Source organism: Daucus carota, chromosome 1 (assembly GCF_001625215.2).
Source record: "Daucus carota subsp. sativus chromosome 1, DH1 v3.0, whole genome shotgun sequence".
In the NCBI taxonomy this organism is placed as follows: domain Eukaryota; kingdom Viridiplantae; phylum Streptophyta; class Magnoliopsida; order Apiales; family Apiaceae; genus Daucus; species Daucus carota.
This window is the reverse complement of record NC_030381.2, coordinates 7966932-8111110: the sequence shown is the minus strand read 5'-3', so window position 1 is coordinate 8111110 and position 144179 is coordinate 7966932. Positions and strand designations below refer to the sequence as shown.

The following is a 144179-nucleotide window of genomic DNA, read 5'->3' as shown; positions in this document are numbered from 1 at the left end:
TTGCCGCCGCCGCCACCCCAACTCGTCGGAGACGGCCACAGAGGCCACCACGGCCTCCCAGAATCTCCAGATCACGAGTATATGATCCCATGAATCATTGTAGCACCTTGTTTCCCCCAAAAGCGCAGCCAACTGGCCGGAAAATCGACCGAAAGCTTCGCCGGCGGCGAGCTTTCGTCGATTCCGATGGCCTCATACACGGCTCCAACACCACAAATGATCATATACACATATTCTACTCATCTCCAGGAACGTTTTTATAACTTTAACATCTACCCAGGTTAAGCCGAAGTGATTCTCCGGCAAGAATTCAAAATTTTCCGGCCAATACTCAAGAACACCAAGAACATGACTTTCGAAGATTAAACTGACTTTTCGAGGTGTTATTGAACTCAAAAATTGACATATGATATACCAAAACGACGAGAAAAACATGCTCTACATCATAGAATCATCAAAACAATCAAACAAACACGTTTTCAAAAATTCACTATTTAAATCCTATTAATTCGAATTTTAAAACTTCAATTACTCCCTACCTGGGAATCTCATGTTGTTTTTGATCATTGATATGGATTCTACTCCTCGATATCTTCGTTTTGACTATTCGCACGCTTGATTCTGACTCCAATAACGCCTTCAAATCCACGTTTGATTATGAAGAACACGAAGAACACCGCTCGGTTTCTCTCGGTATTCGTGCAGAGAAACTGGTGAAATGATTTTACGGGTGAAAATAAGCTCTAGAAAGGTATATTTATATTTACAAATAATTGGTACCCCTTTGGATCGTTTATGACATGAAAATACGTATTTAATAGCTTTTTATTAAGAAAGTGGGGTCCAATCGGTACTAGTTTTCAAGATAATCATCAAAACGGGGCTTTTTAACTCAATTATTGGTCTGCGGGTCCCACTGCAATTATTACATGATAAGGATGATGAAAATATCTCAGTTCACGTTTATCGAGACAAACTGGATAATTATCGACAATTTTAGTACCCGAAAAACTCCGCCGGACCGACTCCAGGGAAAACCGTACTCCGGATCGAAAAAGTCAAAACACGAAAAATGTCCGGAATATTGAAATTAGGCTAAGGGTAAGTTTTCTCGAAACTTCCGGGAAGAAAATTTGTCACCTCGTTACGAGTGAACGGTTTTACGGAAGTCAAATAATTAATAAATAAATATAAATATATACAATTAAATCCGTAAATCGATTATAAAATCATCTAACGTTCCATAAATCGATATGAAAATATCCAAATAAACTATATTTTCTCCTGAGCATATAGAAATTGAAATTTCTCAATTACGAACACATATGAACAGTTAACGCAATAAACCAGATAATATAAAATTCACAAAAATTCATATATTAATCATATAATACTCATAATTAACCATAACTAATTAACAACAAATTCACCAATACCACTTAATCACATAACACATATATTCACATAATATTCATACAAAATTTTCAAAATAATATATGAAAATCCATTTTGAAAATACAATTATTAATCAATAACACAATAACCCGGGGTTTAAATATAAAACCTTGAAAACTCATTAAACTGGAATAAAATATTGAATTTTATTCCTTTCTTTTTAAGAAAATCATTTATAATATTAATAAAAATATTTTTAAAAACCGGGTTATTACAACAAGTGTCGTTTAGACCTTGAATATCTATCTCTCATCATTACAAGATTCTATGATCACTCTTTGGATTGTCATATTATATGTCATTTATTTAAACTCTGGTTAATGGTCAGCATCTGATCAAAGTCAGAGTTAAAATAAATAATTTTTTTTTTGGTCAAGATAATATTAGATTTTATTATCAAACGGTAGAAAAACCATTTGAATTCCTGAGTGGAGAAAAACACGGTAAATAATTGTGTTTTATTGGTAAATGGTACAAAGTTGTACAGATTCACACGCTACTCATTATTACTTCTCCACTACCATTTTTTTTTACCGTTCAGAGCTTGCCACGTGCCCCACTACGGCTTTACTCTCTCACCCACATGCGTACATACATATATATACTCAGAGAACGATCATTTTCTTTTATTTCACACGATATATCTCTCTCTCTCTGATAATCTTTTCAAAAAAAACTCTTGTGCGCATTTCATCAAACATCTCATCTACACTTCACGATTTCTTGATTTTTCAGAAAATGTCGACCAAAGCCTTTGAATTTGCTGGTGCCAAGTTCGTCACCAACAACTATGCTGCAATCCTGTCCAATGCTGAAGCTCCAAGCGAGTTTCATCTCATTCAAGATTATCTTGCTCACAGTGAGTTCATGTATGCACTCACTCAACCAGAGGTTATTTCTCCGGCTCAAGTTCTGACTATATGGCGTTCAGCAAGATATAATGATGGTGGTGAACACGGATCACCATCCTTGACATGTACCTATGAGGGACAGGAGTATCTTGTAACTCCTGAAACGGTTCGAAAGGCTCTTCACCTTCCAGAGCATTCCAAGTATCACAGCTCTGTCTCTACTCAAACTCTAAAGGATATGATGCAATTCTTTGAATACTCCGGTAACACTGATAAGATGGGGGAACTCAAGCGCCCTTGTCTCTGCAAAGAATGGAGTTTTTACTATGACTGCATAACAAGAGCTTTTGGGAATAAATGCAGCAATTTTGATGCTATTCCTCTCTTCAGTCAGCAGATTGGGTATGCTCTTATCCAAATCTCAACTTTGATATTGCCCCATCTATTTTGAGATTTATTGGTGATAGGAAATTAGAGGATGAAAATACTATTTACTTTGCTAGATTTTGTCAGCTTATTTTCTCATACTGTTATCCTCTGGTCCCTATTCCTGATACTGACACTGAACTACCCTTCAAAATCATAAAACGAGCTTTCACTGATTTAATAAAGAAGGATAGTAAGAAACCCCAACTACCTGTTTTTGCTATACCTGTAACTGTAAAGGATAAACTGAAGCTGACAATGCCAGATAAATATGGTTCCTTATTCTCTGATGAGAATATACCATCCTCCTCCCACCAGGCACAAGATATACCAACCTCTGGTCCTTCCCAAAAAGGCCCAGTTGTAAAATCTGATCTCAAGACAACCTATGGTCCTTCCCAAAAAGGGCCAGTTGTAACATCTTCACCAACTAGGGTACTGAGGTCTTCTAAATCTCCATCCAAACAGCCATCTCCTCCACCTAGGAAGAGACGATTTCTGCAGAGGTTATCTGACTCTGACTCTGACACTGAGCCAGAACCAGTTCCTCTAATCTTAAGGCCCAGGAAGAAGATCAAGCCCACCTCCACAATCACTGATCTCATTGTGGACCCTCCTCAGGAATCTTTGGTCAATCCTCTTGAGATGGTCACAGTCTCTGATCCTCTGATGGTGGAACCTCTATCTGCAGTACCTCTGACAACTCCAGAAGCTGACATTCCAATGTCAGAACATATTCCTCTGTCAGAGGATCTTTTGCCACACTCCACAGCAGCTGCTATACCCTCTTCAGGAATTACACCAGAAGAACATGTGTCTACTTCAGAAGCACATACTCCAGAAGCACATGTCACAACTCCAGAAGCACATACTCCAGAAGCAATTGTCTCTACTCCAGAAGCAATTGTGAATACACCAAATATTGCTCAGGAAACTCTGACTCCTGTTGAAGTCTTGGTTGTAGCTCCTGATCAGGAGATATTATATGCTGCAAACTCTGAGGAAGCTACAGCTCCTCTGTGTTCACAAACAATCAGCATTGCAGCAGCTGATGATGATGATGATGATGCTACAGAGGTCACCTCTGTTCCTCCTATTGACTCAGCTATTCTTGTAGCTGAGGTCTCTGCTCAGATCAAAGAAAGCAGTTTAGTCAGGGAAGCTTCTCCAGTCAGAGATTCCTCACCTGTTAAACCTGCTTCACCAGCTCCTTCCTGTGACATTCCTCCTTATAAACCTACAGAGACCAGGGTCTGTACTCTAAGTTACTCCAAGAGGATGCACAGAGCTCCAAATTCCTCTGTGGAAGCCAGACTTTCCTCAATTGAATCCACTCAGAGATCAATGCAGCAAACTCTGGCTGAGTTGAGCTCCTCTGTTGCTCAACTGGTACAATTTCTCAACCCTAGTGATGTCAAAAAGGGGGAGAAAGTGCTGAAAGACAAATGCAAGGTTGATCAGCAACAGAGAAAGCCAGATGATGAGGAAGAGGATGAAGATAAGAAGGAGTCTGGAAATTTAAACTCTGAAATAATCTTACACTCTCAGAGTAAATCTAAGGAAAATAGGAGTGATAAGGAAAATAGGAGTGATAAGGCTGGAAGCAGTTCCCAACAAACTCAGACTACAAAGTCTCAACCTCTGATACCAGCTGACAGTAAATCAAGAGCTCTCTCTGAGCAACTAATTGAGCTTGGTAATCCTGAATCTAAGATTTTAAGACACACAGTGAAGATTCAGGGATAGGAAACAACCTTTTTCTACAAAGCTCCTACACAACTGGATTTTGATGAAGCAGTTGCAAAGAATTTATTTGAAGAAGAAAATCCAGGGGTGTCAATTGAAGATGTTAGAAAAGAAGAAGAAAGGTTGGCTGCTGAAAAGAAGAAGATCAGCAAATCAAAGTCTGATGAAAAAAACAGGTCACTGATTCCTCCTCAAAGAAATTAACTTCCTCAAGAAGAAAAGGAATAGTGATCAGTGAAGTCAATTATGCTGATATCAATAAGCCCAGAGTTTATCAGAAGGAGTCTGACTCTGATTCCAGTGGAAAAGGTAAAAAGATTATAGATGGTGCTCCATCTAAAAAGAAGGATGAATCAGAAGTCAAACAAACTCTTGCAACTATTCCTGAGTCTACTGATCAGAGTTTAGCCTCTGACATTGCTCAAGCTAAAGATATGAAGGAAGAACAGCTGAAGCCAGTTGAAGTCAAAGCTACCTGGATAAAGTCAACCTCTGACAAGGCTCAAGTTGATACAGTTGAACCCAAGAAGAAGAGCTTATTTGGAAGCCTTGGTACAGGACAGTACAAGGAAAGCTCTTTATTCACACAAATCAGAGCTCAAGGAACAAGAGGAAAAGAAGCAAGAGACACAACTGGTCTAGGACACAGAAAAGAGAAAATACAGACCAGTGCAGCAACTATCTTCAGAGATCCATATCCTTTTACTGAAAATGCTGGAGAAGTTGTTACACAGAAAGATCTTGACAGAATAGAATCAGCACAAATTCTGATGGACACTCATGATGGACCAGAAGATAAAGAGAAAATTGCTATATTTTTGGAATCTGGTAGAGTTTACAGAATTTCTGAAGCTGATCTATTGATAAAATCTCTGAGGGAACTTGAGCATATTCACTATATGCTTGAGATAAAGAATGAAGCAACCAGGAGATGGTCTGAGCTGTTGAAGAGAACTATCCAAGAAAAGAGAAGATTTTATGGGATAAGTTCTGATGCTGAGTATGTTCCTAAGATAACCCTAGAAGATGGTTCAGAAATTAACATGGAGAAAAATAGCTCTGTCATGGAGACTATAGCTGCAACCAGGATTCTGGGTTATAATAATGAAGCTGACAGACCAGGAGCCATTCAACTTGGGGAAGCTATGAAAAGATGCAAGGCAAGAGCCTTGAGAGCAGCTATATACCAGACAGGAGAAGAAAATGAAGAACTAAAGACTGTCAAAGCTCAGATGATACAGACTCTGAGACAAATTGAAGAAGATCTGATCACTCAGTTTGTCAAGGAGAGCTATGGATATAGATTGATTGGCTAATTAGTTCTGCTTGTTCTGTAAGTAATGATTAATTTATGCAGATTAGTTACTTCATGCATTTGTCCTTGATTGTTTTTGACATCATCAGTAAATATATATTTAGAACTTGTTCATTCTGTCTAATGCACAAGTTGGGGGAGATTGTTACATATTTGATGATGTCACAGGTATCTAACTTGTTTAGTGTGCGGAAGCAAATATCAGAGTTTAGCTGGAAATCAGAGTTTAACGACTGCCAGCTGGATCAGAGTTTAAGTGATGATCAGAGTTTGCAGGTGGCTGATTTTCAGGAGCATATCTGACTAAATAAGGAAGATAAAGATCAAGAGAGATTGTGCGGATCAGGACAGCAGAAGGATAGCTACTGATTAGATTATTTTAGGAAGCAGATAATTATAAATCAATCAGTAGATATCATGTAACTGTGTATATAAACACAGCTTAGGGTTTACTCTAGATGAGTTATCAATTGAATATCATTCGTGTAACCTAGCAGCTCTTAGTGATAAAATATAAATCACTAAGAGATTATTTGTAAGCTACTGTGATTTGTGAATAAGAGTTTAGTTGAATTATTCTCTTATACTGGTGTTCTGTTTTTGATTGTGTTCACTATATTATCTTATATAGTGAGTTTATTCGGCCTAACATCATCCACAATGACCAAGGCATATCTTCCTCCATCAATTGATGCAACATTCACGGGGCCAAACAAATCCATATGCAGTAAATGGAATGGATTTGTAATGGTATTGATGGTCTTGCCTTTGTGAGATGCTCTCTTCGCTTTTCCTTTCTGACAAGCTTCACAGAGATCATCAGTTGAGAATTCCAAGGAAGGCAAACCTCTCACTAGATCTCTCTTGACTAGAGAGTTCATGGTTTTGAAATAGAGATGTGAGAGCTTCTTATGCCATAACCAACTATCTTCAGCAGACGCTTTGGCGTAGAAACAGTGAACTTCGTTTCCTGGTCCTGAAGACAAATCAGCTACGAATATATTGCCTTTCCTTATGCCACATAGTGAAGGACGTTTATCCTTGATATGTTTAATGATACATATCTCTTTTTCAAAATGAACATAATATCCCTTGTCACAAAACTGACTGACACTCAGGAGATTATGTTGAAGTCCTTCAACTATAGCAATATCTTCTATGATGATCCTTCCAATTTTGTACTTGCCATATCCCACAGTACGACCTTTGCTATTATCAGCAAAACTGACTGTTGGGCCAGCTCTTTCTCTTATGTCTTCCAGCAGGGATCTATTGCCAATCATGTTCATTGACGCTCCACTGTCAAGCACCCAAGTAACTCGAACAACTCCACTGGCACCCTGCAAAAGACAACTTGATTAAACCTTCTTTGGGACCCACACTTGATTGGGTCCAGCAGACTTAAGGAATTGATTTCTATCAGGTAATACAACAGAGCCTCTTGGACTGATATTTGGCTCACTCTTGACTGAACTTACTTCCTTAACAACAGCCTTGTAAACCTTGGTTTTAGTCTTTGGAACGTAAGTCTCCTTCCTAACACGAGGAGGACTAGCAGTCTTTGATCTAGCATGCTTATTGTTTGTGTGTTGTCTAGGTGATGTGTTTTCATTTTTAGCATGAAAATTTCTAAAATAAGCAGACATAGTATTGAAAGCACAAAGCATACAGTTATCAACACCACAAAATTTATGACATGCATCAAAAACAGGAGCAACAGGCATATCAGTCATAGTAGTAGGAACATCAACAGATTCAACTCTAACTTTATTAACAGATTTAAATTTCTCAGTAGAATGACATCTATTGTCTCTGTTCTTACTATTCACAAAGTTATTAGGCTTGTTGAATTTAGTTCTCTCAGAGTTGACACCTAAACCAGCTTTAGGCAACCTAACATTGCCTTTCACTTTGATTGGTTTCAATGATGTCAGAATCTCATCTCTAATCTCATTACTCTCTTTCATTTTAAGGTCTTCCTGTTTGAGTTCATATCTAATGACAACAGGAGTTTCTAACAGAGGTTCAGCTTCTGAGGATTTAAACAAAGGTTGAGGGGAATCTTTCAAGACAAAAGGAATTCCTCTCTCCTCATCACTCTTCTTAAAGGGAGTAATATTACTAGCCTTACCTACAGATTTGTTATAGTCAAAACCTATTCCAACAGTTCTCTTGATCTCTTGTTTATCATTAAGTTCTTTGACTATAGTGGAGGCATCCTTAAAGGCTTTACATTTCACTTTCTCTTCGTCTAGCTGAGGTCTTAAAGCAATCTCACCTTTCTCTAGAACTCTGACTTTAGCACATTGTAATCCTAAATCCATAGTCAGTTGTTCTATTTTAGGTTTTAATACTTTCATCTCATTCATCTTATAAGCATGAATTTCTAAGACTAACGTATTAATTTTAAGATTGGCAGCTTTCATCTTTTTAATAGCATCATCTCTTTCAAGTCCTAATTGCATAAAAAGTTTAGGGCATGTAGGATCTACCTGAAAGCTTCCAGCAGGAGGAGGTGAAGATGATCCAGCATTAGCCATGAGAGAAACATTCCCTATCTGCTCTTCTTCATCACTGTCTGTATCATCCCAACTTTTCCCTTCTGCCAGATATGACTTGCTCTTGAAACTTTGACTTCCAGAAGTACCCTGATGCTTTCTTACTAGTGCATCATACTTCTGCTTCAGCTCGTCGTACGAATCCTTTCTCTTTCCTTGAACCTTGGGCTGTTTGCATTCAGTTGCAAAGTGTCCTGGTTCACCACAGTTGAAACATTTAAACTTGCTTCTATCCACCATCCCAGTCTTGTATCCTCCTTTGCTTGTATAAGATGAGTAACCTCATTTTTGAAACCTGTTGGCAATAGGTTTGTACTTGTAGGAGGGGTTCTTCTTGAATCTCATGTTTCCAAATTTCTTGGCAAACAATGATAGAGATTGATCTTCTAACTGTTCTAACTCTTCCATTGTATAGAACTCTTCGTCACCACTGGAAGAAGCAGTCTGACCCATTTCAGGTACAACAAATTCCTGAGTGGTCTTAGAAGGAACAACAACATCCTTCTTTTCTTCCGGTACAGGTGACTCAACAACTAGAGCTCTCGAATGGTTCAGTGTTTTACCCCAGCCATATCTCTGCTTACTTTGAACCTGCTCGAGTTCATAAGTTTTCAAAACTCCGTAGAGTCTCTCCAGAGAAATCTCATTCAGATCTCTACTTTCCCTGATAGTAGTGATTCTGTGTTCCAGATGTTCGGGAAGGGTTAAGAGAAACTTCATGTTGACCTCTTTCTTGTCGTAGTATTTCCCATTCAGATTCAAGTTATTAATCAGATTATTAAGTCTGATAAAAACTTCTGAAATCCCTTCTCCGGGATTGGAACCAAACTGTTCATACTGAGCCATCAGTATCTCTTTCTTATTTTCCCTAACTTCTTCTGAGCCTTCGTGTATAATCTCTAGTGTATCCCAGATTTGCTTGGCGTTCGTACAATTAACCACAGCATTGTACATAACTGGATCTAGAGATTCAATCAAAATCAGTTGAAGAGCGTCATCTAAGTTCATCTGTTCACTCTCTTCATCTGTGTACTCAGAAAGTTCTTTCGGAATAGTCTGATGAGGTATTAACACACCATCTTCTTCGTGTGCTAATATGACGTTCATCGGAGTAGAAACACCTTTGTTTAAAATCCCGATATATTTTCTGTTGGCGGTGCGAAGAAACAACAACATATGCCTCTTCCATAGGCCAAAGTGTTCTTTGCTGAACGGTGGGATTTTAATGCTACTAATCTTTTGTTTACTCATGTTTAAGGATTTAAAGTGAATAGTGTTTGGATGAGAAATGGATTTTTGAAAGAAAAATATTTTAAATCAAAATTAATTTTTTTTAAAAAAAAATTAATTCGAATTAAAAAATATTTGAATTTGAAGTGAATAGTGTTTGGAAGAGATTTGGATTTTTGAAAGAAAAATATTTTAAATCAAAATTAATTTTTTTAAAAAAATTAATTCGAATTAAAAAATATTTGGATTTAATGTGAATAGTGTTTGGATGAGATTTGGATTTTTGAAAGAAAAATATTTTAAATCAAAATTAATTTTTGGAATAAAATTAATTCGAATAAAAAATATTTGGACGTTACAGAGTGTGTATAGGATCTGATACGGTAAAATGGTATCACCGCTCTGATGCCAATTGTTAGGTCCTGGAACGATTGTAGAAGGGGGGGTTGAATACAATCGTCACTTAAAAAAATAATCGCGGCGGAATAATCTGATTGAATATAAATTTGTTAATCAGATTTTAATTAATTAATATAACAATGTGGAAGTCGTTATATAATTAATATGGTTCGTTTTAATGTCCACTAGTTCGTAGAATAAATTTGACAGAAAGTATTCTAACTCAGCGGAACAAAACAACCGAATGATCAAAGCACAATAAACTGTGGATTCAACGAATAGCAAGTTTAGCACAACTTGAAAGCTTTACAATACTTTGAACAAGAACAAATGCATGAGGGAGAGCCATATTTATAGGCAAAACCCTTGAACTAGTAAGACAATGGTGGCAAAGACAATCCCTAGCTTGCTAAGACAATCTAGCACTTTGTCTTGCTATTTTAGACCTTGTAAGACAATAAAATTAATTGTCTACAACTAGTAAGACAATGAAATCCCTGGGCAAGACAATCTGAGGGAAGTTAAGACAATCTGGAAGTAAGGTAAGACAATCAGAGCCATTGTCTTGCTATGTTCCAATCGGCAAGACAATTACAAAGATTGTCTTGCAAGCTACTAAGGCAAGACAATTGAGGGAAGGTACACTACAACAAAAAAGGCTATCAGCGACCAAAATTATCTGCTACCGCAAATCCGTTGCTAATACCTATTATCAGCGACGGATATCCGCGACCAGAATAAATTTAGTCGCTAACGAATTTTAGCGACCGAATTCTGTCGCTAATTGGTCGCCAACTAAATTTCCCTCCCAAATACTTTGGGGAAAAAATTGGCGCTCTAATTAGTGACTACTATCAGCAACCGCAGTCCGTAGCTAATAATCAGCGACCAAAATTAGCAACCACAGCCCGTCACTAACAATCAGCGACCAACAGTTAGCAACTGCAGTCCGTCTCTATTAATCAGCGACCGCTTCCGTCGCTAATACATAATTGGTTTTTAATATTAGTTTTAGTGACCAATTAATGTGGTAAAAAAATTTTGTTTTCTTACACTATCTTTCCAATTACACCCCTTGATTATTTATTTTAAATTGGGAATAATATTGTTGCAAAATGCAACACCATTTTGTAGTGTTTCATTTAGCTTAATTATTTTTACAATATAAAAATTAAATATGTTATCACAAAATATATACTTCTACTTAATTTTTGATATTTTTCATACTTTAAAATGGAAAACGATATAAAATTAATATGTTATTTTCACAATTAAGAAAATTTAAAATATAATGAAAAATATTAAATTATATTTAAATTATTGTGCATTATTCTTTGTACGTACATTATTTTTCTTTTTAATATTTTCAATAAGTACACACAATTTTCTTATAAAAGTTTTAAAAACTAAAATTAAATATGTCGAGTTATGCAGGTTAGAGAACTTCGAGATGCATTAAAAATTTTATAAATCTAAAATTAATTAAACCTTTCTTTTGTTAAATGATGAGTTTATGTGGTTTAAGATTATAGTAGTCAACTAGTAATTTCAACATTACTCCGAACTAGTGTTTATCTCCCATTATTATTTTAATTTTATTAAAAATATTTTTTGACAATTCAACATTATAGATCTCAAGATCTATATATTTAAGTTATATATCAAAAAGTTCACAAAAAATCTATTATATATTTTTTGAGATTATAGCTGTCAAACTAGTTGTTTGGCTTGATACTTCTAATTATGTTGTATCTTGTATTGGTGTTTTGATGTTTTAAATTATTTCTCGATGATCTAACCACACATGTCAAGATCATAATATTACGTGAAATGCATAGATGATTTTAAATATTTGTTTAAATTTTAATAATATATTATAAATTTTAATATTTAATATTTAATTTATCTATAATTTTGTTTTCGAGATATTTATATTATAATTTATATTATAATAGAATGTGTCATTTAATTAGAATATTTGTTTTAAATTGATTAATCTTATAAAAAAATTAGATCTAGGCTTATTGATTTATTTGGATTAATATATTTTTATCAAACTTATTAAAAAAATTAATATCATAATATTAATATTTAAATGGGTTTCAATTACAATATAGTGCATTCATTAAAATATATTTTTAAAATAAAATGGCCTGTTAATCTATATATTTTTGTGACATGAAAAAAAATTATAAATTAATATACCTTTTTAAGAAAAAGCTATAGTTAATTTACTATCTTATAAATAAAATTATCCTATAATTTAGCAAAATAATTTTTTTGATAGCAAAACTTAGTCATTACACTCTGTTCCCTCCATTTCATCGCCAAAACTCAAATTTTGCTAACTCTAAATTCCCACCCATTCTAAATATTTATTTCCCTCTACTAGAGGCGCCACTCTCTGTTCGTGGACGTGGCCCTCTCTCTGTACTCTTCTTCTACTCTCTATGTTTCTCTTCTAGTGATGGAATGCTGGTGACTGCCACTGCTATGAATATGATCAGGAAGATTAAGCACGGGTCAGCCTATTTGTTAGGGTAAGCCTCATTTCTTGTCCTGTTCTCTTTATTATTATGTAAATTCAAATTTTACTTTTTTGAGGCTGACTCTAATATTGATTTAGGGTAATTAGTTCTAAATCATATATTCTTGGTGAATTTGTAAAATCAGGGTGACATTGTTTTTCTTAGTTCTAAGGAATCGATTGTTGAACGCTCTGGATGGTTTTATTTTCCAATTGATTGGATGCTAAATTCTGGATTTACAAGTCGGGTAACAACTCTCTAGTTTTAATTGTAACTTTTGTTAATTTAACATAGGCTCCCATGCCTTCCACTCCTTTTATAAATACTTGATTTATGTCGTGCTTCTAAGCTGTTTGTAACATTGTACTAAGATTTTGGTGTATACAACTTTAGTTGTATATTATGAATAATTTGTATTCAGGACTCGGGCAGTTTGCAGCAGGTTTTGATGCGGAAACAATGAGGGCGTTTCAATGTCAAAGTATCCCTTGGTAGTTGGTAGTCAGATATTCTCAAAATTGTTTTAATGCATCTCCACTTTTAATGTTATCTGCTTATATTTCTTTTTATAGCCGTAGAATTTTGAGTTCATGCCTATTTGGGGTTTTGTTGGATTAGCTTATATACGGATAATCCTGGCACCATTTTATTGGGGTTTTGTAGGATTAGCTTATTAACTTACTGTCTTCTAGCAATGGGCTTACTCTCTGGTAAATACCTCTCACCTGATAAGGAGCCAAAACTATCATAAATTAGGTTACAAAATATGTTTCTTTCTGATATGGGTCAGAAGTAATATTTAATTATTATTAGATATTAAAAGCCCAAGAACAGTAAAACCTAGTTAAATAGGGCCTGAGGCTCTTAAATATTAATTAATTTCGTAATTAATTAATAGAGGTCCAGTCAGAGGTCCAGTTACAAGTCCAAATTCTATAATACATCTGATTCTAGCAGATAAATATTCAGAAGTTCGGATAAACGTCAACAACAAGAGGATAAGAGTTCTATCTTATCTCTTGCTTCGAGGCATACTTCGATAAGAAGTCTGATACACGGAATCGTACTTCCGTCCCACTTCTGACTCCGAAGCGCCTATATAAAGGGCTCTACCCCTCCAAAATAGAACGACGTTTTGGACTTGATTCTTCTCCACGCAGAAGATACGTAGGCATCTCGCACCGAGACCAGTCCAAAGCACGAATCGCTCACCCCCGTTTTTAGTTCTATAACATTTGGCGCCGTCTGTGGGACGAGACAACAACCATGACGAATCCAACCGGACCACGTTCAGAAATCCATGTTCCACGCAGTCGAACCACCACCGGGGTCTCGACTGAATCAACCCCTGTAACTACCTCCCTCCCGCTTGGTACGACCATTGCTCAAACTACTACTCCCCTGACTTTTGGCTCGCTGCCCCCTCTGACTCGAGTAATTGCAACCGTCACCGACGCCGGCACACATTACTCAACGGTCACTACAACCACCCGTGGAGGCACAAGAGATGACTATGTGCATGTAACTGACTACGACTCTTCCGAATCGGAGCAGGAGCATGATACGCCACCTCGAAGGAGGAGAGATGCTGATCGACACCGTCGACGCCGCCATAGGCAAGAAACTAATGAGCCCCGGGGGCCAATAACTTATGAGGAAAGGATCCGGGCTCATGAAGAGGAAATCGCACGGTTAAAAAGAGACCAGGCAAGGATGCAACCCCCAGAATCTAGGGATGAAACCCCTCGTCAAACCGTGATGAATCAAATTCACTTGCTACCAGCAGGCGATCCTGATAACCCGGTTCCCCCATTTACGCAAGAAATCATGGGTGCAAGGATTTCCCGAAAATTCAAGCTCCCAACCATTAAAGCTTATGATGGCACGGGTGATCCCGCTAATCATGTTCGGACCTTCATGAACGCTCTTTTGCTCCAACCCGTCACCGAAGCAATCAAGTGCCGTGCTTTTCCTCAAACTTTGAGCGGGATGGCTCAACACTGGTATAGTCGCCTACCCCCCAATTCTATCTCTTGTTTCGCTGACTTAAGCAGGGCTTTCATAGGGCAATTTGTTGGAAGCAAAACGCATGCCAAGAGCTCCGCCTCACTAATGAATTTGCATCAAGGTAAGAACGAATCACTCCGGGAGTATATGAATCGTTTTACCAAAGAAGCCTTGAAGGTCCCAGACCTTGATCAGAAAGTAGCCATGATTGCACTCCAACAAGGCACCACTGACGACAATTTTCGCCGATCCCTAGCCAAGAGGGCTCCGGATAATATGAACGATTTACAAGAGAGAGCCGGAAAGTATATAAAGGCGGAGGAAAGTTTGAGAAAATCCCAGAACAATCAGGGACCGAATACCAATTTCAAGAAACGCGGAAACGACGCCGAGTACAATGCTGAGAACAAATATCCCAAGAGGGACGACGATGAAAAATCTCCTGCTAAGAAGAAGGCGGGACCAAGATTCACGGAGTATGCTAGGCTCAATGCCCCGAGAAGCCAAATCCTACTGGAGATCGAAAAGGATGAAAGTGTAAGATGGCCGAAGCCTATAAGGACCGACCCGGAGAAACGAAACAAAGACCTGTATTGTCGATTTCATAAGGATACAGGACATAAGACTGATGATTGCCGACAGTTAAAGGATGAAATCGAGTTCTTGATCCGAAGAGGCAAGTTGTCAAAATTCACTAAGGATGGAGACAAGAACTATCGAGATAACGACAGTCGTGGAAGAGACCATGATGAGAAAAGAACTCAACCCCGAGGGCCTGTTATTAACATAATCTCCGGAGGACCTACGGCCGCAGGTACTTCAAGCAATTCAAGAAAGGCTTATGCAAGGGAAGTAATGAATATAGTTGGAGAACCCCCGAAGCGGGCAAAAATTGATTACGCGATGGCATTCGATAACATTGACCTCGAGAAAGTAAAGTTCCCCCACGATGACCCCTTAGTAATTACACCAGTGATTGGAAATTCGTCTGTAAAGAGAGTGCTTGTTGATAATGGAGCCTCGGTGGATATCCTATTCTATGATGCCTATGAAAAGATGGGATACTCCGATACTCAACTAACGCCCTCGGATATGCCTATATATGGCTTCAATAATGTGGAAACCAAGATCGAAGGCATGATCCAACTTCCCGTAACAATGGGTACCGAACCTAGGCAAGCCACATGCATGGTAAACTTCTTGGTCGTTAAAGCCTCGTCAACCTATAATGCCATCCTTGGGAGGACTGGAATACACGCTTTTAAAGCAATCCCATCCACCTACCACATGAAAATTAAATTCCCAACTAGGAACGGAATCGGAGAAGAGCTGGGAGACCAGAAAATGGCCCGAAGCTGTTATATCGGAGCATTAAGGTCTGGAGGAACTGGGGGGCAAGTGTTACCCATAGAGGACCTTGATGTCCGAGAAGAAGAGGAAAGGAGAGGCAAGCCTGCCGAAGATTTGGTTCCAATCCAGTTGTATACAGAAGAACCTGAAAAGGTTACTTATGTTGGAGCATTACTCCAGGAAGATTTGAAGCAAGAGTTTGTGAGGTTCTTGAGGAACAACCGTGATGTTTTCGCTTGGACAGCGGCTGATATGCCAGGTATCGACCCCTCATTCATAACACATAAGTTGAATGTAAACCCCGTGAGGAAACCTATTAAACAGAAGAAAAGGAACTTCGCCCCTGAAAGGCAAGAAGCCATTAAACAGGAGGTCGATAAGTTGTTGGAAGCAGGTTTTATCGAAGAGATACAATTTCCAGAATGGTTGGCGAACCCTGTTATGGTCAAGAAGGCCAATGGAAAGTGGAGGATGTGTGTAGACTTCACTGATCTGAATGATGCTTGTCCCAAGGATTGTTTCCCTCTTCCAAGGATAGACACGTTGATAGATGCCACCGCTGGCCATGAGATGCTGAGCTTCATGGATGGCTTCAGCGGATATAATCAGATCCGGATGGACAAGGACGATGTACCCAAGGTATCGTTTATCACTGACTTTGGTGTATTTTGCTATTTGGTTATGGCCTTTGGACTTAAGAATGCAGGAGCAACATACCAACGCCTTGCAAACAAGATGTTTAAACATCTGATTGAAAAGACTATGGAGGTATATGTAGACGATATGTTGGTGAAAAGCTTGAACAAAGCGGAACACCTTGAACACCTTAGAGAGGCCTTTGAAGTCCTGAGGACGCATAAGATGATGTTAAACCCGGCCAAGTGCGCCTTTGGGGTTGGTTCCGGGAAATTTCTTGGTCTAATGGTCTCTAAACGGGGTATCGAGGCCAACCCTGACAAAATAAAAGCTATCCTTGACATGGAACCTCCCAAGAATGTAAGGGATGTACAGAAGCTAACAGGAAGGATTGCGGCCCTAGGAAGATTTGTATCCAAGTCGGGAGACAAATGCCTACCTTTCTTCAAAGCCTTGAAGAAGGTTAAGAATTTCGAGTGGACAGAAGAGAGCCAGGTAGCTTTTGAGGAACTGAAGAAGTACATGGCAGAGCCACCTCTTCTATCAAAACCCATTGATGGTGAAACCTTGTATGTATATTTAGCTGTCTCGGAACAAGCGCTAAGTGCCATCTTGGTTCGGGAGGAATCCAAAGTCCAGAAACCAGTATACTATGTGAGCAAGGTTCTGCATGGAGCGGAGCTCAATTACTCAGTAATCGAAAAGTTTGCTTTGGCCATGATTACGGCCTCGAGGAAGTTGAGACCTTATTTTCAGTCTCATAAGATAGAAGTCCTGACAGACCAACCTCTCCGAAATGTTATACATAGCCCTAAGGCTAGTGGAAGATTGATCAAGTGGGCAATTGAGCTTGGAGAATTTGATATCCGATACAAACCTCGAACGGCGATTAAAGCTCAGGCCTTAGCTGACTTCCTAGTTGAATGCACCATTAGCAACCAGGAAGTCGGGGGGCAAGGAGACAAGGTAGAAGAACCTACTAAGGAAGAAAAACCTAAAGAATACTGGCTACTATTTTTTGAAGGGGCTTCAAAAACAAAAGGTAGTGGTGCAGGACTTGTGCTCCAAAGCCCTGATGGCTTTACTGTGGAATATGCTATTAAGCTAGACTTTCCGACCACCAATAATGAAGCAGAGTATGAAGCATTGATAGCTAGACTTGGTCTAGCCAGAACCTTGAGGGTAAAGAATTTGAAGGTCTGTGGTGACTCGAAGCTTGTAGTCTTCCAAGTGAATGGAGAGTTTGAAGCCCGTGAGGAGACTATGCTAAAATATCTAAGGATTGTAAAGACCCAGATGGCACTATTCGAAGAATGCTTGGTAGAATATGTGCCAAGGGAGGAGAACACCAAGGCTGATGCCTTATCGCAATTTGCATCCTCCGATGATGAGGTATGCTCAGGAAGTGTTTACTATCAGGTTTTGAGAACCCCAAGCATTGAAGCAAAGTTAGTTGCCCCCATTAACACAGGGGCCACTTGGATAGATGAGATTAAGGTGTACTTACAAAACGGTCATCTACCTCCTAATGCTGATGAAGCGCGGAAATTACAGGTGAGGGCCCTTAAGTATGTACTCATTGAAGGGGTCTTATATAGAAAATCGCTTGTGATCCCTTATTTGAGATGTTTGAGGCCGGATGAGGCTCGAGAAGCCCTTCGAGAAGTTCATGAAGGGGTATGTGGCCAACACCTCGGTGGAAGAGCACTAGCTCATAAAGTAACTCGCCTTGGATTCTATTGGCCAGATATGCTAAAGCACGCTCAAGACTATGTGAAAAGGTGTGATCGTTGTCAAAGGTTTGCACCTGTTGTACGACAGCCACCTGAGATGCTGACATCTATCAATACTCCTATCCCCTTTGCAATGTGGGGGATGGATATTCTTGGACCGTTTCCACTTGCTAGTGCGCAGAGAAAGTTTCTATTGGTTGCGATTGATTATTTCACTAAGTGGATTGAAGCCAAGCCGTTGGCCAAGATAACCACCAAGCAAGTTGCTCAATTTGTGTGGGAGAACATTATCTGCAGGTACGGAATACCTCGAGTCATGGTTACAGACAATGGGACTCAGTTCAATAACGCTGAGTTTAAAAGTTATTGTGAGGACTACTCGATTGAGTTACGCTTTACTTCAGTTGCTCACCCTCAAGCTAATGGACAAGCTGAGGTGGCCAATAGAATAATCCTCGATGTGCTGAAGAAAAGAGTCGAGAAGGCCCAGGGATCATGGGCCGACGACATACTTCCTATACTATGGGCGTATCGAACCACTTGCAAGGCTTCAACTGGGGCAACCCCCTTTCAGCTGGCTTATGGAGCCGAGGTAGTGGTGCCACTTGAGATCACTCATACATCCTCCAGGGTCCAGCAGTATGAGCCAGGAGCCAATGAAGAAGGTATGAGACTTGCGCTTGATATGATTGATGAGATTCGTGACGAAGCTCATGCTAAGATTGTGGAAAACCAGAAACGAGCTTCCTATTACTATAACCTACGGGTTAAGGAGCGATATTTCAGGGAAGGAGATCTGGTACTTAGAAAAATTGAGGCCTCAGGGGTAGGTCCCAAAGGCAAGATGGCTCCAAATTGGGAAGGCCCCTACCAAGTCAAGACTGTCACAGGCCATGGCTCATACAAACTTCAAAACTTGGAAGGAGTTGAAGTCCCTAGGAGTTGGCATGCGACCAACTTAAAGATATATTATATTTAAATGTCTACTCTGTGATAACAGAAGTTAGTAGTTACCACAAAAATAAGGTCATGTAGACCACTGCCACGTAGTTGATTTCCAGAGATAGTTATTTCTTTTACTATAATAATAAAGTCCCGAGGATTATCTAGCTTGTTTATCCAAGTAATTTTTACTTGTACTTGTGTTTTGAAAAGTTCACAAATTCTGATCGAACTTACACATTGAATATAAAACTCCTAAGTTTGGATTCAAAATAGTCAGTTTCGGAGTTTGAAAATTCTAAGTAAGAATTACTCTGATTCATCGATTAAAGATGAAAATCCCGAGGATTACTCGGAGATTTGAATTAACTGAAATCTTACGAAAAGTATTCTAAGTAAAGAATGCTAAATACGCGAGATTAAAGGGCGAGACAAAAGAGAATTTAAATATATAAGTTAAAACCCCGAAGGGTATAAATATCTGAATAATTACAAAAACGAGCCACGCAGGGCTGAAAAGGAAACCCAGACGAAGGAAGCCCGTCATCGAAGGCATCATCCTGGACCTTATCAGTCTCCTGGACTTCAAGTTCCCGGACCTCCTCCTCCTGGGCCTTATCCTGGGCTTCATCTTGGGCCTCCCCACCTCTCCCAAGATCCATCTCGTCCAAGTGGGAATCTTGGATCACGAGAACCTCGGTTGGAATCTCCAAATTTTGGGAGTCCACAGGATGCGAATCCCCGAGATCCTCGACCGCCATCGGGGAAGGGGTCTCCTCCCCGGGAAGCTTCGGAACAGGGAATCGTTCCAGTGTGACTCCCTCGATTTGAGTCCCGAGTTCCTCAACGATCCGTTCCCAGCAAGACTTGAAGGTCTCGGGGAAACTAGCGTCGTACTCGGCGTTGAGGAGGTCTTCAAACTCCTTCGACGCCTTGTAGTCAGCAATGGCCTCCCTCTTCACCCTGGCCAACTCCGCCTCCAGAGCGCGGACCTTTTCTTGCTCGGCCACGAGCTCCGCTTCCACTTTTCGGAACTGCTCAAAGTTGGCAGTCGAAGCCTCGAAGTAACGGTCGCGATCGCGCTCCGCGATCGCCTTTTCAGCCCTAACCGCCTTCAAATTATGGACGGCGGCCTGGAGGTAGGTATTGACCTGCACAGTAAAAACATATAGGTGAAAAAACATATAGAAAATTTTCTAAGTAAAGAAAAAGGGGGGCTTAGAAATAAGAAAGCATACAAAAGTTGGGCTTACCGTAGCCACTGCTTGGGCCCCCAGGAGCTCAATCTGAAGGTCCTCGGACGATTCGACCACGTGGGCCCGGTCCCGAGGGGTGACCACATTCTTGGACCACTCCGCGGCGGCCCGGGAATCACCCACAATGGTGTCCTTGTTCAACAGGCCCCATTGGACCACGTAGGGGCCATCGTCCTCTTCAACGACTTTGGGCCGTGGAGACAAAAAAGCTGGAACCCGCTCCACAGGCCCAGTTCCCCCTTCCTTCCTGGGCCGTTTGGTGCGCGAAACCTCAGTTGGCACGGCCTTCTGCGCGGCGGTTTCTCGCTTCTGGAAAATGCTCCCCAAAGCAACTTGGGCTGAAAAGAAAAATCATGAAAAATTAGAGGCCCAGTCCATGCCATAAAAAACATATACATATATATATAGGCAAGGTATAAAAAGGGCATACCCTCAGGGCCCAAATCGCTAAGCCCGTGCAATTGAAGTGATGCCTCGGAGATTAACAGCGAACAATGGTGAAGATTGTCGGCCGTTAAAACCTTAATGGCCGCCTCTTCTTCAACCCCTAACTTGAGGGACCTCATTGGCCCATCCTCGGCCCGACTAAAATCAGAATAAAAATAATCGGCCCAATCGGCCCCCTCCATATACAGATAAAACCACTGCTTCTTCCAGTTAGGGAGGGAATCAGGGGCCGAATCTGAAACGAAAATACTACGGCCCAATGTTCGATACTGGATTTTGACCCAGCCTTCATCATTTGGGGCGTTAACAAATTTGAAAAGGTACCTAAACACAGCTACACTGGGCTCCAAGTTGTGCTTCTTACATTGGACCATAAAGCAGTGTATAAACCTCCAGCCATTGGGCTGGAGTTGGGTTGGACACACCCGGGTCTCAGCTAAAAGCCTATAAACAAACATCGGAGGTGGCAACCTAAAACCAGCATAAAAGGTTTCTTTATAGATTCGAATAGCCCCGGGCTTGGGGTAGCAAGCCCGGTCATTTGGGCCTGGGGCCACGGCCCTATAAGGATGTTCGATTCCAAAAAGCTTGGCCATAATATCTACGTCTTTTTGCTTATACTGGGAAGGGTACTTATAAGCATCTAGATGAAGTAAATTAGGGAAGGCTTGACCAAACTCTGAAAGAAGATCACGAAGAGAAAAAACGCTAGCATGAACGAGGGATTTTTTACCTCGGTTAACGCGAGAACGAGCCACGGGAGGCTGAGAAAGTTGGGATTGCTGGGAAGAGGACGAATCCGCCATTGATCTTCTTCGGATGAAGGTATGAAACCAGAAACTGATGGAGAAACGATGAATATTGCTCGGAAACTGGAAAAAACACTTGAAGATCGGCCGGAATCTGGGGAATCCTTGAAGATCGCCGGAAAAGTCGCCTTGAAAATCGCCGAAGAACTAGAGGAAACTAAAGAACTAGAGAGTGTTTGAGAGTGTTTAAGCTCTTGGACTTGTGAAGTGTTTTGAGTGAAATGAGAAATGAACTCTCAGTCACTAGATTTATAGAAACCCTCAACCGGTTCACTTGCCCGTAAACCCTAGGGTTCACAGCCTACAGCCGGTAAAATGGGCTTTGGGCCGGTTAAGGGGCATTTTAAAGGGCGGGAAGCCCACGGAACTGAAAAGATAAACCCTCTCTAGAAGAATCGAGAGAATTCTTGAAGACACTTGAAAAATTTAAAGGAAAAAACTAAATAATATAGGCCTGACAAGTTCTAGACTGAGGCCCACAGCATATAGCGGCATCACACTCCTAGGCGTGCCAAATTACTGGTCTTCTTGGCTGGGGTAGCCACGCGTAGGGCACTTTTGCTAATTGAGCAAAAAATGCTACGAAAAATAAACGAAAATTCTAGCGAAAATGAAGTTTGTATAATTATGTCTCCTTGGCGGGTGTACCCACGCCAAGGGAGCACTACCAAATAAAGCCGTGTGAAGGCCCTAAAATCAACCACGCCCAGGAGGCATCTCTCCTAGGCGTGGTATATAATTGTGTCTCCTTGGCGGGTGTACCCACGCCAAGGAAGCATTAACAAATGAAGCCTATGTAAAGGCCTTGAAGTCAACCACGCTTGGGAGGCGTTGCCCCTAGGCGTTGTATGGAATTATGTCTCCTTGGCGTGCGTACCCACGCCAAGGGAGCATGTCACAGTGGAAGCGACGTCAAGCACGCCTAGGAGACATAACTCCTAGGCGTGGCATGCCAAAATGCCTCCTTGGCGGGGGTACCCACGCCAAGGAGGCAGAACGACCAAGACATCAACCAACCACGCCCAGGAGACATAACTCCTAGGCGTGGCAAGCTAAAGTGCCTCCTTGGCGGGGGTACCCACGCCAAGGGGGCATCTCAGGGAGAGGGATGAATTTCTATTAAAGAATTATTTAATTCTTAAAAGAAATGTCCCAAAAATTCCGAAAATAGGGAAAAATACAAGAAAAATCATAAAATTGAAATTTTAATTTCAAATATATTTTGCAAATTATTTGAAGGCTCGAAAAATTCTAAGAAAATTGGAATTTAATCATAAAAATTCCAATTAATTTGAATTTAGCCCTGAAAAAAATACGAAAGTACTCGAAAGTACCATTACAAACGTAATTTTGAAGAATACTTGTTGTACCAATAAAAAGACTCGTAGTGTCATGAAAACGACTCGAAAAGTCAAAAGAAAGACTCATGTCTTCCGATACTCCAATCAAAAATGAAATACGATCCCGAAGGATACGAAACAGAGCTATCTTTACTGTACAGTCAATTCGAATCATCTCTCGAATTGTTTCAAAGTAGTCAAGATCGGTGAGATCCTTGCGCTATTTATGGAACTTCAGATCTTGGACGATGGGAATTTGCAGAAGTTAGCTTTCTCGCATGATATATGAATCAGGAGCTCAGAAAGCCGATGAGGACTCAGCAACTTTTGAAAAGTTTTTACAAAACTTGTCAAAAGTTGGGGGGCAAATGATATGGGTCAGAAGTAATATTTAATTATTATTAGATATTAAAAGCCCAAGAACACTAAAGCCCAGTTAAATAGGGCCTGAGGCTCTTAAATATTAATTAATTTCGTAATTAATTAATAGAGGCCCAGTCAGAGGTCCAGTTACAAGTCCAAATTCTATAATACATCTGATTCTAGCAGATAAATATTCAGAAGTTTGGATAAACGTCAACAACAAGAGGATAAGAGTTCTATCTTATCTCTTGCTTCGAGGCATACTTCGATAAGAAGTCTGATACACGGAATCGTAGTTCCGTCCCACTTCTGACTCCGAAGCGCCTATATAAAGGGCTCTACCCCTCATAACTAGAACGACGTTTTGGACTTGATTCTTCTCCACGCAGAAGATACGTAGGCATCTCGCACCGAGACCAGTCCAAAGCACGAATCGCTCACCCCCGTTTTTAGTTCTATAACACTTTCACTACTGCACACTCATGTAATACTGACCTATTTTACAGGTACATGTTACCATTGTGAAAAAAATATGATATACATCCAGTGTCTCTTACAAGTTCTAGACTGAGGCCCACAGCATATAGCGGCATCACACTCCTAGGCGTGCCAAATTACTGGTCTTCTTGGCTGGGGTAGCCACGCCTAGGGCACTTTTGCTAATTGAGCAAAAAATGCTACGAAAAATAAACGAAAATTCTAGCGAAAATGAAATTTGTATAATTATGTCTCCTTGGCGGGTGTACCCACGCCAAGGGAGCACTACCAAATAAAGCCGTGTGAAGGCCCTAAAATCAACCACGCCCAGGAGGCATCTCTCCTAGGCGTGGTATATAATTGTGTCTCCTTGGCGGGTGTACCCACGCCAAGGAAGCATTAACAAATGAAGCCTATGTAAAGGCCTTGAAGTCAACCACGCTTGGGAGGCGTTGCCCCTAGGCGTTGTATGGAATTATGTCTCCTTGGCGTGCGTACCCACGCCAAGGGAGCATGTCACAGTGGAAGCGACGTCAAGCACGCCTAGGAGACATAACTCCTAGGCGTGGCATGCCAAAATGCCTCCTTGGCGGGGGTACCCACGCCAAGGAGGCAGAACGACCAAGACATCAACCAACCACGCCCAGGAGACATAACTCCTAGGCGTGGCAAGCTAAAGTGCCTCCTTGGCGGGGGTACCCACGCCAAGGGAGCATCTCAGGGAGAGGGATGAATTTCTATTAAAGAATTATTTAATTCTTAAAAGAAATGTCCCAAAAATTCCGAAAATAGGGAAAAATACAAGAAAAATCATAAAATTGAAATTTTAATTTCAAATATATTTTGAAAATTATTTGAAGGCTCGAAAAATTCTAAGAAAATTGGAATTTAATCATAAAAATTCCAATTAATTTGAATTTAGCCCTGAAAAAAATACGAAAGTACTCGAAAGTACCATTACAAACGTAATTTTGAAGAATACTTGTTGTACCAATAAAAAGACTCGTAGTGTCATGAAAACGACTCGAAAAGTCAAAAGAAAGACTCATGTCTTCCGATACTCCAATCAAAAATGAAATACGATCCCGAAGGATACGAAACAGAGCTATCTTTACTGTACAGTCAATTCGAATCATCTCTCGAATTGTTTCAAAGTAGTCAAGATCGGTGAGATCCTTGCGCTATTTATGGAACTTCAGATCTTGGACGATGGGAATTTGCAGAAGTTAGCTTTCTCGCATGATATATGAATCAGGAGCTCAGAAAGCCGATGAGGACTCAGCAACTTTTGAAAAGTTTTTACAAAACTTGTCGAAAGTTGGGGGGCAAATGATATGGGTCAGAAGTAATATTTAATTATTATTAGATATTAAAAGCCCAAGAACACTAAAGCCCAGTTAAATAGGGCCTGAGGCTCTTAAATATTAATTAATTTCGTAATTAATTAATAGAGGCCCAGTCAGAGGTCCAGTTACAAGTCCAAATTCTATAATACATCTGATTCTAGCAGATAAATATTCAGAAGTTCGGATAAACGTCAACAACAAGAGGATAAGAGTTCTATCTTATCTCTTGCTTCGAGGCATACTTCGATAAGAAGTCTGATACACGGAATCGTACTTCCGTCCCACTTCTGACTCCGAAGCGCCTATATAAAGGGCTCTACCCCTCATAACTAGAACGACGTTTTGGACTTGATTCTTCTCCACGCAGAAGATACGTAGGCATCTCGCACCGAGACCAGTCCAAAGCACGAATCGCTCACCCCCGTTTTTAGTTCTATAACACTTTCACTACTGCACACTCATGTAATACTGACCTATTTTACAGGTACATGTTACCATTGTGAAAAAAATATGATATACATCCAGTGTCTCTTACAAGTTCTAGACTGAGGCCCACAGCATATAGCGGCATCACACTCCTAGGCGTGCCAAATTACTGGTCTTCTTGGCTGGGGTAGCCACGCCTAGGGCACTTTTGCTAATTGAGCAAAAAATGCTACGAAAAATAAACGAAAATTCTAGCGAAAATGAAATTTGTATAATTATGTCTCCTTGGCGGGTGTACCCACGCCAAGGGAGCACTACCAAATAAAGCCGTGTGAAGGCCCTAAAATCAACCACGCCCAGGAGGCATCTCTCCTAGGCGTGGTATATAATTGTGTCTCCTTGGCGGGTGTACCCACGCCAAGGAAGCATTAACAAATGAAGCCTATGTAAAGGCCTTGAAGTCAACCACGCTTGGGAGGCGTTGCCCCTAGGCGTTGTATGGAATTATGTGTCCTTGGCGTGCGTACCCACGCCAAGGGAGCATGTCACAGTGGAAGCGACGTCAAGCACGCCTAGGAGACATAACTCCTAGGCGTGGCATGCCAAAATGCCTCCTTGGCGGGGGTACCCACGCCAAGGAGGCAGAACGACCAAGACATCAACCAACCACGCCCAGGAGACATAACTCCTAGGCGTGGCAAGCTAAAGTGCCTCCTTGGCGGGGGTACCCACGCCAAGGGAGCATCTCAGGGAGAGGGATGAATTTCTATTAAAGAATTATTTAATTCTTAAAAGAAATGTCCCAAAAATTCCGAAAATAGGGATTGTCTTACCTTGCTTAAATCAACAAGACAATCCTTTTTCTTGTGTAAGCGGTCGCTGATGAGCCTTTTTCTTGTAGTGGTAAGACAATCTCAAGGATTGTCTTTCCTTGTGTTGGAAGGGGAAGGAAGCGGTATGACAATCATAGTGATTGTCTTACCTTGCTTAAATCAACAAGACAATCCTTTGGATTGTCTTACCTTGTTGATTATAACAAGACAAAGCCTTGGATTGTCTTTCCTTTTGATTAAACACTTAGACTAGAGATGTGCATGGTGCGGTTTGGTGCGGTTTGCACCTAAAACCGCAACCGGAACCACGAGGTGCGGTTTCTAAAATTGAAAATCGAAACCGCACCAAATATCATTGGTGCGGTTCGGTTTCTAAAATGATCGGTTTCGGTTTTATATGGTGCGGTTCGGTTTTCAAACCGTGAAGAGTGTAAAAAAATCTTGATTTTTAACAAGTTCACAAAAATACGCGAAAAATAATCATATAATTAAATAACTGAAGAGCTTAGCATCCCTGCAAGTTGCCAAAGCTACCAGTTTTTCTCTAACATAGCAATAACTCATACTTATCCTGTAACAATTACAACCAAACCCCTTACAGTGCCTTCACTGAAGTGCACTTCGGGCCATACAACTTCTATAACATTGATTCTGTATGAAAGTTAGTAATGTTTTGTAAAATAGTGTTGTAAGAAATAGCACCTTTACCTTCTCCATGGTATTAGATTCTGGAAGTGGCTGTTAATAAGAGTTACATCTTTATATTAGTTAATAACCACATACTCTCATAATAAGATTTATAAATTCAAAATGACAAATAACTTACAAAAATGCATTAGATTTCATTTATTAGATCAACTGAATATATATGCATAATTATATATTTTGTAATATATACAATTAAAATTATATTATATTTCAATATAAACAATAAATAAATAATTATAAATATTATTGCGGTTCGGTTCGGTTTTTATTCGGTTTTAAAATTTTTGAAAACCAAAACCACAACCAAAGTATTGGTGCGGTTTTTATTCGGTTCGGTTTCTATTCGGTGCGGTTTTATTTGGTGCGGTTTCGTGCGGTTCTTGCGGTTTTTGGTTCGGTTTCGGTTTGCGGTTCGGTTTTTGCTCATCCCTAACTTAGACAATCATTTAGATTGTCTTTCCTTGTAGTTTTCCAAGTAGACAATCAAATAGATTGTCTTTCCTTGTGTTTTACAAGTAGACAATCCAATTTCCCTTTAATTAATTAACCAATTAATATTCACTTAATTATTTTAAATGCATAAATTCATGAATTAAATTAATTCGAGATAGAATTAATTTAACAAATAAATTACACATCCAATATAATTATTTTTGAGAAGTGAAATAATTAATTAGATAATCAATTATCCTTTTCCTTCTTCAGCAGAGTCTTTAGTCTTCTTTAAACAATTAGGATCTTCGACTTGATTGAACGACCACCTTCACTTGACTCAGAATATTTTACCGGATGAGCTGATACACAAATGTACTGTCTGGTTCATCTGTAACTAGCTGAATTAAATATTCTTTGTCAATTAAACAATTAGGCGGTGGCTTGTTCGTCGATTCTTCGTCTTCTTAGTTTTTCTTCATTTGTTGACACAATATGGAATCTTCTGAATAAATAAAGTATTTAAACTTTATACCTTCTGATCTTCTGGACGTGCTACAATAGATTATTTGTACACTGAGGCTTGATCATATTAATGAACTTCTTCCAGTGGTTTGCAACAGCATCCTGAAATTCTTCTGACATAAAATCTTCAATAAATCATTTGACATTCTTCGTACGGATTCCGGATAACAGTACTTGCTATTTACTTGCTTTCTTATCAGAGTTGAGTTAATACTCTTAAATACAAATAGGCTAAACATGTGCCTTTCAATAACAACCTGCATCACAGAACCACTACATACATGCATATATATAATCATGACATGGACTACATATCATAAAACGCAGAACCGCAACCTGGCTCTGATACCATTGTAGGAACAATCGAACCTGTGCCCTGCGTTTTATGATACTAATTAAAAGTTCGAACAGAATATAAGAGAGGCATAGAAGTCCCTTTATGACCCTAAGCTATAGTTGACTCTAAAGTAACGAAGTGTTTAAGCATTATTTAGATTAACGGCTCATGGTTAAGACTCTGTTGAAGTTTGTTGGTCTCTGTATTGTTTCATTAGAGAGCATATTGAGCACACACGATGCACTCCGTACTTGCAATGGAAGAGTTGCATGACTAATATGTGAGATAGATGAAATCCTTGACTGTTGCATATTCTGAAGATTATATGTTGGCGAGGTTAATGCTTTCATGATTGGATTCTAGGCATATTCAATTGGATTACATTCATATTAGTTGCATGTTTGAGACTTGGCAGAAAAAAATTGGAATTTGTGGGTAAATCTTCTATAAACCCTCACGAGACAAAACTCATCCTACTAGGGCTGTCTAGGTGTTTAAGCTTGTTGCATGCGCTCAATGCAATCGTGTCATCTACGAAAGTGGTGTTAGTTAGTTAGTTAGTTAGTTAGTTAGTTAGGATATTTTTATTTCTTCTAATTGCCCGAGGACGTGCAAAAGTTAAGTGTGGGGATGTTTGATAAAGTATATATTTACATATATTTTATATGATTTTAATCCTCATATTTATTATATTTTGCATTTAATTGGATATTTATTTAATAGATTTCAATGTTTTATTGTAGGAAGCAAGGAGTTCCTAAACTTGGAGGAAATTGGAATAAAAAGCTTAATTTGGAGATGAATTAGAAGGAAATTCGGATTTATTGGATTGCTTGCGCTTGAATCACAGTTTGGGCCATATCTTGAGTTCTAGAAGTCAGAATTGGGTGATCTTACAGCCCACGCGAAGCTTGGATAATTTTCTTTAATTCAGGAATGGTCCAATATCCAAGATTCAACAGAATCAGCCCAGAAACAGGACAGAAAAGTCAGCTATGAATTTTCCTTGAAGAATCCAATTCTGGTTGGGAAATTGATTTGTATTTCCTTGTAAGCATTAAAATCAAATATATTTATAGGGATAGACATTAGAGATTAGGGAGAGATATTGTATTGTATAATTAGTTTAGGTTAAAAACACCTTTGTCTTCTTCTTCAAGACTTCAGAATTGAAGAATTCATTGTATAATCCATCTATATTTTCTTTTATTTATCTACTAGTTGTCAAAGCCGCGCTTCGCGGCGGCGTACAATAATTATTCATAAATTTTAAAGTAAAATATAATATGAAATTTTTAATATTGGTATTATAAATTCTGAATAATTACAAAAATCATAAATGTATCCAAATATATGTAACTTTTAAAATTGTATGGTCACTATAATTAACGTGTTAGACTGTTGATGGATAACAATTATACATAATTTAAAAAAGCTAATAATTTTGAGTTAAGACACTGAAAATCTCATTAGCAAACTATTAAGCATAAATATAAATTAAAAGCTAATTCCACTTAGTTTTCAAATATCAATATAATGTCAAATAAATTATTCCCTATCCGATTCCAAATGTCTCAAATTGTATGATTGCAGAGAAAGTAACGTTTTTATATCTATCTAAATCTTATATTTAAAAATAGCCTCGCATATAATAATATTTAAATTCTAATTGACGTCTCAATTCTCATTATCATCATCATCCAGCATCACTATCTTCTTCCTTTTTCCTAACCTCGACAATACCTTTCAAATGTTCACGTGACACTCGACTTTCTAACTTGTTACCTTTACTTTTTTATGCGTCGTCTTCCATGCTTCATTCTCGCGTACTACTTCAAAAAAAGCTTGATTACTAAAATAGAGCACATAGATATACTACAGTTTGTCATGGGAGTATCTTGATAAATCTCGATGCAGGAAGTATGTTTTTTAATTATTTTTTTTTTTAAATTTTTCTTTTCGATATTCCATCCATTATACCTCATTATTTATTAAGGACAGAAATAATACAAACAGAGGAAAATGCTAAGACTTTTAAGAGTGCACCATGTTTTTTTCAATTTGATAAAATTATTGTAATTATGATTATTATGATAAAATTAAATATAATAATATAAATAAAAATTAGTTTGAGCCGCTCTCTTGTCAAACACAATACTAATAACAAAAAAATTATAATATAGATATTAGTTTGAGTCGTCCTACCGTCAAATACAATACTAATAAAAAATTATTATAATTATGATAAAGTTGAAGATTCTAATTGGATAAAAATTATTTTAAGCCGTGGTTCTGTTTTAATAAAAAGATACATTATAACTTAAAATAAAAAATTGTTTTAGCCGCTTTCCCGTCAAACATAATACTAATTGGAAATTTTATTATTATTTAGAGAAATATTAATTTGGGCCGCCCTCCACTCAAACACAATACTAATCAAGAATCTTTTTTAGAAATTTTGATACGAATTAATATTGTAATTGCATAAAAGTTAAGTTAGATAAAAAATTGTTTTAACCACTTTTTCGTCAAACATAATACTAATTGGATAATTTATTATTATTTAGATAAATATTAATTTGGGTCGTCCTCCCCTCAAACACAATACTAATCAAGAATCTTTTTTAGAAATTTTGATACGAATTAATATTATAATTGCATAAAAGTTATTTGAGCCATGTTCCCGTTAAACATATCATTAATAAGAAGTATTAGAATTAATATAAAAATTTGTTTAAGTGACCCTCTTGTCAAACACAATACTAAAATAAAATTGTTTGACCCGCCCTCACATCAAAGACAATATTAATCAATAATTATTATAAAATCAAATATAATAGTATTGATAAAAATTAGTTTGAGCCGCTCTTTTGTCAAGCACAATACTAGTAACAAAACATTATAATACTTTTTTTTTAAGATTCCTATTTGTAAACTGCTTAGAATTTCACAAATTTTACCTAGTATATTTTAGTTAAGATTCCTATTTCTTAAGGATTTCTAGAGGCACAAAAAAATAGAAGAATTGTTTTTTTTAAATATTTGTTCTATGATTGTTATTTTGAATAAATAGAGTCCTACCCTTTTATGTTTCATAAATAAGAAGAAGAATTATATTATTTTTACAATCTTTTTAGCTTTACAATATTTGAACCTGATTTTTAGATTATAATTTTATATTTTATTCGAATTCAATTTAAAAAAATTATAAGACTCAAACCAACAATCGAGTCACGCCACGTCAACAACCTCGTATTCTTCTTTATATTTAATTTTTTTTAAATATATAATTTGACCAATTTTAATATAATAAGATATTAAATTAAATCCAACAATTCTAGATACGTCATGTCAACACCATCGTATTCTCTCTTGTATAAATCTACTAAACTCCTTGGTGCAAATAGATAAAAAGATATATCATTTTAAAATATAGTCATTTAGATAATATGTTTTTTATAACAATGTTAAATAATAAAAGTACATTATTTTGAAATATAGTTGATCATCCGCCCAATCGGTCTTATGAATTCGAAATTAATTAAGACCCTCGGGAGTTTTCTGCTTGCTTGAATCATTCTTGTTCAAAGATTTCTTCTTCCACGACCCGCATTTTGCTTGTAGTGTTTGGCTTTGAAGGACAACGAAAAGTGTCTGATAAAATTTGAGGATGACTTCGAAAACGTCTCTTCAATTCGAAATTTTAAGAAATTATAAACCTAAATCGAAAAATAAGTATTACATTATCTTACAAATCTTAAATATAAATTATGTTTTATCTATGATTGTTAGTTTGAATAAATATAATTTCACTCCTTTTAGAATTCCTAAATAAGAAAAGAATGGTATTATCTTTAGAATCCAATAAAAAAGAGGAATTGGATTAGCTTTAGAATTCTTAGGCATGATTTTTTGAATTATAATTATATTTTTTATCCGAAATTTAAGAAAAATCAGAAGACTGAATCGAAGGATTCTAGAAACGCCCGCATCCTCCTTTATATATATATATATATATATATATATATATATATATATAGAGGAAAGTTCTATGGAGACCGCATTTTTATCGGAGACCTCGGAGACCACGTATATTCTGCAATCAAAACACTGTAAAATATATTATTTTGTAAAATATGTTCTACAAATATCATGTATTCATTAAAATTGTTGAATATCATCAATGTTTAATAAGTAGATAATGCATGTTTTGCAAGTTGAACAAATGTTCTGCAAATTAAACATATTTCATAGAACAAAACATTTTGTAATGTTCTACATGTAAAACTTATATGATATTCAAGATTTTAAATGTAATAATGATTTCGGAAAACATGATTTGTAAAATTATACGTTTTGCAATGTTTTTATGAAATATTTTACTTGCAGAACATATGTGGTCTCCAAGTCTCCAGAAAAAATGTGGTCTCCATTGAACTTAACTCTATATATATATATATATATATATATATATATATATATATATATATATATATATATATATATGCTAGAGTAGATTTTATTCTAGAATTGAGTTGAACCCTAGTTATGGTTGATGCATGATTTTCGATGATCTCTGGTTGATTAGATTATTTGCTCTTGCTTATTGAGTTGTGCTGATTAACAATTACAGGTCGGACGTGATTATGTGTATTGTTCGAACCGATATCTATTTACCATCGGAAGTTGGATTTAGATGATTGTGATTTATCCAATAAGGACATGAACTTCTCCATGGAAATAGGTAGAAGAAATTGTTTGGAAGTTAGGATGTTGTGTTTAATGTCTCTAAACTGCATGATACCATGGAAATAGGCTTGATTGTATTTTAGAGAAGCCACTAATACTCGGAAGAGGTTATTGGTATTTCTTAGGGTGCATCTTTCCTCTTGGGTAATTTATCTGATTAATTGGGGGAGAAAATCATAATTGCATTGACTCATGTTAGTGGGGATACTAGATTCTAGATATTTTTATTTGATTATTTTCTAGATTTTATTTGTATTAGTTTAATAATCTCTCAATATTTTATTGTGTTACTTGTTAGTTGAATTGAATCGAGAATAACTAGTGTTTGATACGTTTGTCTCTGTGGGAACGACTCTGACTTACCCTACTACATAGTTAGAAGGTTTGTTAGATATTTTATTATTTGATAGGCACGTGACAGCCTTGTCATGTTTACAATTTTTAGATATAAAAATTATTAATAAAATAATGAATTATTATACATTATCTTTTAATATAGTCATGTACATATTTGTAAAAATGAATTTTAAAATTGAAAAAACGTTATTTAAAAATTAAGATTTTCAACTTCTTATACTCTAACTAAAAACTCGGAAATTAGCTTATGTTGTGTTTGGTTGGGGAGAATGGAATTGAAAGAATAAAATTTACTTGAAACTAATAGAGATAGAAGGGAAGTTTTGAAATAATTTTAAGTGAGTAAAATTGCTATGATGAGATTTGAGAAGAAATTAGGGGTAGGAGGAAATATAGCATTCCATCTCAAATTGACGGTATAATTTCTAATATATAATGTAAGAAATTGAACGGAGAAAATAATAAAATTTATTGACAATCACCGTTAATATAATTTATTTTTCATTCTAACCAAACAAAACATACATCATAAATTCGATACATCCTGGCCTAAACAGTACAAATATATCACTCGTATACTCGTGAGTCGTGAACACACACTTGTTCATGTGAAAACCCGACTTCTGAAGAGACTTTGCTTTACTTTTAGCTTTTTAGCTTCCGTCAAAAAGGTTCATCGTACATGTACTGAGCCCGTCCATCCATTCTTTATCTTGTTCAAAACGTTCAATACAGGAACGGCCGAACTAGAGCCCAGGGAAGGACGGGGGCATTCGGGTTCGGGAGTGCTATCCCTGCCCCCGATCTTCGAATTCAAAATCCATTCCCGACCGTGCCCCAAATCCCAAACGTGGATACTTTTTCTCCTTGATCTTCGCCCCGAACGGGGAACGGGGATCCCGCGGGGATTCGAGAAATTTTATTTTTAAAAAAATAATGATTTTATAATATATAATATATTTTTTAATAAAAAAACAAAATACTAATTCCTAATATGCTAATAAAATGATATTATCTGATATTTTCAACATCAAATCATATTAAAATTGATTTATAATATAAATTAAAGATAATTTTAAAATTATAAAATATATTATATTACAATATAATTATAATCGACCAATAAAAACAAAGAATATTTTTTAAGTTTAATAATATTATAAATGGCATATGTTTATAATAATTTTATTTAGTATAATATATATAAACATATTATTATTTTTATATATATACAATCGAAGTCGGGGATCAGGGCTGGAAGACAAGGAAACCCCAACCCCGAACCGAACCCCGAATTTTTTATTAAACTTTTCCCGATCCCCGCCCCGTCCTCGAAAAATTCCTCGAACGGGGCGGGATGAATGCCCATCCCTACTAGAGCCATGCTGGGACTAAAATGTCACGCTTTTAAGTTATATTCAAATTTAAATTGAAAAATTAGCGATTTGTGTGATAAATTATAAATTATTAATAATTATAAATTATTAATAATTAAAAATAAATTGTAAATTGATTTAAAATTAGAAATCAGTATGATATACTTTCACGAATAACTAAGTTTTTTTAAAAGTTAATCTCATCAATCAAATAACTATGCTGCCCAAACCTAATGTAAAGAATTACTCCCTCCGTCCCACCCAATTCTTTACATTGGGTTTGGGCACGGAGGTTAAGAAATATGTATAAAGTAGTGGAAAAGATAAGGAAAAATGGGTGAAGTGGTGGGACCCATTGATTTTTAATATATAAAAGAGAGTTGGTGGAGTAAAAGTAGTGTGAAAAGGAAGGAAAAGTGGGAAAATGGTGGGACCCATTAACTATTTTAGGAAAATTTTGTGATGTAAAGAAATGAGTGGGACGGCCAAATAAGGAAACCGTAAAGAATCTGGTGGGACGGAGGGAGTATAAATCATTACTGCCTCCGTCTCATTCTTTCCTTTCTTTTTTTAGACGTCCCACTCATTCCTTTCCTTTCTTTGTTGGGACTAAAATATCACGCTTGTAAGTTATATTCAAATTTAAATCGAAAAATTAGCTGTTTGTGTGATAAATTATAAATTGATTAATAATTAAAAATAAATTGTAAATTGATTTAAAATTAGAAATCAGTATGATACACTTTCTCAACTAACTAATTTTTTAAAAAAATTAATCTCAAATAACTATGCTTCCAAATCTATTATTACTTTTTCTACTAAGTTATATATCAATTATTATTTCTCACTTTCCCTTTTTTTCTTCCTTCTCATACTACTTTTACTCCACTATTTTTTTTTTTATATATTAAAAATCAATGGATTCCACCACTCCACCCACCCGGGAGTATTATAATCCAAACAAGATTTTAGGCATAAACAACTCTAATTTTGAATTATTTTCAAATTTTATTCATGTATCATATATTTGAACTTTTATTCTCATCGAATTCCAAAAAGTCAATTCAAAATCAATAAGTTTAGAAAGAAAATATATTCTCCGATAGCACCGTTTATATATTGAGAAAGAAAAAGGACAATACAAGAATTTTGGTCCATAATTTATCCGGTTGATTTCCGACTCCACTTCAATTTATTCTCTATTTAAGTTACACCAAACTATAATTCGATTTCTTTCCCGGAACCCTGATATATTGCCGGATCGATTGTACAAGTTTGATGCAATTGCCGGCTAATTTGTCAAAACTTGAATAGTCGAAGTGATAAATGATTTATCCTCCATTGTTCTAGTTCCGGGTTCAATTCTGACTTATCTCAAAAATTTCAAGGAACGATCACCTCGAGAATTTGAGAGAACAGATACTCAATTATAAGACTATAAATCATTTTAGTCAAAGAAAAATAAAAGAAAAATAGATGGAGAGCAGTTAATAGATACAAAACACATACTACTATTATGTTAAAGATTACAACCAAAACTGATACAAAATTCATGACATGGAAAAATCAGCCCGGTTGGCCTTGGATTCCTCCACCGAAAAGCTGGCCGGAAAAATTTTCTTGATGAAACCACCTCTCTTGCTACCGCCAAAACCCTTGTTAGCTTCTTTCTCAGCCTCCAATTTCTTCACTTTATTCACAACACGATTTTGCTGGATGTACAATGAACCGTAGCTAGCTCCCATAGATGCCATGAAACTAGAAAATATTAGAAAATATTTGTTTTATGTGTTGTATGTAGAAGATTGTTTGTGTAAATCTGTGTGTGAAGTTGTGTGGTCTTGGCAGAGGAATTTATAGGACCAGAAAGTCGTGTTGCTCCATCATGCTGAGTCTAACCTTCTTTGTATGTGTACGTATTTTTTTTTAGAAAAAAATACATAAATTTTTGGATATTTCAAGGAGTAGTTCTCAATAGGAAGATAAGTACCACTGAAATCGAAAAATTGATAGATATGTATATCTGTGTATGGTAATCATTCATGTTTTTATATATCTGATATTTTTCCTTTCTATTTATACAGATATTTTTATCTTTATTTGTTGTACTTTCCATATTTTAAACATGCAAGATTATATACAACTACAAATTAGTGTCTAATTTTGATAATAACTTTTGGATGAGGGGAGTCATGACAAAAACTTTAAAAGCAAATACTTGTTTAAAATAATAATATTTTTATTAGAAATAGTAAAAGGGAAATTATTTTAAATAATATGATAAAATGAAAATAATATATACTTCCTCTGTACCCACCATTTCTTATGTTTTTTTGGTGTCCCATTCAAGTTTTTACTTTTCAAAATTTACCAAAAATAGTTTATGGATATCATCATTTCCCCACCTTTTTATTTTTACATCATTTTTACTCCACAATCTCGCCTTTTTTTTTTGTCTGGTCCACTATCTCATTTTATATGTTAAAAATTAATTGATTCCAACATTTTATTAAAAAAAAAAATTATCTTTCCTGCTACATATTTATTTATTAACCTCGGTGTCTAAGGAGTAACATGTATCGAAAGGAAAAATCACACGGAAACCCTGTGTTTAGCGCTGTAATTCGAACCGAGCCTGGAGAGTTTCGAGCCGAGCCGGCTCGGTTAAATAATTGAGCCTAAATCTTTGCCCGAACTCAACTCGGTTAATTTCACGAGTCGAGTCGAGCCAGATCGTTTAGCTAAACGAGCGGTTTTAACGAGTCGAGCGAGCCAACTCGTATAATTTTACACTTAATCGAGCTCAAACCTTTATCCGAACTCGACTCGTTTAATTTCACGAGTCGAGTCGAGCCGTCTCGTTTGATTAAACGAGCCGAAACCTTTGCCCGGACTCGGCTCGTTTAACGAGTCGAGTCTAGCCGAACCCACTTAAACGAGTTCGAGCCGGGCGAGATCGCGGGCCGCCCGACTCGAATTTCGAATTAAGAAAAATATTGAGAGAGATCAAGAATTCTCACTATTTCTTAGATTTATGGACCCAATTCAATTCAGTGAGATCTTTCATTCATATTTTTTTCCACCAAGAATATTTTATAAAACTTTTTGACCCTTAAATTTGGAGAATCCTACTTTCACACAATTCCCAGGGTTCGACAAGCAATCGATATTTCACGATCAAGGGTGTCGTAATACTCTTTGTAGTAGTGGTCTTTATATATCGTATTAACAGTCGAAATATGGTCAAAAGAAAAAATTTATATTTGATAGGACTTCTTCTCATAACTATGAATTCCATTGGACCCAGAAATGATACAGAAATGATACATAGGAAGAATTCGTCGGGTGCTTAGTGATCCTGTGAATAGAAAAGTATGGATAAACATTAATAAAACACCAGTACAAAGTACATTGGCTATAGATGTATAAAATTACAAATATGGTTATATAAAGCGACAGTTCAACAACTGATAATTGATATTTTCAGCTATTACCGTGGACCTATTAATTTAATAAATAAAACCCGTGGCTCCTACAAAACCAATGTGCTTTGTGGGACAAAAGGTAGAGCACATAGTTGCAGAAATCCACCTGCTGTTTTCCATCTTATCCATGGTTCCTTCTGTTTCAAATTAATTATTTCCATTTTCCGTAAATAATATTCCCCTTTATCCTATTTATATTGACATATTTTAAATTTATTCCTATTTATTTTAATCTTTTAAATTTGTTGATCACATTAACCAAATCCTTGATATCAAATAAAAACTTATCCTTTAATGCTTTTTTAAAATTTAAAAATTAAAGCTTATAATACATAAAACTGATTAATTTGACCAGAATTTGATCATAATGACAATATAAATAAGATTTAGGGAGTATGTTATTTTACAAATTGATATATTTTTGAAAAATCCTGTCAAAGAAAAGAAGAAAATCAATCTACTTTTGACTTGACAGTGCTGCGGTAGATTTCACTTTTGTGTATGTGTAAGCACAAAGTTGGGAAAAAGTTCCACTAGCAAAATCAGTTGGCAAGCTCGTAGAGATCTAGGCCTACTCCCAACTTCCCCCATATGGAGTCTGGGGGTTCACTGTTCAGTGTATCAAAATTTCAGATACTCCATTTTGTTGCGGATCTTTACAAGATTTTGATGTCCAGATGACATAAGAAACAATTATTGTATATGCTTTTTTTTCTGTTTGGGGGCACTATTCTAGGACTAGGCATTAGGGGAGAGCGTGAGCCGGTTCGGCTCGGTTTTCCGATAAAACCGGAACCGCAACCATATATCCTCGGTTTTTGAAATCGAAAACCGCAACCGCCGGTTCGGATTCGGTTACGGTTTCGGTTTAAAAATCCCGGTTCGGTTATAATCGGCTCGGTTTCGGTTACAAAACCGACTACAAACACTACAAGAAAAACAGCTATCAGAGACCAAAATTATCAGCGACCGCAAGTCTATCGCAAATTTTGAGCAATAGCGACCGGCTTCCGCGACCCCAACAACGTTCGTCGCTAATACTTCATCGGCGACCGATTTCCGTCGCTAATTTCTCTCACAAGAATTTTTCGTGCCAAAAAATTGGAGGGAAAATTGGCACGAAGTATATTAGCGACCACATCATAGTTGCGACCGAAATCGGTCGCTAAAGGTGCCACATCAGCATAGTAACAGCCACCGCGGGTGGTTGCTAAAAGTCGTCGCTGTATATATTTCCTCCAGAAATAATTGTGTCATCCCACATCTGCAACCAGGACTATTAGCGACCAAATGCCGTAGCTGAAAGGTCCACGTAATCTATTAGCTACGAAAATCGGTCACTGAAGGTGGTAGCGGATGTAATTTTTTATATTTTATATTTCTTTAAGATATAAAAGTTTTTCATTAGTTATATCTTAATTAAATTCTTTAAATTGATAAAAAAATATTATTTTTATTTGAAATTGTTATTTAATGAATTTTTAAACTTTTTATTTAAAATTAATTATGTATATTATTTCAAATTAATTTTATCAGAATTGAATATTTTTAATAAATAGATTTTTTAATATAAACATGACTTATTTTCCAGATAAGTGTGGTGTATTAATTTTCGCTCTCTACGGATGCTATTTTATTTTAATTTTACACTTTTAAATAGTATATGTCTACAATCAATTAGGTATTGTAAAAAGGTTATAAATTTTAAAAATTTATAAATTCTTTTGATTAATTTTATTAAAACTACTTTTTAACAAATATATGTATTTATAATTCATTCTAAGAGTATAAGCATGTGCCTCTTTTTTTCTCACGGCTACTCGTTGTTTTATTTTTATTTTATAATGTTAATAGATTAACAAAATCCTTTTATTAAATCAAAAAAAATATTTTAACCTATAATTATATTTGTTGAAAAATATATTAACAAAATATTTTATATTTTGTAATCTCTATCTAGATGATGTCTTGAATTTAAAATTCGTCAAATTATATTATATCAAAAATAATTTAACTAATAATACTTTTTTTAAACACATATTTATTTGTTTTAAAATAATAAATTTTCTAAATAATAGTTGTTAGGATTTTTGTTAATTTTTTAGGAAGAGAACTTGGAGGTGCGTTAAAAATTTTAAAAATCTAAAATTAATTAAGTTGAGCCTTTTTTGCTAAATGATGAGTTTATGGTTGAAGATTATTGCAGTCAACTAGTAATTTGGCTAGTATTCTGATCTAGTGTTTTATCCGTATTATTATTTTAATATTTTTTAAAAATATTTTTTGATGATTCAACATTATAGATGTCAAAAAAAATTCAGAAAAAATTTGATTTATATGATTTGAAATTGCAGCAGTGAAAACTAGTTGTTTGACTTTTTTTTTTGTTCACAAAATTATTTGTTTGACTTGATACTTCTAATTGATGTTGAAACCTGAACTCGTGTTTTGATTTTTTAAATTATTTGTCGATATCCCATAAGGAGATAAGATTATAATATTACGTGAAACGTAAGGGTGTTTTTAAATATTTATTTAAATTTTAATAACGTATTCAAATTTTAATATTTAATATTTAATTTTTCTGTAATTTTGTTTTTGAGATATTTATATTAAAATAGAATGTAACATTTGATTAGAATATTTATTATAAAATAATTAATCTTATAAAAATAAATCTAGGCTTATTGATTTATTTATGTTAATATATTTTTATTGAGCTCATTAAAATAATTTTTTTAATAATTAGGCCTATTAAAATATAGATTTAAATATTAATTAGCCGAAGATATATATTTAAATTATAATATTTAAATGGGTTTTTATTACATTAGAGTAGATTCATTAGAATCTATTTTTAAAATAAAATGGCCCTTCAATCGGCTCAAATTTTGACCGGCTAACCAAATTTTTAATATTTCGTCTCATAATATAATATATAAAATAATTACATTCTATATACTTTTGTGATATGAAAAAAATTAATAAATTAATTGTGTATACCTTTTCAATAAAAAAAACTAGTAAATTTACTATCTTATAAATAAAATTATACAATTTAGCAAAAAAAAATATTTGATAGCAAACCATTCATTACCCTCTCTGTTATCCTTCATTTCATCCATCCAAAACTCAAATTTTGTTAAGTCTAAGCTCCCTCCAATCTAAATTTTTGTTTCCCTCTTCTGTAGGCGCCTAATGTTAGCGGCCCACTCTCTCTCGTACACTTCTTCTACTCTCTATGTTTCTCTTATGGTGATGGAATGCCGCTAACTGCCATTGCTATGGATATGATCGGCAAGATTGAGCCGCGGTCAGCCCATTTGTTAGGGGTAAGCCTCATTTCTGTCCTGTTCTTCTTTATTATTATGTAGATTCAAAATTTACTTTTTAAGGTTGATTCTAATCTTGATTTTAGGGTTATTAGAATCATAGTTTCTTGGTGAATTTGTAAATTTGGGTGACATTGTTTTTGTTAGTTCTAAGGAATTGGTTGTTGAACCCTATGAATGGTTTCATTTTCTAATTAATTGGATGCTAAATTCTGGATTTACAAGTCAGGTAACAACTTTCTAGTTTTAATTGTAAATTTTTTTAATTTAACACAGGCTGTGATGCCTTCCTTTTGTAAATTCTTGATTTATGTTGTGCTTCTACGCTGTTTGCAACATTGTACTCAGATTTTGGTGTATACAACTTTAGTTGTATATTATGAATAATTTGTATACAGGACTCGGGCAGTTTGCTGGAGGTTTTGAACCGAAAACAATATTTAAAACACAATGCCGGCCAGATGTTGTCACTTTATATCTGCATACATCTTATGTCCCTGTTCCGCAAGTGCTTATCAGGTACCTTGCCATTTGCATTTTGTTTGGTTTGAGAATGCGATGAATTTAGCAGTTACATGATCAGAGACTTTTCTCCTGAATGCACATCAGATATAGATAAATCCGAATTTCCAGTTTGTGCAGGCTGGCTGAAATCTAAGCCTATCACTATGAAAACGTTCTGTGAGATCTTCAATCTGCTGGTTGGAAGCTGATGGATTAAAATAACAGAGATGCAATTGGTCAGCTACAACAGACTTTTCTGCAGGTATTTAGATATTTTTAAAATTGTTGATTACTTAAAGTTTTAAATTTTAATGCATCTCCACTTTTAAAGTAATCTGCTTATATATATATTCTTCTTATAGCCATAGGATTTTGAGTTCTTATTTAAGTTACACTCACAACTTCTTATTTAAGTTACAAAATATGTTTCTTTCACTGCACACTTATGTACTACTGACCTATTTTACAGGTTCATGTTCCCCTTGTGAAAAATATGATATTCATCCGATATCTCTTGTTATTGGTATGATTTATCTCTCTTTATTTATCTATCTATGTGCTAGCAGGTTTATATAACATGTTTTTTTTGTTAACTTGTTTAGTAATATTTGTTAATTTGTTGGAGTAACCTTTTTATTATTTTGCTAATCACAGGATCATATCAAGATGATCGGGATGACCTTTTCGAAGGAACTGAGTGTGTTTTGGTTGTATTTATCTAGATTGTACTTTCATACTTGGACGATACTAGAACATATGTTTGTCCTTTTGGGTTTTTAGATGATATAAACAATTATATTGAGATTTTTCTATTTATTCGAGTTGATTATTTGATTTCAAGCAATTGTCTATATTATGGTGACCGGATGTTTGTATGATTTGAATGCATCTGTTGAGAAAGCAGGGTATAAAACACGTATAATATATTGGTAAATCTATAATAATAGGAAAAATATTGTATTCTGAACATATAATTAGCGACCTCCATCAGCGACCCAATTCTGTAGCTGATTTAGTGACTGAATTTGGTAGCTGATGTCTGTAACTGATTCTAGCAACCAAATTTCGTAGCTAATGTTGGTCGCAGAAGTTAGCGACCGACTCCTGTAGCTAATGACGGTTGCAGAAGTTAGCGACCGAATTCCGTAGCTAATATCCGTCGCTGATACCACGGTCACTACAAGTCGTCGCTGAAATGCATATCAGCGACCAGTTTTTATGCGACTGCTATCAGCTACCGATTTCGGTCGCTGATAGCTAATAGCTACCAAATGCGGTCGCTGATAAGTCTTTTTCTTGTAGTGAAAATTCACTTGGTACTTATTGCCCAGACATCAGTCGAAAGAATTATTTTAGGATTTCACACCATATAATCAGAGAGTGCTCCAGTTTAAGAATTTTCAGGGCAATCTTTGTCCTGTGATTATGACCTCTCTAATGTGTAGTGTGCCAAGCATCATGACTTGGGTAATATTAGCAACAGCAGAAGATAAAGATTTCTGACAGAACACAAAAGAGCTGCATATAAGAATTCATGTGACTTATAAATTAAAGTTAGAATTACATTATATAAAATTATATAGATTATAAATAATTATATAAAATTATATTTAATTATTTATTTTAATAATCGGTTCGGTTCGGTTTTTTCCGGTTCGGTTTGGAAATATAACCGGAACCGAACCAATTAAAACGGTTCGGGTTCGGTTTAATTTTTTCGGTTTCGGTTTCGGTTTTTGACGGTTCGGTTTTAGCCGGTTTTTCCCGGTTTCGGTTCGGTTTCATATCGGTTTTTTGCTCACCCCTACTAGGCATTATTACATTCGGATAATGATCCACAAGAAAATGCTTTAAACGGGCATCCAGCTAGGCTATGAACGGATCGGATTTGGATCGGATTTAGCTAAATTCATATCCCAATTCATTTAATTTTATCGTTTTCGGATCAGAGTAGATCAGGAGTCGAATATTTTACAAATCGATCCATATCCAGTCCATTCGGATCATGGATAATCGGATCGGAGATTCGATCCATTAAAAATTATAAAATATTTTTTTTACCGTGGACAATGTTTTAACTTCCATACAGAAAAAAGTTATATTTTCTAACTATATTAATTAAGGAATTTTAACGTCATAAAGCAGTAAAGTAAAGTTTGCAGCTTCATGCTATTAAGAAAAATGCAACTGAAAACTTTGTTGATTGTTCCCGAGAAGCCTTCAATAAAGAATGTGTCAAGTAAATAAAAAATAATAAATAAGTTGTTTAATTTTTTTTTGAAAAGCGAATAAGATGCATTGATCAGAAAGGTTGATTACATAAGCATATCTACTAAAGATATGTAAAGACATCCTTCATCATTACTACCCAACAAAATATACCCTGGGAATAACAACTACCCAATCAGCATTTCATCCTTCAGAAACTCTCTCCTACAACCACCTAGAAACCTACATAGCCACCAAAAACACAATATCCCATACATCCCCATGCAAAAGACCCCATAAGCTAATAATACCCTATTACTACTAGACTACCTAGAACTGAACAATTGTTTGCATGCCCATTTTACTCTTGAATCTCGTCCACCTCCACCGGTTCACCGTCAACATTCACCTGAGCATCACCTCCCACCATCAGAGCAAGATCTGGTTCTTCTTCCAACACAGGTTGATCCATGATGTCCGCATCGTTCACTGCACCAGGTCCGACATCTTCTTCGTTCACTGCCATAAACTGGGGTTCTGCAGGGCCAAGCCCCATGTCTGCATGCCAGATTTCAAAGATCCTCCCGAGCGGCTGATCTATGACCACCATCACCTGATAGTTTCTCGCACCGTGGTCAGCCAGGAATGCTGCTAGTTCATTAGCATTTCTATCACAGATGTCGACTTCCATCTCAAAGTTGTGATCTGCTCTGCGTTGGTTAAGTTGCTGCACAACATACTGGTGATCTGGATGAACCCCCTCGACAGCAGAGTGCCTCCATTCCCAGTAAGATTGGAAGTGATCCGACTTCAAGATGTAATGCTCCCAGTTCTCCGCATAAGCTCGTTTACATCCTTCAAGCATGGCGTAGTACTCATTAACCCTCCTGTTCTGAATCCGTAGGGACCCAGAAAGCATGCGCAGGATACGGCCCCGGCTGTTCCTTATGACCACTCCTATTCCGGTTACATTTCCGTTGGGCAAAGCCTCCACAAAAAAACAGCCATGAACGTTTATCTTCACCATTCCTCTTCTGGGCATACTCCACCTTGGAAGAGCTTCGACATTCTCCACTTGGGTCATGTTTGTTTTAGCAGTTTGTCTTAACTGTTATTGACTAAAGGCTTAAGGGGTGAACAGTTTATTTATAGGCTATAACTAGGTTAGTGCGAAGTTACTAGAACTGACTCTTCGAATTCCACTACTCAAGGCTTGGGTTGGGAGAATGGGCCACTGCAATTTGTGATCCAACAACTTGTGAGATGTTTACTCTTGGCACCTTTTTTGGCTAAAAAATCAGCTTCGCTGTTTAGCTCACTAGGAATAAAAGCGCATCTGATTTTTAGTCCTTTAAAAATTTCCCGTAAGTCCTGCTTTTCATCTGTACAGTGCGCAGTTGTAACTTCCAACACCTTGTGCACTAATTTTAAGCAATCCGAGTAGATTACCATATTGCTTGCCTTATAGTCTGAGTTTGAAAACGATTTTACCAGAAACTCCAATGCTTGACTCTCTGCTTCGAACGAGGTTGTAGCGCTAGAGGGTCCTGAGAATGAAAAGATTACATTTCCTTTTTTGTTGAGGATGTTCCCTCCTATTCCAGCGAATTTAAATTCGCCACGTGTTTTGCATGAGCCATCTGTAAATCCGATTAAATCTTCCTCGACCTGCATTATATTGCTTAGCTGAGCTCGCTCAGAACTTGTTAAGACTCCCATTGGATTGACACTCCACCATGTTGCAGCGTTTTGAAGAATCAAGTTGTTTGCCAAGCACCACTCCTTGGCTAGTTGTTTGAAGTAGCTTATGGCTGATTGCATTTTGACTTCCATATTACGAAAAACCACCTGATTTCTCACCAACCATATGCACCACAAAGCTGCACTCACACATACTTTCCAAGTGATTCTGGCTTTCCTAGTTGAGAACTGCTTAGACTGTTGCCAGATGCTCATTAGTGACATTTCATGCGGAGGAACTGGGTTGATTTGCCACCAACTGAACATCTGAGTCCAAACTGCTTTGGCCATTTTGCACTCTATCAATAAGTGACCTGTTGTTTCCCCTTCTAGCTTACAAACAGGACAAGTCGTTGAGTCGCTGAGTTTAATATTCCTGAGTGCTAAGAAGTTTCTAGTAGGAAGGATTCCCAAATGAGCTTTCCAGAGAAAGATCTTTACCTTGTTAGGCACCTTTAACTTCCAAACGAATTCCCAACTGATCGGACTACTGTTGCATGTCAAGAGATCTGTGGCAGCCTTAAGTGATAAGCCTTTCTTAGTATATGCCCAGATCATTTCATCTTTGTCTTTTGCTAGGGTTATTGTTCGGACAAGGTCGCCTATTTTTGAGGCTTCCTCCATTTCCCACGGTCTAAGTGGCCTTGACCAGAACTGGCAGCTTGTACTAATGTCATTCCCCTTCCAGCATTCAAACACTTCTGAGACTGAAATCTCTTTAAGCGTAGACAGCTTATACAGCTTAGGATGTGTGTCTTTTATTGATGATTTTCCAGACCAACGATCTTCCCAGAATAAAATTGTTTTACCATTTTTCAATTTCCATGCAAAATTATCTTGAGATAATTTTTCTCTTAGACCAGGAAACTCTGATGCCTTCTTGATTGCTTTCATACTTTCAGACAATTTATTCAGGTGCTGAGTCGAAGTCATACTCTCGTGAGCAGAAATACCATATTTCCCTCTCATCCAAACATTCCAGGATTTTTGTCTTTCACTGTTCCATCTAAAATTCCACTTACTTAGCATCGCCACGTTCTTCACTCTGATGGGATTAATCCCAGACCTCCTTGTCCCAGTGGTTTGCACACTTTTCCCCACGAAATTAAGTGTAGCTTCCTTTCCTTAAGAAATCGAGTGCCTACGTGCCCCCAAAGGAAGTCTCTCCTTATTTTTTCCATTCTCTTCAGAACTACAGCTGGAATGAAATGTAAGTTCATCCAATAGATTGGGAGACTGTCTAGCACTGATTTGATAAGGGTGAGCCTTCCGGCTTGGTTGAGGGATTCGGCTTTCCATTTAGAAAGTTTACTTCTCATCTTCATTAGTACAGGCTCCCAGAAAATTTCTTTCCTAGCAGAACAACCTATAGGAAGGCCCAGGTATTTCATCGGCCAAGCACCTACTTTGCATCCCAATATTTCAGCACAATTCCTTAAGCTCTCGCCAGCTGAGCTAGAAGCATATAGTTCACTCTTGTTGTAGTTGATCTTAAGGCCAGAGATGATTTGGAAACACTGTAATACTCTTTTGATCCCCCTTGCCGACTCCAACGTTCCATCTAAGAAAACAACCGTGTCGTCCGCGAATTGTAGGTGTGTGATGTCTGCAGTTCCTTCTACGAGAGTGATACCCTTGAACAACCCTTCTGAAGCTGCTTTGGTTAGCATGGAGTTTAAAATTTCTCCGACAAGGTTGTATAATAAAGGTGAGATAGGGTCTCCTTGTCTGAGACCCCTTGCTGGGGTGAATTCCTTTGTTGGAGAACCATTGACTAAAATAGAAATTCTTGACGACTCCAACAGAGCTCTTATCCAGGAAACCCACTTGCTATCAAAATTCATTTCCAGCATTACACTGTACAAGAAGTCCCAATTTACAGAGTCAAAGGCCTTCTCAAAATCAAGCTTGAGGATGAGACCTTCACCCTTTCCCCTTTGAATTGTATGCGCCACCTCCTTAACTATAAGTATTCCTTCTGAAGCCTGTCGACCCTTGATAAAGCCTGATTGTACATCACTTACTAGCTTATCCATGCACCGAGCTAATCTAGTAGCCAATACTTTCATTAAAATTTTCATGCTGGAATTAATGAGACTGATAGGATGGAAATCTTTGACTGTGGTTGGATTGGAAATTTTAGGAATTAGTGCTATGAAAGAGGAGTTGAGCCCTCTCGGCAAGATAGCCTCTTCCCCAAACTCTGATATTAGGGATTCTATTCTTGGCTTGATGAACGGCCATAAAAATTTCAAACTTTTCACATTAAAGCCATCGGGTCCAGGGGCCTTATCCTCTGCCAAGGCTCTCAAAGCACCTTCAATCTCCAAACATGTGAAATCCTTAATAAGATTCTGTTTGTCATCCATGGTTAACTTTGGTAATTTTACAGTTCCCAGAGAAAACAGAGTTGTGTGGTTGTTCTGAAAGAATTTTGAGTAATAAGAGAAAAATGCTTCCTTAATCAGCACCGGGTCTGAGATCCATTCTTCCTTGAAAAATAATCTTTGAATCGCGTTGGCATTTCTCCTTTTCTGAATCATTTGATGAAAGAACTTTGTGTTTGAATCACCGAGTGCAATCCAACTAACTCTTGCTTTTTGTGAAAGCATAGAGTCCCTTGTTCTGTATAGCGCTAATAACTTATTTCGCACTTCCAGATGCTCATCTTCACCCCAAGAAACCTCCTCCAACGCTTCCATCCTGCGCTCCAGCGATTGTATCTCTTTGTCTAGTTTGCTATTGCCATCATTATACATCTCCTTGACAAGATTTTTAACATGTTTCAAAATCTGGTGCGCATTGGCCTTCCTCCATTCATTTTTGTGCAAAAGATTTTCCTTCACTGTTTCAGATAGTTCCTCAGTTAGATAGCAATTGAATATTTTAAAAGGCGATGGTCCTTTCAGAGCACTTCCACAGTATATTAGCAGCGCCTTGTGATCCGAATGCTTTTTGCTTAGGGCCTGTACTTGCCATGCATCATCTTTTAGCCAAACAACATCTACCAAAGCTCTATCAAGCCTGCTCTTTTTCTTATCAAAACCAAACCATGTGTACCTCGCATTAGACATGCCAATGTCAAAAAGATTATTATCTCCTATCATAGCATTAAATTCTTCCATGTCTTTTCTAGCATAAACACAATTTACCCTTTCCTTATTAGATCTGATGCAGTTGAAATCACCTACGAAACAAACTGGCTCTTCAACAATACAGTTCAATATTTCTCCAATATCACACCATAGTTGTCTCTTATCCTCTATCTGTAGTGCACTGTAGATATTGATGATGTGTAGCCTACAACCGTCTTCACCAGCCTCGAGTGTGATCCACAGCCACTGTCGAGCTTGCGCTAAAGCTACACACTTGAATAAGTTATTCTCCCAGAAAACTGCCAAGCCACCTGAATTACCTTTTGAGGGCTGATAGTGCATTGAAAATTTTCCTTCATTCAGAAAAGACTTCCCAGGGCTGGCTATCCAATCTTCACTCTTAGTTTCTTGTAAGCACACTATATTAGCTCTGCTCTTACCCACTAGATCTCTACAATTTCTTTTTGCAATATTATTGTTCACCCCTCTGATATTCCAAGACATTATTCTAGTTGAGCTAAACATGTTAGTCTTTACCTACATGTTCCTCTGCAATCTGCTTACAGTTCTTTCCTGTTCAACTTGATCACTAACTCTCTTACTACCCTTGACCTGTCCCCACTTATAGTCAACCCCATATTTTCTGCAGAAGCCAAGATTTCCAGTGCCTCTTGAACTGTACTGCCTATCATATTTTTTGGAACAATTTGTAAACTTCCATTGTTGACTGCCTTTCTATTTGCATTTTGCCTATTTCGAGTTGTTGCCTTTGCTCCTCTTTTGCGCCCCAGCTTTTTCCCTATATCAAAAGGATTCCTTTGCTGCAACATCTTCTTTCTGGGTCTGCCCCTGTTACTCTTTACTCTCAATTTCTTTGACATACCCTCACACAAAGTTGATTGAGAATTGTCCAAATCGTCGTTACTTTTACCAGCACAAATAGTTGACTTGTTAGACTCGCTCAACAATTCCCTCTCAGTTGTCTCTTTCTCAGTGCTTGTCTGCGTCTGCCTGTAATCATCGCACAAAAGCTGTGTCTGAATCTCTCTCCCTTTGAATTCAACGAGGGCTTTCTCCATCTTTTTGTCTTTTTGAGAGTTATCTCCAATATCGCTACTGATATTCTGATCCACCTGCGAGAAATCCCCCTCTTCCTTTTCTGGTCTTTCAACACGATCTTCCTCTTGTTTGCCTAGCCCCACAGCCGTTTTCTTTTCTCTATTGCCTTCATCTTGTGAAAACTCCATGGGCATTACCTTGCCTTGCAAATAACCCTCATCCTTAACTTCTACAAACTGTACTTCCCTCTTGTTTCCTTTATAGAGTATAGTCATTGTATCATTCAAGCTGCTCCAGTTAACTGTGTCCAGACAGATTAATGGGTTGAAAAAATCATTTAGTCCATCACTCTGATATGACCAACTTATCCATTTTCCCAGTCTGTCTGTGAAGGCTCTTAGATTCTCCTCCCTCCATGTCGGCATTGGCAAGCCTCTACATTCCAACCACACTACCCTAGATAAAACATGATCAGTTTCTTCGTAATTTCGAATTAGGCAGAACCAAACTGACAAGTCCGTCTTGTCCAGATCATGCCAACTATCTTTCAAGTTTTTCCTTATAAGGAATTTTCGCTTTGACAGCGAAATCACCTTGTACTTACCCAGTCCCGTATCCTCTATGATTTCCTGAACTTGATTTGTCTCCATATCAAACCACGTATACCCAATTTTACTCCCCATCAGCACTTCCTCTACTTCTTCATCAATTTCGGCTTCTATAAATTCAAACATTTTTTTCTCAAATGGGATCTCTTCCTGATTTTCTGGTACCGTTTTTGGAGTTGGGTTGTGGTCTTCCACTACAGGGCTCCTTTTAGAGCGCTCTACTCCTTTACCCATCTCCTTACTGTTGTTGATCGACATTTTGATCTTGCTTCCTAGTTTCCTGTCCATTTTTGCGTTTGAGATGATTGCTCCTGCCTCCCTTTCCGTGGTAGTCTTGATAAACCCAAATCGCTTCCCTGACCTATCCCTTTTTCTGGGTAAGATGATGTCTTTGATCTGTCCGCCCTCTTGGTATAATTTCCATATTTCGTGTCCCGTCGCACTATCTGGAATGTTATGCAAGAAAATCGTTGTGACAATCTCTCGATTTTTCGTCTTGCTTTCATTTCTGATTTTTCTGTAAGAAACTTTCCTCCATTCTTCTGATTGGTCACTGCTTATCTTCTTTTCCAAGTTGCCATATCCTCTCAACACTTCATTATATTGCCTCCTGCTTGTGTTATTCAAGCTTTGGTGGTTTGAATCTTTCCCTAAGCTTCTGCTGTGGATTTGACCTAGGGCTTCATTGATTGCCGCTGCCTCCCTCACATTCAATCTATCGAGAATCTCCTTGTCTACCCACTCATTATGTGCCCAGATGAAGTCCATCAGATTTTTATCAACGGATTCCAATTTCAGATCCTTGGTTCTTCGATCAGACCATTGCCGAGATTGCTGAGATTTCAAATTTTGAAATCGCCCTTCTTGACCGCCTCTGGAGGAAGCAAATTATGATCTGCACCTCTATTAATAACGATTAAAATCAATAAATATGTCTTAAATACAGAACCAGGAGATTGAGGAGGTGTTAAGTGGAAGAGTTTAGCTCCCCTATGTTTATACTCGCTCTACAGACAAAAAAAGTGATTATTAGATTAACCGGATAATAAGAGTGAGAGTCAGGTCAAGACTTAGGTGTGGCTGATCGGTTATATGAAAATATGATTTAGGGTTATGTCTTGTATAATATAAAATATATAATATAGTTAAGCATGAATCGGATCGGATCGTTAACAGATCGGATTTGACCATATCCATATCCATTCTTTATCGGATCGGATTATTATCAGATCGAATTTTTTAAATAAGGATCCATATTCATTTATTTAACCACGGATCGGATCGGATATCCGATTTATTTAGAGGCCTACATCAAGCACACTATTAATTATTATCTTGGAGAAATGAAAATAAAATTCGATTCTGTTTGAGTGCGTCTTAAATTCTAATATTTTTATATTTTTCTTGTTTCTGATAAATTTTACCTGAATGTGCCTTAAATTCCTGTATTTTTATATTTTTCAAAAAATTTCAATACTTGATTAATTTAGTACTCGGTCATCTTCGAAAAAAAGGAAAATAAATTTCCATTGCTAGCAAGTACCGAAAATACAAAATCCGACGTAACAAAATTTCTTTCCCCAAAAGTACGATACTTTACAGATTCTTAGAATACTTTGATTAGATTAGTTATTCGAATTTTGAGAATATTGTATGAGAAATAAAACAAATATCTTCAACATATTTATCATGAAATTATATGTGTGTTTGTATAATTTTATTTTCATCATGAAATTAAATGGACAAGGAGGAGTCTGAGATTTATTTTAGGTACCTTTCCTCAGAGTATATATTCTCAATTAATATGTACGATTTAAATAACTTAGATATTAAGGGTTTATCTTTTATTGTCTAAGATCTTATTCGAATTCTTAGTTGATCCAAGATTTATTAGAAAAAAGTTTGTTTTTACAAAATAGATAATCTAATTATTAAAAGAAAAAATTTAATAAAATTGTCAAATCTTTAACGAGCTGATGACTTTTTTTTTTGTTTCACAATATTGATAGTTTGATGTTTTCACTTCAAATCGCAGATAAAAAGGATGGGAAATTTTAGTAATATTCACCGGCTTCAGGCTTATTTACACCATACCCATGAGTCATGGGCCATGACCATTCCAAGGCCTATTGGGCTAAATACAACTATAAAAGCATGGTAGTTAAATTAGGTTCTAATAAAACAAAATGTTGCATTTCAACTTAGATTCAATACTGTAATTTTACAAGAGTGGAAGAGATGAATACAGGAGAAAGAATGAAAAAAAATACAAATGAAGTGAGGAAGAAGATTCAGACCAGCCAAAAACTAACTCTCTTTCTACATGTCTTCTCTGATATAAATGTTAGTTCCCATCTCTTCTTCTATCTAAATAACTAACCACTGTCCAATTGGATCATTTATCCCAGATCATAACAATTGCTTCCTCTTAACAACAAGTTTGTCCTCAAGATTGGAACTGAGAAAATTGACGAGTGCCTCTCGCCACGAAGTCTCACTACTCTCCAGTCCTTTCCACTTGATCAATCACTGGATTATTGGTTGATTGTTTCTGGTAATTTAGCGTCTCTATAGAATATACTCAGGTTTCAGTACTATCAAAAAATCGTGATATATTTTGGTAACTCTCATGTCGTTATTTGTATGGTATCCAAGTGTTTTTAAGGCAAAGATAAATGAAAAATCGGATGTACCTTTGAATGTTCAGGCAACTATAATTTGTAGGCCACAAATCCTATTTTTCGTAGTGCCTTAAAAGGTCCCAAAATCTGACAGACAACTTAAGAGAACTTCTTGTTGTCACAGATTGTTGCTTGTAAAGTTGTAATTTCATATAAACTCAATCTCCCTCCCGAAACATTCTATTTGTCCTATGAAAATCAATAAAGTACTTCATCCTATTCTGAACCTTGATACAATTGTCCTTAAGTATTAATACACATGCACTCTTTTTCTATAGTATATCTTGAGCTGCGGGAATGACCATGTCTTGTAGGCTTTCCATACTCAATGGTACTGGATTCACCTCATTCAAAGTCTCATGTGGTGTTATACCTAGACTAGAGTGAAAGATGTGTTATACCAGAATTTCGCCATTGATAACCTCAGCTATGAGGCTTTTCGTTTGTAGAACACCTCCAGTATGACTCCAAACATTAATTTAATCTTTTTGTCTGTCCATCAGATTGTAGATGATATGAGATGCTGAAATGCAATGTTGCTCCTAACATTTCAAAAATTGAGTTCCAAAAGGTGCTTGTAAAAATTTTGTCCCTATCACTTACAATGGAATTTGGCATTCCATGTAACTTGAAAATATGATCTAAAAACACATCAACAACCTCTTTAGCAGAAAATGGATGTTTCAATACTAGAGCTAAAACTTTCTCATTGGACTCTGGTAATTAATTTATAAAATTCATGGAAATATCTTTCATTACTTGGGTAGGAATTTCCGAAAGTTGTAATAAGTCTGCATACTGCACATGTTCATTTTTGCTGCTTTGACAAACCTCACAATTTCTAATACTCTCAATGAATTCACTCTTCATATTTTCATATTAAGCCAATAAAAAGCTAGCTTGATTCTTTAAAGACAAGTAGTGTGTCCCGAATGCCTACCCATGACATATGTATGCAAAATTTAAATGATTTTTTCTTATATCCCCACCACTTCCTACATAGATTTTATCATCCTTTTTAATAATTCTCTGAACATATTTAAATTCCTTCTTGTTATAGGAATCTACCAATATTTTGCTTATTATCTATTGACAAACAATATCATTCTCATAACTTATTTCAGACTGCTGAATTCACAAGGGTTGTACTACTAATACTGCAAAAAAAGATTTTTCTTCACTTATCAATATATTCTCCATGCTACTTGACAATGAATCAACTGCAATATTTTCTACTTCTTTTTTATATTATATCTCATAGTCTAATCCAAATAATTTGGACATCCACTTATATTGCAAGGTTGTATGTAATTATTGCTTCAATAATATTTGAGTGCTTAATGATCAATTCTTATTATAAAATGATTCTCCACCAAATATTGCTTCCATTTTGTAACATCCATCACCAAAGCCAATAACTCCTTCTCATGTAAAAATAAATCTAAATGCGTACATAAAAACTCAGATAAGCTATTAGCCTACAATTTTGTATTAAAAGTTCTCTCATCCCTTTTTTCACAAGTATCTGTCTCTAAAATGAATGACTGAGGGATATCAGACATAGCTAATACAGGTGTTGTACAAAAAACTTTCTTCAACTGTTGGATACATTCTCAGCCTCTATATCTCATTTAAACCATCTTTTAAGAAGCTTTTTTAAGGGTCTTGAAATCATACCATACCCCCTAATAGATCTTTTATAATAACCAAACAGTCCAAAAAAATGCTTTCAAATCCTTGACACAAGTGGGTGTAGGCCATAACATCGCTCCTTCTACCTTGGAAGGACCATACTCACCCCTTCAAATGATACCAGATGGCCTAAATATTCTATGGAAGCAACAACAAATGAACATTTTGACATCTTAGAAAACAGCTGATTATCCTACAGGACTGATAAGTGGTATTTATACGCACTTATAGGCCTTCATTTCCACTTAAATTGGTTGGTTGTACTTAAGGGTTTAGTGTCTTTTGATGTGTTTTTATTGTTTTTCTGTGCAGGTCACGAGTTGAGGTGATGAAGTGATTTTCTATCATTTTAGGTTGGTTTTGGTGCATTATTTGCAAGAATAGAGAATTGTGGATTCCTCACGACTTGGGATTTTGTGGGTACATCTTCTACAAACCCTCACGAGAGCACACTCGTCCACTAGAGCTATCTAGGGGTTTAAAGGGCTTGTTGCATATGCTAAATGCAACCGTGATCACCTACGGAAGTGGTACTAGGAGCGAGGAAGGACGTGCACGCGAGGACGAGCTGAAAAACAAGGAATCAGAGCTGCCATCACAGACAGTAGCGCGCCCGCGCTAACTTGTAGCGCGCCCGCGCTACAGTCTGCAACACTAGCGCGCCCGCGCTAGTGTAGCGCGGTGGCGCCCCACAGAAACTTTCCGGGCCGATTTTTACAGCCTTTCTGATGGATTTTCGCAGCGGTCGAGGCCCGGTTGACTTAGTCAATGCATTTTTATTTCTCGTGTGTAAAAACCCTAGCCTCATAGAAGTAGTTTTTAGTAGAGAGAACAATATCGTAGTTTCAGTGTTATCATTCAATCACAATATCAGTTTTGTAGTAGATCGTTCTTCGCGAGGAAGTGACAGTTTCGAGCGAGATCGTGAACATCAAATCTGTAACGTTGTGTTCTTTATTATTAATTCAAGCATTTTTATTCTATTTAATTCTTGTCTTTTATTTATCATGTTTTCATTAGAAACCATGATGTCGATTAGTTCGATTATGAACTAACCGCCTTCATGGGATTCTAATGGATTTATCGATGTAGTCTAGTAACGAATATTAATTGCTTGATGTTGTGACGTACGTTGATTTCTTTGCATGAGCCGTACTTATTCTTCTTAGGAGAGTAGCTAACTTCTAAGTTGTTTGTTAATTCTTTCTGAAGCGAGAGTGGATGATTGAATTTAGAACTATGCCATGTAAACATAGGATTATGTGAATGAAACATAATTTGTGGTAGACTTGAACTATTTTTATCACCCTGTGTAATCACGATAGATGACTTGTTATTTAAACCTCTCTGCTTACACTACCGCTATAGAGATATAGGGTCTGAGCTTTGTTGGTGTCCATGAGATTTCTGTCTTAATTGCGGATTTTGATTGGTATGATACGTGTGCAACGAGAGTTGGCATGTATTACTTTCGTGTTGTCTGATTAGGATCAACAGTCGCATGTTAATCAGTAAATTCAATTCTAGATGAATTCGATAATGAAGTTAGAATCCCATGTGTTTTCCTATTCTGAATTTGATTAGTAAATTTAATTATTAGTATAAAAGAAACCAATCCTTGTTAATTGTCTTAGCAGTGATAATTGATCATACATTGTTGCATAGGTGCGTATTCTTAATTCACCAGTCTCTGTGGGAACGAACAAATATATTACTTATGATCACGTGCGCTTGCGTGTAGATTTCACCGAACAAGGACCTTTTATTATACTTGTCCTAAATGTTCCTCATGAGACTCTAAATCTGGACTATAAATGAGAATATCATCAAAGAATACTAACACAACCTTCCTTATATAAGCCCTGAAAATTCGGTTCATCAAATCTAGCTGGTGCAGTTATCAATCCACCCCAACAATATTGTTCTAACCAGTCCACCCCAACAATCATTTCTTAAAATCATTAGATGTATGTCATGTCCCTTCTTCAAGAAAAAAAATGTTTAACATACAAATCTGTTATGTAATTGTTAGTCTTGGAATACTCTAACATTTTAGTAAGATCAAATTCTTTTTTAATGTCAACCATGCCAACAACCATTAGTTCTCCTGTAACTTTAAGGTACAAAAAATGAAACTCAATGTATCCTAAGAGTTCAAATTTAAAGCTTATTTCTTTCATGCTTATTAAATCTAACCCTCAAAAAGCATAAATAATGAGCTGACAACCTACATACTCGGTATGATGTAACTAGTTAAGGAATCCACCAGGATATAATCTAACACTTAAAATGCCAACACTACTATCTACGAACAAACACGGGATTTGAGATGTTAACTTCCTTTAACCAAACCCTCAAACCAATTTAATACATATACAAAATTATATACAACACAAAAAATTAAATCAAACACAACCTAACATATGCAAGTATTAAAATTACAACTTCGAAATACATACCATATTGAGGTGAATGAGGGTCATCATAATCTCGTACAATTATTATGGATCAGATGAATATTTGACGCGAGTCTTGCTTCAACAATCGGTGAAAAGAAATCAAACTTTGCAATGATCAGTACCTCCCTAATCTATCTCCAACGTTAACATATATGCCTACATTTTTGCTTTTTAGTTTGAAAGATATTAAGATTAATGTTTACATTTTCCGTTCTTTGTAGCCAATTACTGCTATAGTCTTCTATGTGCTGTATGTCATGCCCTTCTGTCAACTATAAAATTTTTTCTATCAAAGAAAAACGTCGATGCTTACTTTTTTCGAAAGTTGAGGTTCTGAGCTGTGCATAATAATATTTCAGGGGCTCATGTGCACACTCATGTCAACTTGAATGGCTTAAGTGATTTTAAGCCAAAAGAAAATGGAAAATTTTCGAACATGATGACAGGAATACATAGCGCCTAAACTGATCTCCAGTTTTTTCTGTTGGCCATCTTACAATCTCTTTCTCTCTGTCCAAATGACAAAGCTGAAATCAAAGAACAAAAAACCCATCAAAACCCCCCAACAATCATACCCCAAAACCTTAGAAAAGATCAAGAAACACAAATCAAAGAAAAACCAACAAAACTCAAAAAGACCTATATCCCAAAACCCTAAAAAACCGGACCCGGAATCCCTCCAAGCCCTTCTTGAACCCTACACAAAGCACCAGCTCATCAGCTTTTTGATTGATTCTGCCCTCAAAACTCCTTCAGTTCACTCCCAGATTGTCGAGAAAGCCGAAACAGATGTCTCTCATAGGAAACTATTTTTTCATGGGCTTGGTTCTGTAACGTTGTGTTCTTTATTATTAATTCAAGCATTTTTATTCTATTTAATTCTTGTCTTTTATTTATCATGTTTTCATTAGAAACCATGATGTCGATTAGTTCGATTATGAACTAACCGCCTTCATGGGATTCTAATGGATTTATCGATGTAGTCTAGTAACGAATATTAATTGCTTGATGTTGTGACGTACGTTGATTTCTTTGCATGAGCCGTACTTATTCTTCTTAGGAGAGTAGCTAACTTCTAAGTTGTTTGTTAATTCTTTCTGAAGCGAGAGTGGATGATTGAATTTAGAACTATGCCATGTAAACATAGGATTATGTGAATGAAACATAATTTGTGGTAGACTTGAACTATTTTTATCACCCTGTGTAATCACGATAGATGACTTGTTATTTAAACCTCTCTGCTTACACTACCGCTATAGAGATATAGGGTCTGAGCTTTGTTGGTGTCCATGAGATTTCTGTCTTAATTGCGGATTTTGATTGGTATGATACGTGTGCAACGAGAGTTGGCATGTATTACTTTCGTGTTGTCTGATTAGGATCAACAGTCGCATGTTAATCAGTAAATTCAATTCTAGATGAATTCGATAATGAAGTTAGAATCCCATGTGTTTTCCTATTCTGAATTTGATTAGTAAATTTAATTATTAGTATAAAAGAAACCAATCCTTGTTAATTGTCTTAGCAGTGATAATTGATCATACATTGTTGCATAGGTGCGTATTCTTAATTCACCAGTCTCTGTGGGAACGAACAAATATATTACTTATGATCACGTGCGCTTGCGTGTAGATTTCACCGAACAAGGACCTTTTATTATACTTGTCCTAAATGTTCCTCATGAGACTCTAAATCTGGACTATAAATGAGAATATCATCAAAGAATACTAACACAACCTTCCTTATATAAGCCCTGAAAATTCGGTTCATCAAATCTAGCTGGTGCAGTTATCAATCCACCCCAACAATATTGTTCTAACCAGTCCACCCCAACAATCATTTCTTAAAATCATTAGATGTATGTCATGTCCCTTCTTCAAGAAAAAAAATGTTTAACATACAAATCTGTTATGTAATTGTTAGTCTTGGAATACTCTAACATTTTAGTAAGATCAAATTCTTTTTTAATGTCAACCATGCCAACAACCATTAGTTCTCCTGTAACTTTAAGGTACAAAAAATGAAACTCAATGTATCCTAAGAGTTCAAATTTAAAGCTTATTTCTTTCATGCTTATTAAATCTAACCCTCAAAAAGCATAAATAATGAGCTGACAACCTACATACTCGGTATGATGTAACTAGTTAAGGAATCCACCAGGATATAATCTAACACTTAAAATGCCAACACTACTATCTACGAACAAACACGGGATTTGAGATGTTAACTTCCTTTAACCAAACCCTCAAACCAATTTAATACATATACAAAATTATATACAACACAAAAAATTAAATCAAACACAACCTAACATATGCAAGTATTAAAATTACAACTTCGAAATACATACCATATTGAGGTGAATGAGGGTCATCATAATCTCGTACAATTATTATGGATCAGATGAATATTTGACGCGAGTCTTGCTTCAACAATCGGTGAAAAGAAATCAAACTTTGCAATGATCAGTACCTCCCTAATCTATCTCCAACGTTAACATATATGCCTACATTTTTGCTTTTTAGTTTGAAAGATATTAAGATTAATGTTTACATTTTCCGTTCTTTGTAGCCAATTACTGCTATAGTCTTCTATGTGCTGTATGTCATGCCCTTCTGTCAACTATAAAATTTTTTCTATCAAAGAAAAACGTCGATGCTTACTTTTTTCGAAAGTTGAGGTTCTGAGCTGTGCATAATAATATTTCAGGGGCTCATGTGCACACTCATGTCAACTTGAATGGCTTAAGTGATTTTAAGCCAAAAGAAAATGGAAAATTTTCGAACATGATGACAGGAATACATAGCGCCTAAACTGATCTCCAGTTTTTTCTGTTGGCCATCTTACAATCTCTTTCTCTCTGTCCAAATGACAAAGCTGAAATCAAAGAACAAAAAACCCATCAAAACCCCCCAACAATCATACCCCAAAACCTTAGAAAAGATCAAGAAACACAAATCAAAGAAAAACCAACAAAACTCAAAAAGACCTATATCCCAAAACCCTAAAAAACCGGACCCGGAATCCCTCCAAGCCCTTCTTGAACCCTACACAAAGCACCAGCTCATCAGCTTTTTGATTGATTCTGCCCTCAAAACTCCTTCAGTTCACTCCCAGATTGTCGAGAAAGCCGAAACAGATGTCTCTCATAGGAAACTATTTTTTCATGGGCTTGGTTCTGTAACGTTGTGTTCTTTATTATTAATTCAAGCATTTTTATTCTATTTAATTCTTGTCTTTTATTTATCATGTTTTCATTAGAAACCATGATGTCGATTAGTTCGATTATGAACTAACCGCCTTCATGGGATTCTAATGGATTTATCGATGTAGTCTAGTAACGAATATTAATTGCTTGATGTTGTGACGTACGTTGATTTCTTTGCATGAGCCGTACTTATTCTTCTTAGGAGAGTAGCTAACTTCTAAGTTGTTTGTTAATTCTTTCTGAAGCGAGAGTGGATGATTGAATTTAGAACTATGCCATGTAAACATAGGATTATGTGAATGAAACATAATTTGTGGTAGACTTGAACTATTTTTATCACCCTGTGTAATCACGATAGATGACTTGTTATTTAAACCTCTCTGCTTACACTACCGCTATAGAGATATAGGGTCTGAGCTTTGTTGGTGTCCATGAGATTTCTGTCTTAATTGCGGATTTTGATTGGTATGATACGTGTGCAACGAGAGTTGGCATGTATTACTTTCGTGTTGTCTGATTAGGATCAACAGTCGCATGTTAATCAGTAAATTCAATTCTAGATGAATTCGATAATGAAGTTAGAATCCCATGTGTTTTCCTATTCTGAATTTGATTAGTAAATTTAATTATTAGTATAAAAGAAACCAATCCTTGTTAATTGTCTTAGCAGTGATAATTGATCATACATTGTTGCATAGGTGCGTATTCTTAATTCACCAGTCTCTGTGGGAACGAACAAATATATTACTTATGATCACGTGCGCTTGCGTGTAGATTTCACCGAACAAGGACCTTTTATTATACTTGTCCTAAATGTTCCTCATGAGACTCTAAATCTGGACTATAAATGAGAATATCATCAAAGAATACTAACACAACCTTCCTTATATAAGCCCTGAAAATTCGGTTCATCAAATCTAGCTGGTGCAGTTATCAATCCACCCCAACAATATTGTTCTAACCAGTCCACCCCAACAATCATTTCTTAAAATCATTAGATGTATGTCATGTCCCTTCTTCAAGAAAAAAAATGTTTAACATACAAATCTGTTATGTAATTGTTAGTCTTGGAATACTCTAACATTTTAGTAAGATCAAATTCTTTTTTAATGTCAACCATGCCAACAACCATTAGTTCTCCTGTAACTTTAAGGTACAAAAAATGAAACTCAATGTATCCTAAGAGTTCAAATTTAAAGCTTATTTCTTTCATGCTTATTAAATCTAACCCTCAAAAAGCATAAATAATGAGCTGACAACCTACATACTCGGTATGATGTAACTAGTTAAGGAATCCACCAGGATATAATCTAACACTTAAAATGCCAACACTACTATCTACGAACAAACACGGGATTTGAGATGTTAACTTCCTTTAACCAAACCCTCAAACCAATTTAATACATATACAAAATTATATACAACACAAAAAATTAAATCAAACACAACCTAACATATGCAAGTATTAAAATTACAACTTCGAAATACATACCATATTGAGGTGAATGAGGGTCATCATAATCTCGTACAATTATTATGGATCAGATGAATATTTGACGCGAGTCTTGCTTCAACAATCGGTGAAAAGAAATCAAACTTTGCAATGATCAGTACCTCCCTAATCTATCTCCAACGTTAACATATATGCCTACATTTTTGCTTTTTAGTTTGAAAGATATTAAGATTAATGTTTACATTTTCCGTTCTTTGTAGCCAATTACTGCTATAGTCTTCTATGTGCTGTATGTCATGCCCTTCTGTCAACTATAAAATTTTTTCTATCAAAGAAAAACGTCGATGCTTACTTTTTTCGAAAGTTGAGGTTCTGAGCTGTGCATAATAATATTTCAGGGGCTCATGTGCACACTCATGTCAACTTGAATGGCTTAAGTGATTTTAAGCCAAAAGAAAATGGAAAATTTTCGAACATGATGACAGGAATACATAGCGCCTAAACTGATCTCCAGTTTTTTCTGTTGGCCATCTTACAATCTCTTTCTCTCTGTCCAAATGACAAAGCTGAAATCAAAGAACAAAAAACCCATCAAAACCCCCCAACAATCATACCCCAAAACCTTAGAAAAGATCAAGAAACACAAATCAAAGAAAAACCAACAAAACTCAAAAAGACCTATATCCCAAAACCCTAAAAAACCGGACCCGGAATCCCTCCAAGCCCTTCTTGAACCCTACACAAAGCACCAGCTCATCAGCTTTTTGATTGATTCTGCCCTCAAAACTCCTTCAGTTCACTCCCAGATTGTCGAGAAAGCCGAAACAGATGTCTCTCATAGGAAACTATTTTTTCATGGGCTTGGTTGGGACACCACGCGCCAAGCCGTTGTTTTGAGTTTCGAAAAGTATGGGGAAATTGAGGACTGTAGTTTGATTATTGATAAGGGGACTGGGAGAGCTAAAGGGTTTGGTTTTGTTGTTTTTAAGTCGAGAGATGGGGCGAAAAAGGCCTTGGAAGAGGGGAAATTGAAGATTGATAATCGGGTTGTGTGGTGTCAGCTGGCCTGTGTTGGACCAGTGGGGAATGTGGGGGGTTTGGATGGATTTGGTAGTAGGAAGATTTCTGTTGGGAATGTAGGGAAGGATGTTGATTCAGGGAAGTTACGGGAGTTTTTTGAGAGGTTTGGGGAGATTGAGGTGGGGCCGTTGGGGTTTGATGCCGGGACAGGGAAAAGTAGGGGGTATGCGATCTTTATTTTTAAGAATTTGGATAGCGTGAAGAAAGTGTTGGAGGAGACTAATAAGGTGTTTGAGGGGGTGATGTTGAATTGTCGAATGGCGGATAGCGGGAGGGGTGGGAAGAGTGTTAGTTCGATTACGACTGTAGTGCAGCCTTTGTCGAATGTGGTGGATCAGAATGTAGGGTTGTTAGGGCAGCATTCAGTATCCAATCGCTTGTTGGTGCAACAGACGGGTTATAATTCTTTTTTGGGAGGAGGGTTGTTTGCGAATCCGGGTGGAGGTTTATTGGGTCCTATATGTGGACAAGCATTAATTGGGGGAAATCAATTTGGACAAATAGGGGGAGGGTTAGGAGGCTATGGCGCGGTGATGATGGGTCAAGGAATGGATTGTTTAGGTGCGAATCAATCTTTGTTGGGGCCATATAGCAGTTCTAGTCCTGTTCCGATGTTTCCGGGTTTGCTGCAGGCTTACACAGAAACAAAATTAGGGTAGAGCTTGATTAGTAAGCCTTCCGAATCTTCCAGTTGTTATCTGTCGTACATGTGGTATGTTTTTATTCCTTATTTTTTTTTAATTTTATGTTTTCACAGATTTTTTTTCCACACTTTATTTTGCATATTGATCAATATTTATTTGTTCTTATATTATACTCGATCGATTTAATAGTTTATATGATATTTCTTAAGATTGTTTATTTATTGATTCCTTGCATTACCTGTGGTTTGCCTATGAGATATTTAAGTGATTGTTATAGATTTTTCTATTTAATAATGGAAGGGATATCTTCCTAAAACTACTCTGTTGTTTATCAGTATCGATTTGTTATGGTTTTTTTTGGCTTGCCTTTTACTTTTTTTGTGTTTTTATTATGATTTTATTTTTTTCTTCTTTTAATTTTTTTTGCTACTTTTCAAAAGAAAATGCTACTTTTCAAAAAAACAAAACAAAAATATCTTGCTTTTACTGGCTATTTTTCACTGGGCAGGGCTGGAAGTAGTTCTAATCTAATAATATTTTTAAAATCCTCCGCCTAATTAATTGCTTTTCTTCGGTCTTCTTTCCTTTTGAATTTCATTTTTACATCTCATATAAAGTCTCTGTTCAGTTTATTGTCTAGTGTACTGGCATTTTTAAGTTTATTCGTCTAGTGTACTGGCATTCTTAAGTTGTATTGTCTAGTGTTCTGTTAGGTCCAAAGTATCGTAGAAGGGGGGGTTGAATACGATACTCACTACAATTTAAAATTCTTTCGAATCTTGCGGATAAATAAATTGCAGTCCTGTAATGGGTTTCGTGTTCCGGATATTTATTGGGTCGATTTCTGAGGATATGAAAATATTAAACCAACACACAATATTTTCCAAGGTATATCTGTATATTGATAAATACCTCGAAGGTGCTACAAATCCAAACCCGAAGGTTGGCTACAATGACCACTCCTCTAAATATTACAAGCCCTATCCACTACAAATATTTATGGTACAAAACTAGGCTAGGGTGTGTGTATATTTGAGAGAGTTTGTGCATAGCACTTGGCCATCCATCCCGAAGGATGATGTAAATTGTGAGAACCACAATCACATATTTATAGGCTTTCATAAACTAACCATGGTTAACGAGTTCGTCCTGGACGACTTGAGTTCGTCCTGGACGGATTCGATTTAACAAAATAAATCTAACTCCAAGAAACTCCATAGTGAATGTGCTCCCTTGTTCTCTCTCATCTCTTGGGGACGAACTTTGACTTGGTCAAAGTTTGCTCCTCAAGAGTGTGGATACTCCATTGTGATGTACTTAGAAAATTTTCTAAGTGAGGAAGAGCCTTTGACTTTTGGTCAAATGTTGCTCCTCACATAGCTTCCTTGTTCTCTCTCATCACTTGGGGACGAACTTTGACTTGGTCAAAGTTTGCTCCTCAAGAGTGCATTGTCTTCACTTGTGATGATACTTAGAGAATTTTCTAAGTGAGGAAGAGCTGTTGACTTCGGTCAAATGTTGCTCCTCACATAGCTTCCTTGTTCTCTCTCATCACTTGGGGACGAACTTTGACTTGGTCAAAGTTTGCTCCTCAAGAGTGCATTGTCTTCACTTGTGATGATACTTAGAGAATTTTCTAAGTGAGGAAGAGCTGTTGACTTCGGTCAAATGTTGCTCCTCACATAGCTTCCACCATAGTGTCTTTTGACTTAGTCAAAAGTTGCTCCACCATTGTAAAAGCTTTCCTTGTTATCACTCCTTTGACTGAGATTGACTTGAGTTTGTTCCTCTCCCAACTTAGCCAAATTAGCTCAAATCTTGAGTTGGCACAAATCATATATTATATATATTATATTATATTCATAATATTATATAAATATATGTATAAATAAAGATATACATATAAATATATATAAATAATATTTATATAAACATATAGTAATATATATATATACATATATTTAAATATATTCTCATATATTCAAATATATATAATATACATATAATTATATGTAAATATAAATATAAATATATATATAGAGATATATATAATTACCTATAGATATAAATATACATATATTTATGCACATAATATAATATATATATATACACTTAAATATATAAATGTTTATGTAAAATATAAATACATATACTATATACATATATATTTATTTAAATATATATACATATAAATATACATATACATATGTTTAAGAACATATATACATATATATTATATATATTATATTTAATTAAATATACATATATATACATATATAATTATATTTGTACATATACAAATATATAAGTGCACACATATATAAAATGTCACTTCCTGATATGGCTTTCTGTGGAAGCTTTGACATATGGCATTTGAGCAGTAAGTTTGGCATAGCTGGCATTTGGCTTGGCTTGGCTGTGGAACAAATGACTTGATATGACTGGATCAATTCTTCGATCGATAAATACTTTGCAAAGCTCCGTACGTGCTGACGCTTAGTGCACTGGTCTGGTTCACAAGCGACTAACACTGAAGTTAAACATTGTACCGTCTTTGTCAGCAAACATTGATCAGTCGGTTCCGGGTTAGTTTATGCTTCAGTTTGTTGATTATAATTAACCAACCAAGATATAGACATATCTTGCTTCAGGGGTTGCACTGAAATCTTTCGAGTACTTGGACAACATCTTCATTGCTTCCACAATCTTGAATACTTCAATCTTTATTCTTCACTGAGGCATGAACATATTAATGAACTTCTTCCAGTGAACTTATTCCTTCAAGACTGTAGACCGCTTCTTCAACCTTTGTCTTCGTATCTTCCGATTCCGGTGCAGGCGTAGTGTTATTTACTTGTCCTGTTCTATTGTTGAGTTATCATCCCTATGTAACAGATAGGGTTGTCATTACATTTAGACTTACAATCTCCCCCTATTTGTTTGTTAACCACAACAAGCAAATCCTCTGGAGGATAACTCAACTAACACTAGAAAAAGTAAAGTCCTGGACTAGTAAATAATGCTATAAAGTTTCTGGATCATATAATACATTTCCAGATTTCATGAATAGAAATAACAAATGTGCATATCACCTTTATTTCTCTTGTTCTTGCTTACCTGCCTGAAAATCCTCATAGTCTGTCTTGAAGAGAATTCAAAACATTCCATTATGCAAAGAACAATCAGCAGCTTCATTGAATTCTTCAGTGGTAATGAATAAGTTCCTGTCTACCACTTACTGAAGAATAAATGTATCACCTTATACTTCTCCTCCCGTTACCTTGATCAGGTTCCCCTTATTGATAAGTAGTTGTCTCCCCTTAGATGAAAGATCAATCCTCCTCCTTAGTCTCAAGAAGAATCTCCCCCTCAGTAGTACACAACTAAAGAGTAGTTTAATCCCCCTTAGTTGTAGACAGCTAAAGAAAGCTAACTTACTTTTTCTTCCCCCTTTCATATATTCTCCCCCTAAATATATTCTCCCCCTTAGTTGTGGAATCCTCCGAGGATATGTGGTATCAAATATGGTCAAGGAACGTGTACAATACTTCATGTACCAAAGGATAATCTCCCCATAGAGAACTAAACAACGCTAAAGCTGGGGTCGAAGAAAGAGTTCAGAAGAAGGGTTTACTTTGATTGGGTTGGTTCCTATTCTGAATGAATAGGTTCCAAACGGTAAAGTAATGAGTAAAATCTGACATTCCAGTTACAACATCCACCTTGTCTTTAGGTATAAATTTGGTAATTAGTAGGTGTCTCACTAAAATGTTCTGCAAGTGTATCACTCAACACTCAAATTTCTCTCGGTTTTTGGGTAAGGGTGTCACTCACGAGTTCTGTAAGTGTATCCCTCCACACAAATACTGAGCTTCCAAAATGCTAAGTACCTGCAAGAAAATCACCTTAGCCACCCTTAAAGGGGGTCACCGGTGGTGCAATGGGAGTTCGTAATTCCCAGTCCCTATAGACTCATCAGATAAATCCGAATCATGGTCCACAAGTTGCCAACCACTAAGTGGCTTATCCAATTAAGGATCCAGAGTTGTTTGCTCTAGGAGGTTAGACAAAGGCTTAATTATGGCAAAGGCCCAAGTCCTCCTCAATGTCTGTGAAGACACTTGATTCAACAGAATCATCAACCATAGGTTCACACCGTGAAATAGAATGAACTATAGTTGCTTCCGTCAATTCTTTCAACAACTTGTGAGCTTTCAATACTAAATATTATAATATGTACCTCACAAGTGTTTCACTCTTCTCAATTTCCTATGTGTTTGCACTCACTCATGCTCACATATTTCTCATTCTGATATCTCACTGAATGTTCTCAGAATCTCACCAAGTGTTTAACTCTCAGTGTTTGGCTCACAGTGTTTCTCTCAGCACTCAAAGTATGGTCTTCTGTACCTGCATGAGAAAATCACCATAGCCCCTTCAAGAGAGGTCACTGGCGGTGCAATGGGGTTTCGTAAATCCCCGATCCTCAACTGACTCATCAATAAATTGACTCATAGTCAGAGAGTTGCCGATCTCCTATAAATAGGAAATCCATTCCGATTGGATCCAGATCTGTTCTTATCTGGAGAGGGAGACGAGAATCCTGAAGATTTGGCAATTGAGATCCTCGTTTCCTCCTTACACCTGTAAAGGCATCAACCATCTTATTTACCGTAAAATGGTGAATGAAGAAGTTGCTTCTGGAACAAAACCTTTAACCTTATTATGCACTCTCTTGTATTGTGTCCATAATATTTTCTGTTTAGGCTCTTCATCAGAGTGATTACTGATGATGTGCTTGACTCAATACAAGATGCTCTGGCTGACGAGCGAATTTCAATGGACTCATCCTTTTGAGAGAATGATTCCAGAGACTGTTTAATTGCCTTTTCAGCTCTATATTCTTTTGGGAGAATACAGATGAGCAACAGTTACCTCAAGTTTGAAAACACCTTTTCTCCTTGAGAGGTAGAGCTGTGGGTACACTATCCCTCACATCCTTATTTGCTGCAACGAGTACAGTTTCTCCCTCATTGACTTTTTGTTTGAAAAGTTCCTTATTACTCCAGGGGGAAAGTTGGGATGTGTTCTGAATTTGGTTTTATAGTCTGGGATAAAGATTGTTGGTTTTCAACCTTATGACTATCTAGGAAAGCTAAGAGGCTGATTAAGTTCCGAAGAACAGAAGGAGTTATAAATGCATTTTAGAAAATCTATGATTTTTTGAATGAGAGCAATTGCATTTAATCTTTTGAGGAAAAATGAATCGGTTGTGATTGTAAAAATGATTTTCATAAAGAATGACAATCACAACCGATGAAAGAATCAAAGTTTTCCATTAAAAACTGGTTTGAGTACGAGAGTCTGAATCTATGCATAAAAGGTTTAAATGAACTTGTCTTTGAAAAAGACACAGACTACTGTTTCTCACTACAATTTAAAAAGGAAACAGGAAAATTTATGCGCTACAGTGTATAAAGCACTCGCCACAATAATTAGTGAAAAGGCATCATACTAGCACATCGTCAAAACAGACGCTGCAAGTGACAAAGATTACCAAGTACACAAATACAAGATAATCAATGTCTCGTCTTAGGACGCTTCATGTATAGATGCAAAATATTCTAAGAAGTATTTATGAAATAGAGTAGTGGATACCAATTGTTGAAATCAATTGATAAGAAAATTTCTTTGAAGAAACTCACCACTCCAGAACATAAATATGAGACGGAATAAAGATTATGTTGTCTCCCTTGTACTCAAAATATTAAACACCTAAAATATATTAGCATCAGTGGTTTTAAGAAATATGCAACAATATTTCACCAATGCCAATACATCACAATCAATTCACAAATAAAACATCAATAAAGCATCAGAAATAGATACCAATTAAATATTTCAAAAATGAATTAATTATGCTTCTATTATTCTATCAAAGTCAATCATGAAACAAATAATCATATATGTTAGGTCCTATAAACTCACTATATAAGATGATATAGTGATCACAATATGTAACACATTATGACAATATAAGAGATTGAAATCAATAAACTCTTATTCACAAAGCTTGAATGGTTACAAAAACTCTCTCAGTGATTTATATTGTATCACCAAGAGCTGCTAGGGTTCTTAACAATGTACTCGATAACTCAACTCATATAGAGTAACCCTAATCTGTGTTTATATAGACACAGTTACAAAATCAATCTCTGATTTGATATCCTATAAATCAGCTATGTATTCTATCAATCAAAGATTGCTCCAGTTTTCTGTTTAGTTTCCATAGTCAGCAAATCACTCCTCCGCTTCTATCCTTCCTTGAAGTATATCCGCTTCTGAGCTCTTTCCACGTGTAAACTCTGACGAGTCTTGACTATGTAAACTCTGATCAGACTTTATCAAACTCTGTCAGACTTTACTAAACTCTGATCAGCTTCCAGATTAAACTCTGATGATTCCTGTTCTAAAACAAACTTTAAGAACATTAGTAATCATCAATTATATCTAACAATCTCCCCCAACTTGTGCATAAATATGTTATGTGCAAGTTAACAGATAATTGATGATGTCAAAACAGATAAGTCAAATGCAACAGAGTTTAACTACATAACAGAAAACTTTTAAAACTTACAGATACTTTACTCCTTAGCTTCATAGACACCATTTGCTGTCTTTAGATATCCTCTGAGGAGTTCTCTTTCAGCTTCTTCAAGTACTGTAACCATCTGTCTCTTGATCTCTCTCAGCTCTGGATCTGAAATTCCAGTTTGATAAATTGCAGCTCTGAGATCATATATCTTGTTTCTTCTCAAGTCTCTATCCAGCCTGATATTGTAATCTTTATCAGACTCTTCATTAAATGCAAGAGTTCTGATTCCAGCTATTGTCACTATTTTTGCTGAATTTTTCTTCATCTCCACCAGCTGTCCTTTATGATTGAGGTATTTAGGAATGAAAGGTCCAGCATTTTTGTTTCCTGTAATACCCATCTTTCTTCTGATTTGATCTTTGAGCAGATTGGAGATGTGTTGGCATGACTTGTTCTTTACAAGAAATATGTGTGAGACATATCTCAATTCCTCCCAGTGTTTAGCATAGAGATCTGCTTCAAGTACTCTAAACACTGTTCCATCAGACATGAAGTAGATAAGAATATTATCTCCTCTGTCATTCTTCACCAGCTGGACTGAATCAAGTTTGTCCATTTTTTCTTGCAATGCTCCAGTCTTGGGAGCACAGAGAGATGAGGGGTCATCTGGTCTTGATCCTATACTCTGATCAAATTTTTCATATTTGGATCCCAGCCCTCCTTTGTCTCTTCCTGCTTTACGATGAGAGATTGGTTGAATTGAGCCCTTTTCAAAGCTTATCTCAGTCAACAGACTAGGCTTTGCAAATCCAGCTAATGGAGTAATTGTTGGTTTGAACACAGCTTGAGCTTTGTCAGAGGTTGTGTCTTTCTTTGCTTCTGTATTAACTTGAGCTATGTCAGAGGTTAATCTTCCTTTCTGTGATTCTGCAACATGAGCTTTGTCAGAGATTGCAGCTTCTGATTTCTTTTCCTTTACAACTTGATCTTTGTCAGAGGTTGTAGACTTCTTCTTATCCCAGCCTTTCTCAAGGTGCTCATCTACTTTGCTTTTGCCCTTGGATGTATATTCATCTTCAGAGTATACCTTTTTGACTGGTAAACTCTGATCAGCAACAGTAGCTTCCTTGATCAATATCCCTTTTTCTTTTGGCTTGGTGGTTGATTTTGCAGGCTTTTGAATTTTTCCAGAGTTTATAGCTTCAACATGTTCCTTCTTCAGCTCAGCTTCCTCTGCAGCAATCAACTCCAAGTCCAATTTGGCTTCTGGATTTTCTTGTTCAAAAATCAATCTAGCAAGCTCTTCATCAGTCATGGGTTTATCTGATCCAGTCACTGGTCTTTGCTTAGATCCAGATGTAAAATTATGTGTTGGAGCAGACTTTGTGCTTTGCTTAGATTGTTTTTGACTGTCAGAGTTTGAAACTCTTCCACCAGTCCCTGCTTGAAATCTCTTGTGCTTTGTGAAGTCATCCACATCATCATCATCATCCTTCTTCTTTCTCTTCAGAGTTTGAGTAGTAGACTTGCATTTGACTTTAGCTACTCTCTCCCCCTTTTTGACATCATCCTCATCAGGAATCAGTATAGAAGTTATCAGAGAAAGTGAAGATTGAATGGCTTCAAGCTGCTTGGACATCTTCTCTTGAGTTGATTCAATGATAGTCATCCTCTTGTCCAGAGATTCATTGGCAGACACCAACTTCTGAACATTATCTTTCAGAGGGAGTAGAGTCCTTTTCTTCTCCATATCATTTGTCTCCTTGATATTAGCCACTTCTGTTCTGAGACCATCTATTGATTTAGATGTCTTGGCATGAGCAGGATGAAATGTCTTCAGATAGAGAATTGTGCCTTTGAGGCTTGACATAACATCAGAGTTTGTTATTTTATTCTCTGCCATAGATAAGAATTCTTCAGCTTTAGTTGGCTCCAGAGAATGCTGGTGGCTCAGCCAGAGTTTATCCCAGACTTCATTTGGTGGATCAACCTGAAGATCCCTGGGAAGTGGCTCAGAGTCTGTATTCAGAGTTTGTAGCCTGGCATTATACTGGCTAGTAGACTCCCACTTTTGTTGTTGATGTGACAAAGGAGCTTCATCATCATTGTCATCATCTGAACTGTCATCATCCTCAGTATCAGCTTGTGTAGATTTCTCAGCATCTTGAACAGGATCAAGAACAGACTTTGCTTTATCTGACTCAGTAATGGGAGCAACAGAGTTTGGCTTAATAGATTCTGCACCAGTCATTGCAAGGGACTGTAGTGCTTCCATCACAACCTTGTCAGATTCTTCAACTACAGTATCTGACCTGTAGTTTTCAGGAGCTGTATCATGAACAATGGCATCCTCAGGAATCTTCATTGGGGATTGAGGAATTGGAGTTGGGGTTCCATGATCAGATATGGGAGTTTTGGGATCAGACACTGCTGTTTCAGCTTCAGCTGTAGTGTGCTCCTTGCAAACAATTTCTTCATCTACCTCAGATGAAGTAGAAGATGCTGTAGGAGATGTCAGAGGAACAGCTTGGATAGGAAGCACCATCAGTGCTTGAGAATGTTCAGCAACTGGAGTGGATGGTGTTTGCCCTTCCTCAACTGTGAAATATGTTATTTCAGTGATTGGGACTTTTGCCCTTGCAGGCTTTTGAGCCCTTCTTTTGAATCTGGCTGGCTTTTGTTGAGGACTGGTTTGAACAGGTTCAGAGGTTGTTGCAGGAGTAGGTTCCAAATCATCATATTCATATGCTGCAACAAGCCTCCTTCTTTTCTGCTTTGGAGGAGAAGCAGCTTCAGTGTTTACTGGAATCTCAGAGTTTGCTTTCGCCTCAGAGTTTAAATGAGCCTCAGAGTTTACTGGCTCATCAGCGTTTGTCGGCACATCAGAGTTTGCTTTCAGAACATGTGTAGCAACAGAGGTTCTTGTTCTTTTGGCAGTAGAGGGGGCTGCATCAGACTTTGTCTTCTTTTTAGACCTGGATGCAGAAGTTCTGGGTTGTTTGGGGATTATAGGAGAGACTGGTGGTTGAGGCTGTTGTGGTTGTGGTTGTTGTTGAACTGGGGGCATGTCCATCCTAGCTCTAACTTGAGCTGGAATTAGAAGAGGTCTCTGAATTGGATACTTCTCATCCTTGGAGATGAGGTCCTTAAACACTCTTTTATGAAGCCTGAATGGCTTGATCTCATCATCAACATCAAAATTTACCTCACCAACAGTAGCATTAAACAATAATTGACAGAATCTGGAGAAATATATGACTTGTCTATTCTCATGCATTCTTTCACCAATATTTCTAAGAACTAATCTACCAAAATCAAAATTAGTAGAGTAGATCAGAGAATACCCAATCTGCAGCATATCCATTGGTATGGCATCCCAGTTTGTAGACTTCTTTTGAAAAGCCCTGGTGATGCAATCGAAAAAGAAACTCCATTCCCTTCGGAGCCCTGGGCGCTTCAGTTGTCCCAATTTTTCAAGTGATTCACTGTAGCCCAAATCAGTCATCATTGTTCTCAGATTTGCATCGCCATTAGTGATATAAGCAGTGTCGAGTTCTGGCAGGTTGAATGCTGTTCTGACTGTGGCTGAAGTAACAAAATACTCCTCCCCTTCATATGAAAACACAATCGATGGTGATCCATCTTCACCACCATTGTCATACTTACCTGTCCTCCAGAAATTGATGATCTGGCTTCCTGAGAGTCTGGCAGGAGCGGTGAGAGCGGTAGCAATGGCACTCTGTGCCAGAAATTGCTGCATAGGATGATAATCCCTTGGAGCGTCGGCAGTGTTTAGAATAGCAGCATGGTTATTGGTAACAAATTCCACACCTGCAAAGATGAATGCTGTAGTGGCCATTAGAACAGAGTGTATGAAAGAAGGTGTTTGAGGAAGTGTGTGAGAGAAGATTTGAATTTCAGAGAGAAGAGAGTGAGAGTTTGTTGAGAGAGTGTATGTAAAGATTAAGTGTATAAGTGAAGAATGAGCAATAAAATCTGATGATAAACTCTTCAGATTTTGTTTAGCTGTACACGCTTGGGCTCTTTGCTCACTTGGACACCTGTCAGATTTTAACTGGTAGATGAATGTTAGTGGGATGGAGAAAAGAGAGTAATAATCATTAGCTCAGTAAAACATGTGCAGTTATAAATGCTGATTACACGTTCTCCTATTAAAGTGTTTTTCATGTAAACCCACTAACAATACATTCGTTTGAAATACTCCTTTCATATTCTCTGAATATTTGAACTCCTGAAATGTACAAGATTTTAAAAAAATCAAGATCCAATCTCTCGAATTTTAAACTCTGAGATTTACATCAAAGAAAATAAATTTCTAAATACCTCAGAATAAAGACATAATTTTCAGAATATTCATCAATAAATCAGAGTTTGTCATAAAATCCATAGCTCAATAATGTGCTTGTGAAATAATGTGTGTGATTTAACATATGAGATCAGAGACTTAAGAATTTCATAATTTCGTAATTATAAGGTAGACAAGAATAATTTATTTAAACTCTCAAAAGACATACATTGATGGAGAAATATAAAAATAAACTAACCCCTTTTTTTTTTTTCTTTCAAGGACGCTTTTCAGTGTAAATGAATCACGACCTTTTAAATATTATTTTGCAACAGTATTTCTCCAGTAATCAGAGATTGTGACTGGTCACCATAGATTATAAAATCTTGGCAATTACTTAATACCAGTAAGTGTTTGGGTCTTCCCAGTCACTGTCATATAGACATCTAAGATCTCAAAGGAGTACTATGCTTATTTGCAGGAGTATGTATATAGCATCAGAGTTTATAATCACTGTCTAATTTTCTGAGAGAAGATGCAAATTAGTGAGTCTCACTTATAATTAAGATATGTGAAGGAATAGAGTCTCAATGATATCAACATGCATATAGTGTAAAGTAGTAGCACAAAATTGAGATCAAGATTAAGGAACTAAACTGAGATTCATGATTACTAATTCATATCATGCTTCATAGTATCTTCACAGGTTTGTTTTCTCAGAGTAATAAAAATGAGATCATTAATCAAGATTCAGAGTTTACAAACATCAGAGACGATCAGAGAATATCATCAGAGTATAGCACACAGAGTATATTATCAGAGAATGTCATCAGATTTTAACAATCAGAGTATATCATGGCAAATTTGTGAGCAATACATATGGTAATTTGACAATTGAGATTTGAAAGATCTGACCATTATGATTACTCAGTTCCTGATATCATTCCTAGCTCATTCACCAGCCTAGTAAAGGTTGCTTCACTTAGTGGTTTGGTGAATATATCTGCTAGCTGCTGTTCAGTAGGAATAAAGTGAAGTTCAATGGTTCCTTCCTCCACATGCTCCCTTATAAAATGATATCTTATACTGATATGCTTTGTCAGAGAATGTTGAACTGGGTTTCCTGTCATAGCAATAGCACTTTGGTTATCACAATAAATAGGAATTTTAGAAAAGGATAACCCATAGTCCAACAGTTGATTCTTCATCCAAAGAATCTGAGCACAGCAGCTGCCTGCAGCTATATACTCTGACTCTGCTGTTGATGTTGAAATGGACTTCTGCTTCTTGCTGTACCAAGAAACTAGTCTCCCACCCAGAAATTGACAACTCCCACTTGTGCTTTTCCTGTCAATTTTGCAACCTGCAAAATCTGCATCAGAGTATCCAATTAGACTAAAATCTGATTCTCTAGGATACCATAATCCCAATGATGTGGTTCCCTTGAGATATCTGAATATCCTCTTTACTGCAATCAGATGAGGCTCTCTTGGATCTGCCTGAAATCTTGCACATAGACATGTGGCATACATGATGTCTAGTCTACTTGCAGTCAGATAAAGCAAAGATCCAATCATTCCTCTATAGTTTGTGATATCCACTGATGCACCAGTATCTTTGTCTAGTTTTGTTGCTGTTGCCATAGGAGTAGTTGCAGCTGAACTGTCTTGCATACCAAATTTCTTCAAAAGATTTCTGGTATACTTGGTTTGATTTATAAAAATCCCATCTTCAGTCTGTTTAACTTGGAGACCCAGAAAATAGCTGAGTTCTCCCATCATGCTCATTTGGTACCTAGACTGCATGAGCTTGGCAAATCTTTGACAGAGTTTAGCATTAGTGGAGCCAAAAATAATGTCATCAACATAGATTTGAACTAAAAGCAGCTCATTACCATGATTCAAATAAAACAGGGTTTTATCTATGGTACCTCTAGTAAATCCACTTTCAAGAAGAAATTGAGCCAGAGTTTCATACCATGCCCTTGGAGCCTGCTTTAGTCCATAAAGTGTTTTGTCCAACCTGTAGACATAGTCTGGATGTTTTGGATCCACAAATCCTGGAGGTTGTTCAACATATACCTCTTCATCCAGTTTTCCATTCAGAAAAGCACTCTTGACATCCATCTGAAATACCTTGAATTTCTTGTGAGCAGCATAGCCCAGAAAGATTCTGATTGCCTCCAGTCTTGCAACTGGGGCAAATGTCTCATCATAGTCAATACCTTCCTGTTGTGAGTACCCTTTTGCCACAAGCCTTGCTTTATTCCTTGTAATGACACCCTTACTATCAGTTTTGTTTCTGAACACCCATTTTGTACCAACTATGGATCTGTCTTTAGGTCTTGGTACTAGGGTCCATACTTTGTTTCTCTCAAACTCATTTAGCTCCTCTTGCATTGCTTGAATCCAGTCAGCATCTTGAAGAGCTTCCTCCACCTTTTTAGGTTCTGTTTGTGACAGAAAGCAATGATGTAAACACTCATTTGCTGTAGCTGTCCTTGTTTGCACACCTGCTTCTGGATTGCCAATTATTAAATCAGGTGTGTAAGATTTTGTCCACTTCCTAGCATGTGGAAGTTGACCATTTTCATCATTGGATCCTCCCCCTTGATCCATGCTCTCTTGATTCTGTTGATTATTCTCTGTAGCTCCCCCTAAATTTGTGCTATCAGAGTTTGAATCAGTATTCTCTGATGAGTTTGAGTCAGCATTCTCTGATGAGTCTTGGGTAGAGTCTGAAGCATTTTGATGCTCCCCCTCAACAAGTGCTTCTTCATCATGAACTTGTAAATTTTCATCAGAGTTTGCTGTATTTTGTTCACAGTCAGAGTTTGACTGTTCATCAGAGGTTGTCGAATCAGAGAATATTTCTTCATTTTCAAAATGCAATCTTTCATGATCATCCATGTCTGCTAAGCCAATAATTTTCTTGTCATCAAATGACACATGTATGGATTCCATGATCACCTTGGTTCTGAGATTGTAGACTCTGAAGGCCTTTGTTATCAGAGGATAACCTACAAAAATGCCTTCATCAGCTTTTAAATCAAACTTGGTAAGCTGTTCTGGATGAGTCTTCAATACAAAGCATTTGCACCCAAATATATGAAAGTACTTCAGATTTGGCTTCTTTTTCTTCACCATCTCATATGGGGTCTTGCCATGCTTATTAATCAAGGTTGCATTTTGAGTGAAACAAGCTGTTTGAACAGCTTCTGCCCAGAAATAAGTAGGTAATTTAGCCTCATCAAGCATAATTCTGGCAGCTTCTATAAGAGTCCTGTTTTTCCTCTCAACTACACCATTTTGCTGTGGTGTACCAGGTGCAGAAAATTGTTGCACTACACCTCTTTCTTTGCAGAACTCTTCCATTGTTGAATTTCTGAACTCAGTTCCATTATCACTTCTAATGATCTTCACTTTGTCTTCAGATCCATGATCCAGTTGCTTCACATGATCCATCAGATGCAAGGCTGTTTCATTTTTAGAGTGAAGAAAATATACCCAAGTGTATCTGGTATACTCATCAACAATGACAAGAGCATATTTCTTTCTTGCAATGGATGGTACATTAACTGGTCCAAATAGATCAACATGTAGAAGATGATATGGTTTCTTTATTGAGAATTCAGTCTTACTCTTGAAGGATGTCTTTCTCTGTTTGGCCTTTTGACATGAGTCACATAATCCATCAGATGTTAGGAGTGATTCAGGGAGTCCTCTCACAAGCTTCTTCTTTATAAGCTCATTTATGGAGTTGAAATTCAGGTGTGAGAGCTTCTTGTGCCACTTCCAACTTTCTTCTGCAGAGATCCTTGTAGACAAGCAAATTGCTTTTCCTTCAGAGTTTGTAGGCAAGTGGATTTCATAAATATTCCCATGTCTGTGAGCAATCACTGCCACTTTGCCTGTTGACTTGCTTACTATCTCACTGTGTTCTTCATAGAAATCAACATGATATCCTCTGTCACAGATTTGACTGACAGAGAGTAAATTGTGTTTTAGCCCTTGAACTAGAGCTACATTTGATATGATGACATTTCCAAGATTGATGTTGCCATATCCCAGAGTCCTTCCTATGTTGCCATCTCCATAAGAAACACTTGGGCCAGCCTTCTCCACAAACTCTGACAGCAGGGCCTTATTTCCAGTCATGTGTCCTGAACATCCACTGTCCAAGACTAGAATATTCTTCCTGTTGCCCTGCAATCACAAAGACCACTAATTTTTAGTTTTAAGGACCCAGACTTGCTTGGATCCCTTGGCCTTATTAAGTTTGTTAGCTTTTGCAGCGGAATAATTATTATTATCAGAGTTTGAGCTAACAGTCTTTGCAACAGAGTTTGTACTAGAAACAGAGTGTGTACTTGCAGAGTTTTTATTAACCTTTAAAGAAGGTTTCAATTGATAATAATCATAATACAAACTATGATATTCTTTGCAAGTATAAATAGAATGCCATAAACTACCACAATGAAAGCATGGATCTTGTGGTTTATATCTAATACTACTTTTTCTAACTCCAGACTTTGTAGGTAAAGAGTTAATGTCCTTGTTCTTCCTGCAAAAATTAGCAAGATGATTAGTATTCCCACAGTTATGGCATGTCTTCCTAGGTGCATTTGGAATAGGCATGTAGTTATTACTCTTGTCTATTCCAATCTTGCCATTTCTATTTTTCCTAGGCTCCCTGTTTTTGTCATCAGACTTTACCTCTTTAAGCTTATGTTTAAGCTGTTTCTGAGTCATCAGTCCTATGTTAACCTGTTTGGGCTTATCAGATTTTAAATTGTTGTTAATCTCTGATTTTGGTCTACTCTGTTTAGACTTTGAGGATTCAGCAACAAATTTAACAGGTTTAACCTTAGGTTTTTGAGTTTTAACAAACTCTGTTTTTGATGACTCAGCTTCTGAGTTATCAGTGTAACCTAGTCCCTTTTTCCAGTTTCCACTACCTAAGATATCCTGAGTAGTTTTGCCTGAATTAGTCCATGTTTTAATAATGTCTCTTTCCTTAGCAAGTTCTGATTGAAGAGATGCATACCTCTTTAATAATTCATCTTTGACAATGACAGCATCATCTCTTTCTTTCTGAACTTCCAACATCTGCACTAATTCTTTTTCTAGATAATCATTCCTTTTCTTTACACTTAGAGTTTCAGATTTTAATCTTTCATTTTCTAAAGTCTGATCTCTAAAGCTGATATGCAAAGTTTTAAGAAACAATCTTAACTCAGTTATATCTTCAGTATCAAAGGCAAGAGTGGAATGAGGTACCTTTGCAGTAGATTCAGAGTTGTTGTCAGTGTTTGCCATCAGAGCATAATTGACTTCTTCCTCTGAATCAGATGTATCTGTCCAGTTTCCTTTCTTGGTGATGAAGGCCTTTTCTTTTTCCTTCTTGGCTTTCTTGCATTCAGATGCAAAGTGACCCTTTTCACCACAGTTGAAACAGGTATACTTGTCAGCCTTTCCAGCTTTCCCTTCCTTGCCCTCATTCTTCTTGAAGTTCTTCTTATCATAAACTCTGTCAGAGTTTCTGTCTTTCCTTGAAAAACTTTTGCCTTTATTGAACTTTTTGTAGGCCAACTTCTTGAAGCTTTTCACCATCAATGCTGCTAACTGCATCATCTCATCATCACTTTCTTCAGAGTCTGAGGGAACATCAGAGTTTGAATCATCAGAGTTTGATGACTCAATGTCAGACTTTGTGACATGAGCTTTTCCTTTGCTCTTAGCAGCTTCCTCTTGAACTTTCAGAGCAACAGACTTTGATTTTCCTCCATGTCGTTTGCTCCTCTGCTCCATCTCAAGTTCATGGGTCTTCAGTCTTCCATAAACATCATCAAGAGACATTTCTCCAAGATCAAGATTGTCTCTTATTGTGGTGACTTTCAAATCCCACTTTTCAGGAAGAGCTAGAAGGAATTTGAGGTTTGAGTCTTCAAGATCATATTCCTTATTCACCAGAGATAAGTCATTCAGCAGTTTGACAAATCTGTCATACAGATCAGTCAAGGACTCACCAGATTTTGAGTCAAAGTGCTCATACTCCTGTGTAAGGATTGTTTTTCTATTTTTCTTTATAGCCTGAGTTCCTTGACATCTGGTTTCCAGAGCATCCCAGATTTGTTTGGCAGTTTTGCATCCAATCACCCTATTAGACATTGCATTATCAAGGGCACTGTGCAGAAGGTGTTTCACCTTAGAGTCTTTACCAATTGACAAGATGTCCTCAGGGGTATAGTCTTTCTTTTCCTTTGGAACCATCTTCTGAGGTTCATCTGCAATCCCAACAGAGAGCTTGGTGGGCATATGTGGTCCATCATAGATCCTGTCAAGGTATTCTGGATCAACAGAGTCTAAGAATATGATCATTCTCTCTTTCCAGACTGGATATTCAGATGCCTTGAGGATTGGAACTCCAAAGGATGAAGCTTGTGATTTTTCAGACATGATTGTGATTAAGATCTCACTGTAGTAATCTTAACAGAGCTGGCTCTGATACCACTTGTTAGGTCCTATAAACTCACTATATAAGATGATATAGTGATCACAATATGTAACACAGTATGACAATATAAGAGATTGAAATCAATAAACTCTTATTCACAAAGCTTGAATGGTTACAAAAACTCTCTCAGTGATTTATATTGTATCACCAAGAGCTGCTAGGGTTCTTAACAATGTACTCGATAACTCAACTCATATAGAGTAACCCTAATCTGTGTTTATATAGACACAGTTACAAAATCAATCTCTGATTTGATATCCTATAAATCAGCTATGTATTCTATCAATCAAAGATTGCTCCAGTTTTCTGTTTAGTTTCCATAGTCAGCAAATCACTCCTCCGCTTCTATCCTTCCTTGAAGTATATCCGCTTCTGAGCTCTTTCCACGTGTAAACTCTGACGAGTCTTGACTATGTAAACTCTGATCAGACTTTATCAAACTCTGTCAGACTTTACTAAACTCTGATCAGCTTCCAGATTAAACTCTGATGATTCCTGTTCTAAAACAAACTTTAAGAACATTAGTAATCATCAATTATATCTAACAATATAATTGTCATGGATCACAATTTAACTAAGATAAAATAAAAATTACTTACGAAATATCATATAATTATCAGATAAGCAAATAACAACTAAAATCATGACAATCATACAATGATATTCGGAAACCCGAGGGAAAGTTGAAGAAAAGTTCACAAGTCCTATACATGTAAGCATTTAAGTACAAGTAAACTCACACAACTACTCGCAGAAAATATTAACAATTAATATTAGTGATCAACATATAAGCATGCAAAAATATCACTAACACTAAAAGTATCACAACTATATGCAGTTAGACATGAAATAAAATATCAATTAATAAATCATCAAATATCCAACACAAATAGTTATGCTTCAAATATATGCACTAATATAAATGGATTCAGCCTAGAGAGAATCTAAGTAACTCCACAAATACTAGTATATCATGACTAAATTCTAACTAGATTCTAACAATATACCAATTACTGATACAAGTCACAAGTCTAGAAACAAATAGGTCATGCTTCATGTCATCTCTAATCATTTAAATCATGAACAAATAAGTCATTTAATTGTCATGCAACACAATTTAAATAATTTGAAATAACAAACACTCATGCTAAAACATATAATCACCATCTAAGCATGCAAAGCAATAAATATGGCAATTACATATAATAGCAAAAAGCACGAGGTACTGGATTTTAAATAAATTCACAAGTCCTATGTATAGACAATTTAATACTCATGAATTCATTCAAGAAATATGATAGACATGCTCATGAAAGAAGTAGTACCTTATAGAAAATATAGTATGTGATCCACTTGCAGTTGAGTAAAATGATGAGTTGAATGCCTCTGAGACTTGACATTTCAGTTGATGTACCTTTCTTGTACCGATCAAGTTCAGTGGTTGTTGGCTTAAGTCTTGGCAGGTCTAGAATCTTCCAAAATGCGCATATTCAAAAGATCCTTGACTTCCTCTTATTGCCATCATTCTTTAGGCTAACTAGTAGACCATAAAGAATTGCAACTTTCCAACAAATTACTCATCATATCACTAATCTGCATTCACTTAGCAATTATCTTGCACAAGTGATGTTAGTCCACATATAATATAATCATGGTATCACAGCACAGATAGTTGTATTGTGTGTGCCTTGTATCATGAGAGGTAATAATTTGGATACCAAATATGACTCTAGCAAACAGATATTAAAATAATATGCTAGTCAGAAGTCATACCATGTCCGTGACGATCATCAGGTGTTGGAGAGTAACTCATAGAGAGCTGGTGAAGAAAGAGATATACAAATTCCGTTGGATCTGCAACTGCAAAGTCCTTGAAATGTTGCATGAAGCTTCATCTTCTAGCTCACTGTAATATTCTGAACCCGAGTCTCGTCAATGGTGCTTTAGTTCAATTATGAAGGTCGTTGAGTCCCCTAAGATGTAGAGTCCTGAACTTGAAGATTCTATTTCCATCATATTCATAACCTTCTCTTTTGAAGTAACTCTAAGCAACCAAATTTTGGCTTGTCCCTTGTAACAGAGCCAAAAACATCCAGTTGGAATCTGAATACCCGACAAGTACTAAATACTGAATTGTCTTTAAGTCAGGGTATCAGAATCCGCACAATCTGCTTTCAAACTGATTGAGATCATCTTGATGTGCAATCATTCAATCTGGATCCCATTTAAGAGCTTCTGAATATTGCTCAAGTTTCACTTCAGATTGAAACCTAAAGAAACAACATTCTTTGACAATAGCTCTCTCAGTCTTCACTTCACCATTAGGAACATTTAAGAGCTAGAACCCGGGAATGATATTGACTTCAAACCCTTTGTCTAAGCAGATACGTTCTTCATATGTCCTGTTCATCTTCAATGTGGTGTTGAGTTTGACTAGTGGATCCACCAAATGCTCCCCCTAAGCTGTTGCTGGGATTTCTTTAATAATCCTTATCCTTGCAAAGAGGTTCTGCTTGGATCTGAATCATTATTAAACCAATAATATCACCTTTAACAGCATGGAGCAAAGTGTCGTTCAATCTCTTGTCCAGACTTACAATCACCTTCTGTTGATTAATCACAATCACCCTGTAGACTGTAGACTCCATAGAGTAGCCGAGGAAAATATTCTTTGATCTACAAATGCAAGACTTGTAAAGAGGCATTTTCCTCCAAACACATACCAAGAGTTAGTGTTTGCTTCTGATTAGCCACTAACAAGAATGGTGCCTTTCTGGATTTATCAACGATCAGGGTTCATCATGATCAACCTCTATCTGTGACGTCTTGTCCTTCGAACACATAGAACAACACGAAAGAATCTAGAATAGTCAATGATCATCTCAAAAAGATATCTGGATTTGTTGTAGATATACCATTAACTGATCCGTAGAAATCCATATGTATCATCTGAAGCGTCTCAGTAATGTTGATCATATCTTTGCTTCTGTGCGATTCTCCTTCGACTTCCCTATTGACATAACTCATATCCTTCATCCAATTTGAATTCCAGATGAGGTAGTCCTCTCACCAATTCTCTTCTTACTAATAAAAAGAGCTCCTTGTTTTGACATACAAGTTTGAGAGCTTCATGTTCCATAGCTAACACTCATCCGATGAAGCTTTACTATCGAAATAGCTCACTCCATCTTTAGTTGAAGTTCCATATTAGCTACGAGCAGATTCACATCTTTCCTGATTTGAGATAAAGCCCTATTCCATGAACTGACATAATGTCCTTTGTCAGAGAACAGTCTGATACTCAGAATTTGTGTGCTTTGACTCTTCCAAGAAAGATATACTTCCATGATGACATTCCAGGAAAACAGGCATGTCCCTCAAGGGAATCTTAGTTGTCATCTTTCAAAGATTATTGACGGAACTGCTCACACGATCACATTTGCTAACAGGGTACTTTTTGTGAATCATATGATTTCAGCTACTCAGCAAACAAAGTGCACCAAAAAATCATATGAAACATATGTAACCTGCAATCACAAATGGAAAGAGTTCTATGGTCCCCAATCATAACTGGGTCCGGATGGATTAGAGATTTTTCTTTAACAGTGGTAACAACTGAATCAACCTTAACATGCTAATTCTTATTTAGACATTGCCCTAATGTGATTCTCAAACATGCTTTTCTAAAATCAATGCAAGTACAAAGACATGCATTCATGACATGAAAATAAGCAGACATGATGTTGAATACACATGGAAAACAATCAAAGATAAGACAATAGCAAGACAGGCAGTTATGCAATTCAGAAGATTCAGTACTCTCTACTTAAACCAATTAACACGAGTGTAACAGGTAGAAAGCAGAATTACAGATATTCAATAATCTCCTAAAAGCATAATGATCAAGACAAATTAATAATCACATTATCAATTCATACTAATCCCACTCTATTGTTATATGGCATTATACTATCTCTCTTACCTAAGTCAGTTTTAGATCTAACATGAAGTTCTAAAAGTTCTACTGACACAAGGTAGACATTCCATCATAGAACAAATAAATTCCTTAACAAACAATTCAGATAAATAAGCAAATCTAGTTGTACTAGGGAATCTGAAAGTAAATGTTTTAACAAAGTTATATATGCTAGGATCATAACCCCTAAAACTAAGAGTCGTTTTCCAAAGGAAAGCTTCTAATCTCACCATTGCAAATAATCATACACATGTTAAGAATCTGCTAAAGACACATGCACAATATTATCATCAATCCTAGTTACCAGAACAGTGAACTAGCATACTAGTTCAATCATTATCTATTGTGATGCTATCATGCTTGTGCTTGTGTGTTAAACAATTCTACTCAGAGATTTATAACATGCTTTGAAAATAAAGAAATATGTATTGCATAGTTAGAAAGAATTCATACCTGAGATGTGCGAGTTGAGTCATCTTTAGAGAATGCTAGGATAGCCAGATAACCATAATCATCCTTCTCATCAGCAACTGATCCAGCTCACACCTTTCCTAAAATAGCATAAGAACTTGTTGTGATGTTTCTTTCAAAACATCCACTTGAATTTCAGACAAGCCCTATCATCCTTGTTTGTCGAGGCTTCAAATATATATAGCAACCCTCCTTTGCTAAAGATACCAAACAATATTGTGTGTATTGACCAACTCAGTTTTGAAAACAACCTCCTTGAACTGAACCCTGAAGAGTCACCACTTGAAACCAATGGATTCCATCTGAATCTGACATGACTAAACCTCTCAGACAGTGTTATGCTAATCCTTGAAGTTCTGTCCTCACATTCTTCAAAAATGTTAACTTTCGTCGACTTGAGCTTCCTCAAATTCAGCAGTTACAAACTCTTCTGTTCAATCCTAAAGTTCTGACATAAATGCACGAAACTGATTTGGTGCGGTAGTAACTCGATAATTATATCCTTAAACCTCCACAGTTCTCTGTCTTTGATTCATTTGATTCTGGATGGATTTAGCATTGCTACAATTCACTGTGTAATTGTATATCCCCGAATCACTGAGTTAGATTGAAATCCCTTGAAGATTCGTTCCATAAAAACTTCTCTTTTCCTACTACTAGTGGTGCCGTTCAAAGTTGACATTCCGAGCCCTGGAAAGATGCTTCATTGCAGATGTAGCAAATTCCCATCCTGATCTGGTGATCTAATAATCAAGTCGGAGTAATTACTCAAATCAAGGCCTGAAGTACCTTCTTCAAAATCCACTGTTAGTAGTACCAAATTAGTCTTTAATAGAATCTTCTTCAAATCACAATCATCTTTGTCGAACATAGAAAACTGCTTCTAATAATCCTTTGAGTAATCAATTGGATTGGGTCATCAATGTACTTCCATTACCGGTTCTGAGAATCTGGTATTTGAAAACCCAGTGTTTGTCTTGTAATCTGTCAGCCTGATCTGTCTCAACTAAATGTCAATCTGATTTGTCTTGGAGTAGAATAATTTAAAAAGGTTACGGGACACTTGATTATTTAAACTAAGTTTAAATTATAAAGAAAATAAATTTTAAAAATAAGTTTTAAAATATGAAAGAAAATAAAGTATAAAATAAACTTAGTTAAATCTATAAAGTAAATTTAATTATATTTAAAAAATAAATTCAAATAAATTCATAATAAACTGAATAAGTTTAGAACAAATTTATTTCAAATTCATTTAGTAAATATATTAAAATTTATTGGATAAATTTAATTTTTGAAAATATTCAAGTGTCTCGTCTCCAATTAAATCATAGCTTCCAGAACAAACTAAATTGAACCCTTGAACTTGAACTTATATCCATAATCAGTTAAAATCCTCTAAAATTTATATTCTAGATTTTAACTTAAATTTAAATCATAAACTATACAAATTTAAATAATAAATTTATAAAATTTATGATAAACTTAATAAAGTCTAAGAGTAAACTTTACAAGTCTAAAATAAATTTGAACAAATTTATTAAATGAATTTCATAAGGTATATAAAATAAATTTAATTAAGTTCATAAAATAAATTTAATTAATTCATAATAAACTCAATTAATAAGTTTAAAATAAATTAAATCAAATTTATAAAATAAACTTATTAAAATTTAAAATATAAATTTATAAGTCCTGGTCCAAAGTTCAGTATCGAACAGATAATCTTTGCTTAGGCCTACGGACAAATTCAGCAACACAAACCGGAAGAACATTTCCCCTAATCAAATATCAAAAGCTAGGTTCTTGATTTTCCGTACGATAAGGATCCTGATTTGTATATCAATCAGCCTGGCTCTGATACCAATTGTTAGGTCCAAAGTATCGTAGAAGGGGGGGTTGAATACGATACTCACTACAATTTAAAATTCTTTCGAATCTTGCGGATAAATAAATTGCAGTCCTGTAATGGGTTTCGTGTTCCGGATATTTATTGGGTCGATTTCTGAGGATATGAAAATATTAAACCAACACACAATATTTTCCAAGGTATATCTGTATATTGATAAATACCTCGAAGGTGCTACAAATCCAAACCCGAAGGTTGGCTACAATGACCACTCCTCTAAATATTACAAGCCCTATCCACTACAAATATTTATGGTACAAAACTAGGCTAGGGTGTGTGTATATTTGAGAGAGTTTGTGCATAGCACTTGGCCATCCATCCCGAAGGATGATGTAAATTGTGAGAACCACAATCACATATTTATAGGCTTTCATAAACTAACCATGGTTAACGAGTTCGTCCTGGACGACTTGAGTTCGTCCTGGACGGATTCGATTTAACAAAATAAATCTAACTCCAAGAAACTCCATAGTGAATGTGCTCCCTTGTTCTCTCTCATCTCTTGGGGACGAACTTTGACTTGGTCAAAGTTTGCTCCTCAAGAGTGTGGATACTCCATTGTGATGTACTTAGAAAATTTTCTAAGTGAGGAAGAGCCTTTGACTTTTGGTCAAATGTTGCTCCTCACATAGCTTCCTTGTTCTCTCTCATCACTTAGGGACGAACTTTGACTTGGTCAAAGTTTGCTCCTCAAGAGTGCATTGTCTTCACTTGTGATGATACTTAGAGAATTTTCTAAGTGAGGAAGAGCTGTTGACTTCGGTCAAATGTTGCTCCTCACATAGCTTCCTTGTTCTCTCTCATCACTTGGGGACGAACTTTGACTTGGTCAAAGTTTGCTCCTCAAGAGTGCATTGTCTTCACTTGTGATGATACTTAGAGAATTTTCTAAGTGAGGAAGAGCTGTTGACTTCGGTCAAATGTTGCTCCTCACATAGCTTCCACCATAGTGTCTTTTGACTTAGTCAAAAGTTGCTCCACCATTGTAAAAGCTTTCCTTGTTATCACTCCTTTGACTGAGATTGACTTGAGTTTGTTCCTCTCCCAACTTAGCCAAATTAGCTCAAATCTTGAGTTGGCACAAATCATATATTATATATATTATATTATATTCATAATATTATGTAAATATATGTATAAATAAAGATATACATATAAATATATATAAATAATATTTATATAAACATATAGTAATATATATATATACATATATTTAAATATATTCTCATATATTCAAATATATATAATATACATATAACTATATGTAAATATAAATATAAATATATATATAGAGATATATATAATTACCTATAGATATAAATATACATATATTTATGCACATAATATAATATATATATATACACTTAAATATATAAATGTTTATGTAAAATATAAATACATATACTATATACATATATATTTATTTAAATATATATACATATAAATATACATATACATATGTTTAAGAACATATATACATATATATTATATATATTATATTTAATTAAATATACATATATATACATATATAATTATATTTGTACATATACAAATATATAAGTGCACACATATATAAAATGTCACTTCCTGATATGGCTTTCTGTGGAAGCTTTGACATATGGCATTTGAGCAGTAAGTTTGGCATAGCTGGCATTTGGCTTGGCTTGGCTGTGGAACAAATGACTTGATATGACTGGATCAATTCTTCGATCGATAAATACTTTGCAAAGCTCCGTACGTGCTGACGCTTAGTGCACTGGTCTGGTTCACAAGCGACTAACACTGAAGTTAAACATTGTACCGTCTTTGTCAGCAAACATTGATCAGTCGGTTCCGGGTTAGTTTATGCTTCAGTTTGTTGATTATAATTAACCAACCAAGATATAGACATATCTTGCTTCAGGGGTTGCACTGAAATCTTTCGAGTACTTGGACAACATCTTCATTGCTTCCACAATCTTGAATACTTCAATCTTTATTCTTCACTGAGGCATGAACATATTAATGAACTTCTTCCAGTGAACTTATTCCTTCAAGACTGTAGACCGCTTCTTCAACCTTTGTCTTCGTATCTTCCGATTCCGGTGCAGGCGTAGTGTTATTTACTTGTCCTGTTCTATTGTTGAGTTATCATCCCTATGTAACAGATAGGGTTGTCATTACATTTAGACTTACATGTTCTGGCTCTGCTTTAGCGGCTTAGAAACTTGAAACATGGCATTGTTAGGGAATGCCAAGTATTCTCTTTGTTCATAATCTTTTCAACTATACGCGACAAGGTGTTTTTTTGATAACTAATTTCCTTTTATAATGGTGCTTTGCCCCAACAATGAATACTTTTTTGCTATTTTGATTTATTTATTTGTATAATTATATATTTTATCTTTCCTTCTTAAAATTCCCTTGTGCGAGGGCTAATAGCCAGTGGAATCATCTTCATTTTTTTGACTGCTATTTTGTTTCTTTGAAGCTTATATTGTTTACTCATGTAATTTCACTGTCCAGATGTTTTCTAGAGGCTGAACTTATTTACGACCTTTCATTACTTTTACATACATGGACTCAATGTTTGCAGATCCAGCTAAGCATCAGGAGGCCTTTGGTTCATTCAGTAATGTCAAAAAGTATTTAAACATCATTATGATTTATTTCTTTGGTTTCCGGATGTTTTTGCAAAAATACTTTTGATACTTTCTATCTAAGTGTTTTTGAACAATTTCCAGTTCGTGATTGTGCATGCAAAGTGCACCAGAGATAATCCTTCATCTTATCTCAAATTTATTTTATTTCATATACCTTTTATTTGACAATTGTTCCTTGATTTTGATTCAGTAATTAGTTCTTGTATTTGTCAAGTTACTATCATATATATGACAAGCCTGTTTTTTATTGTTTCTGATTTATGGTGATTTTTTTCTTTATCATTGTTTTCTTTTGTTTTTGCTTCTTTGGATACCAGTTTTTATAATTATTGATGTTGAATAATATGACTTGTGTTTTATCTTGATTGAAATGCACCTTTATAAATTCTGTATATTAGTTCTTTATTCTTAATACAACTATTTTTGACAAAAAGATGTGTTGTGGCCTTCTTTTGCTTTCATTATGTTTTTGGTATAGTTGGTTTAGACCATCTCCAACCGTGTTGGCTAGAATTGGACCTGCAAGGCATTATGCAAAATTTGTCGAATCTGCAAGATATTGTGCTCTGATGGGCTGACTATATCTTAAAAGTAGTATGTTATTATTATTTGAAATTGTTATTAATGAAATATATTAACTTTATATGATAATAGATGACGTGACATTTCACTATAGATGTCTTGGGGTTTGCAGCACATCTTCAAAATGCTTAAACAACTAAACACAATTACTAACAATAGAATGAAGATAAGAACGTCCAGGAGTACCATTGCATGCATCTGCCAACATCTTGGAATCAGTTTCGAGTATACACTGAGTGACCCCATGATTCTTTAACCAAGAAATAACCTCCTGAGACTTAATGCCTCAGCCTCTCGAGGTGACCAAGATCCTTCCTTCTGCTTGCACATTGCTCTCAAAAACTTACCCTTCTTATCCCAGAGTACTCCACCAATACCTATAGTGTTCAAATCCATAAAAATAGCAGCATCGACATTTATTTCACCCAGTGGCGCGGTGATACCTCCCACCTGGTCATACTCATCCTCACCGTTGCTTTCAGCTTAGCCGTGTGATTAGTCTTCCAACTCACCAACAAGTTCATCGCTGCACTTGTTGTCCCAAACACAGACCCTGCAATACGGTTCCACACCCAATTATTACGGCGGTTCCAGAGATTCCAACATAGAGTTGCCATCAAAGCACATTGTTCCTTTGAACCACTTGTGAACAATCTTTTAAAATGCTCCAAAATTGACTCTTCTAGCAAGGTTTGAGTCCATTGTGTCATACAAGAAGCTTCCCACACTTCCCTTGCAAATTGGCACTCAAAGAATATGCTTCGCCGTTTCATTTTCTGTCCGACACCAGGAGCATGTACCGTCGACATTCACTCTTTTATCGATCAGAGCTGTATTAGTTGGTAAACAGAATCTACATGTCCTCCAAAAGAAAAAACTAACCTTTCCAGGCAGCTCTAGACTCCACAATTTCTTCCAGAACTCTGCATCTGGAGTGCTACATTCACCAACCAATTTGCGATAATAGCTTTGTATCAACTGTACATCTCTGTCATTAAATAAGTCGTTTAGTATGTCATCATCCCACTTATTCTCCTGAATATCCATCAAATCACAGACCTGAATATCAGCTAATTCAGGACGCACTAATTTTGTAAGAGCATCTCCAATGGCGCTCTTAAATCCTTCTTTAAAAAATAATATAATATGTGTCTCCAAGTAAGTAAATATATTGAATATCGTGATAATTTTAACCATACTCTTTGTACTTGCTCTTTACACATATTTTATTATTATTTGACAGAAAAGTTGGAGAAAGAACTAGAGAGAAGTGAATAGAAATAGAAAGAAGTGATTATTTTATTCAGTGAAAATAAGTTAGAAGCACCTAGATGCTTTTTAAAAGAAAAGAGAGAGATGAATCTCTTAAATTTTTAAAGAGCTACTAGGAATCTATCAGAGTTTTAATTTTTCATATCCTCTTTACATTTAGAATTAAGAGCTTGTTTAAGGAGCTCATCGGTTTACATTTAGAATTAAGAGCTTGTTTAAGGAGCTCATCGGAGATGCTCAATGATAACCATTTTTAATACAAGGCAAGCAAGGGATATGCCATACAGTTGTCACTACTAGAAAAGGGCCTATGACATCGGGTTTTAGCCGATGTCTATCTAAAATGCGACCGATGTCTTCGCGTGTGATGTTAAAGGTACCTGTGCAAAGACATCGGCTAAAAACCGATGACTAAAGCTGGATTACACAGCGCTTCTGGGTGTACCTGATGTCTAAGATCCCATTTTTGTTATAAAACTAACTACTTCAAGATCAATATTAGGTGCATTTGGTCTAGTAAAACATATCAGACACAAGCAGTTTACAGGTTTTAACATCGTTAGTTACGAAAAAACGATGTCTTTTTGGTTTTTTGAAATCGGTCTTTTTTTAAATTGATGTCAAAAAACTTAATAACACATCGGTTATATCTATTGAACTGTTGTTAAAAGTTGTTATAAACATCAGGTTTTTTGCTTTCTAAGTGATGATGTTTACCTGATGTTATAGAGTTTTTTAGACATCGGTTATCTTCCATTAGACTGTTGTAAATTCAAGGTCTTTCACATCAGTTTTTATGTACAAGCTAGTAATCGATGTCTGTTTTGAATGTAATTAAAAAGAGCAGCCCTGTTTTTGCATGAAACCAAAAATATACCAAATCAAAATGTACATTTCCAACAGTAATCCCAACAACAACCATATATATATATTTCCACTTCTCTAATTCCAAAAATCCAAACAACTTGATACTTATCTACCAAAATCTATCATACGCAACCGCAATTACATCCAATCAAAGCATTTCATACGCATTTCACAGTAATATTTACCCAAAAACCAACCTAATAATTACAGTACTGTTCAATAGGCCAAACTGCCGAGACAATGGAATTGTGTATCACATTTTGTCCTGGATGAAATTGATGGTGTCGAAACGAACCTCGTCCAGCTCTTCCGGAGTATAAGACTTGCGAGTCTTGGACGCCCACTACAAATTCAAAATAGAGAAGGGAAATTAATAAAAATTGAAAACAGTAAACATGGCACAAATAAGTACCAAACTGATGTACCTTAGTAGCAAAAGATACTTCCTTGTCAAAAACGATATCTCTCATATACCGCATGACCACATAACCGCATTCAACGCCACCGGGCTGTTTCGGGGATCCCTATATATTCCAGTAACAGTAACATATAGTCAGATTGAGAAATAAAGTGATGGAATGGCAAGTAGACAGTACTATCACAAATAAAAAAGAAATCCTTACGGCAAGATTCTTGATTTTAGGATGTTTGCTTCCCCTGCCAGTTTCAGCATTAACTTGTTTTATTGTCCTGCAATTATTAATGTGATTTATCCATAATTGATAATATACGAAAGTAATTAATTAAGACAGCTACTTAATCAAACAGAGTAGTCTTACTCCAATAAAGCCTTTTCTAGGTCATCAAAACGACCATGATGAGCCAAAGGATTGAGAAGGTAAACATCGCCATCCCATATGACCACCAAAATCCAATGAACACTGTATGATTATAAAATTTCACACACGTCAAAATATGTTAAAAATCAACAATAACAACTTAAAAGCCACAATATTAGTTACAAAAACTTACTTATGATTATGTGGCATGAAGTATATGTGATTGAGATTACCCTTTCTCAATCGACTACCAACATAACTTTGAAAATCCCCATTCAACTTAAATGTGGCGGCAGGATCAAAGAATTCATATAAGAAGACGTCATCATTGTTGCGCTCATTTTTAATTGTACTGTGCAAGTGCCTATGTATGTGGTATAAAACAAATGATTAGATGAATTCTTGTAAATTAAATAAATGGGAAAAAAATTATAACACATAAATAAAAGTACTTACGCCATGTAAGCAGCTATGGCAGCTTGTCCGATCATGTCAAACTCTAACAGTGCTCGCAAATTCTCATGCAATATATATATAGTCTTTTCAACTCCAAACACATCAGGATCACATGGAATTGGGATCGATTCCCCACTGGCTTTCATAAATGTCGTGACATGTTTATATAATACCTTGTACTGGCGGGGCACTTTGTTATTCACCTTCATTTTATTGAACACCTCTTGAAGTTTTTGCACCTCACCCTTGTTTTTCGACTGTGGCACATCTCTTTTCTTTTTCTACATAAAAATGAATGAAAATGTAATTAGACAAATTCTAGAGAATTAGACTGTTTGTAGTAAGCAATTAGCAAGCAAATGTAGAATACCACCACAACTGTTCGGAGGCTGATCAGATTTCGAGGCCATGCCACGTGTGAACCAACTGCCTCGCGAACTAGCTCTATTTCACCAGGAACCGGCACAGGAACTACCGCATCTGGTTGAATGTGTCCGTCAACTGACACACGAACATGTCCAGGCTTTAAGGGAACCCCGTGCACAACAAGATTCAAATTGTCATCATCGAAAACAGTACCAAAAGCAACCTTGTTTTCGATGTTTTCCACAGACAGCTCACATATTTGTGGACCCTACAATTATAAGGAGTCAATCATAATATTAATTTAAGACTTAGAGGACACTTAAATTATAAGGAGTATATTTGGATTATTATTCTACAATTACAAGAATATATGTGAAATATACCTTCTTTTCAGTTGGGGGAGGATGGTCATAAGCAACACAATCTTCTTCATTATCGAGTACTTCCTTTTCTGCTGTTTCTTTACGCTTATCTTCTTCTCCAAGCGGTTGGCAGCTTGCTTTGTCGGACACATTCGGAGAGCCAAGATTAGATGCAGTGAACAATGCCTTTAGCTCTGCCATTTCCCGCCTTGTTCTTTCCAACTGCTCCACCATCAGTCGATCGCGGGCCAACAACTGGGACTTCGTAATTCCCGACTTTTTCTCCTTTGGCACATTAAAGAACATTTTCGGCGTCACATAACCGCCAACTCCTCGGACTCTGCCAGAATGCTCAGGAGTTCCAAGTGCCGTAGACAACACATCTAAACTTCCAGATGGAATAAATTCTCCCTTCTCCTTCTTTTCGAGTAAATCATCCTATCAATAAAACAAGAATTAGCTTAAATTATGCTTACAAATATGGCAAATATTTGGCAAAAATATAGCAGATTTATAGCAAATATTTGGCAAATATATCTTACAAATATGGCAAATTTTGACACTGAAATTTATATATATTAATGCTTACAATTTTGGCAAAAACTGATGATAGAGTTTCACCATCCTCATCGTCCTCAGTTTCAACCATATCATTATCCTCGATATTCTCCATATCCTTCTCCATATCATTCTCAGTCTTAGGCTTTCGAGCCTTTTTCCATAATATTGCCCGATCTGGTTTCTCATCGGGCTTCATTGTCCCTTTCTTTATCTGTTTAAGAACAAGAAACAGTTATAAGGTGTTATCTTAGACATGTATAGGAAATAGTTTATAGGATCTTACTTCTTCCTCTTGCAGACCAATGTACCCCTTCCTTGACAGGCGATGGTGATACTTTCGCTTGCGCACTCTTTCACTCTGCAGGCCACGTAGTTTCTACAACATGCATGTAAACTGGATAAATCATACGAAGGTAAAGTGTACAAGAAAAATAGTTAAGAAGCAACAAGTTTAATTTATCCATACCAGCCACTTTTCATTTGTCCTTAGCGCGACAAATCTTGTCCAAGCTTCTTTACCAACGAACTGGTACTTTTTCGGAGGCTTTCTCAATTTTTTCTTTTTTCCAAGATAAGGCATAACATGTTTAGTAGTTAAATCTGTTTTAAATTGCCTCCACTTTTCTCCTGCAGACTTCAACACCATGCACTCACTTTCAGGAGCTACTTTAAATGTACCCTATTAAAAATGAAATAAAAACAATATCAGGGGTTATACTTTATTATTAAATACAAGTTGTGTGTGTCAAGTGTACTTTATTACCTTAACATCAAGCCATAATTTTTCCTTCAATTCTCGATCGACACGTGGCCAGCTATCAATGTCGATCGGAATCATAGTCCTTGCGAGGTGCCCTATGTAGGACTGTAAGGTACACCTAGTGTCTCCGACAGGTTCTCCAAATTGATTGTACTGGACTCTGAATCTCTTGCCCTGTGCCTTCTTCACCACTACCTTGTGAAGAGATGAAACACCTCTCGAAGCTCCCAGCCTTTTTTTTTTTGAATCAGAAGTACCTTCTGTACCTTCTGTTGCTTGTTGAGATGCACCTTCCGCTGCTTGATTAGCCAACTCAAGTGCTGGCTCTCTGACCTCCACAATTTGCTTTCCATCTTTGGAAGTTCCCTTCTTTTTTGCAGCTTTTCCTTTCTTGGATGTATGTTTCTTCACCATTTTTATCCTTCACTCTGTTTCACAAAATATAAAGGCATTAGTCAGTAAGCATACATGAATAAAATGCAGATAAATTACATGAATTAAATTCAAGTAAATTAAATGAATGAAATGCATATAAATTATATTAATGAAATGCAGATGAAGCATTTTAATCAAATGCATAAATTACATTAATGAAATGCATATAAATTACATTAGTGAAACACGAAGGTATTGTTCATTCATCAATAGAAAACTAAATTACAATAGAAATTTAAATATATCAGTTTTTAACCCAAGTTCCCTCAACATTAGGCCTAACACTATGCGCAACATCGTCAGTAGTCACATCACAGGGAGGGATGTTACAACAGAAGGGGGGATGTTCCATGATGGTGTCACCCAAATCATCGTCATTATAAAGATCTTGATAGTCTCGAGTTGTTGCAGTTAGTACAATTGACCAAGCAGGATCAACTGGATCTTCTATATAAAAAACCTGATGAACTTGGTCAACAGAGATGTACTTGTCCTTCTTATGGCCTTGTCGATTGAAATCCACAAGTGTGAAGCCTAGGTCATCAATCTTTATGCCTTTATCATTCTCTGCCCATTTACATAAGAATAATGGGGCTTTAAAATTATGGTAATCCAACTCCCATACTTCCAAGATTATGCCATAAAAGGTCATATCACTCTCAACGGGGTTCAAGTCCTTCGCACTACACACTTGTACTGCCTTAGCAACTACCGAGACCCCGCTGTTTTGAACAACTCGTGCATCATCTCTGTCCTTGGTGAAGTATCGGACTCCATTCACTGAATAACCCTGATAGGTTAAAACAGAAAAAGAAGGTTTTCCAGCGAGCCATCTCAGCGTCTCTGAAACGCCATCTCTGTTCTCACTCATTTCACTACACACCTACAAATAATAGCCAATTAAAGGATTAAATTGCCTACTTAAAACTCCTAACAGCCTACTTAATTTTTAAGTATTATTAAACAAAGGATTTGTGAATTTAAAACTCTTGATAGGTTAAAACCTACTTTTTTCTGAAACCAATCAGCAAATAGCCGATTGTGTTCTCCCATGAGCCAATGAACACTTTTCTTCTTCCCTCGGTACAATTCTTCCAAAGACTCCTTGTGCATTCTGCAGAAATGCACATATTCAAAAAGGTATTCATAAATCATTGGCACAATCGAGAAATATAGGTAATTAAACTCACATTATATAGGGGTATACTTCGGCATTGTTTTGTAGGACATGTAGATGCGCCTCATCTCGCTCTTTTTCTTCTACCACCTTTACAATTGCCGCTGATAACGCACCAGATTGCTTTCCTTGCTCAACTGGGAGACCGGCAGTTGTGTACTGCTGCCTAAGAAATTCGGTGCAAAATTCAACCGATTCTTCTTTAAAGTAACTTTCTGCCATACAACCCTCCGGAGCATATCGGTTTCGCACATAGCTCTTTAGCACTTTATTGAATCGTTCGAATGCATACATCCATCGATAGAAGACAGGTCCACATAAACGCAATTCTTGGACCAAGTGGACTACGAGATGTACCATTACATCAAAAAATGAGGCAGGGAATATCTTTTCTAGATCACACAAGGTTAGTATCACATCTGACTGCAATTTATCAAGTTTTGATAAATCAACCACTTTGCTGCACAAAGCGTTGAAAAAGAAACACAGTCGTATGATTGTGACCCTAACATTTTTCGGAAGTACGGAACGAATTGCAACAGGAAGAAGTTGTTGGATGAGGATGTGGCAATCATGTGATTTAAGCCCGTATATCTTACAATCCGACATGGACACACAATTTTTGATATTTGATCCGTGTCCAGATGGAAGTTTCATACACAACAATGAGTTCAGGACCTTTTTTTTTTCTGCCTTTGACAAAGTGAAAGGGGAGGGAGGCAGATACGTTTTCTTTTCTCCTACTTGTGGAGCCAAATCATGTCTAACACCCATATCAACCATATCACGCCGGGCCGCCTCACTATCTTTTGACTTTCGCATATTTAATAAAGTCCCAAGAAGATTATCGCACACATTTTTCTCAATGTGCATAATATCGAGACAGTGGCGAACATGATGATATTTCCAATATTCTAACTCGAAAAATACAGATTTTTTCTTCCAAGGGCATTCAACCTTCTTTGACTTCTTCAATTCTTTTCCGAAACAAAAATCAATTCTCTCCTGCTGCAATAATACTTCTTCTCCACAAAGCTGTTGACGTGGCTTCCCCAACTCTTGCTGTCCGTTAAAGGCCGCCTTCTGTTTCCTATAAGGGTGATGCTTAGCCAAATATCGGCGGTGCCCTTGGAAGCACATCTTCCTGCTGTGACTTAGATATTTGGCCACAGTATCGTCACCACAAATTGGACAGCTCTTATAACCCTTATTTACGCATCCTGACAGGTTTCCATACGCGGGAAAATCATTTATAGTCCACAATAAAACTGCTTTTAGAGTGAAATAACTTTTAGTATACGCGTCATAAACGTTCTCTTCACCTTCTTCCCACAGTTTTATCAAATCATCTATTAGCGGTTGTAAATAGATGTCGATGTTATTTCCCGGCTCATGTGGACCAGGAACTAAAACCGTCAACATCATGAACTTTCTTTTCATGCAAAGCCATGGAGGAAGATTGTATGTTACCAACACTACTGGCCAGCACGTATACCGATTTGTTAACCCATTAGTATGTGGGTTTATACCATCCGCTGATAAAGCCAACCTAAGATTTCTAGGTTCATTGCCAAAAGCTGGCCAGCGGTAATCGATATTCTTCCAAGCCGGAGAGTCTGCCGGATGTCGCATTTTGTCATCAATTATGCGCTGGTTTGCATGCCAAGTCATGAGTGCTGCAGTAGAAGGAGATTTAAACAACCGTTTAAATCTCGGAATGATTGGAAAATACCACATGATTTTGGCTGGAACTTTAATCCTAAGTTCACCATTCTTCCCTACTTTCCAGCGAGACAACTTGCAATTAGGACACTCAGAGGCATCAGAATGTATGCCCCTGTACAGTACACAGTCATTCGGGCAGGCGTGGATTTTAATGTACTCAAGGCCTAAATCGGATAAAGTTTTCTTCGCTTCATATGAGTTAGGAGGCAGTACGTGATCTTTCGGAAGGAAAGAGCCAACTGAAGACAGCAGCTCAGTGAAGGCAGTATCGCTAATCCCGAACCTAGCTTTCCAATTATGCAATTTTATCATCGACTCTAACTTGGTGCACTCGCTGCCCTCAAACAATGGTTGTTCGGCATCAACCACAAACCTCCTAAAATCATAAGAATCCTCATCGTACTCACTCGCATTAAACGCCGCTTCACAGACCTCAACGGTTTCAGATGCAGCAAAATGCTCCCTGTTTTGGTCCGAAGCGGGATGATGTGTACTGCCTACGGATGACCTAGTACCCCTAGCAGCATTATCTTCGTGCCAAATCCAGTCAACATAGCCCAAACTAAATCCATAATCATAGATATGTCCCCTTATTATTTTGGTTGAGAACTTTTTGAAATTAACGCATCGACAACATGGACAACGAATTCGTTTAGGATCTTTACTATTTTCTTCCGCAAAACTCAAGAATTCTTCAACACCTATTTCAAAATCTAACGAATCTCTGTCTTTCGATATCCACGACTTATCCATAGTTGAAGTTCTAAAGTCAGCTACCTACCTGACAACTTGTTTGTTAGTTTAACAAATACATATACTATATTCATTAGTTACTAGTTATAAATAAATAAATATATAAATATATACACTATTTATTATCCAAATTACATAACTAAATTGCATACTTCATACTTAACAACTATCATATCGATCTAGAGCAAGTACTGTCATATCCAAACATTAACAGCACATCTTAAATTAACAATATCACATCTTAAGTTAACACATAACATCACATCACATCACAGAGGTACAAACATGTTAAGTCCTATCAAATTTCAGAAATAGGCAAAATAAATCAAGATATCTCAAGTACACATCGTAATATCAAGATAGTGCAGAGCAGAGCCATATATAGTACACATATCCAAAACAAAGTTTTATGTAATATAAATTAACAATGAAATCAAAAATTAACATCAAACATATGAAGGAACACATATCTCACCTAATTAATAACCGTGAAATAGAAAACAAAGAAAAAATTTACATAAAAATCAAACTAAATGCACATCTAAAGGATGAAGCTCAGTACCAAAAATCAAGCTCTTCAAGCTTCAGTACTAAATTCAAGCTCTTCAAGCTCAGTAAACTAATTCAAGCTCTTTAAGCCTTGAAACCTCAAGATCTGTTCAAAAATCAAAAACCAAAAATTAGTGAAAACAAAACCGAGTACAAATTAACCTAATTAGAAAGAAATAAACCCAAAAACTGGTGCTCGAGGTCGAGAAATATGGGTTCTCGAAGCACCAATCTAATGCTTCATTCAATTTGGGGTTCAATTGGAACCCTAATATGCACCAGCGATGTGAGAGATGTGAGAGGTGCGAGAGAGGAGTGAGGAGGGCACCAGAAACGCGGCGGCGGCGGTTGTGGAGTGACGGAGTGAGGAGGAAATGTGGGTGCGAGAGAGGAGTGATGAGTGAAATGTGTGTCGGGAGGGAGAGTGTGAAATGTGACTGTATGTCGGGAGGGAAAAGAAGGGGGAAAAGAAGGGGGAAATTTTTTTGGTTAAGTGTGGGAATCGAAAACTGTTGTTTTAATTTTCATTTTTTTTAAAATATAGTTTAACAACGGTCAAAACATTAACCGATGTCTAATACAGATCTACATCGGTTATTTTCTAAACCGATGTCTACTATACGATACTCATTTTTTCAAAATGAGTTTTGACATCGGTTATTTAACCAACCGATGACTAAATTTCACGATAACATCGATTAAAAAAAAATCGATGTCTTAACGTACCTTAACATCGGTCGCCTGATCAACCGATGTCTAAGCACCGATGTCGTAGCCACTAATTCTAGTAGTGTGTATCCGTACCAATATCGCTTACCTGGCTGCAGCCTGCATGGCTACATCCCACCATTTGCTTATCCAGAAACGAGGCAGGGATGTTAAAAAACAAAACAACCGAATACAAAACCTGCATTTAGATGGGAAGAAGGATTGGGCCGGCCCAATAAATATATTTATTGAGATGCAGGGCCGTGGATTTGAGACCCTACCCAGACTTGAAAATGGGCCTTTTTATATATAAAAAATATTTTCTATTTAAAATAGTATATATTTTGGATTATTATTAAATTATGCACAAAAATTATTTATGATATGATGATAATTATATTTCCATTTTACACAATTTATATACCATTTTATATGTTCATTTTATTTATCATTAGGTTTATTTGTATATTAATGTAACATTTAAACTAATTAAACATTAAAAAAATACTATAACACAAAAAATAGAAATCACATATTTATAATAATGTAAGACTTTTGAAAATAAAATAAATATTATATATTTAAATAATAAATCTTATTACATTTAATAAGTACTTAATACACATATCAGTAAAAAATTTAAGATCGTTTGACTCATTTAATTCTCATTTTTTAAGTTAGTCTTATCTATATTTATTAATATTTCATGTTATATATTATCTTTTTAAAATATAATAATTCATATTTGTTTTAGATCCTTTGTTTTTTTTCATATTAACAAACAAAAATTTAATAATAATTATCTTAACATATAAAGTTTAACGAATTTTGAGACCTTTTTTAGGGTTGGTGCCCTAAGCGACCACTTAGTTGCCTCACCGCCGCCCTGTTCGAATGCAATTTTCCATGGTTAGGTCTACAATATTTAGAGCCCTAGAGAGCTTATGGCTTATTAGTTGACGTGACTTATGACTTAACGTGATTTCTGATAAGTTGGGAGTTTAAAATGTCTGTTTCGGTAATTTTGAATTATTAACGGCTTATGGGTTATTAAAAATATAATAATAAAAATAAAAATAAAAAGTGTTTTATGAGTAACTTATGACTTATGGATAATTTTTATTGAAAAAAAAGTTCAAAAAAATTAAGTCACTGAAAAATATACCTTAAACTAATTTTTGACTTTAAGTCAGCTTCTGGCTTTTTCTGACTTTAAGCCAGTTTCTGACTGATTACACAAACATACATTTTTCAGCTTAAAATTGAAAACAGCTTTAAGTCTGAGCTTAAAGCTGGGAACAGGCTCTTAAACTGATAAAGGGATATAGTGCACTACATTCTGCCCCCATCTATTCTAAATTCAGATGCCGCTTAAAGAAAATAAAAACAAAAACTTTCCTTATTTAAAAAAAAGTTCTTTCTAACATTTATTGGAAATAGAAATGTAAGAAGATAATACTTTCTCAAACAATATGAAATCCTTTGTTGAGAATCAATAAATAATAATTACAGATATAAATTAAAAATAAGTGAAGAAAATTATCCAGCCCAACTACACATTCTTCTTCAAGACATTGACTATATATATCGAAGCGTTCCAAGTCCAATTTATATGATTATAATTTTATATCATTAACACAGTTCAAGATGTTGCAAATTATTTAGATATCTCAGATATACATAAAAGTTCACCGTCGAATGCATCTCGTTACGAAACTATTTTTTGTAAATTTAAAACTACTATCAATTTGATTAATATGACAAATAAATTAATTTTTTAGTTTTATTAAATATATATTTAAATAATGAATAAATAATATCATATCATATCAAATAAGCAAAATAAATAAATTGTTAAAACAATATATTTCAACTTCCAACTTAAGTTAATATTTTAATTTCAAATCAAATTTTAATTTATTATATACAATTTTTTTCGGACACAAAATAAAAAAATTACTCAAGCGAATTTAAAAACAGGCTCTACGTGTCCGCGACGACACGGGAACTCTTTGACTAGAAATGTAACCTGACTGCACAAACTTATCCATTAAGGCCTCGTTTGATACGCTGTAACTCAACGCGGTAACCTATGGTTCCATAGAACTCATCTGAATGACAGTGTTTGGTTGTATGATATTAAAAGTGAGTAACGTAACAGCTGATGCGTGGTTTTTCTGGGTTCCATAGTTGTTTGCTTTTTTTTTTTTTAACAATAGTTGTTTGCTTTTTATTATTATTATTAAAATATCATAATTTTACATATTTAATAATGGTCAAATCCAAAAAATTAAATTATAAATAAATATTATATCAAAATTGTTTATTTAATAATAATTTTTTTTTATTTAGGATTTACTCATATCACATTCTTAATAATATTTACTATTTATTATTATATATGTTTATTTTATATAACAATTTATCCATCTTAATATTTTTTTATTTATTTTTCTTCTTAAATTATGAAACATAAATTTTGTTCTATATTTTATTTATTTTTATTTAGATATTACTAATATTATATTAATATATCATCTCATCTAAATAATTTTTTATATTTATAAATATCGTATTTCTTTTCTTTTTATATTAGGTTAAAATTCTTATTATTTTATGTTAATAATACATATCAAATCATTTTTATTTATTTATTTATATATTTATAATATATTATTTTGATATTATCTAAATTGTTAAAATTATATGGTTATAGACAACCAAACGCTGTAATTATCAGTTACACAGCATGTTGTAACCTGCTTCCAAGTAACCTTAAATTCCTATGTAACCGAGAATCCTGCTAAACAAACAAGGCCTAAACTCTTCCGTAAAGAACATCCACATTTCGGGAAAATAAACCTTAAAATTTGATCAAACGAGATTCCCCTCCCCTCGTCTTTTTTTTTTTTTTGACGGATCCCTCCCCTCGTCAAATTGCTGTTAAAAAATTCTTTCGATGACGCAACACCGGCCATTCCTAGTGCCCCTTACTTTAATAATTCCCACTTGCCAAAAAATTTAAATAACAAAATTGAAGAGCCAATTATAAATCCTCGAGTGACGTTCTTATTTCAGACACCTCCATAATATAAGAATATGGAGAAGAAAAAGGTTCCATTTGGACCACCACCACTAGTTATTTTTTAGGTTGTGTTGATCTAGTTATTAAAGGTGCCAAATCTGTTCATTTCAAGCAAGGATTAAATATTTGGGGATATGGCGATGTGTAAAGGTAATTATCCACAAAATGAAAATACTATGTGTAAAGGTTGAAATGATTGTTTAAAATGGGTGCATCTAACCTATAGAATTTGAGGAAAACTAGCTTTGACAGAAATATGTGAAGATGGGGTTAAGAGCGATACTTTATGCAGGCAGATTGCAAATTTGAGGGAGTCGGTCGTGGAAAGTGTGGATATATAAAGTTAGTTGAGGCAAATTGTGATGGTGTTAGTTGGAAGATCAGATATTCGGTGAATTTTATTCTTATTTTTTGTAATAAAAGGAGAATATACTTAGTACTCCAAATTATTTATTTATGCCACTTCTCTTCAACCTTCATCCTCTGTGCTAATTAATCGTCTCCGCTCTTCCATCTTCTATCCTATTAATCAGTTTTATCAATAAAATCAAGATCTAATTTTTTTGGGTGAGTTTTTGGAGTACCTCTTGTCATCAAGGTCATGACCATCTTTTTGGGATGTTTGTGTTATTTTGATGTTTCCGAGTGTTTTGTTATGTGTTGCGGTAACGTTTCTAAGAAGGAGTTAGATGATATTTTGGATGATCGGTAAAACTTGTATCAAATATGATCTTTCACGACATATAATTGCTCATGTTTTTGGGTCATTTGTTGATCCAATATCAGTTGATGTAACTGATAATTCTGAACATTGGTGTAAATAAGATCAAATGTCACGCACCAATTGTGACCCATTGGTAGTGATCCGTTTGTTCGGAGGGGATGCGCTCTCAATGTTGGTGTAAAATTGACCATAGCACCAACGGAGCTCATCCGGAAGCAGTCATGCAGGAGGGAAACTTTTCCTCCCGCCAGGCAGATTTTTAAACGATCTAATATTAGTGTTCCCAAAAATATTCATGTTCAGATCAGATTTTGGAAAAAAATTGGTTTGAATTTGGTTTTTGTTAAAACTGTATCATTCTGACCGATTGTACCTATATTACACATATATAAGCATTTAATACGTCAATTATAGTAACTGGTTCTCCTTCAAAATTAATTGTACATGAACTCTTTCATTTGGATTAAAACAAAAACTCAATTCTTCTCTTCCATATTTTTTGACAATTTAAGTTTATATGTCTTATAAATGAGTATCTGTTCTGTTTTGATACTCGATAAACCATCACTTGCACAATCCGATTGTGATTATTCTTCTCTTTCATTTCAGTCGTGAAATTTTTCAAAAACAACAACTAACACCCGTGTCTCCGATTGCAAAATGATCCGGACTGCGAAATGTTAATATGATGCTTCTTCAGATTTGGGGTTGGGATCATTTTATTATAATATAACCCGATCTCGGGTATTTGGGATCAAATCTAATCCGAATATGAGCGATTATTGTATTTTCTTTTTTCAAACGTGATAGTTTATGATCAATCGAATATGAGTCGAATATGATTTATTAACATTGAATATTATTTTTATTTCAATTATTCACACACACACACACACACACACATATATATATATATATATAATTATCATTTATTAAATATATATATGAAGATAATATGTATCATCACAGTGTAAAAAATCTTAATTATGAAGATTTAAATTTAAATAGAATATTGAAATTTTATAAATGGTGACTATTTACTTATAAATATATTAGGTTAAAAAAATCTATATATGAATTCGAATCGAGTATGAACCATGAATTATATTCTTGTAAGATCGTATTATGAAAAATAATATGAACCTAATCTGAGTGGATATAAATTGTTATATCTCGGATCATATTTTATATGACTTTTATTTTTCATCTAATTTAGATCTTTTCCAAATGATATAAAATATGTATTATATTTTTGAGTCGGATATAAGTCGAATAACCGAATAGTCGCTCATGTAATGTGGAATTCATTTTAATAAGGAATACAGGTGCTTTACTGTATTTCAAATAAAAAACAAATCCTTCAAATTATCAATGACATGCACGTTAGAACGGAAGGAAAAGGTGATATAAATAGACTCAGTATACAATCTGTTGTGTCGAAAGATACTCATGGATGTCTCTGCAGGGTTTTGAAGGGCCAATAACAGAGGTATGGTTTCAAAACATGTAGAGGTCACCGAGATGATCACAGGCTTTAAGTTATTTAAAAATGTGAATGCAGCTGTATCTTTATGTTAAAGGATTAAGGTTGTGTTCAATTCATTCGAATGAGGGAAGAATGGAATGAAATTTATATTATAAATTGTGAGTGATTAGTGAAATTGTTTATAATTTTTATTTCTTCACTCATTCCATTCTAACTATTTTAACTAAAAATCTAAGTTTTGAAAGGAATGTTGATTCCATTTGTTCATCATCTTTTACTATCATCTTCTTCATGAAAAATTTTAACTCACTCATATTTAATCATTATTGCCTTATGCTTTCTCCAATCTCCATAAAACTTGTTCATATAGTTTCATTCCATTCTCCCCTCATTTCATTCCATGAAGTGAACACAACCTAATGGATCTATATTAGCATCACTATTATATAAATATAAATATTTATGTTAAATTATATTATTATAATTCAATAATTGAATTAGCTAATTTATTAATTGTTCACAGAGTCAGAGGATAGAGATCGTTTTCCACGTCCAGGTAACTTTTAACTAACTCCTTAATGAGAGGCTAGAAGTGAATAAAATAATAAATTATCCAATTAAGACGAGATAAGTTCTTTTAATTAAGATATTGGTCTTCGTAACGTGTGTTCAAAAACACGCAACAAGTACCAACTTTTGTGAAAAATGACTTATTTTTATTGGTGTGAATGCAGGGGCTCATTTAGGTTTATTGTTCATTCACCAGCCAAAATTTAACATTATCACGAGAATAGTAATTATTGTGTGTCATTAGGCACACCACAGAAAATCCTTTAAGATATTATGTAACATGTCCTTTATGTATTGCATTCGATATTGTAAAAGGACAAAAATCAAACTTAACTAATAAATAATTAAATATTTAAAAGAAGAATTAATCAAAAATTATCAAATTGATCAGAAATTAATTGGATGAATAATCAGATATCTAATCAGTTTGGTGAGTTATAAAACGGGGATTAATGAGAATTAATCAACGAATTTTAGAACAAAAATTTCATCAAGTTAAGCACTACTTTTCAATATATCAACCATCAAAATCTAAATTAATTAAATAAAACTAAGATAAGTTGACTGTATAAAGATTTACGAAACCGCTTAAGTTTGTAATAATAACAATCGGTATATGAATTTTTCTTGATTGGATTGATGTAGATAATTAAATAATTCCAACAAACAATAATATTCAGACACAACTAAAAAATTATTTCATTTTTTAATAATTCAACGGACACGAACGTATTAGAGCATCTCCAGCAGTATCTTAGCCCATTCCTTAAATATAATATAAAATATTGGATCCTAGTGACTTAAGATAATAATAGCTATTCTCACCTCCAACAATATTCCTTATATTCATTAAAAGTTACCATTATTGCAATAGGAATAGGTGAAGAGAGAGAACATGCTTGTATTCAAATTTATTATAAAATAAGATTTAGGAGAGGAGAGAGGTTACCTAAAGATAAGGCATGGCCAGTGGATCTTAGTGATTTAGGGAATAACATACTGTTGGAGTTGATTATTTTTCCATATTCCTCATATTTTGGTTTAAGACTCCAAATAGAGAAGCTGCTGGAGTTGCTCTTAGAGTTGGAGCTGTCCAAAGGCGACAAGGCTTCACTTGAATCAAAATCTAAGAAGACTCAAACTCATCTCATCTACGCACTTCTCAAAAGCGTCACCTTCATTCTCTTGTCCACAACTCATCTCATCACATCAATATTTTCAATCATCAGCTCCGTGCATACAGCCGGAAAGTGACGTCACTGTATACGCCAACATGCAATGATGCGTAAGTTTACGGTTGGTGCGTAAAATAACCGAAGTGAAGTGACTTGGTGCGCATATTTAGTTATCATCATAATCCAGATCGGCCGGGTAAAATATAACTTTCTCGAAGAGCGGAGTAGAGAGGTTATTTTCGCGGAAACGGACAAGTAAGAAATAGTGGTTGGTAAAAAATTTAGTGTGTGTGGACTTTTGTTTGGTAGTGGAAATATGACTATGACAATATGTGACTGTAGCTCATGAAAACACAATCACGCAACACTTCATTTAGTTTTATTATACTAATACATCTTTCATATCTATCCACATATATATATCTACTATATATTTATATGATTGTATATGATTGCATAAGTGCTTAACTGCTCTGTTTGTATAAATTGATTTGTATAAGTAGATTTGTTATGTTTGGATAGTTTTGTTTCAATGAATTGATGCTGTTTGTAGCATTTTCTGGTATTGAAACGAGGCCGAGAAGGCGAAAATTGGGAGAGCTAGGGTGGATTTGGAGGAGAGTTTGAGTAAGTTTCTTTGTCTATGTACTATGATTCGAAGAGATGTATTGATTAAGAGATTAAGATTAGGTAGAAATTGTGATTTCGTGAAGGAATTTGATTTAAAAATTGCTAAAAATTGATGGGGTGTGATATGTTCTTGTCAATCAGTACTTCTTACTTGTGTATGGTAATTAAGTAATATGGATAGCCGGATAGGATGTGAAAGTCAACTAGTGCAGAAAATTTGCTGTTAGATGTATGTAAGCATGCGCGATTAAGGTGAATTCGGTTTTGTCAAGGTGTTTGATTATGAGCTTGTATTCAGTTTTTGAACGTGATTCTGCACTAATTGTTTGTGGTTCGGATACTTTGAAGGATGGTACATAGATAAAGCTTGAACCAGTTTCGTACTTTTGGTCTTATCTGTGTCTATAAAGGCTTATCACTTTTAGCTTCTTTTTACCCATTTTGGGTTGCAGGAGTAGTAATTTTTCACTTTATAGTTTATATTTGCTTAATTTCTTTTAGTCACGGTTTTAAAATCATTTTTCTCTATGAACTGAGGTTATGCTTTGTATTTGTGAGGTTTATTGGTATGTTAGTGTTAATCTGCATCTTTTATAGTAAATAAGTAAATTTATATAGCGGCTGTTGTGGCTACTGTTGAGGTCTACGTATATATAGGTTACACATCTACATTAGCATTTGTGAAATTTGTCTTACACAATCCCCTCACTGGAATTCCTTGTAGACATTTGGCAAAACAAGCTCATTTAGGCACAGTTAGAAATTTGTAAATAAAGGTGTACTTAGGAGACCAAAGAGATATAAAGCAGAGGTTCTTGTGGAACAATCATTCACTTTACTCCTCCATAATCAAGAAGCATACTGGTTTTGTCTTATTTAAGAGTACGGTTCGGGAGGGTAAAATATGCGCAAAGGTTATCTTACTTAGAGGAGTAAAGAAACTAATTCTGTTGAGATCCCAGTCATCAAATAATTGCTCAAGACTGACTTTGAAGCTGCGCATCATCTATTTAATGTTTATATTCTGCTTATCATGTTGGCTTTTGGTTTATTAGTTCTTTCTTTCATGTAGGCACTTTCTACCACTTCGTCATATATTCGATGGTAGCAGTTCTCTGAATTTGATTTATCAGCAGTGTGATGAACATGAATTCTCCATCAACCCCTTACATTACCTCAAGGAATATGGAAATATACGACACCTCAAGGAATATAGGAATATATGAACCTATGCACCAGATGAACATGTGGGCTGATATCAAAAGTAATGGCTTTCTCAACACATCTACTTCCATGCTTGTAGAGGTGGATACGAAGCTAGACAACCAGGTGTGTTTACAGTTTTTGCATGTTAAACTCCATATATACCATGCTCTTGTTTGCCCTTTTGCTAAAAAAAATTTTGCTTACAATATATTGTCTAGTCAGAAGATACTTCACATGAAACACTTGGACATTCCGGCAAGTATGACCAGGAAACAAATAAACCAGTTGATAAGGTAAAATACAATGCATCACTGTCTCTGTTCATTTCTCGTTACCTTCTAATGGTTATGTTTTGCTGGTTGGCTTTTGTTTTAATATTAAAATTAATTTTTATTGACTATACATTTCTTCAGGAGCTGATAAATACAATTCTTACAATTACCTCCATCTTTCAGTAGTATATCAACAATAAAATTGACTATAATGGTTGAAAATTCTGCTCATAGTGGTAGTTTTGGCTAATGCACATATTAAATTGTGCTATATAATGTAAATGGCTTCTTTTTTGTGTGCTAAGGCCTTATTTCTGAGAAAAATATAACCATACATAATGATCTAGGGCAAGGTTAAGATAGATACCCATTTTCAATGAATTAGTAGAAACAAAAACTGCATCCTCAGATCTATTCATAAGTTTAATAATTCAGTTATAATAATATACTCTATACGATTCTTAATCCAACATTTTAACCAACAAGTTATATTTTATGACCAAGAGACCTATTTATAATCAACATTGAATTTACAAAATTAATCCACAATCATGATTTGAATAAGGATACTTCTCCTTTATTACTATGCTACTATAATCTAGAATATTCCTAATGATCTACCTATCTTATATTAAAGAATCTAGAACCAAATATAGCGGCATACAGAAAGGTGATCAAAAGAGAGAAGATAGTTGCTAATAACTGGAATGTCCTGCACTAACAATTTCTTATAATATTAACTTACCAGTTGCCACCTATATTTTAGAGAAGCTTGGTAATGATGTATATCAGGTGATATGTGCTCCTTAGTTGGTTATGACTTATGAGAAGCTTTACATGTATTGAGTTCTTCGAAATCAATAATGATGGTTAATAATTTTACTACTACGATGTTTGTAATGTATTATTTTGTCAGAATTTAATTAAGTTATGAAGTTCTATTTAGTGATGGTAATAAGCAGTTAATCACTACAGGTGCTTAGACGTCTTGCACAAAATCGCGAGGCTGCTCGCAAAAGTCGTTTAAGGAAAAAGGTAATGAGGCAAGGGCATTCATACTGCATTGTAATTCTAAAGAAAAATATTGATAAGTATTGTAGTTCGCATTGCGTGACTCCTGCTAGTTACTGATATATCTGAGTATATCTTGTAGGCCTATGTTCAGCAGTTAGAAAGTAGTCGTTTGAAGCTGCTTCAACTGGAGCAAGAGTTGGAAAGAACAAGGCAGCAGGTATGAGGAAAACTGAGACATCCATATAGCATTTTATCAGTACAATTTTTTAGCAATTAATGGAAAAAAGTCGCTTGCCTTTTTACAATTTTCTTTGGAATGGAGAATAAGTATGATACTAGAAAAATGCCCTGGCTGCAGGGAGCACTTACTGGTGGTGGTTTAGATGCTATCCCTTCTGGTTTCTCGGGACCATTAAACCCAGGTGTGTAGATAAATATCAAAGATCGTTACTTCAGATTGTTTCTCCAACTGTGTTTGGAAATGTTAACGTGTTCCATTTTGTCATGTTCCTATCATGAAATTTAATAAGGTTTACTATTTGGCAGTCAATATATTATAAAGCAGAGGTGGAGGTGGTAATTAAAATCCAGACAACTTCTAGACTGGAGCACCTTTGCAAATTTGAAAAGAATTGTTTGCTCTCTAATAGACTCTATATAGTTGTGTTGTTTTCTATGCACAATCTTGTATCTACTTTAGAATATCACTTTTTAACTGTCTATCAGTCCTCTAACATAAACTCTTTTAAAAAATATGTTTAAGAACATATGTGAATCAGACTGTGCAGCTTAATGTAAGTCTTGAATGTGCAGAAAATTTAAAAAGGATTCGTCCTGTTAACATATGTGCGAAAAATAAAAATAAAACACTACTTTATGCATCTCCTGGAACATGCCTCTTTGTTAACTCAACTGGAGAAGTTCGGGTTGGCCAATATTTGATTTCCTAAAATCCAGAAGAATCTAGAAGTGTATAGACTGATTTGATTGTTTTACTGAATCCATGTGATAGGTGAATAATCAACCAAAAATTAACTATGAAAGAAAACAATAATCCTAGAATTAGGGTTCTCCATGTGATTATAATTTATAATGACATGCTTAATTTATTGTGTTATTTACTTATCCTGCTCTAAAATAATCATTTTTATGTTTTGATAGTTCTCTCCTAAGGTACATAATGAGACACATATCTATCCTTTAACACCTCAATCCCATCATCTAAATAGTAATAATGAGCACCAAAGAATTTTAGTTTTACAATTCACATATTAATGTCCCAATCAAATACTTGATTTACTTCTACCATATCACATACTAAAAGTTTAACTCTTCATCGGATTTGTTATGCTCCCCAGTGATTTAATTAAAGGTTTTGTTACTCTTATAGTTGTATAAGGTGCTCCAAGATAGGTCGTCAGAGTCATAAAAAATACAAATATAAGAATATAGTAATTGGTTCAGTGGTTCAAGTTGTTGCTGAAAATTTTGCCATGGCTATGAGAGCATTGTTTTATATTGTGAAAAATATTAGTATTGTAACTTGTAAGCATGCATTAACATAAGCTTTCTCGAATAATATCATTATTTTTTCAGTTTTAAAAATGATTCTGTAACAATTTCAGTGTCTTATATAACTTCCCTTTTATTATTATATTGACTCGTCACTCATTATATCTTGATGTTCATTATGCATTGCTGACCCGACTTTATTGGACCCTGAAGGTATTTGTGCATTTGATTTGGCATATGGAAGCTGGGTTGAAGAACATGACAGACTAGTCGAAAATTTGAAGACTGCTATTTATACTTATACTGATGAAGAGCTGTGCATCCTTGTTAATGTAGTCATGAATCATTATTCTGATCTATTCCGCATGAAAGCAACTTCTGCAAAGGCTGATGTTTTCTATCTCATGTCAGGCATGTGGAAAACATCAGCTGAAAGGCTTTTCTTGTGGATTGGAGGGTTTCGCCCCTCAGAGCTTTTAAAGGTGATGCATATTTTCCACATAAGTCACTAACCTATCTTCAATATATTTTCTCGAAATTTGATTTTCACCAATTAAGAACAAATGCATTACTTTATTATATTGTAAATGCCTAGGTTACAAATGACATAGAGATTTCTATGAATAAATTGGCATTTAGCTCAGGGGCAGGTCTGCCATTTGCTAGTATGCTGAGCATGCCTTTATGAGCAGATTGGCATTCATCAGTCGTTTTAGCCATTTTTTAAATGGTGATGGTTTTGTATATTATTTAAGTTTGTAAATCTACTAAGTTCGCTGGATAAGCTTTTGAACATATAGGCTATGCTTGTGTGCATTGATTATAATTGGAGGTGAAGTTGACTATCTGCTCTTGTTTTACCATAATTTTAGAAACATACTGGTCGACAACTTTTCCATCAGTTTTTAGTTCATTTAAGGATTATTTAATCCTACCATACGAATTTTTGAACTATAAAGTGATAAGAATTACTCCATGAAATTACTTAAGTACTAGGTGTAGAATAAACTAAGCAAATAGTCCTGTCCACAGGGATTACTAATCCTGGTAGACAAACATAACCATAAGACTTGATTAATATTAACACTACTACGGGATTGTTTTTGATGTATATGACAATGATTAGGATATTCTTCATTCATTTCCACAACAATCGGTATTGGTAGCATAAAATTCATTATATTGTATATCAGTGGGCATTGGCCAAAATGATAATCTTTTGCTTATGCAGGTTATGTTGCCACACCTTGACCTCTTGGACAAACAACATGCTGAAGTTTGCAATCTTAAGCAATCATGCCAACAAACAGAAGATGCACTTTCACAGGGAATGGAAAAACTCCAACAGACCTTGTCTGATGCCTTGGCAGCTGGTCAATTAGGTGAAGGAAGCTACTTCCCTCAAATTACTAACGCAATGGAGAGGCTCGATGCTTTGGTGAGCTTTGTAAATCAGGTAATGCCAACCTTTAATTTATCTTCTCTTACATAGTTACTTTTGCTATGCCCTTTTTGTTTAGTGCAAACTCAAACTATATAATACATCTAGTGTGCATGTGCATGTGCAAGTGTATGATGTATCTGTGTGTGGAGAGATTTCTGAGAAAGCCCCACATTTATATGGTACTCTTGAGCGTTTTGATGGCAGAATAATTGTTGACAACAAGTTGTCCCTCTGTTTTTAAATTGGGTTTCGATTGGGAGTTGGGACAATATTGTCTAAGCTTAAATAAATTGGGTTTTAATTTTCAAACTCAAACTGATGGACTCTTGGTGAAACATCATAAACTATTCCAAATAATCGCTGAGCCTTGGTCGTAGCAACTTACTCCGAAATAGGGGTGAGTTAAGCACCCAATTTCGAGCTTATATAAAATCATTTTATATATTAAGGTTAGCGAGCCAAGTGGAGGTGGTCTCAATCTTGGCTCATTACGTCCAATCTACGTCTATTCAGCGAGCTTGGCTCGTAGTAATTTAGTATTGTTTAGTTTCAAAGTTATCTAATTATGCAAGAATCTTAAACAACTTGGACAACCTTTAGGTCATAGTTCTTTAGTTGAGAAGATATAATATTCAGGTATACCCTTGCAGTAACATGTTTCTTAAAGTTCAGGTATACCCTTGCAGTAAGTCAGTAACATGGTTCTTAAAGTTTTGTCCAAGTCGAAGTCATTTGCAAAAAGCTTGTGTTTATTTTGTTTATAGATAAGCTCAGATTGAACACATGACCATTATACATATAGGCTCAGCCTGATTTGTTAGGTTGAAGCTTGACTTTTTTCAATTTGGCTTAGTCAACTTTATGGCCGTACTACGGGGTCATTTATGGACTCACAATGCTATGGTAAAAGTTTAGAGTACACACTACTTGCATCCAACAATTGCACAGAAAAGAACGGTTGTTACCATAGGACTTGTCAAAAATTTGACTCAAATATGATTATTGATGAATTGCTTTGATACTCATGGCTAAAATATGTATACCTTCATGTAACTTCGTATCATCTACTTCTAGGTTAGTAGCAATTATATAATTAATTCTGGAATACCAACCAACGTTGTACCAGAAACATTTTATCAAACCACTATGCTATGATATACTCCTCATTATAATATTATAAAAAGGCTCTGTCTGTGCCCTTCTGGTTCCTATTAATTAGAAATATTGGAAGAAACTGTCACTCTGGCAGGTGAGTAATATTGTTCTTGTTTATATATTACCTTAAAGCTGATTTGTCCCTTTTGAGGGTAGTTTGTTCCATGAATGTATTTTTCTGTATAGTTAATGTCTCAAGTCTGTATATTTAGTCAGTCATATACATGGTAGAAAATCATCTCTGTAATATGGACTCTGGAGCCAATTTTATGTTGTATAAATATCCAACCATCTGGAAAGTAGGTACTCGTAACTCAACATGGAGTAAAATAGTTCATTGACGGATTAGTTTCTTCATAACAGGCTGATCACATACGCCAGGTAACTCTTCAGCAAATGTCTCGCATCCTAGATACCCGACAAACAGCACAAGCGTTTCTTGTCCTAGGAGAGTACTTCCAACGCCTCAGGGCTCTTAGTTTGCTATGGGATAATCGTTCATGTGAGCCTACATCATAATGCAACCTAAGAATTTACCATCAGTAAATCATCGGTGATGAATATAAACTGTGAAATACAATCTGTCGGCCGTTTGTGCTTGCTGTAAGGGGAATTTAAGCTACGCAACTTGGAGTTTTCCATCAGCCTTCTTGGATATGAACACAATTTTCTCCAGCTCATAAAGGTGCGTCACTTGTATATATCACGTACTAGCCATAGCTTAATTAGATGACACTGTAAGAATTAATTAGAGGACTGCCAAATTATGGTGTCAATCTAGTAAGAATCTGTGAGCCACTTGATGGTCACTGTAAAAAACACTATATAGATGTATATTAGAGCAGGAGGAATCATAGAATGACAAAGATTTTGAGCAAGATTGCTTAATACATGTTAGCATTGCCTTGTGTTTGGAAAGTATTCAGATTAGTGTTTCTACATTACTGGCACATGCGCTTCTCTGTATTTTGGCGTCAGGCTTCTCTTTATGATTACGGTTACCTATTGAATTCTACCAATGCAAAATTGATAAGGAAAAAACATGAATGCTTGGATTGCCAAGGAGTATCTGCTTCTGAAAGGTGAACTTTACCTTCCATGTAGATTCATCATCGGCTAAAGGCGGTGTATAGAGATTATACATGCCAACTGACAAGTATCATATCCAGAGTTTGCTGTCCCCGTATCATATTATGGTAATCTCAAGCACCAGAAAGCAGTCATTCGTGATACGACCATATGAAGCACAAAGCTACTAACGAGAATATATTTGTTGATGATACGCCACGCCTACTAGTGAATTCTTCGTACCAATACCATGTTTAGGATTTTCGACGTACTAATAATTCCCACAGCAACAAGACAATCTTAAAATGGTCAGAATGAGAGATATATAATGGTTGAGTGGCAGTTATCACAGCCTGAGCTTTTTTATGATCCTCCATGTAGCGTTCTGTGGATAATTCGAATTTGGTAGACTAAATGCAGAGCTGACTATGTAGTTTAGGGATTCATCCGTGAGTTTTTCACTAAGATCATCTAACACTACTCCAGTTTGTGGAACAAACCCCATCTGCTTCTACTTTCTTTCCTAAAGATTATATTTATGTCATCATTTTACTTCTAAGAATTAGAGTTCTTCCTTTCCACATTTTCGGAAACATGTGCAGGATCATGTACTGCTTAATAGCTTCTTCTTGTGGGTTGCGAATTATTTATAACCATTATAAGTAACAAATTATATTTATGTTTTTCTTATAACAATTTCTTATCAAAAGAAAAAAAATCAGCTCTCTTTGTGCTATGGTAAGCGCGCATCTGGTGGTTTGGGGGGTGGGAGGGGCTAAAGCACAATTCTGCCATGTCTGAGACCAAGCAATTGCTCCCCAAGTGGCCTAACAGATTCAAAAACCAGCTGGGATTCCACCTTTTCTTGGGTCACTTACTGCTACAACTTGTCCCAGCTTGGAATGTCTTTCCTCCTCAATAGCTACAAACTGACAAATTGTTCCTCCAGGAAGACCTTCTAGGACATGGCCCTTCTTTTGTAGGGATGCTCTTGTTTCTGCTGGAACTTCAAAGTGATCGTTAATAACTGTAGTCCAGTTCTCGTACAGAACCACATTTGGGATCAACTGCATACACAATATTACTTACAGTTAGAACATTCTGTAGACCCTGCTGATGCAGGAGCATAGCTTTGTGCACCGAGTGCAACTTGTATATAAACACTGTTGTTCAGCTTTCTGAAATAGAATGATGGAAAAGGCTTTGAGGGTAACCTGATGATAGACTCTTGGAGCCATGACAGAAGATAAAGGATCCAATTTTCTGGCAAAATGATTCAAGAATACTTCTGTTGTTCCAGCAATGATCATGGATCCCCCGCTTGCACCTACAACACCTATCAAGCGTTTACCCTGTAAAACGACATTCAGAAGATTGCAGAAACAAGTATAATTAACTTAAAGGTGCAGTAAAAGAGGATTACGTAATTTTTAGAACGTTGCATAACAATATCTACAATACCTTAAGGACGATAGTAGGTGTCATTGATGAAAGTGGTCGTTTTCCTGGAACTATAAAGTTTGCAGGAGCTGGTGGTCTAGCCCCTCCAGTGGTCTTAAATGGAATAGAGAAATCATCCATTTCATTGTTTAGGACTATACCAGTAGATGGAGACATAATTTGTGCACCAAAATATGAGTTTACGGTTGTAGTCATGGAAACTGCATTTCGCTCAGCATCTACGATGGACAGGTGACTGGTACCGTGTTCATTGATCTGATTCCACCTATATTTCAGAGGAAAAATAAGAATGTATAAGATACAGGTTAAACGCGGAGATAATTCTGTTACGAGTAAGAAGTTGCTTACTTGCCACCGTAATGACTGGGGCTGAAAGTCATGTTATCGTATATGGTTTTCTTTAGCTCCTTTGCAAATTTGGGAGATAGCATGTCAGCTACAACGTTCTTCACATTTACAAAATCTGGATCACCAAGGTTCATCCTAACTGCAAAAGCATGTTTCAGAGCTTCAATGTTTCGATGAATACCAAGGGAGCCTGCAAGGCCTTGAGCTCCATACTGAGCCAGAATGTTTAATATCTGTGACCGTAAAACATAAAATGTCATACAATTAGAATGTAAAATGCTGTTTTCTTAAGAAAGTGATTTTCAGTTCTAAAAGAGAAGCTTACCAGAACCATGGAAGCGCCTCCTGAAGACGGAGGTGGCATACCAAGTACTTTAAGCCCCATAGTCTCAGCAGAGATTGGTTTCCTCATTTTGACTTGATACTGCTGCAGGTCTTTCATCGTAAGTATCCCTCCAATTTCTCTCAGATCTTGAACCAAATCAAGCCCGGCGGATCCATTATAGAAAGGTTTGATTCCATATTTTGCAATTGCTCTAAGTGTCTTTGCTAGTTTTTTGTTGTAACACATATCTCCGGGCTGTAAAAGGCTGTTATTCGATGTTAATACGCTACTAAGTCCCTTGTCTTTCATTATACCTGATTCTGTTCGAACCATCTGCATGTGTAGGTATGCTGAAATTGTGAATCCTCTACGCGCAAGACGCTCAGCTGGTCTTACAAGTCTTTTCCACGGGAGCCTTCCATATTTTTTCCAAGCTTTGTGCAGGCCTGCAAGTTCCCCGGGAACTGCTACGGAGAGTGCACCGCTGGATTTTAGATCAGCATTTCCATCATACATATTCTAGAGGAAGTAAAAAGAATGGTAAGGCATAAGTTTACTTTTATAATAATCTGAATAAAAAGCCTCATTTCGGATTCCTAAAGTGGCATCCTCTATAAATTAGTGTCAAGAAAAAAAAATTCATCTAAAGTAACACATGGAATATATAAGTACGGGCATGGACCTTTTCTGCCCTGCTTATACGAGAGTCTTGTGCACTGGGTACGACCTTTTATATAAAATGACAAACCACTTAACATTTTATTCCGCTTTACTGAAATGTAATCGGGAGAATACCTGGGAAGCCTGAATTGGAGCACTTTCCCTCATGTCAAATGCCTGTGCCTTTCCATGAGCTGATCTGAAAACCATGAAGGCACCTCCACCAATGCCACTAGAAGCCGGGCTTACCACGCCTAAGCAAAGAGCTGCAGCCACTGTTGCATCAATAGCATGACCTCCTTCACGCAGCACATTTCTTCCGATTAATGAGCATCTACCATCATCAGTGGCCACAGCACCATGGCGCGCTGTGATCACCTCCCGTCTTGAACTGGCATCGACGAACGTTGAGCAAAGGAGCAGAACTAGTAGAAAGGCCCATGTAACAAGCATAGCTGCAGAGCAAGTTGAAACCCCTTGAGTAAAAAATTAAAATAATATTCCCAATGAATCATTTTCTCGAAATTTGTAAATTCTTTAGAGTTAATAAATATTAAAATGCAATCAAATGTTATGGATTTTGTTTGGCTAAAGACTGGAAAAGGAGTAGTACAAACTTAAATTGGTAACCATTTCTGACTTGTTCGCCAGACCCAGAAGGATCCAAGTAATATGATTTGCGTGCATAATCAACTCATCGTTCTGTTGGATTCTAAGCATTAATCTTATTTTCATCTTCTGACATCGACTAACCAAACTCATAATGCTAATAAAAAAAAATACCGAGGATGATGATATTAACACCCTGCTCCCGAGTTACTCTAAATGAGGAGGAAAGCAATAGAAAAAAAAAGTAGAGTTATAAAATTTTCGTTCTTATGTGTGCTTTCGAGTTTTTTTTAGAAAGACGAAATCAAGTGTGAATGAATGAATTTTTAGTACAGTTTCACTCTGAAAATAGGATGCAAAAAAAAAAAAAAAATAAATAAATAAAATTACCTCCTTCAAAAACTCTTACCTTTTTCAAAAACTCGGGAGCAGCCCCTAAAATACCATAGCGCCATCCTTATTCTCTTAATCGGAGTAAAGCGAAATACGAAGATTACCGAGTAACGCATAATATCATATCTGTTCATGCTAGACTAGAATGCGGATGAAAAAGAAGAAGAAGATAAGGTCATGTTGATGCATGCTAGCTAGTAACTTACATGACATGTTTTTGAAATTTGACCTTGTTCTAGTGATTCCAGATTCCCCGGATGAAGCTGTTGAGATGAGCACTTAATTAGAAATTATCGAATTAGCGATTTCTAACAATTTATGGACTTTTCAGAAACTAAAAGTATGTGGAGTAAGACTACTACTAAAAAGATATAAAGTGCAAAGATTGTGTCAACTACATAATAGGTATCATCAGCAGGGGACCGAAACGATAAAATGAAGAAATGAAATGAGGTAAAAACTAGGCCAAGGAATCTTGTTAACCATATTCGTATATAGTGGGTGTTTGTTTCGAACTTATAAGCCCAGCTTCTGGATTATAAGTTATGAGCACTTATTCGTACTGTTTGTGTAATAAGTTAAGAAGCACTTATAAAAAGCTAGAAATGCTAGCTTTTGTTTCAGGACTTTTACTTATTTCCCAAACACTTTAATCACTTATAAGTCTTATCTTGCTTCTAACTTCTACTCCACTTATTTAATTTAAGCAAGAAGCACTTATTTTAAGCCCACCCAAACGGCCCCATAATCTTTTATCATAAAATTGAAGATTCACTCGTATTTAACTATTGGGTTAATTATCTGATTGGTCACTGAAGTGGGCTTAATGTATCAAATTGGTCACTGAACTCAAAACGGTATCAAGATAATCACTAAAGTGGCCATGGATATCAAACAAGTACCTTGAAATATAAGTTGAAGCAGAAAAAATATTATTTATAAAGTTTTACACATTATTTTTGAATGTTACCAAAACCAAGTAAAAGGTTACGACTTCTAATATTTATGATAATAAATTCAGATTTTATCAAGTTTATTTATTATTTATTTTTAATTAAAACAAAAAAATAACTATATAATAAAATATAAATAATAAATAAACTTGATAAAATCTAATTTTATTATGATAAATATTAGAAGTCATAACCTTTTACTTGGTTTTGGTAACATTCAAAAATAATGTGTAAAACTTTATAAAAAATATTTTTTCTACTTAAATTTATATTTCAAGGTACCTGTTTGATATTTATGGCCACTTCAGTGACCATCTTGATACCGTTTTGAGTTCAGTGACCAACTTGATACATTCAGTCCACTTCAGTGACCAAGTTGATAATTAACCCTTTAACTATTATTGTGTCATTTTTTTCCATTTTCATAAAACTATTAATTTTCATTCCAATCTCTCGGTTCCTCATATTGAGTCACTATTATTTTATACACATTTCTTTCTTTTAACTGAATATTGGGACAATCTGATTGTATGCTGCGTTTTATGATATCTAATTAAATAAGTTCGAACAAAATATTACATTAATCGTTATGACGCAAGCGATTTCATCCACGTCTTCCACTGTATTCTTTAATTCCCCTTGAGCGGAGTGTGGCATTCGATCCTTCCAAGTTTTACCTCTCTTGACTGCCTCTTTGTACGACACGATAGCTCCAAAAATCTAAGTTTCTCTGACTTCCAAGATTATAAGAATGGGCGTGTTCAATTGGAATTTTAAAGAATTTTTCATTGTGAAATGTGGGTGTATTGAACTTGAATTTTAAAAAATGTATAAAAATCTTGTGTATTTAATTAGTTATTTAGATTATACTACAAAATTTAGTGCTATTCGATTAGGATTTTAATTACACTTTAAAATTCGTTAATATTCAACTGAGATTGTTTAAAAAACCTTAAAATCTTATAGTCAATTCATGGATGATATATATTCAATTAAGAGGGGTATATTCGATTGAGATTTTAATGTATTGTTTTTTATTTATGGATTTTAATGGATTGTATGTGATTTTGATTTGTGCGGATTCTTGATAAAATGTCATAGAGTTGATATGAATTATTAAGGATTTAAGCACAATAATTCAAAATCTCATGGATTTTGATGGGATTTCAAAAAACTTAAAATACACTGGGAAATGACACAAAATCCATCATTTTATCAAATTCAAAAAAATCCATCAGCATTTGAATACCATCAAATTTTATTGGATTTTAAACAATCCCAATTGTATACGATCGAATTTTAAAGCATAATTTAAAATCCTAATTGAATAACACTAAATTTTGTAGCATAATTTAAAATTCCAATTGAATAACTCTAGGATGGGTGTATTGGATTGGGATTATAAGCATTTCTTTTGCATTCATGAAATCCAAGGGTATTCATTTGGGATTGTTTGAAATCCATTAAAATTTTAAGTTATTCAATTGAGATTTTAAATTATGCCACAAAATCTGGTGGTATTCAATTGGGATTTAAAATTATGCTTTAAAATCCGATGATATTCAATTGGGATTGTTTAAAATCTATTAAAATCTGATGGTATTCAAATGCTAATGGATTTTTTTGGATTTCATAAAATGATGGATTTTGTGGCATTCTTCAGTTTATTTTAAGTTTTTTGAAATCCCACCAAAATCAATGGGATTTTGAAGTATTGTATTTAAATCCTATCAACTTTGCGATATTATATCAGGAATCCGCACAAAATCAAAATCACATACAATTCATTAAATTCCATAGACTAAAACCAATCCATTAAAATCTCAATCGAATACACCCCCATAGATTTAATGGACCTCGGATTTTATGAATGCAAAAAAAATTCTTTTAAAATCCCAATCCAGTATAGTCTGTAAAATCTCAGTTGAATACACCTAGAGAATATGAATATATATATATATATATATATATATATATATATATATATATATAGGTTACAGATTTGCTAAATAATTAGGTTGCATTCCAATGACATTTCAGGTCAAGCCCAAGGTCATTAAATATTAATTCAATTTACTAGATAATTAATATTTGCACTACCTCTCCTAACATCGTAATTTAATTAATTAATTAATTCTACTCCGATATTATTTGATTATTAAATTTCTAGTATTAAAGATATAACATGTCCATTACTAATTAATTTCTGACAATTAATTTAATTATTTTTTTATCCTTGATCATCCACAGAACAAATCTGCATGCAAGACTAAAACATAATTATCTTTATTAGCTTTCTAGCATAGTTTTCATTTATAGTTAACATCACACTCTGAATGCATATCATTACCCAATACATAATTCGTAACTAACAATAAATTACATCATATCTGAATCAAAACATCCACATTGTATATAAGTGTCAATCACTATATATGAATTAAAAACCTAAGCAGCAATAATATTATAGATTTTTAGTTCTTTCTATTCGTCAAAATAAAAGAACGACTCTATTATTTCCATACCGTTCAATAGACACAAAACATATAACTATTTTTTATTATTAACAATAGATTATTTCCAAATAGTACTTCAGTTGTTTCAATGATTTGTCTAACACCGCTTAGACAGTAAAATTTTAATAATATTATATATAAAAAATTAACATCTAATCTTCAGTATCCCTTTTGATACTAAATCATTCACAATATATAACATTAGACAATATATAAATATTTAAATAATTCTCAAAGAACTTGATTAAAAATAATTATATTTTAAACAAATAGTTTATAATACTCCTAACACATAAAACTTCACAATTTTCATTTCAATCTCTGTTCGTTTCATTCCATCAAATAAAAAATAAGTTAAGAAAATGCTTCATTCCAGATACCCTCATGTATCAATAATACCGGTGAAACATATTTTCAAAACATATTCTCACAAATTTTGTTAGTTTTAACATTTTCTTAGATTTTATTAAGAGAGATGCTCCATGTCCCTGTATATTGATGATGTCTCGAAAACATATTCTCAAAATCATATTATTTTCAATATTTTATTAAACTTTTTCGAGAGAGTGAGGGTACTGATATTTTCTTAGAAAATGTAAAAGAAAATTAAATTATAAAACTAAAAATAATTATTGAGAATATAATTTTAAATTCAAAACAGTTCTGGTAAATCAAGTTTCCTCATTTTGAATTTTCTTAGGTTTCACGAAAATTACTTAAAGTTTTTAGTATCAATTTTATAAAAACATTACTTTCTATATTACAAAATTAATACATACATTATAAAAGTATGATTAAACAGTTATTTTATTTCTATGATATCATATTTCTTATATGTATTTATACTTTTGTGGACCTCACAACTTTGAACAATAACCCTCTTGATTTGATGAAAGTAAAATATTAAACGGAGGGCGGTCAGAAGATTACAACTAAATGCTTGGTAGATGGCAATGCATTGTCTTCTATCTCAAAAAAATTCTTGCTCCCTCGGTTTTTTTTATATGTCACTTTTGACTTGGACATATATCTTTAGGTTGGTTGACTGGATAGTAAAAATCATTTTTTTAAATTGATTTTTTTGTGAATTAAAATTTTGATTACATATTTTTATTCAGAAAAAAATTCAAAAATAGTAATTTTAACTACTCGGTCAAAGCACTTAAAAGTATGTGTTAAAAAGTCAAACGTCGTGTATTAAAAAACAGAGGGAGTATTCTTTCAATGCAAAAGAAAAAGTGAACAAAAAAAAAAAGAAATATTGTTTGTCCAAAGAAACAAACCGGCACCCGCGATTTTTTTATCCCGAAATAATAAATTGAGTAGTACATGCGAATAGACACTAATAACATGTGTGCACATTGCAATATTTTTTAGATCCATGATACGGAACATAAAATGTCAATATAGATAATGATAATATTCTGTCCTATAAACTCATTATTTTTAGTCAATTGCTTGTGTAGTACTCACTCCGTCCCAAAATACATGTATCTTTTGAAAAAATCACGCATATTAAGAAAGTAGTAATTATATACTCCCTCTGTTTTTTTATATGACGCTTTGACTTTTGGCATACACTTTTAAGTGCTTTGACCGGGTAGTTAAAAATATTATTTTTTAAAGTTTCTTTTTTTGAATAATAATATATAATCAAAATTTTTATTCAGAAAAAAAAAATTCAAAAAATAATATTTTTAACTACCCGGTCAAAGCACTTAAAAGTATGTGCCAAAAGTCAAAGCGTCATATAAAAAAAACAGAGGGAGTAATATTTTTTCACTTGTACTCCTAATAAATGCATGAACGTATAGTCTTATTCAACCCTCATTAATTGTCATACAACTTTTAAGAAGGGTAATTTTGGAATATTGACAATATATTTGCATGGGAAACCAAAAGTAGACAAGTATTATGAGACAAAAATTTCTTCTAAAAGAGACATGTATTGTGGGACAGAGGGAGCATATCACTAAATGGAATTTGCTGTATATTAATCATGTTTGACTTTTTCATGATTGAATTATTTAAAAATTAATGGAAATTTACGGTGACTTTGCATTTTTTTTATAAGCCTAAGGATACTTATTAGTATCTGTTCTATAAATTCGATATAGGTGAGAATCGAACCCAAGACCTTTGAGACTATAAATGGATAGCTCTAGCACTGAGCTACTCACAAGTCACAACCCATGACTTTGTATAATTTTAACACTTACATTTTGATATTTATAATCATCAGAGTGTCTCCAATAAGGTTGGTTATAATCGTTGGCTAAATTGAAACTACAAGACATTATGTAAAATTTGCTGAATCCGTAAGAGATTGTGTTTTGATGGTATTGGCTATAATTTTAAAAAATATGTTATTGTTATGTAATTAATTGGATGACTCATAAATTACTCATATTTATTCATATTTATGTTAACCAGCTTTAAACACCTAGACTTTCAGCTTTTAATTTCTTTGTAACCTACACATGTATAGCTTATATAAACCTCCTATGTACTTGGTTGAAGATATGAATGAAAATGAAGTTCTCTCTTATTCTCTCCAAATAATTATTACGTTTTTAACACGTTATCAGCACGACGCTCACGAAAGGTAGAACTGGGTGTAGCACGTATACATTCCTGTATATGCAGTTGAGCTTTTTATGCTTATATCTGTTGTTTTGGTGGTAAGAGTCGTTGCATGGTTTATACACTGTTTAGCATGCTATATATATTTATTCTAAAACTGGTTTATGTCAATATGCCTTTAATTATTTGAAAGCATTTAGATAGAATTAATTTTGGGAGACCTACCTAAATGCAAGGATGAAAATTATTTGCAAGGTGTTAATCCATTCGGCTTATGCATGTACATACAAATAGAAAATTCATTTCTATACCTTTCCATGTGTGTGTGGGTCTGTGCAACCTTTTAATGTAACAATTTTTTCTTTTTCTTTTTCCAATTATCTCTTGTCCGATAATATTCTTTTTATTTTGGCAATAATTACCGAGTGTTTACTAGCAGATTTGCATAGTTCATGAGAATCTTGTTCAGCACCATGGCTAAGCTAATTTTATTATCTAAGCTATCACATCGAGGTCAACTTTAAGCCACTAATATATTACTTCTTATAATGTGATGCAATCATTATATTAATAAACCAAAATTGCATGTTAATATATTTATGCAACTTTGTAATTTTTATTTGTGAAATAGAATGATTTGATTAATGAAAATATACTTTTCATAATATATTATTATTCCATGTTGTTTTATTTTGTGATGATATAATATATTAATTCTTTTGCACAAGTAATCAAATTATTTTAAAAGTACTATCCCCTTATATTTTTGGTGATAATATAATTTAGTACTCTTAATTACTTGGATCTCTTAAAAAAAAAGGAGGGGAGAATAGATATACTATAGCCTTGTTACGCATTCATGAGTTTTTAATATATTCTTTTCTTGTTTGTTCTTTTGATCATATATTCTGTGTGCAAAGTTATTTGATTTATTTTAACAACGTTTATTGTGTTTAATTATAGTTACAATGTCAAATCTTACAAAGCTCGAATTTAACGCTCTTGATATCTCTGGCAACAATTATTTAACATGGATTCTTGACGCTGAAATCCATCTCAATGCTATGGGTCTTGGAGACACCATAAAAGGAGGCAATATAAAATCTGAACAAGATAAAGCAAAGGCTATGATATTTCTTCGCCATCATCTACACGAGGGTTTAAAAACTGAATACTTTACTGTTAAGGATCCCTCAATCCTTTGGAAGGAACTAAAAGAAAGATATGATCATCAGAAAACGGTGATACTCCCATAGGCTCGCTATGACTGGTTGCACTTACGTTTGCAAGATTTTAAATGTGTAAGTGAGTATAACTCGGCAATGTTTAAGATAACTTCTCAACTGAAATTATGCGGTGAAAATGTCTCTGATAAAGACATGTTGGAAAAGACTTATTCTACTTTCCATGCCAATAATATGCTCCTGCAGCAGCAATATCGTGAACGAGGATTCACAAAATATTCAGAACTTATTTCAGTGTTACTACTTGCTGAGCAAAATAATGAGCTCTTAATGAAAAATCATCAAGCACGTCCAACTGGATCAACACCATTCCCTGAAGTGAATGTTGTGACCACTAACGATTCTGAGCAAAATAAACAATTTGGACGTGGACGAGGGCATGGACGTGGATTTGTACGTGGACGTGGACGTGCCCGTGGACGAGGTTTTGGGCATGGTCGAAGTTATACTCACCAACCTCACTCAAACTTTAAAAAGAAATCTCACCACCTGAAGTGGACAAGAAATGAGGAAAAACCAAAGGGAAGTACAGTGGTTACAAGGACTGAAAGTATATGTCACCGTTGTGGAATGAAAGGCCACTGGAGTCGTACCTGTCGTACGGCCAAACATTTGGTCGACCTCTATCAAGCCTCTTTAAAAGGTGTTGAAACTAATTTTACTGAGAAAAATGATCCCTTGGAAATTGCCCATCTAGAAGCACACCTTGGAAGTGGAAATCAAGTTGATCCTTCAAGCCTGACTCATATGGAAGTTGGTGATTTTTTTGAGGATGGGATTGTGGAGATGACCAAATTTGATGGCGGCGAGAACTAAGCCTTATGTTTAAGACCTTGTTTTATTTAATATTTGTTTGATATCTAAAAAAATGTTTTGCTTTATGCTAAGTTTATGCATGTTATGTAAGTTTCCTCTATCAAAAATGAAACATATTATAATATCATTTTTCTAAAGCTCATTTCTTTGCTTTGTTTAGAAATATGGCCAGAAGCCTTTCATTATCTACTACAAAAGAAGAGAAATCACTTTGTTTGGCCGATAGTGCAACAACACATACAATCTTAAAAGGTAAAGAATATTTTTCGCATCTCATATTAGCAAAGGCTAATGTTAACACAATCTCGGGTATTTCTGATCTAATTGAAGGCTCCGGAAGAGCAAGTATAGTGTTACCTCATGGTACATGTTTATTTCTCGAGAATGCAATGTTTTCAACTCGATCAAAAAGAAATCTTTTGAGCTATAAAGACATACGCAATAATGGTTATCATATTGAGACAACAAATGAAGATGGTGATGAATATTTATGTATCACATCTATAGTCTCAGGGGGTAAACAAATATTAGAAAAATTACCAGCGTATAAATCTGGATTATATCATACGTTTATAAATCCAATTGAGTCACATATGGTGATGAATCAAAAAATAGAAGGCTCAACAGACTTTCTTATATGGCATGATCGTTTAGGTCATCCGGGTTCGGTGATGATGCGAAAAATCATAGAAAACTCAAATGGACATCCCTTGAAGAACAAAATTGTTCCATTGTCCAAAGATTTGTCTTGTGTTGCTTGCTTTCAAGGAAAACTTATCACAAGACCATCACATGTGAAAATTGCAACTGAATGCCCGAGCTTTTTGGAGCGAATTCAAGGAGATATATGTGGACCTATTACTCCATCGAGTGGGCCATTTCAGTACTTTATGGTATTGATAGATGCATCGACACGTTGGTCACATGTGAGTCTATTATCCACTCGTAATGTTGCATTTGCAAGACTCCTTGCTCAAATCATTCGGTTGAGGACACAATTTCCTGATCACACAACTAAAAATATCCGAATGGACAATGCAGGAGAATTTACATCTCAATCTTTTTACGATTATTGTACGTCAATTGGGATTACAGTGGAGCATTCTGTTGCTCACACCCACACTCAAAATGGTCTAGCAGAATCATTAATTAAAAGGTTGCAACTAATTGCTAGACCTATACTTATGAAAACAAATTTGCCAAATTCTGCTTGGGGACATGCAATCCTGCATGCTGCGGCGTTAATTAGATTAAGGCCGACAGCTTATCATAAATATTCCCCATTGCAGCTTGTGAATGGTAATGAACCGAACATATCTCATTTAAGAATGTTAGGTCCTATGAACTCACTATTTAAGTTAATATAGTGAACACAATCAATAAAGCAGAATGACAATATAAGAGATTGAAAGCAGTAAACTCTTATTCACAAAGCTTGAATGGTTACAAAAACTCTCTCAGTGATTTATATATTATCACTAAGAGCTGCTAGGGTTCTTAACAATGTACTCGATAACTCAAATCCTATAGAGTAACCCTAATCTGTGCTTATATAGACACAATTACAAAATCAATCTCTGATTTGATATCCTATAAATCAGCTATGTATTCTATCAATCAAAGATTGCTACTGTTTTCTGTTTAGTTTCCATAGTCAGCAAATCACTCCTCCGCTTCTATCCTTCCTTGAAGTATATCCGCTTCTGAGCTCTTTCCACGTGTAAACTCTGACGAGTCTTGACTATGTAAACTCTGATCAGACTTTATCAAACTCTGGTCAGACTTTATTAAACTCTGATCAGCTTCATCAAACTCTGATCAGCTTCCAGCTTAAACTCTGATCACTCCTGTTCTAAAACAAACTTTAAGAACATTAGTAATCATCAATTATATCTAACAATCTCCCCCAACTTGTGCATAATTATGTTATGTGCAAGTAAACAGATAATTGATGATGTCAAAACAGATAAGTCAAATGCAACAGAGTTTAGCTATATAACAGAAAACTTTTAAAACTTACAGATACTTTACTCCTTAGCTTCATAGACACCATGAGCTGTCTTTAGATATTCTGTGAGGAGTTCTCTTTCAGCTTCTTCAAGTACTGTAATCATCTGTCTCTTGATCTCTCTTAGCTCTGGATCTGAAACTCCAGTTTGATAAATAGCAGCTCTGAGATCATAGATCTTGTTTCTTCTCATGTCTCTATCCAGCCTGATATTGTAAGCTTTATCAGACTCTTCATTGAATGCAAGAGTACTGATTCCAGCTATTGTCACTATTTTTGCTGAATTCTTCTTCATCTCAACCAGCTGTCCTTGATGATTGAAGTATTTAGGAATAAAAGGTCCAGCATTCTTGTTTCCTGTAATACCCATCTTTCTTCTGATTTGATCTTTGAGCAGATTAGAGATGTGTTGACATGACTTGTTCTTTACTTGAAATATGTGTGAGACATATCTCAATTCCTCCCAGTGTTTAGCATAGAGATCAGCTTCAATTACTCTAAACACTGTTCCATCAGACATGAAGTAGATAAGAATGTTATCTCCTCTGTCATTCTTCACCAGTTGGACTGAATCAAGTTTGTCCATTCTTTCTTGCAATGCTCCAGTCTTGGGAGCACAGAGAGATGAGGGGTCTGTTGGCATTGATCCTATACTCTGATCAAATTTCTCATATTTAGATCCTAGTCCTCCTTTATCTCTTCCTGCTTTTCGATGAGAGATTGGTTGAATTGAGCCCTTTTCAAAGTTTATCTCAGTCATCAGACTTGGCTTTGCAAATCCTGGTAATGGAGTTGTTGTTGGTTTGAACACAGCTTGAGAGGTTGTGTCCTTCTTTGCTTCCTTATTAATTTGAGCTGTGTCAGAGGTTAATTTTTCTTGTTGTGATCCTGCAACATGAGCTTTGTCAGAGATTGCAGCTTCTGTTTTCTTTTCCTTTACAACTTGATCTTTGTCAGAGGTTGTAGGCTTCTTCTTAACCCAGCCTTTCTCAAGATGTTCATCTACTTTGCTTTTTCCCTTGGATGTATACTCATCTTCAGAGTATATCTTTTTGACTGGTAAACTCTGATCAGCAACAGTAGTTTCCTTGATCAATATCCCTTTTTCTTTTGGCCTGGCAGTTGATTTTGCAGGCTTTTGAATTTTGCCAGAGTTTATAGCGTCAACATGTTCTTTCTTCAGTTCAGCTTCCTCTGCAGCAATCAACTCCAAATCCAATTTGGCTTCTGGATTCTCTTGTTCAAATATTAGTCTGACAAGTTCTTCATCAGTCAATGGTTTATCTGATCCAGTGTTCGGTGAAATCTACACGCAAGCGCACGTGATCACAAGTAATATATTAAGTTCGATCCCACAGAGACTGGTGAATTAAGAATACGCACCTATGCAACAATGTATGATCAATTATCACTGCTAAGACAATTAACAAGGATGGTTTCTTTTAAACTAATAACTAAAATTACTAATCAAATTCAGAATAGGAAAACACATGGGATTCTAACTTCATTATCGAATTCATCTAGAATTGAAATTACTGATTAACATGCGACTGTTGATCCTAATCAGACAACACGAAAGTAATACATGCCAACTCTCGTTGCACACGTATCATACCAATCAAAATCCGCAATTAAGACAGAAATCTCATAGACACCAACAAAGCTCAGACCCTATATCTCTATAGCGGTAGTGTAAGCAGAGAGGTTTAAATAGCAAGTCATCTATCGTGATTACACAGGGTGATAAAAATAGTTCAAGTCTACCACAAATTATGTTTCATTCACATAATCCTATGTTTACATGGCATAGTTCTAAATTCAATCATCCACTCTCGCTTCAGAAAGAATTAACAAACAACTTAGAAGTTAGCTACACTCCTAAGAAGAATAAGCACGGCTCATGCAAAGAAATCAACGTACGTCACACAATCAAGTAATTAATATTCGATACTAGATTACATCGATAAATCCATTAGAATCCCATGAAGGCGGTTAGTTCATAATCGAACCAATCGACATCATGGGTTCTAATGAAAACATGATAGAATAAAGACAAGAATTAAATGGAATAAAAATGCTTGAATTAATAATAAAGATCACACGTTACAGATTTGATGTTCACGATCTCGCTCGAAACTGTCACTTCCTCGCGAAGAACGATCTAATACAAACTGATAATGTGCTTGAATGAATAATACTTAACTACGATATTGTTCTCTCTTCTTTTTTTTTTTTTAAAACTACTTCTCCGAGGCTAGGGTTTTACACACGAGAAATAAAAATACATTGACCAAGTCAACCGGGCCTCGACCGCTGCGAAAATCCGCTAAAAAGCTGTAAAAATCGGCCCGGGGAACTTCTGCTGGGCGCGGACGCGCTAAACTAGCGCAGGCGCGCTAGTTGTCCCAGTGGATAGCGCGGGCGCGCTACTGTCTGTGATGGCAGCCCCGTTTCTTCGTTTCTCGCTCGTTCTCGCGTGCATGTCCTTCCTCGCTTCTAGTACCACTTCCGTAGGTGATCACGGTTGCATTTAGCATATGCAACAAGCCCTTTAAACCCCTAGATAGCTCTAGTGGACGAGTGTGCTCTCGTGAGGGTTTGTAGAAGATATACCCACAAAATCCCAAGTCGCGGTGAATCAACAATTCTCTATTCTTGCAAATAATGCACCAAAACCAACCTAAAATGATAGAAAATCACTTCATCACCTCAACTCGTGACCTGCACAGAAAAACAATAAAAACACATCAAAAGACACTAAACACTTAAGTACAATCAACCAATTTAAGTGGAAATGAAGGCCTATAAGTGTGTATAAATACCACTTATCACACCCCCAAACTTAAACTGATGCTTGTCCTCAAGCGTCAACAACACTATACAATAATACAATGCAATGCATGAATGCAACTACGTGATGAATGAGTAAACTATGAAGTAATTGCCTTGTCAATTATAATACCTCAGATTGTGCTAATGTTCTTGAATTTCATCTCTCTCGCTACCAAGTCAATTACTCTTCTATTTACAAGTGTGGAGTGCCAGTGTGTGCAAGCATGCTCTTTTATTGAGACAAGACAAAAACTACTACTCCCACAGAATCCCAATCAAGAATCGTAAAAGTTCAAAACTAACACCCCGTCACTCAAGTCCAACTAAAAGCCAAGGTCCCAAAGAATGTCCACACCCTTCTATTTTATTTACTATTTTTTTTTTCTTTTTCTTTTCATTGGTGATTAATTGCTCGGTCTAAGGTCAGAGCGCTTCGCAGTGTAAATGCGTTACGAACACCACAAGACTTCACACACCAATTATTCACTTTATTCTAGTGGTTTATTTAACCGTGCAATGGTTGAGATCCCTAAAGATTTATGCACTAGTACCCATGTAGCGAGCGTTGGGTCAACAATCCCCAAACCACGAAGGGCTTTAGGTTGTTAGGCACAAAGTCCCCTCAGACTTAATTACTCGAGTACTAATGAGCTCAACCTAGTTAATTCTACCACTTATTTTTTTAGTGAATTTATTTACTACTTTTTTTTTTTTTTCTATCTATTTTTTTTTTTAGAAAGGTATATCTACTCCTCAGTTCCCCCAAACTTAAGATTTACAGACCTAAGCTGAAGGGTGTTCAATTCAATCCTAGAATTCATGGAATTTCGTCTAAATCCTATCTCAAGAACATATGTGAATTACAATTTCCAACACAAGCAATTTCTAAGTACTAACCTAGCATTGCAATTGAAATTACTAATCAAGAACTACGCACATAACTCATCATAGGCAATTAACTTGGCTTAACTTCATAATTCATGCAAATGCTCGTGATACTAGCTACAACAATTACTACTAAACATGTAAAAAAAAATAAAAAAAAAATATGAGAAAAAAAACGTGAGAAATAAAAACAAAATAAAATAAAAAAAAACGTGAACTAAAAACGTGAGAAATAAAAACAAAATAAAATAAAAAAAAACGTGAACTACATGAACTAACTACACATGCAATAAACTGCATAATAATATGCTCTTCCTTAGATTACCACCCCCAAACTTAAAATTTTCAATGTCCCCATTGAAAGTGATAAAAAGGCTAGAGCGCCCACATACCTACTCGGAGTCCGAGTCCTCCCCCTCCTCTGCTGGAGGTGAATCAGGTGGAGGATACTGCATCCCTGCTCCGAATACTGGCCACTGAACTGTGACCCCCTGTGCCTGGAAAGCACTACCTAGAGCCTGTGTCAAGTCAAAAGCAAACCTCTGGTGGATGTCGTGCATGGTGTCCATCCGTCTCGCTAGGCGGCGATAATGAACATCTCCCATCGGTTCGGAGCTCCTCTCCGTCTGAGAAGTACCAGCTCCAGAAGCTCTAGTCTGCTCCCTCCTCACAAATGCTGGACGTCCCCCTGGCACCTCATCATATATGTACCCGAGGCCTCGAGGGTGGGGAACTCCTCCATCCCACTCCGTCATCCGACTGATCGCCGAATGATCAATAGGTGTTCCCGGCAACTGTAGTTGCTCGTTGGCTGGCCAACGAACACCGCTTGATCGACAGAGCTTCGTAACAATTGTGCCATATGGAATGGCACCAGTGGTTCCTCCCCGTAAGAACCTCAGCATCCCCTGATGAATAACATGTCCCAGATCAATATACTTGCCTGAGACAATCCCAAAGAGCAGAATAGCTCTATCCACTGTCACCTCATGCCCATGTGAAGATGGCATGATGTTAGCACAGATGAAGGCATTCCACGCCTTCGCATACCGGTTCAAAGCGGCTGCAGGAAAAGAAACATGTGCCGGCAAAGGAGGTGCAGTCATCTTCCAATGCGTGTCCGGTACACACATGTCATACACCAACCGCTCAAGATCAATCGGATCATCATCAAACCGGCGTTTGGCACGCCCAATCCTCTCAACAACCCAATCTTCTTCATTACGGCGCTTGGCACGCCCCCCAATAACTCTACGGATCGCCTCCGCACTATAATCAACTCGGATTCCCCGCACCACCGTGAATCCATCGCGATTCTCCTTGGCATTAGCATAAAACTCTCGAATAATAGCCAAGGGAACCGCCTCCGGAGCCTCGCAAAAAGACTCCCAACCTCGTTCTTGAACCATGTTCAATAGCTCACCATCTTCCGCCGTGGGTAAGAATCCCCTCTCCTTAACTAACGACTTATTCATAAGCCGTTGAAATTCGGTTCGTGCTCCATCGGAGGTGAACTCAACCTCACCCATCGAGGAAGAATCGCTAGATGCAGGGGCTTGTGAGCTAGTTCCTTGTGATCTTCGGGCTCTTTTGGGTGCCATTGGTAGAGATTTAGAGTTGCAAGAGGTTTGTGTGTAGTGGGTTTGAGAGATTTGGAGGTAGTTGTGTGTATGGATGTGTATATATAATTAGGGTTTATAGAATTATAATGGGATTTGGAGATGGTTGTTGTGTTTATATAAGGATTGGAGAGCTGAGTTAGGGTTTTAGAGAATGTATTTCGGGCTAGGCATGCAAAATTAGGATTGTGGGCTTTTAAAAACGAAAAGAAAGTATTTTTGGGAGAAAATTCGCCAGTCCAGCAGTCAGTAGCGCGGCCGCGCTAAGTGTAGCGCGGGCGCGCTGTGCAACTTAGCGCGGGCGCGCTGGACACTAGCGCGGGCGCGCTAGTGTCTGACACCGGGGGCTGAATTTTTTCGATTTTTGTGTTTTTGAGGTTTACAATGGTACAATGTGGTTCCAATGCGTGGGTTGCCTCCCACGAAGCGCTTGTTTAACGTCGTTAGCTCGACGTGAAGTCCAGAATTAATCCGATTCCGACTGAAGTATCGTGGTTTGTACCTCACGATTCACATTTCCACCAAAATAAGGCTTCAACCTTTGACCATTGACCTTAAATGATTCATCCGGTGATTTTGCATAGATTTCTACCGCACCGTGGGGAAATACCGTCTTGACTGTAAATGGCCCTGACCAACGTGACTTGAGTTTCCCTGGAAACAGCTTCAGCCGAGAGTTATACAATAGAACCAATTGACCAACCACAAACGATTTCTGTATCAGCCGCTGATCATGCAATCTTTTCACCTTTTCTTTGTAGAGTTTGTTATTTTCATAAGCACGGAGGCGGAACTCCTCCAACTCGTTGAGTTGAATCATGCGTTTTTCTCCAGCTAACTGTAAGTCGAAATTCAACTTCTTTAGTGCCCAATAAGCTTTATGTTCCAACTCTACTGGTAAGTGACAAGCTTTCCCAAACACTAGCTGAAATGGAGAAGTACCCAACGGTGTTTTGTAAGCTGTTCGATAGGCCCAAGCAGCCTCATCTAATCGTAAGGACCAGTCCTTCCTAGAAGGGTTAACCACCTTCTCTAATATGCGTTTGATCTCTCTGTTAGACACTTCAGCTTGACCATTCGTTTGAGGATGATACGCAGTAGCAACCCGGTGATTGATATTATACCTCGACATCAAGGTTGTGAATTTCCGATTGCAAAAATGAGAGCCTTCATCACTGATAATGACTCTAGGGACTCCGAAACGGGTAAAGATTTGTTTTTGAAGAAATTGCAAGACCACCTTAGCATCATTTGTCGGTAAAGCTTTCACCTCCACCCATTTAGACACATAATCAACTGCTAATAGAATATACTGGTTGTTGCAAGACGAAACAAACGGTCCCATAAAGTCAATACCCCAAACATCAAATATTTCGACTTCCAAAAGCATTTTAAGAGGCATTTCATTCCTCCTAGAAATATTACCTGTACGTTGACAACGATCGCAACCCAACACGAACTGATGAGCATCTTTAAACAGAGTTGGCCAGTAAAAACCTGCTTGAAGTACCCTCTTTGCTGTTTTCTCTCCGCTATAATGGCCCCCATAACCAGTGGAATGGCATTCGCGCAAAACTCCCTCAACTTCATTATTGGGAATACATCGTCTGAGAATTTGATCGACTCCTTGTTTAAACAGAAAGGGTTCATCCCAAATATACCATTTCACATCGTGAAGGAATTTCTTGCGTTGAGCATAAGAGAATTCTGGAGGAATGACCTTACTCACCAGATAATTTACAATGTCAGCAAACCATGGCTCTTCAGCCTCAACTCCAAACAACTGTTCATCTGGGAAGAATTCATTAATTAGAGTGCTGTCGGTAAGTTGTTTGCTGTGATCTTCTAGTCGGGATAAATGATCTGCTACCTGATTTTCTGTGCCCTTCCGATCTTTAATTTCGACATCAAACTCTTGGAGTAATAGAACCCAGCGAATTAGTCTTGGTTTAGAATCCTTCTTTGAGATGAGATACCGAATGGCTGCATGATCAGTATATACCACTACCTTTGTTCCAAGAAGATAAGACCTGAACTTCTCAAAGCTAAAGACAATAGCTAGAAGTTCTTTTTCAGTAGTAGTGTAGTTCAATTGTGCATCATTTAATGTTTTGCTAGCATAATAGATAACATGAAACACATTACTTGTACGCTGGCCCAATACGGCTCCTACAGCATAATCACTGGCATCACACATTAATTCGAATGGTTTACTCCAATCAGGTGCAGTGATGATAGGTGCTGATGTCAATTTCTTTTTCAAAATTTCAAATGCTTCCAAGCACTTTTCATCAAATTTGAATGGAATGTCTTTCTCTAACAGATTGCAAAGAGGTTTGGAAATTTTTGAGAAGTCCTTGATGAACCTCCGATAGAAACCTGCATGACCAAGGAAGCTTCGGATGCCCTTAACCGAGAGTGGTGGGGGAAGATTTTTAATTGTTTCTACCTTTGCTTTATCAACTTCTAGTCCTTTGGCGGATACTTTATGTCCCAATATGATTCCTTCTTGCACCATGAAATGGCATTTTTCCCAATTGAGAATCAGATTAGTTTCCACACATCGCTTAAGAACCATTCTCAGATTCGTGAGGCATTCGTCATAAGATGTTCCAAATACAGAGAAGTCGTCCATGAATACCTCCACGTTGATGCCGATCATCTCTGAGAATATTGCCATCATGCACCTTTGAAAAGTGGCTGGTGCACCACATAAGCCAAAAGGTACTCTTCGAAATGCAAATGTACCATAAGGACATGTAAAGGTTGTCTTTTCTTGATCCTCCGGAGAAATAGCAATCTGATTATAGCCAGAATACCCATCTAACAGGCAATAGAACTCATGGCCAGCCAACCTATCAAGCATCTGATCAATGAATGGCAGAGGGAAGTGATCCTTTCTTGTAGCTTTATTCAGCTTTCTGTAGTCCATGCAAATCCTCCAACCAGTGACAGTTCTAGTTGAGATGAGTTCACCTTTTTCGTTGGCTACTACTGTCATGCCTCCTTTTTTAGGCACACATTGTACCGGACTCACCCATGAGCTGTCTGAAATTGGATATATGATACCTGCATCGAGCCATTTAAGAATTTCTTTCTTTACAACTTCCTTCATGATAGGATTTAACCTTCTCTGTTGTTCTACTGAAGGTTTGCTCCCTTCTTCAATGAGAATTTTGTGTTGACAAAATGATGGACTGATTCCCTTGATATCAGCTATAGTCCACCCAATTGCTGTTTTGAATTCCCTTAGCACCCTCAAAAGTTTTTCCTCTTCCTCACCTGACAAGTTAGCTGCAATAATAACAGGAAGAGTAGAACATTCACCAAGAAAAGCATACCTCAAGTGATCCGGTAGCGGTTTAAGTTCAAGTTTAGGTGCTTCGATCACTGATGGTTGTAGTGGTTTATGATCTTCCTTTTGTTCTTCCAAGCCAAGAGATTCGATAGGTGGTTCAAAATTCCTACGCCAAGGTGATGAGTTAAGGTGATGGATTTCTTCCAATTCTTCTTCACTGTCCAATTCCTCATCATTGGTAAGGATTGCTTCCAATGCATCATTCTGTAAAACCCGATGGCTATTAGCTTCTGCCGTAGTATCAAGTACATACATACTGAAACAAGATTCCTCATCGGTTGGTAATTTCATTGCATTGAATACGTTGAACGAGACCGTTTGATCTTGTATTCTCATTGTAAGTTCTCCTTTTTGTACATCGATCAAGGTTTGTCCGGTGGCTAAGAAGGGTCTGCCCAAGATGATAGGAATTCTTTTGTCTTCTTCAAAATCAAGAATCACAAAGTCGGCTGGAAATATTAATTTATCAACCTTGACCAGCACATCTTCAATTATACCCCTCGGATATGTGATCGAACGATCAGCCAGCTGTAAAGACATGTTTGTCGGCTTGAGCTCTGGCAGGCCAAGTTGTGCGAAGATCGATAGAGGCATCAGATTGATGCTAGCTCCCAAATCGCACAGACACTTATCAAAAGAGAACTTCCCAATAGTGCAAGGAATAGTAAAGCTTCCCGGGTCTTTCAGCTTAGGTGGTAATTTTTGTTGAAGCACAGCGCTACATTCCTCTGTTAGAGCTACTGTCTCTAACTCCTCAAGCTTTAGCTTTTTCGAAAGAATACCCTTCATGAACTTGGCATAGCTAGGCATTTGCTCGAGTGCTTCAGCAAACGGAATGTTGATGTGAAGCTTTTTGAAAACTTCAAGGAATTTACCAAATTGTTTATCCAGCTGCTGTTTTTTTAAACTCCTAGGAAACGGAGGTGGTGGATATAATGGCTTTGATACTGGAGCAGCAGTAGGAATAGCCTTGTCCATTTCAACAGTAGGTTTTATGCTATTTGTATTCGAAGGAAGTTCTGCTGGAATTTCTTGCGGTTCATCATCCCGATCTTGTACTAATGTTGAGGTAGGCCCTGTTGTAGTTTTTCCAGATCTCAGCGTAATGGATTGGACTTGCTCCTTAGGGTCCCTCTTACCTGGTACCTCTGTATCACTAGGGAGATTCCCCTGTGGTCTGCTTAATAGAGCGTTAGCCAACTGACCGACTTGTGTCTCCAAGGCTTTTAAAGTTACTGCTTGACTCTTGTACATGAGTCTTAGCTCTTCCATGTCAGACCTTTCGTTAGTTGTTTGCCCATGATTCTGAAATCCCGGAGGGTGATATGGCTGTTTAGTTGCATACTGTTGTGAAGCCCCAGCCTGACTGTACTGTTTAGGTCCCTGTTGAAATCCTTGTTGAGGCTGATTATAGCCCTGATTATTACTCCAGCTGAAATTCGGATGATTTCGGTTGTTAGGATGGTAAGTAGCTGGAGCAGGCTGTTGACCTCTCTGAAAGTTGCTCACAAATTGTGCTGATTCACTAGAAATGGCACACTGATCGGTAGCATGAGTACCAGCACATAATTCGCAAATAGAGATTGGCTGTTGAATTCCTTGGTGAGCCAGAGAATCGACCTTCATCGTGAGAGCCTTAAGTTGAGCTGCTATAGCTGTAGACGTGTCAAGATCAAGAATTCCGGCTACCTTCCCTTGAGTAAGTCTTTGAGTAGGGTTCTGATATTCATTAGCAGCCATCATTTCAATAAGATCATAAGCTTCTTCATAACTCTTAGCCCATAATGCACCTCCAGAAGCAGCATCAAGCATAGGTCTGGATTGAGGTCCTAGACCATTATAGAAACTGTTTATTTGCATCCAATCCGGCATGCCATGATGGGGACACTTCCTTAGCATCTCCTTATATCGCTCCCAGGCTTCACAGAATGTTTCTCCTGATTGTTGAGAGAATTGAGATAGAGCATTTCGTAGTGCAGCAGTCTTTGCCATGGGGAAGAATTTAGTGAGAAATTTCTGAGCTAGATCTTCCCATGTAGTAATCGAACCAGGTGGTAAAGAATGTAACCATCCCTTAGCTTTATCTCTCAGTGAAAATGGGAAAAGCCTTAGCTTCACAGCTTCATCAGAGACGTCATTAAATTTGAAAGTGTCACAGATCTCTATAAAATTCCGTATATGCATATTGGGGTCTTCAGTAGGAGAACCCCCATACTGTACCGAGTTCTGGACCATTTGAATAGTTCCTGGTTTGATTTCAAAGGCTTTGGCTGCGATTGCAGGCCTGACAATGCTTGATTGGATATCATCGATTTTTGGCATAGAGAAATCCTTCAATGCCTTACTGTCTGGTTGTGCTTCAGGTTCTGTCATTGTTTCAGAATCAGAAGATGAAGATGAAGATGAATCAATTGCTTTTCTTTTACGGGTTTGAGAACGTGTTTGCATAAACGCGACCCAAGTACCTGAAATAAAGAAAAGAAGAAAAGTGAGAAGAGATTAGAATCCTAGTCAGTGAATTTTAATGCACACTGATGACAAGTACGTAAACTAATTAATTAACACCGAGTCCCCGGCAGCGGCGCCAAAAACTTGTTCGGTGAAATCTACACGCAAGCGCACGTGATCACAAGTAATATATTAAGTTCGATCCCACAGAGACTGGTGAATTAAGAATACGCACCTATGCAACAATGTATGATCAATTATCACTGCTAAGACAATTAACAAGGATGGTTTCTTTTATACTAATAACTAAAATTACTAATCAAATTCAGAATAGGAAAACACATGGGATTCTAACTTCATTATCGAATTCATCTAGAATTGAAATTACTGATTAACATGCGACTGTTGATCCTAATCAGACAACACGAAAGTAATACATGCCAACTCTCGTTGCACACGTATCATACCAATCAAAATCCGCAATTAAGACAGAAATCTCATAGACACCAACAAAGCTCAGACCTTATATCTCTATAGCGGTAGTGTAAGCAGAGAGGTTTAAATAGCAAGTCATCTATCGTGATTACACAGGGTGATAAAAATAGTTCAAGTCTACCACAAATTATGTTTCATTCACATAATCCTATGTTTACATGGCATAGTTCTAAATTCAATCATCCACTCTCGCTTCAGAAAGAATTAACAAACAACTTAGAAGTTAGCTACACTCCTAAGAAGAATAAGCACGGCTCATGCAAAGAAATCAACGTACGTCACACAATCAAGTAATTAATATTCGATACTAGATTACATCGATAAATCCATTAGAATCCCATGAAGGCGGTTAGTTCATAATCGAACCAATCGACATCATGGGTTCTAATGAAAACATGATAGAATAAAGACAAGAATTAAATGGAATAAAAATGCTTGAATTAATAATAAAGATCACACGTTACAGATTTGATGTTCACGATCTCGCTCGAAACTGTCACTTCCTCGCGAAGAACGATCTAATACAAACTGATAATGTGCTTGAATGAATAATACTTAACTACGATATTGTTCTCTCTTCTTTTTTTTTTTTAAAACTACTTCTCCGAGGCTAGGGTTTTACACACGAGAAATAAAAATACATTGACCAAGTCAACCGGGCCTCGACCGCTGCGAAAATCCGCTAAAAAGCTGTAAAAATCGGCCCGGGGAACTTCTGCTGGGCGCGGCCGCGCTAAACTAGCGCAGGCGCGCTAGTTGTCCCAGTGGATAGCGCGGGCGCGCTGTCAAGTAGCGCGGGCGCGCTACTGTCTGTGATGGCAGCCCCGTTTCTTCGTTTCTCGCTCGTTCTCGCGTGCATGTCCTTCCTCGCTTCTAGTACCACTTCCGTAGGTGATCACGGTTGCATTTAGCATATGCAACAAGCCCTTTAAACCCCTAGATAGCTCTAGTGGACGAGTGTGCTCTCGTGAGGGTTTGTAGAAGATAATACCCAGAAAATCCCAAGTCGCGGTGAATCAACAATTCTCTATTCTTGCAAATAATGCACCAAAACCAACCTAAAATGATAGAAAATCACTTCATCACCTCAACTCGTGACCTGCACAGAAAAACAATAAAAACACATCAAAAGACACTAAACACTTAAGTACAATCAACCAATTTAAGTGGAAATGAAGGCCTATAAGTGTGTATAAATACCACTTATCATCCAGCCACTGGTCTTTGTTTTGATCCAGATGTGACATTATGAGTTGGATCTAGAGCAGACTTTGAGCTTTGCTTAGACTGTTTTAAACTGTCAGAGTTTGAAA

The 144179-nt window shown here is 36.0% G+C and overlaps 7 protein-coding genes, 1 long non-coding RNA gene and 1 other non-coding gene across 12 annotated transcripts; 5 read left to right on the top strand and 4 right to left on the bottom strand.

Moving 5' to 3' along the window:
* The first annotated feature begins 41367 nt into the window (after positions 1 to 41367).
* LOC108199679 (uncharacterized) lies at positions 41368 to 43116 on the top strand. Of its 2 annotated transcripts, XR_010289051.1 has the most exons (5): positions 41368 to 41774; positions 41922 to 42293; positions 42408 to 42540; positions 42748 to 42801; positions 42933 to 43116. It is a non-coding gene; the product is annotated as an uncharacterized LOC108199679 (long non-coding RNA). The 2 variants fall into 2 exon arrangements; XR_001802479.2 differs by having other exon boundaries at positions 41413 to 42293.
* Positions 43117 to 45692: 2576 nt separating this feature from the next.
* LOC108217518 (uncharacterized) lies at positions 45693 to 47255 on the bottom strand. Its single transcript, XM_017390349.2, has one exon. The coding sequence runs from the start codon at positions 47253 to 47255 to the stop codon at positions 45693 to 45695; it is 1563 nt and encodes a 520-aa protein (XP_017245838.1).
* Positions 47256 to 62940: 15685 nt separating this feature from the next.
* LOC108217502 (UBP1-associated protein 2B) lies at positions 62941 to 90905 on the top strand. Its single transcript, XM_017390333.2, has 2 exons — positions 62941 to 64273; positions 90484 to 90905. The coding sequence occupies exon 1, from the start codon at positions 63039 to 63041 to the stop codon at positions 64218 to 64220; it is 1182 nt and encodes a 393-aa protein (XP_017245822.1). The 5' UTR covers positions 62941 to 63038; the 3' UTR covers positions 64221 to 64273; positions 90484 to 90905.
* Positions 72570 to 73873, bottom strand: LOC135150789 (uncharacterized). Its single transcript, XM_064087925.1, has 2 exons — positions 72852 to 73873; positions 72570 to 72594 (listed from the first exon to the last, which is right to left on the bottom strand). Exons 1-2 carry the CDS (start codon positions 73871 to 73873, stop codon positions 72570 to 72572), a joined length of 1047 nt encoding a protein of 348 aa, XP_063943995.1.
* A 6399-nt stretch (positions 90906 to 97304) lies between the features above and the next one.
* LOC135150781 (uncharacterized) lies at positions 97305 to 100715 on the bottom strand. The gene is made up of 3 exons (XM_064087899.1): positions 98251 to 100715; positions 98069 to 98174; positions 97305 to 97943 (listed from the first exon to the last, which is right to left on the bottom strand). Exons 1-3 carry the CDS (start codon positions 100713 to 100715, stop codon positions 97305 to 97307), a joined length of 3210 nt encoding a protein of 1069 aa, XP_063943969.1.
* An 8225-nt stretch (positions 100716 to 108940) lies between these two features.
* Positions 108941 to 117184, top strand: LOC108204442 (TGACG-sequence-specific DNA-binding protein TGA-1A). 2 transcript variants are annotated; one of them, XM_064091834.1, is made up of 10 exons: positions 108942 to 109267; positions 109566 to 109639; positions 110715 to 110971; positions 111067 to 111141; positions 112096 to 112155; positions 112274 to 112351; positions 112493 to 112556; positions 113860 to 114128; positions 114878 to 115102; positions 116609 to 117184. In XM_064091834.1, the coding sequence occupies exons 3-10, from the start codon at positions 110783 to 110785 to the stop codon at positions 116762 to 116764; spliced, it is 1116 nt and encodes a 371-aa protein (XP_063947904.1). In that variant the 5' UTR covers positions 108942 to 109267; positions 109566 to 109639; positions 110715 to 110782; the 3' UTR covers positions 116765 to 117184. The 2 variants fall into 2 exon arrangements, with proteins under 2 accessions (XP_017229364.1, XP_063947904.1); XM_017373875.2 differs by lacking the exon at positions 109566 to 109639 and having other exon boundaries at positions 108941 to 109267.
* Positions 117185 to 117922: 738 nt separating this feature from the next.
* Positions 117923 to 121502, bottom strand: LOC108204441 (glutathione hydrolase 1). Of its 2 annotated transcripts, none has more exons than XM_017373872.2 (7): positions 121316 to 121502; positions 120243 to 120562; positions 119448 to 119966; positions 119123 to 119355; positions 118775 to 119039; positions 118528 to 118665; positions 117923 to 118380 (listed from the first exon to the last, which is right to left on the bottom strand). In XM_017373872.2, exons 1-7 carry the CDS (start codon positions 121320 to 121322, stop codon positions 118150 to 118152), a joined length of 1713 nt encoding a protein of 570 aa, XP_017229361.1. In that variant the 5' UTR covers positions 121323 to 121502; the 3' UTR covers positions 117923 to 118149. The 2 variants fall into 2 exon arrangements, with proteins under 2 accessions (XP_017229361.1, XP_017229359.1); XM_017373870.2 differs by lacking the exon at positions 121316 to 121502 and adding an exon at positions 121126 to 121309.
* A 6627-nt stretch (positions 121503 to 128129) lies between these two features.
* LOC108217491 (uncharacterized) lies at positions 128130 to 129221 on the top strand. Its single transcript, XM_017390323.1, has 2 exons — positions 128130 to 128402; positions 128493 to 129221. Exons 1-2 carry the CDS (start codon positions 128130 to 128132, stop codon positions 129219 to 129221), a joined length of 1002 nt encoding a protein of 333 aa, XP_017245812.1.
* A 12572-nt stretch (positions 129222 to 141793) lies between these two features.
* On the top strand, positions 141794 to 141900 carry LOC135150024 (small nucleolar RNA R71). Its single transcript, XR_010288379.1, has one exon. It is a non-coding gene; the product is annotated as a small nucleolar RNA R71 (small nucleolar RNA).
* Positions 141901 to 144179: the final 2279 nt, after the last annotated feature.

What these genes read in the sequence shown, in the direction of transcription:
- LOC108217518 (XM_017390349.2), bottom strand. Translation starts at nt 47,255, where the DNA reads ATGCTAAGTAAGTGGAATTTTAGATGGAACAGTGAAAGACAAAAATCC.
- LOC108217502 (XM_017390333.2), top strand. Translation starts at nt 63,039, where the DNA reads ATGACAAAGCTGAAATCAAAGAACAAAAAACCCATCAAAACCCCCCAA.
- LOC135150789 (XM_064087925.1), bottom strand. Translation starts at nt 73,873, where the DNA reads ATGGACATGCCCCCAGTTCAACAACAACCACAACCACAACAGCCTCAA. An exon ending in AAGTGGGAGTCTACTAGCCA is followed by an intron (nt 72,595 to 72,851) that starts GTATAATGCCAG and finishes CTAAATCAATAG; the next exon opens with ATGGTCTCAGAACAGAAGTG.
- LOC135150781 (XM_064087899.1), bottom strand. Translation starts at nt 100,715, where the DNA reads ATGGATAAGTCGTGGATATCGAAAGACAGAGATTCGTTAGATTTTGAA. An exon ending in GAAGTATACCCCTATATAAT is followed by an intron (nt 98,175 to 98,250) that starts GTGAGTTTAATT and finishes GCATTTCTGCAG; the next exon opens with AATGCACAAGGAGTCTTTGG. An exon ending in CTGATTGGTTTCAGAAAAAA is followed by an intron (nt 97,944 to 98,068) that starts GTAGGTTTTAAC and finishes TATTATTTGTAG; the next exon opens with GTGTGTAGTGAAATGAGTGA.
- LOC108204442 (XM_017373875.2), top strand. Translation starts at nt 110,783, where the DNA reads ATGAACATGAATTCTCCATCAACCCCTTACATTACCTCAAGGAATATG. An exon ending in CAAATAAACCAGTTGATAAG is followed by an intron (nt 111,142 to 112,095) that starts GTAAAATACAAT and finishes TAATCACTACAG; the next exon opens with GTGCTTAGACGTCTTGCACA. An exon ending in AAAGTCGTTTAAGGAAAAAG is followed by an intron (nt 112,156 to 112,273) that starts GTAATGAGGCAA and finishes TATATCTTGTAG; the next exon opens with GCCTATGTTCAGCAGTTAGA.
- LOC108204441 (XM_017373870.2), bottom strand. Translation starts at nt 121,243, where the DNA reads ATGAACAGATATGATATTATGCGTTACTCGGTAATCTTCGTATTTCGC. An exon ending in CTCCCGAGTTTTTGAAAAAG is followed by an intron (nt 120,563 to 121,125) that starts GTAAGAGTTTTT and finishes CTTGCTCTGCAG; the next exon opens with CTATGCTTGTTACATGGGCC. An exon ending in CTCCAAGAGTCTATCATCAG is followed by an intron (nt 118,381 to 118,527) that starts GTTACCCTCAAA and finishes TTGTGTATGCAG; the next exon opens with TTGATCCCAAATGTGGTTCT.
- LOC108217491 (XM_017390323.1), top strand. Translation starts at nt 128,130, where the DNA reads ATGTCAAATCTTACAAAGCTCGAATTTAACGCTCTTGATATCTCTGGC. An exon ending in GATATGATCATCAGAAAACG is followed by an intron (nt 128,403 to 128,492) that starts GTGATACTCCCA and finishes GCAATGTTTAAG; the next exon opens with ATAACTTCTCAACTGAAATT.